We start from the raw sequence: 144,179 nt of genomic DNA, 5'->3' as shown, positions 1-144,179 counted from the left end.
TGAAGAAGGAAAATGGCTGAAGTCAAACCCTTATCTTCTGTTTGTGGGGATCTGACCCAAATCTCATCAGCAAAAATGTCAAACCACCGCATCTCTAGAGTATTATGTATGTTTTCAGATTCATCCACCCATCTTCCATCCACTTTTAGAGTACTGTTTGGGGCATGGGGACTATTCTAGAAGGTAGGCATAGACTGGCCTGACTGCTCATCAGGAAATTTGGGAATTTTTCTGGCGGGCCGATCTTGCTTCCTTCCTCAACCCTGGCCTTATATAGCCTAGAGGCCGATACCAGGGGCCAATGGCAGGAGATGGATGGATTATTGCGATCGGCACAATGTGCCAAGCACTGCCCCCCAAGCAACAACTTTTTGGATACCAGTCCACCCCCGCTAGAAAGCACAGGGTATAAGATCGGGGACTCCAAAGATGGGCCATATAAAGTCACCCATTCACCTAACTATGCTTTTGGGTTGTGGAAGTTAGCCAGAGTGACCAAAGGAAGTCATTCCAACTGCTCCACACACACAGAATAGAGGGTGTTGTCTGAACCTAAGTCCTGGTGCTAACCTTCCTTTCATATTAAGAACAAACCCAAACAGAATCTGTACCTCCCATTCTTATTTTGTTGGTGTAAAGCGGGAGCTGAAATGACCCCTTGATCTTGACGTGTGCCAAGAGGCATCTGCGGCGATGTGTGCAGCTGTTGTCGGGCCCGACACACGCGGACAGAGCCAGGGCAGTGAAAGACGCCTATCGCCTTGGTTACATCTCCGTCCTCTCTGAATCTCATGGCCGTGACCTTCCCATAGCTAAAGTGAAGGGGCAGGTAGAAGTGGGGTGGGGGTGGGGGGGCAAATTATCAGAAAACTTCACTGTTGCTACTTCACTGCTACTGCTTATTACTACTACTTCACTACTACTACTTAATACTGCTACTTCACTTATTACTACTGTCACTACTACATTGCTACTTATTGCACATGCACCCTATCCCACTTATGTATCATTGTCCAGCCCCTAATGTCTGTATACTTTATTTAATTTTTCACATTTTATTTTTCTTCCTGATTGCTTTAGTCTGTTTATGTTGTTTTTTAAATGTAAAATCTTATTGCAGATGCTTCCTTCTCTACTTTTTACTGCACAGTCCAGAAACGACTTATGTAATACATTTCACTGCATAACATGCATGCGACACATAAACAACCTCGAACCTTGAATCTTGTTAGAGAGCCTGCAGGTGTATCAGACCCCCAATACTCATGGACAGCTTTACCATCCATTATGTGTTATTCCCTCGATATTAAACGAGCCTCCACAGTCAGTGTATCGCCAATAGGGTGGTGAAGGAAAGCTTATCGCTGGCCAACCTGCTTTTCATGTTCCAGAAATGTGATTAAAGTCATGGACAGCATAGATTGTGTGTGTGTATGTGTGTGTGTGTGTGTGTGGGCGGGGGGGGGGGGGGGCTTTTATACAGACCTTGAGAAATGATCTGGGGGGTGGGAATAGTGACCGAGATGGCAGGAACCTGACTCACTTTTCCGTGTTTAAATTCACACCGCACATGGCTGTTCTTTTCCAGTTTTCCTCTCACCTGTTGCCATTGTGACATAACCACAACTAAAAGGGTTTGTTTTTTGGGAGAATTCACACAGAATCAGTCAAGCTGCAGTAAAGGCAAAGAAAGGCCTCAGACTCATGTGTGTCTTCGGCTTTCCCTCTCTGTACACTAAGGAAATTCTTTTGGAGTTCCTCTGATCATCATCCTTTGGTTTGGAGTTCCTCTCAGCATCCTCTGGATTTCCTTTGACCATCCTTTGGATTGGAGTTCCTCTGTGGGAGATCACTCTTTTCCTGGTTGTTCATGCCCGAGTAAGACACCAGAAACTACAGATAATGGGTGGGAATGCGGTGCAGGTGAAACAGAAGAAGCTCAACTGAAAATTATTAGATTTTTTTAATGTTCATTGACCAGATTTGTATGCCTGCAAAGGAGAAACATAAATAAATAATTGGTAGGTGAGCTTTGATGGCCATCGTATTATTAGACCTTCTTGAAAGTCATTCTAAAGGCTGCATCTCTTCAGGAGTAATCTCCTGCTGCTGATATTTAATTGAGATTTTTTTTATTGGAAGCTGTTTGGCCTTTGTTTGGAACAGCAGGAACACAAGTAATTTAACTGCAGGCATTGGAAGGACACTTCCTGGTAACCTGAGGAGAGTTACAGTTGGAATGTCTGAAATTCTTGGGCTCAGAATGACTGCAGCTCCAGGACCACACAGGTTCCCAGTGAAGGACATCCAGAACTTCTGTGCTTCCACGAAGTGGCAGTGGGAGGACGCTCACATGATATGGGGTCAAATATGACAGGTGTTTGGGAATGGGGGGGGGGTAGGATGAGGGGGCTCGTTCTAATTAACATCATTCCGTGTTAGCAAGTCGATTTAAAGTTTTATAGTGACGCAAGAAAAAAATAAAATTTCTTGGCATGGATCACCGATGTTTACATCTGCGTAGCCGACAGAGGCCTGCATCACAAACCCGGCACACCCCCACAAGGGCGGCGCCAGATGGGGAGTCAGGGTGGCAGGGGCCCAGGCACCAGAGGCTGGCTCGGGGCTGGCGTCTCTGGACGTCCCACATGCCGCGTACGCCAGACTGCAGGCAGAGGGGAAGAGTCTGACTTACCAGGACGGTCACGGAGAACGGGCGAGGACCCTGGCGCGTAAGCAGCCTCCCCTCAACGGCGCATCGCCGCCGGCACTTCCGCAGCGTCGCCGTGGAATCGTCTCCAAAATTAGCGTTTCGCACTGGCGTCGCACGTGGAAAATAAAGTTGCGCTAAAAACTTTGCCCGATTCGCATTTCAAGTTGCCTTTCGACACCCCGAATGCCTGCTTTTCCTCCGTGCGATTTCAGCACGCTGAGGGCTGGCCCCTATGTGCCATATGCTAATCTGGGCACACTAAGTGCTGCTCGCGCTTGGAGCCCGCTGTGCGTTCACCATGGAAACGACACGGGTATGCTTGCCTCGTACGATTCGGCGGCCCGCTCCCGAAGCGAAGCCAATGAACGTCCGCTCACTTCCGCGACCCCCGAGGAGTCACCGTACCGCCATGCTTCCCTCTCACACGTGAGGGTTCGTGGCCCGAGCCAGAAAATGTGCCTTACGTATGTTCCACAAAGCTTTGGCTTTTTATTGGCTGATTGGTCGTTGAGCGTGTCCAGCACACATGTAATGGCCAATCCAGAGCCTGGGGGCGGGATATTCCAGCACAGAGCTGCATGACTGACTGAATGAGTCAAAGTTCTAGTTCTAAACATGTCCCATGTAACTGGTTTTGTTTCTGGTGCTTCTTTAAAAAGTCACGAATATATGCCAGCTTTCTGTGTTATGGGTAAACGCAGCTCTTAGCAGGGCTTGGTGCTCTTCTCCCTTAAATTAACTCATTAAAAAAAAAAATCGTGTCACAGCTGTTGTTACACTCATTCGTCTTTTGGGCTTCAATAAAATCATATAAAAAAGATCAAAAATGATGGTCAATCAAACTCTCTTGTCTGCCCCATTCCCACCCCCCCCAACATCGCTTCATGTTTGTTAATACCAGCTACACTCATTTGAAGTTTAAATCAGGGTTCAAAGGAGTCAGGTGCTGGATGGTGATATGAAAGCGGGCAGGAGCTCTGTGGAAGCCAGCACATCTGACGCAGTGGTTGGGTGTTGGGGGGGGGGGGGGGCAAACTCAGCCTCTCGCTGCCTTCTGTGGGCCGCTGCCATCCCCAGTGGCGGCTCTAAGCACGAACCAGTGCCTCTGGCTCCATCCTTGTCCCTGTTTCAAGTGTCAGTCAGCGAGGCGGGCGCCTCCTGCTTCCCGCTCGGCCATCCCGCGCAGAGCGCCAGCCATCCGCCGTCGATTTAACGCGCTCAGCACACAAGGATAGAGGGGGCTTTGTGCGGAGAGAGAGCCCCATGGCGGTTCGCCGTGGAGACCGTGCCCCCGTTTAACGCGCGAACAAAAGTAGTCTGGTGACAAGCGGGCAGATGCGAATAGCCGTTAAGCGGCTTTTTGGAAACTCCGTAAAAGAGCCACGTTTAACTTAATTTAGCCTCTGAATGCATTCTCAGGTAACAGAGCGCACCCCATTTTTACAGACGTTTAAAGGCCTGCCGTTAAAAAAGCACTTGAGGCGCGTTCTTTTTTCACGATTGACAGGTTAATGCCTTTTCAGAAACATGATACAAGGAAAATGTAAATATTCAGGCTTAATTCCAGTTTAATGGGAGAGTTTGTGGTTTTCTTTTAGGTGGTAATAAGGAAGCCTGAGATGAAGTTAAAATCTTCAGGAATACAGAATAAAATGTACAAATAAAACAATAGAGAATAGCTGTATTAACTGCTATTCTAATAATAATAACTGTATCACTGCCTGTAGGGTAATTGAACACTGCTTCTCAGGAAAAACATCAGGGGGTGTCAGTGTGAATACAACACAAAATATAAACATTAATTATACAGTATAGAGTGCCAGTTAAAGACTGGGAAAACCTACTGAAAATCATTTGTTTTTCAACACGCTAACAACCCTAAGCGCACCTCGAGGTCATATGGCAAGTATTTTCTTGTGAACATGTGAGACGGAGGGCTGTGACAGATGACCTGGCCCCCACAATCCCCCCTCCCCCACCCAAACCCTACAGAGCAGGTTTGGGATGAGTTGGATCGAAGGGTAAGAGCAAGGCAGCCAACCCGTGCCCAGAACTTATGAAAACTCCTTCATGACTTTTGGAGGAGCATCACAGGTGGCTACATCTGGAAGCTGGCTGAAAGGACGCCAAGAGTCTGCAATGCCGTCATCCAAGCAAAAGGGGGCTATTTTGAATATTCCAAAATTTGAGAAAATTTTGAGATGTTGAACACTTCTCTTGATCATGGCAATGCTTGGTATTTGTTACCTCATCGCCTCGATGGCTTTTATACTATAAAGGGAATAAATAATCAATAACAGACACATGCATCTAAAGCAGGTGTGACGTTTGACTGGTACTTTGGTGACTGACACTTATAAAAGAAATAACAGATTAAGTGGACAGATAATATTGGACAAAATAATATTGTAAGACACATGGCATAACACGGAATATGTAAGAAATGTGTAAATCAAGGTAAATATTTCAGTGAGCTTTACATCAGTTTCATCATGACATTTTCTGCTCAGTGTACTGGCTTCTTATGTTTTCGATCTTATTTTGGATCCAATATAAGGTTTGAGATGATTCCATACAAGAGACCCCAGCAGAAAGGACCTCTTTCAGGTACTAAGTCCCTCTCACAGTCCAGGGTCATCCAAATGGGCCAGTCTTTATGGGGGTGCTGGCAGCCATTATGGAAGACACCAGATGAGTAACTGGGGAGCCACTGTCCATTTCGCATGACATCATGTCTCTCCACTAAGCGAATTCCATTCGTATGTCACATGATCATTCACCTTAGCCATTACTGCCACATCAGTCAACACCATCCATTCATGTACCCAGCATGGGGTCATTGTGGGCTCTGAACCTATACCAGGAGGCATGGAGCTTGAGGTAGTGGGCACCCTGTATGGGATCCCAGTCCACTGCAGGGTGCAATCATTGGGAAACTTACAGAGACCAGTTCTCCTGCGGACTGTAAGAAGACATCAGCCCAACATGGGGAGGACATGCAAACAGTGGCAGGACTCAAAAATATGCAGAGCAGGGGTGAGATTCAGGTACGCATCGGGCAGGAGTGGGATTCAAACATGTATAAAAGAGAGGTGGGATTCAAACTTGTACAAGGCAGCGGTGGGATTCAAATACGCATCGGGCAGGAGTGGGATTTAAACATGTATAAAAGAGAGGTGGGATTCAAACTTGTACAAGGCAGAGGTGGGATTCAACGACATACACAGATACTGAATGAAATATGTAACGTAAAATATGAATCGTCGGCTGGAAACTGCTCAGTGATAAAACAGCATTTCCGTCGCAGGCACTGGTCCTGCGGACGCGCCTGACTCCAGATCGAAGTGTGCATGGCCCACGGCGTGGGCACGGCGGACAGATGGCGGTGCCGACAGGTGGCCGTGGAGCAGACAGGTTACGTTAACGGCGGGCAGGGCAGCCGTGCGGAGGAGGAGGACGTGGCTCTAACAGGAGTGCAAACAAACAGCAGTTCCCTGCCAGAGAGACACCCTTGCTAACTGAAATAAAGGCTTCATTAATGCAAACCCCGGGGCTCTGGATCATATTGCATATCCAGAATCTTTTTAACAGTAATTATTTTTCTTCTTCATATTAAGCTACTTTTTTAATCCAGTAAGAATACCGAAGGAATGTTTCGTTGCTTTCTCTTTTTTTGTGGTAAATAAGAGCTTAACCACTTGTTGTTTTTTTGTGTGGGTGTGTAACCTATGACAGACTGCCGTCCCGTCCAGGGTGTCCCCCTGCCTCATGCCCTGTGCTTCCTGGGATATGATCCAAGCCGACCGCAACCCTGTACGCGATAAGCACTTACGGAAGATGGATGATGATGATGTTTCCGCTACATAATCACCTGACTTCATCCAAGTCATTAATTAACGGCGCCAGTATTTTCGACACTCAAGAATACATGGAAAAGGTATGTTTTCCCCTGTGAAAAGACCATCTGTGAGATCTCGAGGTGAAAGGGTTGGAGGCTGAGCTTCGCATCATGTGACATGGCAAAGAGCTCAGCTTTCTGGAACTTTCAAGAAGGAAAGCTTGCTAGGGCAGTAGAATAACCATGCCCCCCCCCCAAAAGGAAGGCCAGAATTCCAGGGAGACAGTTACTGCCATCAGGGGGTGTGAACATCTCCTGTCTGTTCCCTGCGACAGCTAGATGGTTAAGACACTGGACATGAACATGCAATAGGTGTTCCTCTATGTGGGTTTGAACTCTGGTAAAGTGGTTGGCTCAGTGGGTTACAGTGCTATGTCTCTAGGTTGTTGGTTCAAATCCCAAAGCGATTTCTTAGTCATCAGAACCCTTTACCCCAATTTGCTATAGCGACACATGCATCTGCTAAATAATTAAAATGTACAAGGAGAAAACAAGGAGAAAACTGCAGTCAGATGGAGGTCTGCCGTCCTTGGGCGGAGCGTACCTGTACGGAAGGTCCCTCAGCAGCACCGGCTGTCTTTGTGCTCTATAGAACTTCCTGCTTGTTAGGCAGATGGTCATTACTGACACATCTCCTCTTTGTTTTGCAGATTGGTTTGGGAAAGATAGAGAAAAACCCCTTTTTTACAGAGGTGTCTATGCCACCAGTACCCTGGGAATCCTAGAGCTGAGACTCGGGTCATGTTGTTGTTTTGCGATTCTGGGTGATGAACTGCCTCCATTTTTACTGCATTTTTTCTTCGGAATACTTCCAGGCCTGTTTACATACTGAATCTTATTAAGAGCAGATTTGTTTTCTAACGACACATTTCTGACTTGAAAATGCTTATACAGACCTGATTTCCTAATGAGGGAGTGAATCATTTTGAATAAAAAAAAGAAGTAAAAAAATCTTACAGATTGAACTTACCCTTGCCAGACCTTCGGCGAGGTCACATGGCCCCAGTGTCGGTCTCGTTTTGGCTCTCATGGTCTGTTCCGTTCACGGTGATTTCCTGTTTACCTCTGTTCACCTATTTCTTGACACACAGCCGGGTAAGTCGCATGCCAGCTATTTATTTTACCTGACAGGTCTCTGTTGGTGTAGATTGACTGCGTAGTTTAAATACGCAAACACTCCACAAACATGCCTATAGTTTACACTGCGTGTGGTTTTACCCTGATGACAGTATCCAGATTGTTCAGCTTAAATCAGTTATAGTGATTCAAAATGAACATTTCTTTAAATTATTATGTTACACTTCTAATATGTTTTGGTGATAATTTACAGTATTTGTGCAGTGTAGTTGTGTTAACGTTATTGTGTCATTTCCTGCAGAAATTATGAAGTTGGTCTTCACTGTCATCTCCTGCTTACTTAAGAGTTAATTCCAGAAGACACTTCCAGTGACACACTGATTACAGGACAAGTCTCAGGCTCTGCCACTGGCTGGTTTAACATCATACCCCCATGGGAACAGCTGGTATAATGACGATCAGTCACATCTCGGCATATGTCTGATGTCTTCAGGCACGCGGGACATAGGAGATATCAAGACTATGTGCATCTTCTACAGTGTTAATAGGACAAAAGAGTTTATTTTTAAATGCTCCCACCTAGGAAACATGCGGTAACCCTTCTAAAAATACCCCAGCAAACATCACGGTTTTGGAGCCTCTCCAGATGAGTACAGGTCACTCACCTGCGTTTGTTCTGCTCTTTCATTTGTGAAGGGTGAGACATTCCTGTTGAGTCAAGAGCTTCACGGAACCATCAGCGGGGATTTTTCCAAAAAAGTGCGGGTTTTGCGGATCTTCCACATCGTGTGGACATGTTGACGCTCCAGAGAATCCTGAGGCGAAGGGGGGGGGGGGGGGTGATGTTGGAGTTTGGGGGGGGTGGCTGGCGGGCCACAGATTCCTCTCTTAGAGGAGCCCGCTGCATAAGAGATCTCTTGTGGCCAGGGCACCTGTCACCGTGAAGTGGGGGGCGGGGGGGGGGGGGAGATTGGGTCACGGTATGGAAGAGGGAGCCCCCTTCAGGCCGGCCCTTGAACCCCCCCCGTCATTCCACATTGTTTCTGCTCCAAGGCCAAAGGTCAATGTGGACAATGCAGGGGCAAATACTATCTGAGCTGCTAAGCAGCTGACTGTCATGGGTGTTTATCACGCCGACCCACCCCCGGAGAACGTCCCCCCCTCCCCCCGGCCCTCCATTCTTTCCACACAGCTGTTATACCTCCTCACTTCTGTGCACGTGATGGCAGCACATGACAGGAAGATGGTGCCGGTCCTCCCTCCAAGGTGGGGCGTGACAACCTCGGCGCGTTAGCCCAACCACAAGGCCTACTGTCTGCAATTACTCCTTATGACTTTGCCTCCTAGCATCAACCTAAGACCATAAATACAGTCTAACTGACAGTGAACACCAGTTATAAAAATGAGCATTTTTAAGAGAAATCAAAACTGGTTCGTCGACAGAATCTGGCTCGCATATGAATATATCCTTACAGGCATTATGATGGACCACTCTGCCCCTTACGATCCAGTATCAGCATTTATTTGCTACTAAGCACAAAACAGCTAAAATACAGCCACATTATGCATTTGCATCCCACATGCATCCTCTGTTACAATCTTTCCTCTCGTCTTTTGGGGAGGGGAAGAGCATCCACTGGTAGTAAACATTTAACATCACATTTATTTATCTAAAGGACCCTTTTGTCCAGAGAGATATTTGTACGGACTTTGTTTTCATCCCTGTAAGCCCTTTTCATTCCACTGGAGTGAGACCCTAGAGGTGTCCCACAGTCCTGGCACTGGGACAGGACCCAAAGTCCAGGCCTAAGAGTAAACATGGGTCAAAGAGGACTGGGACAGGGGCTCAGGGACGTCGACGTACGGGGGGGTCGAGGTCACGGGAGCGCTAAATAAAACACGGGTCGCTAGCTCTGCTGCCTGGGCCGTTTCTGGGTGAGCTGGGATTCCTGCGAGGTTATGAGAACCGCACAAACCGGCCCCCGGCCGCGGCGAGGATGGGGGGAGACAAGCGGCCAATCCGCAGCTGCTGGCCGTTTTGTGTGGGTGTCTCTGCGTCTGCTGAACTTTCATTTATTCACCTTAGAAAATTAAGCGGAAAATAGGCCAGGGAATGTTTCCTTTCCAGGGCTATTTTACTGAAGAAACGTCAAAAAGCTAAAGCGAAAAGACTGGTGAAATTACCAAACACTGGCAGGAAAAACACTAGCAAAAGTAAATCAAGCATATTAATTATAATGTGATTATATATGGCTTAAAATCTATATAAATATTTATATTTATTGTAATTAAACTACTAGCCATGTTTCTATATACAATCATAAAAACTCAGGCTTCATACAGTCACTCAGGAATCTAACCTATTTATTAACCTTTGTTCTGCAGTAACTATTTTGTTATTTCAGATTCACTTTGGCTGTGATCATACAGGCATGGTGGCTCAGCCTCTGGTATCACCCCCAAGCCTTCAGCTGTGTTTAGTCTAACTCAGTAGGGTCTTTGCATCCATACTGGACATTTTTCCCCTGTGGCCGGCCTGAGTTTCAACCCCAGTGGGTTCAGGTGGATGTAACTAACAGACACAAGCTCTCGTCCTGGGACTTGCACGGGATCCGGGCAACGGGGACAAACGGATAACAATTCAACAATGTGGACGGTGCCCTTTCTAGCGCTTGAGTACAGCATGTCAAATGAACATTGCCAAGGTTTCTGTAGAAGAATACGTCAGTTTTTAGTTATCTAAGGCAATCTGCTCCAGAACTCAAATAAACAACGTTAAGTGTTAAATGTTAAGTGTTAAATGTTAAGTCACTTATTGTTAGTTATCATTTATAATGCAACATAAAATACAAAACCTGTTAGACAATCATTAGTCATCCCTCCATATCATTTTATAATAATGTGTCCAAAAACTGAATATAGCCATTAACACCAGGGGTAGAGTACTGTACAGTACAGTAAGGGGGAGGGGGCTCCTGGGGAGGGGTGAAATCAGGTGACAGGCCCATTCATTCATTCATATAAAATTGGCTCCTGTTTTGGCCCCGGTGCCAGCACACATGCCCAGACCCCTATTCCCTGCCCGCGCCCTGTGGCCTGGCTCTCCACAACCTAATGGCTGTCTTGTTTTCCCGCCCTTCCTCGTTGCTGAAGTGGAAATGCCTTTTGTATTTAGCCCTCTGCACTGTTTTGTTAAACACATTTTTACCAAAATAAAGAGCTCATTCAAACAACCCCTCCCCCACACGCCAGGCTTGCCTTAGAGCCGGTCTTATGGAAAACATTTCCATTCCGTCCTAAATTGAAAAATCGCTCGTCTTTAACAACAAGCCAGTAGCACTGAATCCTTAATTCCCAGGCTCCCGCCGTTTTGCAACCTTTTCCGACAGCAGGAAAAAAAACTCTGCATTGAAGCGTTTCAATATAGTAGCCTATCTAGGCTCCTCAGATAACCGACAGCAGTATCAGAGCTCAGAAGGCATGGTTGGGGGGGGGGGACACTTCAGCGTGAACCTTGACCTGTCGGCATACCCTGCTGCAGTCTTTGCTCAGTATCAGGTGATGTGTGTTCAGTTGTCTCCTGCACTAGGAGGACAATAGCACAGGTGCTGCAGGTTAACCTTCAGTGGCCAGCTGCTGCAAGGGAGACCCTGTTCATTTACTTGTCTTCCTTTTAACTCTGGGCTGACAAAGGCTGAAAAATCTCATACTCACATTTAAAGGAGAGAAAATTACAGAGGCAGCATCATGTAACTTTCCTTCGGCTGTGTTGTGCAATTGTGACATTAACATCATTCCAAACATGAAGAAAAGTCGCACATGGGCCATACTCAAATTAATGTTTGTCATAAATAAACCACATACGTAAATAGGACTTTGGGAGAAAACACCTTTCAGGAGATGCAGAGCAGCTAAGAGCTCAGCTGTATACGTCCGTGACCTTTAACCCTGGACCTCACAGACCTCCTCAATCAATTCATTAAACATACAGTTTTTGGTCCTGAGACACTGAGCTTTAACTTCACAGATGAAACAAAGCTGTGTGTGTCTGTTTGGTACATGGGTATCAGCTTCTGGGTTCCAGGGCGAAAAGGATGTTCAGCATCAGACAGCTGAACTCTGTAGCCGATTTAAAAGCTTCCTAAAATACAAACCTCATATTCCATACAGCTCTTCTGTACAGGTTTTAAGTAACGTATCTCTTAAAGAAGAGCTATCAGATCTTAGGCAAACTGAAACTGATACTTAAGGAGAGGAGGCCTAATTCTGTGTGCCTTCTCCCGATCCAAATCCTTTCCCGGTCCGTGTTTGCCATCCGCTCCGACGCCTGAGAATTCAAGGCCGACACAACAGGGCCGAGTCACGCCGGGTTCTGCCTCATACGGCAGCACAGCGAGAAATTAATTAAAAAGCCGGAGCAGGCAGGAATGGAGAGACATGTGCCGCTTCCCGGCCGCGCGGCGGCTCGAGCCAGCAGGGCCGCGCGGGAGCGATGCCCGACCGCGATGCCCGACCGCGATGCCCGACCGAGATGTCCTGGAAGAATCCTCCGGCAGCGCTCCCTGGCCGCGCCGGCGACCCGTCGCTCCCACTCGCCTCTTTGCTTTTTCATTTTTAATCCTCGCGAAGGAAGCGATGACGTCGAGCGGCGCAGGGCATCGGGTGCCCATTCGCCGCTCTGGGCAGCCAGGGCTGGGCACCTCCCCTCCGATTCGCATAAAAGGATTTGGGCCGGAACCGAAAGCGGGTCGCATTCCCGTACAGAATGCCGCCCTTTACATCGGCATTCTTACTTTCTTTCTTGCTTAGTTTCGCTGATTCTTCGCTTATCGTTCGCTTTTATACTTTTTTTTATATACTCCCCTGAAAGAAAAGCTTAAAAAAGGGCCCCCGTTTTTTCCAAAGTGAAGTTGAGCACTGTAAAGAGCTTTCCGGAACATGTATCTGCGAGCCACAGAGGCTGGATTCCCCTCATTGTTTCAACAGCTTTCAGTCTGGATTAATACACTTGTTGAAACCCCCCCCAACACGCCGAATTAAGCGCTTAAGCGTCGGTTTCTTAACGCCCCTGATACGCGCGGCTCTGGGATGGAAACATCCAGAAAGAACAAAGGCAAGAAGTGAGGCCTCGCGATCCTCCTATTGGACACCGGGGCTTTTTTTTGGCAAATGCGGCGACATTTTAAATCGCTTTAATTCGTGCTGCGGAACATCGTAACCGGGTTACAATGCAGGCGTGGCGTTTAAGACGAGTGGAGCTGCGTGTTATTCCAAGGAACAAATGTGGCTTTCGTTTGCGAAGCCGCGCGATGTTGCTCTGACCACCGAGCACTGATTGAGGCGTCCGTCCCAGAGCAACACAAAAAGGCTGCGTCGATTTAATAGAATAAAAGAAAAAGGAGGATTATAGCAGAAAAGGGGAGAGATAGAAAGAAAAAAGAGTGACTTCAGCATGGAGTATTCTTTGGCAAAAACTCTTCAGATATCAGGCATATATATTCAGAGAATACACTGAGGTATGCAGTGTGGTATAGAGGAATTTGTTGTATACAGAGGTATAAGCTGAGGTATATGAGGTAGTTGTTGTTTACTGTTGTACAGGTTGAGGTATATATATATATATTTTATACTGACATATATACTGCCATTATGTACTATATATACAGTATATGCAATATATACACTGCCATTATGTACTATATATATGTACTATATATACAATATATGCAATATATATACTGTATACATGTTGTATACTGACATATTTATTTATTTGCTAAATTCAGGTATATGAGGAAATTTATCATTCAAATAAAATCATAGAGATGTAGCTACTCATCATTTTAACATGTTATAACCACAGTGTCTGTCCCAGCCATAAACTACACCTTCAGACTGCATTCATTAGACTCCCAAAGGTACCAAAACGTACTCTGTAGAAGCCTCAAGGTGATCTCTGTGTAGAGGCGTCCCACCCGTGTGTTCATCCTCTTTTCCTGGTCGCTGCCGTTTTCCAGGTGACCCGCACAGGTGGCGGTCAAGGTGGCGGTAAAGAGGCAGCCAGCACCGGTGTAACAAGCAAAGAATCCACGGTGCGACATCACTTCCTGTTTGTAATATCAGTACAGGACCCGAAACTGGAACTAGCTAAGGGACAGAGGCAATGTTCTGAGAAGATGGTCCAGGAGTGAAATCCCTGGAAATCAGTGACCTCCTCTAAAACACGCAAGACCTTTGTTAATTTGGATTCACACATTTTAAATCAGTGGTAACACTTCACTCGACGGAGCACAAATATTTAGTAATAACTCAGTTACTACTGAAGTACAAATCATGAACAAATGTTGTCGCTACTTGAGATAAGATGCATCAATTCATCAATGATGAACAAACATGAGATCGGTATTTCACTTGTTATTCATTACTTGTTCCTTCAGTAGCCTCCTTCCGTATTTCCCTAATATTAACATAATTAACAGATATATTAACAAATATAGTAACTGCTTAGGATAAAACATGTGTCATGATTCATTAATGATGAATTAACATGAGATCAGTATGTAACTAAGACTTAGTTTGTGGTTAATTAATACATAAGTAATAGCATAATACTATATTATGTAGGTGCTGCTAAGTAAAGTGTTACCAAATCTATATACTACACTTATTCTGAGGACACATTGCGTCTTGAATTTGTGTTTTACCTGAAATCTGTACTCACTGACATACACCAACGGCTCCGGTAAAATGACTTGACTCGGCCATACCGGATGTATTCTGCACTCTGACTTTGTCCCTTCTAGATTATCTTAGCGTTATCTGTATAACTTTTCTGATGTTAGATTTCAAACTGTGGTCTCTGTTCTGGTTTCCATAACGATCTTAGACTTGTTCCTGGTCATCCACTGGAGGCTCAGCCTAACAGGACTTGTACCTGAGTTGGCTCCTTGACAACTGTATGCTTGTGATGTATTATCTGCCTCCCTTAGACAAAAGCCTTCTGCCAAATAAATACATGTAAATGTAAATAAATGTCATGGCTAATTGTGTATATCGTGACAGCCTCTGTATTTCGTAAAAGCAAGACTACGGAACACTCGACCGAAAGGGAAACTGCCACGGAGTTAATTAACAGAAAGAGCCGTAAATGAATTCATGAATATATACTCTGTTCTGAACATACTTGCGAGTGAATTGCCAAGAGCGAAAGGCTTTTATTACCCTTTATAACAAGTTTACTGTAAACCTTAGACTTACAGCCCGAATGTAAAATGCAGAGTGGATTACATGAATTATTAATCCTGAGGCCCCGGTTGAAAAGAATTAGTCTCAGCAGCAACACAAACAAGCATTTAACCGCAGATAATTAACTGTAAGCGTATCGCTCATCCATTGTGATTTCTAGGCTATAGAGGGCTTTTCTGAAAGCAGGGCTTGTCATCCGAGTGGTAATTGAGGGTTTTTTATACCAAGCCGGTTGTGTGAATTGCGGATCCTCCTGCTTTAAATCGTCCTTGGGCGAGGACGGCTCGTCCTGTGCAATCATGTAAAAAAGAAAAGAAAAATAACAGAATTTAAAAGCAATATTTAAAGAGGCGGTCGGCGGTGCGTTGCCGTAGCCGACTCCGGCTTGGAAAGCGAAGGGTTAAGCGCTTTATTGGAGCCGGGTGTCGCTGGAGTCACGGCCGCCTCTTCCATAAGAGCCCTAACTAGCAGATGTTCACCTGGCGGAGAGAAGCCTTTTGGAAGCGGAGGTACCCATATGCTAGGAGGAAAACACATGTGATCGGGCTCCTGGAGAGGGTCGCATGTCTTGCTGTCGTGCGAACAGAAAACGCGAAATAAGCAGAAAGGCTGCCACAAGTCGAGAGAGACATTATTCACAAGCAAGGGTACGAAGAAGCGCACTCTTCGGAAAGGTGCTTTACAAAAACCGAATTTAGAAACACAAAGTCATATTGCTATTTTACTGACTCTACTCTATAGATTTTTCTATAGATACCAAAGTGAACTAGTTACTCGTGCTCCTCCACACTCCATCTACCTCAGATCACCGGAAACTAAAATTAATGGTTTATTTTGACTGATTGATTTATCATTATTTTTCTTATATTTTTGATGTTTGAAGACGACAAATTGGCACAGATCAAAACAAAATCAAATCAAAGTTTATCAAATGCACGACAGTACACCATATTGCAGTAGATGCAGGCAATGAAACAAGTTTCCCTTATATGAAAGTAATACTAATAATTCAAAGAAAAGTAAAAAAAAATACAAGGGGAAAAGGGAAATGTGCTCTGATCGGCTGCTGAGTACTGAGTTACTGCCTGAGGGTTCGCTGCTGCGGAGTCTGTCTGTTCATGCGCTTAAGCTGTGATGCCGTTTCCCTGACGGCAGGAGCGGAAGCAGTTTCCGGCTGGGATGGACCTGGTTTTCTAGAGGCATCTACATCTATGGATGTTCTGGACATCAAGCAGATGAAAGTCAAATATGAGAATGGGATCACATTTCATACTCCGAAAAACATGCATTTAATGTATGCGAGATGCATCATATGAACGTGGAGAATAAAGTACAGGAACTAATTTTATTCTAGTTGTTTCGGATTGTTTAACTCAGGTATCCATAACACCCATTCATTCATCCATCTTCAAACCACTTATCGTGATCGGGGGCGGGGGGATGGATCCTATCCCAGGTAACACAGGACACAAAGCTAGCCGGCACCCTGGATTGGATGCCAGTTCATCACGGGGCGTGCACACACACACACACATTTTTGCTCTATCGGCTATTTACAGACACCGGTTCACCTAACTGCATGTCTTTGGACAGCGGGAGGAAACCAGAGGACTCGAAAGAAACACAGGCAGTGCCGGGAGAGCATGCATGCAGACACTCACAGACAGCGGAGGCAGGAGTCAAAGCAGCCACCCTGGAGGTGTGAGGACACAGCAGTACCCACCAAGCCGCCATGCGCCTCCCGTCTGCAGGAAAATCACACTGGCATGGCAGATATTTTCACTTTCAATCATCTAGAGTTTTCCAATTGTCTAGGTCACATAAGGTAGCCTATTGTTTCAGATCTGCAGTTATTATTTGCGATCTTTTCTTAAAGAACAATGTGAATGAAATCTGCAGTTCGCGGAAAATTCGGGAAGTATATGTTTTTTCCTCTTTACGGATTCTCTTCATCAGTCCCTTGGGACGCCACTCCATTCCCTCAAAAGTGCACATGTAGAGTCAGCTATTAATATATATGGCTTTCATTTTACTACCATTTCACAGCATGGGGGTGACAGCAGAGCTGATCAGCTGAAAAAGTTGAATAATGAAGTGATCCCACCTTTAAAACAGCCAGTGCTGTGGAGGTGTATTAAACGGACACTCTTACAAAACACGTACACTACACATTTCCGAAAACGCCTCCACCTTCTGTGTAGGAAAAGGTCGTTATTTTCATGCAAACAAATTAATTAATTACTTCCATAGAATTTCCTGGAGACCTATATCACCCATGCATATCGCACCCTTGCATGCTGCTACCTTAACAGCAACCAGCAGTTGCCCCCGTTACCATGGCGCTGCAATTTTAACCAATGGTTCGGTAATTAGAACCTTAGTCAGAGGGGACCAATTATCGCGATAACCTGGGCTTAATTATCCAATCTGAATTTGACCCTGACACATTGGTCCCTTCTTTTTAGATCATTTGTGTAACCTTTTACAGGAAAACTAAAGGATTTTTTTCTTTTAAATATTGAGAATATTTCAGTAAATATACATTTCACTGTAAAGCATTTATATATGTTTGTCACGGTTTGCGCGCTTATCAGTTTCTTTTTGGTGTGGAGAGGTGATTAAGGAAAAGATTTAGGCTTCAGAATCCAGATATACGTAACCATAAAAACACATCGTGGCATTTCTCCTGCCTGTGACGGGGGTGTCAGCTGATAGCTTAATTGTAAAAGTTTATTTTCTCGGGCTCTGTTAGACACCGGCTGGCCGCTGGTGCGTCTCCCGCAGCTGACAGAGCGGACCCCCGTGCCGCTTAACAGTTGTTTATCTGCAGGCAGGTGGGAATGCAAATGAGCATGCATCCCAAATTCCGGAACAAAGGAAACATTATTTCACTCCGGCGCTTTCTGGCGCCCCGATCTCCGCCGACAGAATTAGGACGGCTGAGTACAACGTAACAACTTTATTATAATAATTGTCTGTTAATTAGTCTGCCCTTGTCGCCATTTTGACGTGTGACGCCATGGCATTTCCCTTGACAGTACTATGCTGAACACTTCTGCGAGTATTTGTTACTGCTCTACAATTTGTTTGTTAATTTACAAGAACTGAAAATGTCTCTATGTACAGCATATTTATTTATTTATCTATTATTGTCTAACATGTTGTATTCCTCGTAAAGTCGTTTGTAAGATCTCAGACACACTTTAATTTTACTGTACGTCTACATAATTTGAACTGACAATAAATTTTCATTTGAAATCCATGCATCCATCCATTGTCCGTGAACATCTTATCTGGTATTGGGTTGCTTGGGGGATGGGTCATTTTCCACAGCACGGGGGCATGAGGAACGGTAACACTCTGGATGGAATGCCTGGATGCTTGGGAATATATAGGCTACACTTAAGCATGTCTTTGGAAGGCAGGAGGGAAACACAAGAACACATGGAGAACATGTGAACAACACAGACTCTGAGTCCAGCGCAGGAATAAACTGAGTCACGCCACACCGAAGGATGAAGGATGGAGTTATAACTGTAATCTCCTTATTTACTTCTGTACTCTAATTACAATAGAGCTACTGGTGCAATGAGTCAATGGTTTTGAAGTCCATCCACCTTCTAACTACTTATCCTGGTCAGGATTGTGGGGGGCTGGAGCCTGTCCCAGGCAGCATAGAGCAGACGGCATGTGTACGCCATGGACAGGACGCCAGTCCATCAAAAGGCACAAGACACACACACAACAGGCAATGTAGAAATCCTATTAGACGGCATGACTGCAGAAGACATCCAGAGTACCTGGAGAAAGGCTGCATGATACGGAGGGCATGTAAACTCTACACACACGGAGGGCGGGATTTAATCCCCAGTCCTAGACATGTGAGGCAATACCCACTTGATTCCCACTCAACCACCAATTGTTTTTTACAGTCAAATTTTCCATACTCCAAATCCGCACCCCCCCCCCCCCCCCCCGCCCCCCAGTGCTGGTTAATCACAAATAAAACAATCACTGATTTCCTTTTCAAACGAGAAGGATTTCCAAGGCGTTAGGTTCTACATGTAAAATCCACTTGTTTTTGCTGTATAGGGTGCTAAAGAGCCAGCCATGGGAAGAAAGAAAAATTCTGCCCCTCTCTGCTGTGATACGTCACCTCTTGACCACATGACTCTAGTGAACGTTTCGTATTGGCCAGTGACAACCCCCCTCCCCCCAGTTCCATCTGTTTATTTTTTTGCAAATGCAAGTTTCCATGAAAAATTTGTTAATAAAATATTTGCTCAGAAGCCTGCGCTGTGCGAGGCTGATAAGGTATCTGTTTGAGTCCCACTTCCCATATTCTAAATACGCTTCTCTGGCCTGCTTGGCGTATTGATTGCTTTGGCAGAGAACTGGAGCCTCTTCGGTGAAGACCAAGGTCACATGGCACAAAGAACAGGGCCACAAACATGCAGAACACAAAACTCTTTTTGGAAAACAGGGAACACCATTGGCTCTTGGTGACAGCAAATTAAAAGGACGTATTTTGGTGCTACAGTTTTAATACGATGGACTTAATTAGGAAAAGCTTTTTCTCTGTAAATTACTGCTTTTCATTTGTACCTATTATTTACCAAAATTACGACATGTAACTCATATGCCACTTATATGGCAGAAAAATGGAAGGAGAAAAGCATGTTTTTATATGGGAAAACTCCTTTTGGTCCCCACAAAGTAATATAAACCTAATCCACACACACACACACACACACACACACAGAATGAAAACAATCACAAATACAATCGATTTTATTCCTGATCTGCAGATTTCCCCGCCTCGTCCTTTTTATTCGCGTTAGCCACTGAGACCAGTGGGACTCGGCTCTGAAGTGGATCAGCACCATCTTTTTAATTCTTTTTCTGGGGCCTCGACTGGACTGTTTACATCTCCTGGCCCACATGTCCCAGCCCGCCCTGCTTCATCCTGCATGGACACAATGCCATATTCACGGATTTGAGGCTCATGCCAATCAGTGGAGGACACAAGTGGGTCGGTGGGTGGGGTGGGATGATGGGGCAAAGGGGGGGGGCCTACGAACTGTGATACGGATTAGCTTGTGCTCCTAATTAGCCGGAGTGCTGCCGGAGATGGGTGCGCTGTGCTCCCCACTCGGATCTATGATATCGAAATCTGAAGGTTCTTTCGAGGACATGGATCCAGATCGTCGATAGAGATCTTGTCACACGGGTGTCCTCAACAACCCCCCCCCCCCCCCCCCAATTCATAGCACGCCATGTCAACCAGTCCGTATCGACACCCCTTCATCGTCCGTGTGCATCTCGTGTAAGAAAATGTGTGTAGATATCTACTTGGTGGCGGGATAATGGTCACATGACCCATTATTGTCAGAAGTGCCTGAGAGCCGTTAATCGATAGACAACGTCTGTTTGGAGAGGAAGGGCGATCTCCACGTAATCCTCTGACAGTCGGAGGAGATTTCAGGACACATGTGAGCAGGCCTGCGACTGCTCCTCCTCCTCTTTATCTCTGAAGCTCAGCTTCAGTACATTTCCTACTCGCCGCCTAACTCATATTCAAATTTTATACCGGCCAACAGCTTCTGTCTGCCAGGTGTCTGAAAAGAGTGTTTATGTGGATGCATGTTTCAGGGGATAAATAGCAAGGTTATTGCTTGAATTCTCTCATTACTTTAACTAATACAGTAAATCAGAAATCATCTGTGTGCACTGCCCAGCTGACACTGCAGCACAGTGCGATCTCACATCTATCCATCCATCTTCTATATCTACTTATCCAGCACGGGATCACGGTGAGCGTGGTGACTATCCCTGCGTACATGACTCACGGAGGGGGACAATCTGAGCACGTCCCGGGTAAAAACATTGAACACTGTTAAAAACACACTATACTAAAAGACGTACTTCAATAAGGTGGAGCATGGTGGCCCAATGGGTAACACTCATTCCTCACACATCCATGATGGAGGGCGTAAATGCTCTACTCCGGTTGGGGGGAGTTTCCCCCAGGTACCTCTGCTTCCACCCACAATCCAAAAACAGGCTGGTAAGCTGACTGGCATCTCTGTATTGCTCATAGTGTGTGACCGTGTGTATGGGTACCCTGCGATTGACTGGCATCTGCGCCAAGGCATACCCTGGTCCAACTTCAAGCAAACGATGCAATTCACCGTTCACATGAAAACAAAAATAAAGTGTCAAAGTGGTTTCTGGAGGTTGACGTCACTCGAGAGCAGTGTGACACGTAAGGACGTGCATGTTGTTTAAAGTAGCCTTGTGCACGAGCCTTGCAAATGTTGTGTGATGATACTGAGTGGCTGCCGTATATTGAACATCGGTGCCTTGTCCTTCCCTTGCCATTCCACTCCACGTTGGGTCGTACGGATTGCAGCACTAAACCCGGACTTTTCTCCCCCCTAGTGCTGTACAGAAGCGACAGGCTGTGCTCCTGCAAACACCCTCATTCCCCAACTTCAATTAGCACGTTAGCATTAGCCAGCGTTCCAATGCGACGTCACAGCATCTCGATGCCAGGTGAGCGCAAGGCGAACCCTCTAGCTGCAGCTCGGGGGACGATGGCGTCCACGCGGTGGCTGGAAGTGCTAGAGACTGAGCGTGGGGAGCAATTAGTGGGGATTAGCAGTGAAAGTAAAGAGGGAAGATTATAGCTCCCAGAGCAGTTCACTTAAAGCTTCGCAGATCAGTGACACCAGAGCAGGGCAGCAATGTAAAGCCCACCCCCCCTTGCTCTCCCTGTCAAGCCTGCCAAAGTTTCATCCATAGCCTAAACAACAGCTGCCCTTCCTCAGGCCTGAATCCGGGCACCGAAAAATTCCCAGAATTCAACATGAGAAACTGTGTTAATCCGTGATTTTGCGCATCGGCATAAAGGAGATTGCGTGGCCCCCCCTCCCAATGACACAAATGCTATGGAGGCCAGGCAGCAACGGGGCATGTAACCCAAACACAAAGGGTAACAGAAGGCCAGCTCTTGGTTTTTGTGCATTTCAGACCCCCATCAATCTGCTGGTGTTTCTTCAGCTTCAGAGAAGGTGGGGGAGATAAAATCACAGATTCCTCCATAACAGCCTCCATCAGCCCGTAAGATATTGTTGAGAATCTAATTTGGAACTTTGCCTAAAAGTGAGCTCTCATTTTATTGTCATTTTCATGGGTGGTGTGCAAGAGGGTAGGTTTGGTTTCAACATTCGTAGGGATCAAATCAACCCTGTACACACTCCCCCCCCCCCAAAAAAAAACACACATGGTACTTTCAGAAAATTGATAGGGACAAGTCTTTACCATACATACCTCAACCTACACCCTCTGTGCTGTGGTTTAGAGGGACAGGGCTGTGTTCTTGAGATCTGAAGGTCACAGTTGGGCCAGCCCTTGAACACGGCCCTCAACCCCAGTTTCTCCAGGGACTGGCTGACCCTACCTTCTCATAAAAGGAATTTTGCTGCAGCAGAACAGATCAACTGTTTAGCAGAAGCAAAATATGAACTCACATCACATTAAATTAGCTATATGCATTGGGTTAGTCAAGATGAATCAGATGTGATGGAATAACCTGGAATATTACTTCGCAGTGGCTTGTGTAAACAATTATATACAAGGAGATGACGTTTGAGCTGAAAAGTGTGTCTCAATTTATGTGCACCCGATCACACTTGGTGACAGTGCCGAAGTGAGCCTGTAGGGGGTGATGTGAGTAACCTGCGTCCCCCATAGACATGCACCAAAGACACTCTACTGGAACACAACACAAACACTCTCTGGAGTAGGTGCTGAAAGGTTAAGATTCAATGAGAATCTTGTTATCAAAAACAACTGTGAGTGTGCTTGTGTTGCACCCATTTTTTAAAAAATGATCACTTCATCAACTTGACGTTTTGCCAGCGAGGATCATACAATCAGGCAAATCCCGGGCAGCTCTTAATGTGATTCCCACTGCCTCCTTTTTACTCTGTCTTCTCATTGTTTTGTTTAGCTTCTTCTTTCAGACGCTCAAAAAACAAGGTGTCTTCTGGTACGACTTCAGCGCTCCAGCAAGTCATGAATTATGCCATTTTTGTATCTCTTTATTCATTTATACTTTGTCTGTTTCTATCCTAACAGATACTACTGGCAACTATTATTCTAAGAAAATAGGTGAGAGACAGATGGCAGGATCCACTCAATGAAGAGAAAAACCATATATCCTCAAACACAAACAAGGTGTAGGATTCCTAAAAACCTGTAGGGAATTTTGTAGGAATTTGAAGCGAACATGTAGGAAAGGGTTGATGAGTGTGTCACCATACCTGGGGTGCCAGTTCTTAATTTTGTTGTACCTGCAAGGCATAAAATAAGCAAGACACCGGATAACCAACGTGGCACAAACCTGGTGGTTGGCTTGTTCTTCCTGTATTAGCATACAGGATAAGGCTGGCGGGTGAATAATGGGCTAATCATGTCAGTATCGGCTCTCTTGGACCTGGGCAATGAGGTGGAAAAAGGAACAGGAAGAGAAGTTCTTTAGGTGACCCAGGATGGATTCCACAGAGGGGAGGATGGAGGAATGTGACGACTTCCAGTGAACTGTCAGGGGAAGCTGTAGCTGGGTGTTGTCTCAACGGATCCAAAATGGTGGCTATGAAGGACAAGAAAACCTCACAAAACGAGAAGAGAAGTAAAGCTGTCAGGTATGGTGGATATATTTTTATATAGGGTCATGTTCCTCACTGACATATGATCATTGGATAATAAACCTTACATTAATTTCTCAAGGTTTTCTTCTTTGTCCTGGGTAGGACAACTATTCTATCCGAAGGTTTAATGTGGAATGGGCAGGTCCTGCAGTTTGACAAAGGAAATAATCTCCAGAGTATTTATGGGATGTCGTTTTTTTTCTGTTGGGTAGCACCCATTAAGTGCGAGGAACCATCAGCTTTGTTTTAGTCAAGCTGTGCCTTTGTAGGTGGGGAGTGCATCGTGAAATATCTTCGGTACCTGTAATCTTGGTCTTTTGAACAGGACGGACAGGTCCAGGTGTAGGCCAGAGGTCAGGATTAAGTAGGCACCAGTCCTGTGAAGGAAAATAGAAGTTCTACATGAACCTGAGGATGGCAGTTAAGGGCAGTTTGGGATCCATGGTCGGGACTCCTGTGGAACGTGCTGAACGAGCTGGGAATTCAGTTGGCGGAATTTAGAAAATGGGGTCCCATTTGTAGAGTGAGGCACGAGGCTAAGGGTGCCAAAGAAGCCTGGAGATGGCTTCACTTCATCCCGAGATGGCTGGACCTATGTCCTCTTACCCACCCTCATACCCCAACTCAAGGCAAAGGCTGGTTCCTCGTCTTCCATCAAGCCCCGCATAACCACCTTTTTACATCATTTTTTAAAGTGCTCATCTTAGACATCATGGGGGGTCTCTCATTGAACAACGTGGGAGGGTCGAGGCCAGGGGCCAGGGGGGAACAGAGGGGGCCCCTTTCTCTCCTGGAGCTTGTTTCTAATGATTTATGACTCAGTGTAACTCCAAGTTCATAAACTGCCCTGACCTGCTGATAGTCCGGACAAGCTCCGTCATTTATATGTGTCACACCTCTCCCTGTGACTGATATTCCCGGGCTCCTCACTATAGCTGCCGCCGTCTGCACGGGCGTGGATAAGCTCGGCATTCCCAACCTTAGATTCCATGTTCATAAAATGCAAAGTGCCACCTTCTGGAGAGACATTCGGGCATTTCCAGCTGGTGTGGGACATCCGTCACAACAGCAATGGGACGACATTAAGGGTGGGGGGTCAGAAGATACGAGGCTTCTATTTTAAAGAAGCTTGGACTGCTTATTTATAGTTTAAAATGTCTTTAAAAGGTTTTTTTTGTCACAGGCCGGTGTTCATGCTTTTTCTGTTGGCCAGATGGATTTGTGGGATTACAAAGCAACGTTTTGTGTACGTCGGAATATTTTAGGGAAGTCATGTTGGACAGATGAAGGATTCGACCCCTGAGCATGTCGATCTGGAGCCGCACGTCAAGGTTGCCGAGACGACGTGAGAGGGCGCAGCCTGGGAAGCAGAGAGCGCCACCTGGCTCCAGCAAGACCTGTTGGCGGGCAGCCTCTCTCAGGCAGCGCCGAGCTCACCCGTGCTACATCACTGTCATCCACCCGTCACCCAGAATTCCTGGCAGCCTTCACCGCTTTTGGGTGCACTTGCTTGACAAGGGCGCATCCTCCGGACGGGTGATCTATCACACCCCTCAGCAAAAACGACGCGGGTGCTTTTGGTCAGTCCGTACCCCACCCAGGCACTCAGACGCAGGCACGGCTTTGGTGAGAAAATTTATGTCCTGAAAAGAAAACAACGTCAAACATTATATTTATCAACTACAGTCAGGGGATGGGGGGCCCAGCAGGGGTGGGTGATGGGCTTAATAAAAGGTCAATGAGAAAAAAAATGCATAGCAGGGAATAAATGTATATTTGATGGTGTGCACTTCAGCGCGTCATTCATGCACGATATGGGCATTACCCTGTGTATAGCCATCATATGCTACAGTTCCCACTGATCTTGTGGTCACTGGAAATTTGTGATCGCTGCTGAACTCTTTAACAAAATTAAATATTAATCAAGAATATTTAACAGCTGCGTTGTTTAACAAATTGATTTATTATTGAGTAAAAGTGGACTAATTAGAATTGTAAAAAAACTAAAGTAAAACAAAAATTGCATACTAATTCACTTGTTTTCCTCTATATGTAAATGTTATCTTTTTTCCCCCATAAAAAGCTGCCAGTGAGTCTGTGAATCACGCAGACAGTCACGTGACATGGGGGAGTAGCTGTTGGCGACGGTCCCTGCACCCCCCCCCCCCCCCCAGTGGATGGGCCTTCGCATTATTTATGTGGAGAAGGAACTGTGAAGGAGCAGAGCAGAAGAGAAAATGGCAAGACGGCAGCCACGGCGCCCCCCCAGGATGCCGGCAGTGGGGAACCGGAGGGGGTGAGGGTTCGGCAGAACAGACGGCAGAGTGACCGCATGCCTCCAGGAGCGGACCGCGGGAGGGGGTGTGCGGCCAGACTCCCGTTCCCCGGTCCCCAGCCTGCCGCCTGCAGTCTCCATGGTGGCCCTCCTTTGGCTAACCCTTTGATGGGGGAGTGGGGGGCAGCTCTGGACCTGCAGGCTGTGTGCCAGGGTGAGTCTGCCAGCATAGGAGGCCCAAAGCCAGAGGCTACGTAGTGGCCCAGAGATCCTTAACCGAAAACGTGATGACGAGCCAGCCGGACACAAACGTAACTGAAAAGTAAGGGTTAACAAGCCATGGAGAGGATTTACCCATCATGCACGGCAGCGGCATGCCAAGCTGCTAAACAGTATTTCATTATAACGATACATCGACTCATTTTACTCCTGCAGAGGCAAACTTTTTCTTCTTCAACTTAAGATTCCCTGGGTATGTTTAAGTGTCATATCATATCTCAGGAAATTAATTTTATTTACCCATCCATCCATGACAGTGTTTCCGGTACAGAGTTACAGAGAGCCTGGAACCCTCCCAGGACACACAGCACAGGAGACACCCGGTGTAAGACGGCCTTGAAGATATTCTTTATAATTAGATAGTTACTTCTAAATAATTGATCTAGTTTCCCAGAATTTCCATAACAGCATTTCTGGGTAAAAATACCATTAAAATGATTTCTTTTTTTCTTGTTTTTATATGTTTGATTTTCACGTACATTAGGGAATTAGGAGAACCAGTTTGTTTTCTTTTCCAGCAAGGAGGTGTAATCATGAGATTTTTGACTGAAACTGAGACATAGTTAAGTAACAGGAGATGGGAGATACACCTGTGTTGATTGTGTGTGTTTTTCTGGGAGGAACTGAAGCCTTTGAATCGCAGAAGTAATAGTGACCAGCACCAGAGGTGCTGTAGTGCTTTGGTGGATTTCTAAACACCCTCCTTATGTTCTTCATTGGATATAAAACCGCCACCACAGGATGCATCAGTCATAAGAATTTCACTTCTGCAGACTTGGATTAAACTTTTTATATCCTGACCAACGCAATACACAGCTAAAGCTGCAGTTACATACCTTTAAGGAGCAGCTGCAGGTTCTGCCCCGGTTAATGTTAATGTTAAACAGGAAATGCTGCGGACGTCATTCCGGATTTGCCAGGATCCATGTATTCTGCGCGCTCCTCTCCGTGCATCCCAGCCAGACAAAAGGAGTCACACGCTCGTCCTTCTCCGGAGCCATCCCCCGGCAGAGAAGCCGGGGTGGGAGGCTTGTAATAAATCACAGGAATGGCTTTTCTGGCCCAGACTCGCCTTGGAGCCCAGGGAAGGTATTGGTGGCACAGTGTGTTTATTTGGAAGCTTGCGGCATGGAGGTGAGGTCGGGCGTGTCATGTGACAATGTGATCCCACTGGCCGAAATAAAAAAAAAGCTATTAAAAGTGAAAGGAAGACCTGGCACAAGAAAAATAAATTGTGTTCCTCCACCTGATCAGCCTGTGAAGATAATATACTGTGTACTATTGTACAACGTACCTTGGAAAAGCAAGACGTCCATTGGAATATTTTTAATCGTAGTTATGTACATTCAAACCTGATCCTGGCTTTGCAACATCGGACTGTGAGAGTTTAACATGGGATCTGATGAAATGACATCTGACACAATGCAGTCGCACACAAATGAAGTTTTGGTCTTAAAGACTGAGACGTCCATCTCAGACCATGATCAGGTGCTACATAGTACCAGAATTCAAAACAGTAAAACATGTATCAGTAATGATACCGTACAGATTCAGTTACAGCCTGATTCTAGAACTTACCCAAAAAATGCTTTGATATCTTTACAATAAACATGCTTTATTTACTATTCACACAGCTACATTATAATGCTTCTCTTTGCCTACCCCATCTTGCTATCTTGCTCTCCGTAACTTGGGGGGGGGGGGGTGGGTTCACAGTGCAGGGTCAGCCAACGTGCAGCACCTCTGCAGCACTGGGGTGAAGGGCCTTGCTCAGGGGCCCACGGACATGTGACTATTCCGCCAAAGCTTGAACCCACACTGTCCTGATCACAGATACAAAGGCCCGGCCCGCTAACTCACTCACCGCCTGGTATAGTATGTGTCATATTTTTTCTTTGTGACCCTTTACTAAAATAGCACATTGGTTGTCATTTTATAATTTCTTTACATACAGCTGTAGAAAAAATTAAGAGACTACTCTATAGTTTATGGCAGGATGGAGTGGTTCGAATTTTTGGGTGCTTCAATAACTCATTTTATATCTGTAATGCGCAGTGCTGTACACAGGGTGTGTTTCCATCACCCACGGGGGCCAAAGAAGCGACATGGACTGGTAAGCAGTCAGCAGCATCGGAAGCAGCCCTTCTTTGAGGTAGTCTGCGCCTAACCACCCCTCTTCAGTATGGGAGGCCTTGGCATTCATTCCGTCTGTGGCCTGACACCACCCACGCTGCCACAGCTCCTGGTCTTCAAGAAAGGACGCGGTGGGTTACTGGAGCTGCCAAAAAACAAAGCGGTGGGAAAAAAAATGCTCCGGATGTTTATTTCTGGCAAAATTATTATATTACTGTAAAAACCTGGGTCCTCCCCTCCCCCAGTCTGTCGGGTGGCTCCCGATCTGTCACCGCAGCATTAACAAGCTGAAGGAAACTATATAGCGATAAAAGATCGGCAAAGTCATGATAACCCAGTAACAAAGGTGGCGATCTGAGTCGAATTAGCTGAGAGGCTGCATCGTGTCGAGTCTACCTGTGGGGGCAGTATGGCGACTCAGCAGGGACTCTGAACTGTGTAGCCTCATGCCTCCGGGGCCGTGAATTTGATTCCCGCCCCCGGCTCTGTGCATGTGGACTTTGCATTTTCTCTCCGTCTGTGTGGATTTCCTCTGGATACTCTGAATTCTACCAGCAGTCGGACAAAACGACGCGCCTTTATTATGTGACTATGTGCTTGTGTCCTGCTGTGGCCTGGCCTTCTGTCTTTGGTGTCTCCAGCCTCATGCATCTTGAGGTTAACTCTTGTCCCCTCACCCACCTCCCTTTCCTGGAAAAACAGTTCTAGAAGATGCACAGATCGATATTCAGAAAAAAAAAATACAATTTTGCAGGGTACCATCAGCATGATCGCATCCGGAGCTCAAACAAGAAACAGAAGCATAACATTATTGAGTTAAGTGACAAGCTTGTTGAATGAACCTGATGGATTGTACAATGTGGTGGGGGGCAGCAGTGATGCTTGGATCGCAGCCCTCCCCATCGGGCCTGACTGGGAGCTCCTAGCCCTGAAACCAGCCCTCAGGCAGGCACCCGTTGCCACGGAGATCACATCACCAGGCAGCAGGTGAGTAAAATGTAGGAGGAATGTCACTCAGGGAAGGTTGGAACTTCTGAGAGGAGAGGACATGCGTCATTGTAAAACATCTGCTTCAAAAAAAAAAAAAATCTGAGTTTGAGTGCAAAAATGGTGACCTGATCATTCTCACCTGATTCCTGCTTCAGCCTGTAGAACTGCGTGCAGATTCCACAAAAGCACTACAGTGCTGCACCATTACTCTGTATCTGATTCCTGTGTCGTCCTAACTGATTATCCATCCATACATTTATCTTTCCATTATACTATCTATCTACTATCCAGCACAGGTCAGTGATGCCAACTGATCAAGTTCTGTATCATTAAAATCGAGTGTGACGGTCCAGTATCTATGTAAACGGACTATCTAAGTGGCTTGGTGCATCAGTGTAACACCAAATGTGCCGCTGAAACAGGTTCAGTGACACTGAACCCCTTCCTGCACTCCTCTTGTGCTGAAGCCAATACAACAATCTCTATTTTCACTCCTTCAACTCGTCTCAGCTCATTTCCGTAAATAAGGTCCCCCTTCTTCCTCTCCTCATGTCATTCTGTTCCCAAGTCTTCCTTGAAATTTCCGACCATTTTACTGCATTATAAACATATCTATGGTGCATCATACATGAGTGCTTCATAAAGCATCCATAACACATAAAACGTATAGATATAATGTATGCCTATTGATAAAGACTTTTAGCCGTGTTTATAATGCTTTATGAATCCATTATTGTTTGTTATGAACGTGTCAACAACTGACTAAAGACATAGCTTAAAGTAAAGTGTTGCCAATATTTCCAAGGTGTATTTGCGACATTCCTTACTGATTCTCTAACCACTGGAATTAATGATAGTCACCAAGCACAATGGGGCAAATGGACTCATATCAGCGAACGAGCGTGTCACTGTGAAACCCTCGGATCCCATTGTACCACAATGTTGATAATAATTATATTAATTTCCACTTGTAGCCCAAGAATAAAATATTTCTCCTGTACCAAAGTCTTGGTTTGAATGGCGGGTCGTCATTCTGAGCATTTACAAACATCCTAGCAGTGATTTTTGGACTGAACAGCTGTTTTAGCATTTCATTCAGCTTGTCCAGCTTGCCGTTAAAAATTACGGTGCCTTTTACGTTTCTAAGCAACAGAGTACCAGCGAGCCTGTTTTTCCTGCCCCTAACCCTCTTCCCCATCACCAGTCATCATCAGGTACACTTTAGGAGGTGTCTGCAGGGGCACGTGTTTGATTTGTATTACACTTTGGGTAAGACAGTGGGTGTGTTAGGGCTTAAACCTGCTACTTATATCTGCATTTTAAAATATGTCCAAATCATCACTTGAGTTTATTCTTCCATGTTTTCTGCGTGAGATCCACTTGTTCAATCCAGTGCGACTTCTGTCCGAATATTATACGGCCTGCTCCCTGGTTCTGTAACTGCCCAGTTTAGGCTGACGTTCAGTGCGCACGCCTTGCCCCGACGTCTTTCCAGAAGCTGCGCATTGTTAAGAGATTTCCATGCTCTTTATAAAAGAAGCACCGCGTGAGCGCAGACAACACCTCCGCTTCATTTTGTTGCATGTTTGTTGCCTGTGGGCTCCCTTCCAGATGTTTCAAAAACTAAATAGCTAGAGAGTCAGAAATTCGTAGCTAACTAGCTCTTTAGCAGAACACACTTTCTTTAATATGCAATGTAGTGACTGCTTGTGGCCACCAGGGGGACACACCCTGGGGGGTCCCGTTAAAGGCTTGGTTTAGGAAGAAGTCCAGGTGTTTCATGCGCTTCGCCTTGAATTAGTGTTCATCTGTGTTCCATGTAGCATGTGCAGTCTACGTATGAGACCCTGATTTCTTGATTTCTCCACAAAACTGTATACCTGCAATGGAGTCAGCTGTTAACGGGCATTTTCATTCAGATCATTCTTCAGCTCATTTTGCTGTTATAGGCTACTGTCTTAATGACAATAACTTCCACTGAGAGAACACACTTGTTACCTCGAGGGCTGCGTGACTTTTATTTTGAAAGGTATTCTTTCGGGCGTACTTCCACCCATCACTCACCTTCAGCCAATCACAGGGCTTGTCCTGACCTCTCTGTCTGTAACAGGGCTAAAGTAATGCTATAGACTTATACTTCTCTTATAAGGTAGCCTTAAAAACAGATGTACAATGCTGGCAAACCCCCTTTCAAAACTATTAAATAAAAGTGAACCGTTTCCAAAATAAGGATGAACTGTGATGTGAGGGTCTCTCCTTTTATTCTTGTCTTTAAGTATGTGCATTGCATAAATAACTGTTTATGTTACCGTATGCCTGTGATTTATAATCACAATTATGGCTGAACATGGAGGAAAGGCCCCAGCTGTATGCTATGTAGGCCAAATCTGGGATGATCCCTCTGCACCTCTCCTGTGTGACCTCACACTGTGCAGGCGAGGTCACTGTCACCGGTGCGCGGGAAACCGTGACAAAGCTGCATCACAAAGGAGAATGCAGGGAGCAGGTGACCATCCTTGGAGACGCAACGCAGGGACCAAATTGTGACTTTGGTAAGTCAGTGTGGGTGGCATGACTGCTGTTTGCCTCCAAGGATGGGGGTTCAAATCCAACCTTTACATGGCGAATGTTGTGCTGTCCCTGTGTTTGTGTGGGTGTGGAACTCACTCTGTTTTTGTGGGCGTGGAGTTCTCCCTGTAATTGTGCGGGCATGGAGCTCTTCCTGTGTTTGTCTGGGAGTGGAGCTCTGCCTGTGTTTGTGTGGGTGTGGAGCTCGCCCTGTGTTTGTGTGGGTGTGGAGCTCTGCCTGTGTTTGTGTGGGTGTGGAGCTCACCCTGTGTTTGTGTGGGTGTGGAGCTCACCCTGTGTTTGTGTGGGTGTGGAGCTCTGCCTGTGTTTGTGTGGGTGTGGAGCTCGCCCTGTGTTTGTGTGGGTGTGGAGCTCTGCCTGTGTTTGTGTGGGTGTGGAGCTCACCCTGTGTTTGTGTGGGTGTGGAGCTCTGCCTGTGTTTGTGTGGGTGTGGAGCTCTCCCTGTGTTTGTGTGGGTGTGGAGCTCTCCCTATGTTTGTGTGGGAGCTCTGCCTGTGTTTGTGTGGGAGTGGAGCTCTCCCTGTGTCTGTGTGGAGCTCGCCCTGTGTTTGTGTGGTTGTGGAGCTCTCCCTGGGTTTGTGTGGGAGTGGAGCTCTCCCTGTGTTTGTGTGGGAGTGGAGCTCTGCCTGTGTTTGTGTGGGAGTGGAGCTCTGCCTGTGTTTGTGTGGAGCTCTCCCTGTGTTTGTGTGGGTGTGGAGCTCGCCCTGTGTTTGTGTGGTTGTGGCGCTCTCCCTGTGTTTGTGAGGGTGTGGAGCTCTGCCTGTGTTTGTGTGGAGCTCTCCCTGTGTTTCTGTGGGAGTGGAGCTCTCCCTGTGTTTGTGTGGGAGTGGAGCTCTGCCTGTGTTTGTGTGGAGCTCTCCCTGTGTTTGTGTGGGTGTGGAGCTCGCCCTGTGTTTGTGTGGTTGTGGCGCTCTCCCTGTGTTTGTGAGGGTGTGGAGCTCTCCCTGTGTTTGTGTGGGAGCTCTGCCTGTGTTTCTGTGGGAGTGGAGCTCTCCCTGTGTCTGTGTGGAGCTCGCCCTGTGTTTGTGTGGTTGAAAAGCTCTCCCTGTGTTTGCGTGGAGCTCTCCCTGTGTCTGTGTGGAGCTCGCCCTGTGTTTGTGTGCTTGAGAAGCTCTCCCTGTGTTTGTGTGGAGCTCTGCCTGTGTTTGTGTGGAGCTCGCCCTGTGTTTGTGTGGGTGTGTGATTATGTTTCTATTACATTGTGGGGACCACGTGTTCCCCACAATGTAAGAAAAATCTGTCATTTGACATCGTGTGGACCATTTTTTAGGTCCCCTCAAAGATCTGTGAATGCAATCAAAAAACTAAAAATGCCACAAGTCTCGTATTTTGTTTGGTTACTTATGGGTAAGGTTAGGGCTGGGTAGGGGTTAAGGTCGTCATGCTGGGATTAGAGTTTTCCACATAGAAATGAATGGAGAGTCCCCACAAAAATATAATTACAAACCCGTGTGTGAAATTTACTTCCACTCCCATTCAATGAAAATGATATTTTTTAAATAAATTAAATTCATAAATTAAAAATAAATTATAAATTTATTTCTGACTACAGGCAATGGACTCACATCCCACCTTTGCTGGGTGCTTCCCAGGCATCTCACTGACACCCTGCACTGGATGAGTGGTGGTAGAAGATGGGTGGATCTTCTCCATATTCATCACTGCAACAGTATAACAAAAATGCCAGTGATTTAGGAGGTTCCAGCTTCTGACGGAATCTGCCCTTTCCTGACACAGTGGCACTGCTGTATCTGTTAGTCTCCTGACAGTGAGCTCAGTAATTACAGTAATTACCTTTAAAAGGCTGTTTATAAATTACGTCATACATCTGTCCATTTTTCTTCCAGCTGCTTGTCCTGGACAGATCCATAGGAGGAACAGAAGTCTATCCTATGTTTCACATACAGTGACATGTGTTTGCATTAACACTTTTATCCTTAATATTAACAATGACCTATTATCACTGGTAGACATGAAAATTAGGTGGCGTGCAGCTCTGATCCCATATGGAAGGTTGTGGGTTCAAATCAAGGGTTTAATGGTGAGTGCATTAAATATATATTTATAATGTTTGTACGCAGTTATTTGGTATCAATTCCAATGTCAATTCTTGAAAGTGCAGTTGTGAAAATGCCAAACTGGAAAAACAGTAGACCTCGCAAGTGAGCCTTGAGGCACCCCCTACATGTACTGAATAGTTTCAGCTCACTTTCAGCAAAGAATCACAGCTTTATTTCATCTCACCAAACCCAGACTGCAGAAGGAATTACAATGAAAGGGAGGCATCTGTCTCACAGCTAAAATATTGTGTGAAAACCCAAGTTCTTCATGAGGGAAACCGTATGCAAGGGACGCAGAAATGGGAGGATAGAATGGAGTGATTTTATTAGGCCCATCGCATATTTCAGGAAGGCTAAACTAAGGAAACATAACCAAGAAAACCAGGTCATTGGCTCCAGCAGTGTCTTGCTGCATTCTCTCAACACCATCAGTTAGAGGTGAGTTGTACCTCGACCTTGCCCCTCCCCCAAAACATTCCAGTATTTCCCGCATCGCATCACTGTGGCTTCAGGACATGCTGACACACGAGTAATGCGGCCTGCGCACTGGAGATCTGGTCACCTCATTTCCTACGCAATTAGGCCCTCGAACCCTGAACAACCTGCATCTGCGAAAAAAAACTGCCTTCCGGGGTTGTGGGGGTGGGTACGAAGGGATCCTTTGAAATAATTACAACAGCGGCACAAAGCTTGCCCTCTACCCCCCATGCAGCAAGATGTTCTGAGCCATTAAACAGATCCCTGTAATTCTCAAAAACATCCTGCAAGTCACACTTAACAGACCCATTGTCTTCCACTTCTAGAGGTCACTTAATGCAGGGACTCGAGATCAAGAGACATCAGCTGTTTCTAAGTAAATAAGATACTTAATTACACTGAATGTCATTATCTAAGCCCAGCTTGAATAATTCAAATCTTCTCCGCATTCATTATGTGTTTTCGTCTCCTTCTTCGTGGGATGTTGAATCTGTCCCTCCCTCCCTCTTCTGGGACTCTGGTTGGCCGGTGATTACTTTGATTAAACAAAAAAAAAACTACAGGGGGAATTTATTATGCGGTCTTGAACTTCCTTGTTTGCAAAAAAATAAAGTATGCTCAGCCAGAAAGGAAAAGTACAAAAGCAAATAAGCATAATTAAGTACCGGTGATGCTGCGGGTTTACGACAATGAAGCCAGAGCCGGACGGTCTCCCAAGTGCTTTCGCAGGTTCATGTTACGTAAGCACTTAGTGGTAAATGTAGTGTGAGAAATGGCATGCGCAGGTCTCTGCAGCGGCCCGGGCTGCATGGAGAGCGTATGGAGGCAGCATCACACACACAGAGGCCCAGTTGGTTAGGATGCTGAGCCTATGATCAGTAGGCTGCTGGTTCAAAACCTAAGGTTGCCCCAGCGATTTCCCCTTTGGGCTCTTGAACAACGTCTTTAACCTCAGGGACTGGCTAATTTTGCTTTTTTTGCAAAAGAAAATGTACATTGCTTTGGATAAAAAGCATCTGTTAAATAAATATAAAATCCTGACAGTGAAATTTATCTTTTTCGTGCATTAAATAAATTGTGTATTAAATGTTCTTTGATATCTAGAACATTGCAGCTTGAAGCTAGTTTGATCTAGGATGTATCTGGAGTTAGGGTCACATGATGTCACTGCCCTGGTATCCAGGGTACAGATACTAAAAGTATACCAAAAATATCCATCAGTCTTTCTCTGGCTGCTCTATGTGTGTAGTTTGTATGTCCTCCCAATACTGCAAGGCTTTCCCTCCATAGGTAATTGATTTCTCCAAATTGTGTGTGTGGCTTGCGATTGACTGGTTTCCCTGGTATCTGGTCACCTTATTCCCATGTGGGGGGGGTGGGATTGAATCATATTCCCACCAACAAAGCACTGGGCTGAGGCAGACACTGGATGGTATGCCAGTTCACCCAAAGACATGATGTTAAACAAAAAAAAAGACCAATGCTAATTGGTTTCTCTAACAAAATTATAAAAACCTAAAACATGTTCATTCCAGTACTCAAACGTCATCATCTACACATGCATCCAGCACCGAAGAGAATGATGACACCCCTGGGTGATGGTAATCCCGTCCCACCAGATGTCCTAGATAAATTAGTGCGTATCAGTTTATTAATTAAGTTATTCGTTACTCCCAGCTGAAGCGTGACAGGGTTACATTACCTACGAGCACATCAATCTGAAGACAATCTCCATCACGCGTCAGCACGCATTGATGGGACCCTGGAAAACGTTTTTTCATTTCTCTGTGCTCGTTTATAAAATGCGTGCCTCATTTAAAAATAAAAGACATGGGAAGAGAAAAGACAGAATGGCTGGGAGCGAATTTGTGAGCGCGGTGCGCAAACAGAAGCCGCGCTACTGTCCTCCTGCCTTGCGAGGACTAGCCCTCCCCCCGCCCCCTCGTTTACCACTGGCCCGCTTCTCCGCTCCCCGTCCTTTGTTTTAATGCCGTGCAGTAATTCTTAACTCAAAATAGATGATTAAAGGCCCGAGTCCGAGTAAGAAATGACTTCTAAGCGTAGGCCATGCTTTCATTAATTTTATTTAGAGTACCGCGGTTGGCCAATGTTCATTATTGCGTGTACTCATCAGTTTTATTAATGCTGTGCTTAAGGGCCCCGTGAAACATTATTGAAGATTCTCATGTTAATATAACCTATAAAAATAAGATGTTATTCTGAAGACCAAATTAAAAATACCTTGTAACTAATTTGCCATATATATACGTTCGTGCTGCACATAATTAACGTTTTTTCTTCTTTTGGACTTTGGGTGGGTTGAGTCTGTTGGGATTTATTTTTTTAATTAGACAATGACGGAGTGCCGAACTGTGCCAACTTCCCCAAGCCGAACTAGTCCCGTTTTATCTGAGTATGACTAAGTGCTCTTTCATACTCCAAACCAGAGAACTATATTTGCATGCACGGGTGATGTATGACAGCAAATGGGTGTGCTTGCCATTCCTAAGCAGAATCCTCCCCACCCCCCCGTGTGATTTAATACATTTACTGATGCATATTATGAATATTAAAGGAGATGATGGCGTCATCGATCGGACGTGGTCGCCAGCGCGTGATTTTTCCCCACATGCATGTGATGTCGGAAGCCTCATCCTGTCAGCCCTAGATATCTGACACATTGGAACGACAGGTTTAAGCGAAACAGCTTGAATTCATTAACCATTTCTTTTTACTGCAATAATTTGTAACCGGCTTGACATCATTACACCTACCATAATTAGCTGCTAAAATCCTGACTCTACCAAAACCCATTGCATAATGGAGCATTTATAAAATGCTTTAAATCAGTCCAAATATTAACAAACTGCACGGTACTTTACTGCTTAGTTAGAATACTGTGTCACACTAGATCTGTGTTGCCGGTGGGACCAGGAGAAATAGGGTGATATATATGCTTACACATTATTTGGCTTGGAGGTAGCTGAATGTGACTAGCCATTGAAAGAAATGGACTTTTTGTAATGGCAAACCATGCACCTAACCCTCAGGCCCTGAAAAACCATCCACAAAGACTTCCAGAAGGGGCAAAAAACAATAAGGCGTGTCTAAGACTAACAACATGCGTAAATGTGTCTCCTAGCTACAGTATGAGCCTTGATTACATTCATCCATCCTTCTTCCAGAATCACTTATCGTGTACGGAGTCAGCAGGTTATCCCAGTAAACCGAGGGCACGAGGCCGGGGACACGGTGGACAGGATGCCTGTCCAACACAGACCTTGATTACAGAAGGTGTTTTTCCTGTAGAGTGGAACTCATCAGCAAGCAGGTCTGAAGAGCTTTGGGATCGGTGACCCTGTGCCTGTTTTGAGGTCAGAATGCATCTCGGCTGGTCAGCAAGATGCCGACGGGAAGCTGATTCCGGACAGCTCCGCGGGCTCTGGGTTTGCAGGCTTTGAGGCTGGACACCAAAAAAAAGTAAAAAACCACCCAAAGCCATTGTGTGTTTCTTTGTAAAAACTGCATCAGCTTTGATTGCATTGGAATAATCCCCAAGGTCGCTCCCTACCAGACCCTACATATGGCGACAGATTTATACAATAAACGGGGACGATTCAGAGAGCAGGCGCACGCATTTTGGAAAACAATCTGTACAAGATGCCTTCAGTGCCCAGATGAAGAAAAAGCGATATGGTGCCCCAGCCTCTTTTACCATGTATACCAGTAACACGACCATCCATCCATAGTGCCTATCTAGTAGGGGGGTCACGGCAAGTCTGGAACCTATCCCAGGAAGCACGGGGGAGGGGAACACGCTGAATTAGACGCCAGACCATCACAGGGCACATTCACACACTCGCATGCACAATTTAGATTCATTGACTCACCTAGCTGCATGTTTTTGGACTCTGGAAGGAAACCCACATGAACACGGTGAGAACATGCAAACTTTCCACGCACAGGGCTACAGGCAGGATCTGAACCTCAACGCTGGAGGTGTGAGGATACATCACAGCCCACTGCACCACCCTATCAACAGTAAAACTCATTGTAATGAAGATACATGCTACAGACCTCAGCACGATTCAACGGCACGGAAGCTGCTAGAAACAGACAAACCCTGCTGTGCATGTCTAGTGGGTCGACCTTGAAATCCATACTGAGACATTTTATGCTGCGTTAAAGTGTATTTATTTACAATCCTCCCCTTTCAGTTCATGTGCACATTCTTGCTTTATTGTTAGCTCTGAGAAACTAACTCTCAAAGAGCAAATCAGTATGTGATTTGCTGGAAGGCTACAGAATCCATCTAAAGTTAGACTCCTTATCCCTGATAATCGGGTGCTTTTTGTCCCTTTCAGGCTCCCTTTGGTCTTCTTAGTCCGTTTACAATCAATCTCCCGCAGTTTTAACACTTAAAGGCATTCCTTAGATACACGGAACAGTGCATTGATGGCATATCTATTGATGTATATTGAAAATATTCTGTACAATATAATCATCTTGAACTCAGAAAAAAAAAACCATCTCCGATGGCCGCATGAAAAGCCTGATGCCCTTCAGCTGTCAGACGGCATTCGAACAGCTGGAGGAGGCGCACAGGCTGGAGTGGGGTCCTGCGGCGTGGAAACCTGAAAGCCGACATTCAGCGTCACGAAGGCGCAGAGCCGGGGTCACCGGGTCAAAGGGAGGGCCCCCCCTTCGGCCGCCTGTGATTTTCCGTCCCTTGGCAATGTTTAACAAGGGTGCTTGAGTGCTCTGTTCGAAACCGTGCTTGAATCTGTTGAGCTTGACCTCCTGGTGACCATAAGACGTGAGCGGAAAGGTCCAGAAAGGGAAGAATAACCTCTGAAGGTAGACAGCTTAAATGGACGGCTAACGCTGTTCTAAAAGGAAACGGGAATAGTATGTCTTGGTTAATTTTGGAAAATAATAGAAAGGTGAACAGGGATTGAGTACAAGGCTTGGACTCATTTTAGGATGGAAATCGAATGGAATCACATGATATGGGGGCAGGAGGACAGAATGGGGATTTCGTTTAGGGGGCAGGGGGAGTGATATGAGCTTAGCGAAATGGCAGAGAGAAATGAAAACACCAAACAGCATTTTCAGCATCAGCAAAAGGGAAAGAGGGGGGAAATGTGACGGGTATCGGTCTATAGGTGTGCGGAAGGGCGTCGAGGTCTGGACAGGTGCGGGAAAAAGGAGAACAAAAGCGTATGATGGACAATAAGGCACAGGTGAAGGTGACAGGAGCAGAGGCACACATGAGAACCGGGTCACTATACACATCTTCGTATACTGACCTATATCACATTTACGGTCCATGAGGTCTTTAAACGGTGCCTCTTTCCAGTACTGTCACCTGACAGGTCAATTCTAAGTCTATCTATGCATACCAAAGTACATTTTTAAAGGTTTACCCAGGACCAATAGTTTCCATTTGCACACAAAAAAATCTCATATTAGTGGCTAATAGTTATTTTAAGAAGTCTTGCATACTGTGGTTTTTTTAATTTAATGCATAATTATTGAAAATGAGGCATGCAGCTTTAAATAGTTTCCATGATGCTCCAGGAGTTGGACAACGTCATTCTAACATAATAAATAAATGGCACTGTAAGAAATTTGTATATAATACATATTTGCAACATGACAGTTATTGTAACTGATTAGTATTGCTCTACGATTAAATTAGAAATAAAGGCAATTGTTCTGAATTAATTAATGAGTTTAAAGGCCAGGGATCTGCTATTCATTAAGTTCATTATCTGCCACTGATTAACCTTAACTCGAAGCAATTATTTGTTGGAACACACAACTGGAAAATGGATGAATGTTATGAAGATTATGAAAATAATATGTAATGAATACACGTTACTTTCTTGTCACATTACGCATGTGTAATTGTATATATTTATCAAGACAGCATATATTGCAGAACATTCCCCAAACATCTCTTTGGAAGGAATTTCATTTAACGATGTTAAGTAAAATCATACTGCAGGAGATGTGTCACTGCTAACATTTCAGCCTAAAACGTTTGTGGTACGTTTCATCCTAGAGGTACGTAAAATTGTTTTTCTCCAGAGGTTTGGCACTGACAGAAAGAAACTGAATTCTTTTTTTTCTCTTGTATGTTAATAATGAATGAATGAATGAACAAATGAATAAGTAGACAGACAGACAGACAGACAGACAGACAGACAGACAGACAGACAGACAGACAGACAGACAGACAGACAGACAGACAGACAGACAGACAGACAGATAGATAGATAGATAGATAGATAGATAGATAGATAGATAGATAGATAGATAGATGGATGGATGGATGGATGGATGGATGGATGGATGGATGGATGGATGGATGGATGGATGGATGGATGGATGGATGGAGTTTGCATGGTTCCCCGTGATCTCCTGGGTTTCCTCCAGGTTACTTGGGTTACCTCTCACAGCCCAAAGTCATGCAATTAGGTGAATCGGCATCTCCAAATGGCTCATTGTGTGTGATTATGCATGTCTGACGATGGACTGGCTATCACACAGTCAGGGTGTTCCCATCTCAAGCTCTGTCCTTCCTGGGAAAGGCAGGTCCATTGTGACGTTGTCCTGGATATATAAGCTCATAGAACATAATATTAACATTAATGGAAAAAGAACTTATTACCACGTGTAGGAAACCACAAATTTTACTACTTGTGCAGAAGATTCACTGTTTACATACATTGAATTGACATTGGTTGAACTGCAGCAGTGGGTGGGATTACTGTTAACAATCAATCACTGTCTGAGATTAACTCAAAGGAACCAATGAAAAAGAGGTCAAGCTGTCAGTGATTGACAGTACATGATAATCCCACCCACTGTGGGCTTTCAAACCTTAACTCATCCATCAGCCCTTATTTTTAATCATCCCTGAGGACATGCACTTGCCTTATTGTAACAGCCGCCTAACTTCTCCAGACATTACATTGTAATGATAAAATCCTGAATAGAAGTGACCTCAGAAGCAATGCCACTGCCATTTTTTGCCAAATTCTTTTGTGTACAGAGATTCATTCTAAACTCCACAAGCATTAAATCAATAACAGGCTCATATTCCAACTATATCCCAAAACGACAAAATCTTTCTGGCTGGTTTTGATATGAGCTTCTTAACCATACTTTACATAAATGGATTACAAGTGGATTAGCGCAATACCCAGTGTGGTCATAAGAACTTTCTTTTTTCCTTAAGAACTGCGAAGTGGTTTTTTTTTCCAAAACATTTTAAAGGTCCTTTGGGAGCATTTTCAAAGGGGGGGCTTCTTCCAGGTAGTGGGGAAGCTTAATGCGGATGCAACAGGTGGCTCTTCTTGGAGTCTAGCACCAGGCTGAATAATCGTAGCAGAATATTTCTTTCTTCTTCTCTGCAGCCCCACTCCAGGGAGTGTTTAATAGCGGATCCATGCTTTTCAAACCAGCTGACCGTCAGCGTATCCCAACTGGCCCAGCCAAAGATGGTACCTATTCCCAGCAATGTTTGGTAAAATATCATCATGGTTCCCACCTACAAGAGACCTAGACTTTCTATAGCAGATTCTCATTTTCAGATTCATTTTCGTTTAATAATCTCCTTCGATGAGTGATCTCATCCTTTGTTGAGTGATGTTCAGCATAGAGTTACTGATGTGAAATGAAAATTTTGAGTTTGTTCATTCTGTCACATCTTTTTTCAGTATTGGAAAATAAATCAGTGCCTTTCATTCTGTAGAAATTGAATTGTTTTCCAGATGTGTTGGTGTAAGTTGGTGTAATGGAAGGCTGTAGTCATCAGCAATCTGCTGACCCTCCACATTAAACTACACATCTATTTCTGATAATCTACAGCAATTTTATCATGTTAATTGCCAATTATGGAAGGAAAACCCACGGTTAACAGCCAACTGATTGCTAATTATACCTAACATTGCACTAATAATAACAGTTGAGGCATAGTCTATGTGCACTAATATGTGATTTATATAATAGGTTTCATTGATTTATTAATGTTAACTGTCAGCTAAATTACAGTATTTCTTCATATTCAATCTATATTCTGTATTTGTTAAAATACAATGAATACAAGAGTTATCCATCCACCCATTTTCCATTTGAGGAGTGACGGTGGGCCTATACCATATCCTAGGATGCACAGGGCATAAGGGGAACCACACAGAAACACACAGAGAGCTGGGGTTCAAACCCATAACTGTGGAATAGTGAGGGAACAGCATGACCCAGTCAGCGACTCCAACACAAGAGCCACCTTCACTAATTGCAATTGCTCGTTGCACTGATAGGGAGTGTCTTTTGTTTTAATGTTTCTTTTCAGGAACATGTAGAAAAACTCAGAATAACTGTTTGCATAAATGATTAAACACCCCCCAGCTCTGCACCACATCCTCTCGAGACGCAGAGACCGTTCGAAGCGACACTGCGCCACGTCCGTCTCGTCGCGTCGAGAGCCCTCCAGAACGTTATTAGCTGGGTGTTCGCCTTGCCATTTCCCTGCCGAGGCAGATGGGTAATTACAGGGCTAATAGCGCGATTGGGCGAAATCAGACGCGCCGGCTCACCTAATTAAATGACACATTACCTTCCTTTCATCGTAAGCGGCTAATGCGCCTCGTGAGGCTCCTGCGGGTCGGTCTGCGGTGTCGCGGGACCGGCGATCGCTTCCTTTTTTCTTGGGGTTTTAAGGAAAAAAAAACATGCAAACCAAGGGTCGGTACATAAGCAGAGAGAGCCAGGCTGTGATTAAGGTTTCAACCCGGGCTAATGAAGAAGCGCAGTACAGTCGCCGGGGCTTTTGTTAGCCGGCCGCTACTGTTTCAGCTCCTGTCAGTCATTAGTTTTCCTCTATTATCACCTGGAGAAGTGCTGAATATGAAGAGGGGACCAGACAATGGGGCGTCCTTCATGAGCTCTCTGTCTCTGTTATGCACACGCACACACACGAGCAGGCGGCACAAAGACACTCCACCGTATGCGCGACCAGGAGCGACGCATCACTGTCGGCGCGTAAATGCGCTGCATGAGCTCCGAGCGGACGCTACGTAACGTTCATTTATCCGTACGCACGTTTCCATGAAGCCTACAGCTGGTTGAGTGATCACTCAAGTTAAACACAAAAATAAAGAGAACAAATAAAAAAATATAAAAAATAAATAAATAGTAATATAAAGAAATACATAGTTGACATCACCTGATACAACGTCTTTAGTATTTACGGACTGATATATGATTATTTCAATTAGTAACAAGAACTTGTTATTTATAATACCCAAACACCGAGACAGAGAGCATAGTATATGGCATATTACGCCAAATATTATGAAACCCTATATTATGGTGTGGTTCTAAGGATTTCTTTTTATCGTTATTTATTTGTTGTATCATACCTCAGTGCCTCTAACATTTTTAACACATTTGGCAGGAAGAAGTAGCAATTTTTTTACGAAATCACATCAAAGTTTCCTCCACCTCCAGACCAACCCCAAAAATCCACTATACACTTTACAACTAACAAAAAAAAAAACCTTTTGTTTGCCATCAAACTGCAGTGAGATTACGGCAGCACTTCAGCCACAATGCAGAAATGAAGAGGCCCCTATTGTGTATGTCCCAGATTCGTTACAGTGAAAATGGCCCTCATCGCCTATTAGGGAGAGAGGACCTAAGTGTGGAGACCAACAGCCTACTCAACTTGTTTATCGCTGCCGGGTCCATTATCAGCGACACACCGTGAGCAATACCTGCCTGCTACTTAAAATCTGGCGGCAATACAAGAATACAGCCTTACCCTGGCTGCCCAGCTCAAGAGCTGCTGGGATACAGGAACTCGGACACTGAGAGCAGCTTGGCTGAGGTACAAATGTGCTGCTTCCACACCACTAGGCCTGACCTTAAGACTCTACTCTGACATCATCGTTGCTGGGGAGGGGGGGGGGGTAGGTGGGGGCGTCCAGAGCCACTGAAAACAGTGGTCCAACATTGCCAAGGATGCAAAAGGCATCAGAGCAAGTTGGCTCCTTTTAGGAATGTGCAGAGCATTTTCTAGAAGGAAGAAAGTGAATGCTCATGTAGGCTTATTGCATTATTTTTACCTTAATATAATGCATCCCAGTGACCCAGTACTGGATGTGAGGTTGGAAGATGGATGACAGATTAATATAATGCATTTTACATATAGTTTAAAGGTTTGAAAAATTGGTTGTTTCTTTTTGTATACTTTCTATGTGTGTGTGTGTGTGTGTGTGCGTGTGTGTATATATACATATATACATTATATAAGTATGTATATATGTCATGCATTTTAACAAATTTTTCTCAAATTGTTTTAAAGCAAAAATAAATAAAGCCAGAGGCTTTAATAATTTAGTTTACATTTATTTAACAGATGGTTGTGTGGAAAGTGACATAAAGGATGGAGCACGGAGTTGGTCATGCCCCAGGAATGACTGGGGTTAAGGGCCTTGCAGTAGTGCCCAACAGTAACATCAGCAGACCAGGCAGGGGATTTGAACCAACGCCCTTCCGACCAGGGGAACAGAGCACTAACCCGCAGAGCCGTACACCACCCTGTTATACAAAACATTAAAGCATTAATCGTAGGGAAGCCTCATGCTACACAGCGATACAGATAGCAGTTAACTCTCAGGGGGAACACCGGGTGGGATGTTGATCATGGTCCCCCGTCCTTTGTTACCTGCATCGTGGACCTGGTGGTAACCATTTATCATAAAACTCCCTCCATTTGAGTTTTCCCGCCAGGTTCCTGGTCACCATCATCACCTTTGATCTGGTTTACCGCGTTACATGTACAAGTGTAACATAGAGAAACATGTCATCTCCTAGCGAGATAGGAAGGCTTTCTGGCCTAATGACAGAAAAGGTAAAGGTACTTGGTATTTGAACGTTGTGCTCCTGTCTAAACCTGAGGAGGGTCAAAGAGGCCTTCCGCTATGATGCCGAAACTGGTGAAAATGTCCCCAGTGGACTGCAGCAATTAGCGTCTGTTGCTGTGCTGTGGACAGTCACCGCTAAGTGCCACAGCGTTGGTGTTGGAAGCGCGGCGTTCGTTAGGATAGATCATTAGTACGCCTCGTATTTATGGAAATTGCGTCCATTTGAATCATGATTTTAACTGAGTGCTAATAATAGGTGAGTGTTTTAGTATCTAAAGTGGAACTAAATAATACAGCAAATTGTAGCATAATTACACGTAATTTAGTTGAGGGGATGTTTTAAGTGTGTCTTTGTGAATAGGTAACAAAAATACACAAACAACTAACAGGCACCTCAAGAATCCTGAGTCTCCTGTCAAAACCTCCAAAGAAATAAAGAAACATTGTGGCTCAGACTCATTCTGTGATCAGACGTTCAGCATGTTCAGTACTGATCACTTCTCTGGAGGGATCTTAGCTTCCCTGCCAAACTTCTTATGTGGATCATCTGAGTCTGGCTCGCTCCAAGCAGCCTGACGTGACAACTCAGCACAAGAAGGACGGGAAACTTACTGGAAAATTTCATTGGCAAAAAGCAAATAAATACATAAATGTTAAGAATGATATGCAACAAACCTGCTACAGCAAAAGGGTCTGATACCAGATTTAATATCCAGCCCCCTGGTTACCTCTGAAAGAAAAAACCAACAAAACAGCAAGAAAAATACTATTATTGTCCTATAATTTAATCTCTCAGTTATTTAAACTTAAACAATATTAAACATGTGCTGTGCATTTAAAAATCAATTCTGAAGCGAGTATTCAGATAGGAGGCTGGTAACGAAAACAGCCCTCGGTCAAACTGAGGTACAAGCACAGAATTAAAAGCGAAATGTTGGGAAGCCCACAGTACAGCTGATTAAGTAGATGGCCGAATTGGGTTTTCAGAGATTAACATAATGGCTCCTGCATGGAGCTTCCGACGTTCGAGAAATATTGTTAAAAATGAGCCAGGGAGGTTGGGTGACTTTTGCAAGAAATGGCGGCCCCAACCCTGGCTCTTCTTATATTGCCAGACCAACCCCGCCCCCCCCCCCCCCCCCCCCCCCATCCACTGCAGAAAAATAAATTTAATTAAAGGCCATTTCTGTGGGCTGCCAGAAGCATGCCGGTAATGAATCGAAATACACAATACCATGTCAGACTCCCCTAAATGTCTTTATGTAGGTTATTAAGATTGTAGTTCTCCTGGTTTTTAATTCAACATCCCAGTTGCTATCGGCAACAATATTCTTTAATTTTCTTCTGTGTGCTTCCTGTGTGTCTCATTTTAAGATCTTCACAAGCAGTGAAGCTCAGGTAAATTTTATTATTTCGGTTTTTACGTGAATCCTGCAATTATTACGAGGACAAGTGGTTGGAAGATGGATGGATGGATGGATGGATGGATGGATGGATGGATGGATTGATTGAGGGACGGATGGACCGTGTTTTTCAAGAAATGAAAAGAGTGAAGTGTTGATCACTAGGAGAATAAAAGTTTGATGCCTCATGATATTTTTATAAACCATGCAGAAACCAGACAGACATTTTTACAATCAGCTATAATGTTCATCAAACTGTCTTTGAAAAGAATTTTAGGGAGATTGAAGCCCGAATCAGCACTTGTTTCCTCGGGAAATCTTGCCGATTTCCTGTTTAAAACCAAGGTTTTGTGATTTGAAAGATCTGTAAAATTACTTATTTTAAAGGTCATCTGCTATGAAACACATGGGGATCACAAATTACATCGGAAGTTACCCAGATGGACTGTACCAAAGAGTTCAACCAATGGGAACCACATCTTTCCCGGCTCAACGCAATAAGGGTAATATCAGACTTGGCTTCTCTGCGCTACATCAGACAGTAGGCATGGCATTTTGGGATTCCTGTTTGCAGAGCATCAGGAGCCTGCTGTGTAATATACTGCGTAGCACCCGTGGATACTACAGTATAAGTCACTTAATTTGTATGGTATTGCAATAATTTGTAGTTCCTGCCTCTTCATTATAATCGAATGAATATTCTGCTTTGACGAGGCTTCAAACTCTCCCCTCCCCCAATAATGGTGTTTAATGGATCCCTCATCTCAGAGAACCTAGTAAAACACCCCCCCCCCCCAACACCTGTCAATGTGCACCTTACCGTTTTTCCCCTTCTTCCACTCTTCCGAATGATTGTCTGAAATGAGGCGTCAAGATGGGATCAGCGCGAGCCCTGGGGCTCAGACCAAAGAGTGTAATTGGGTGCTCAAGCCGCACAAGAAGGACCATGTGACCATGAAGCATCCAACGGTTACTGAACCAAGGTGATGGTGGGCTCATTTTAAGGCCTTTTACTGGGCCAGACTTTTTCCCTCTTGGGCTGACAGTACGATGCTCCAGGGAAGCTGCTCGTCACCAGAGCATCCTGGGAAGAGGCTCCTGTCTCCTGTCCATCTGCCTTCCATAGCCGCTCACCCAGTACAGGGTCACTGTGATCCTTGGAGCCTGTCCCAGGAAGCACAGGGCAGGGGACCCCGGAACGGGATGCCAGGCCATCACAGGGCACACACACACACACACACACACTCACTCACCAGTACCCTTACAGAATGTCTTTGACTGTGGAACCAGAGGACCCAGCAAACCACAGAAACAAGCCACACACAGAGCAGGAGGTGGCAGCTGAACCTGTAACACTGGAGGCGTGAGCCCCCCCCCTCCCCCCAGTGATATTAGAACTATCATTTAATTACTGCCACATTAACCTCAGCACCTTGTTGTCCTACTTGTATGTTATTGTATATTGTATATATGTATTGCATGCTGTATAGCATATGCCGTTTAAGTTATTGTACTCGCGATTTTTTACTTGCTGCTCTTCTTTATCATTCTATGTGCTTAGGTCTGCAGGGAGGTATGTAAACAAGTATCCCGTTATACTTGTACTTGTTTGAATGACGGTGAATCCTTGAATCCTTTGAATCTTGTCCTTCGAGCAGAAATGCCCCCTGTTCCCAGCCGTTAAGCAGGATGCCATCACCCCCAAGCCAGTAACGGGTCTCAGCGTGACTGATGTCTCCTGTGCACCGGAAAGTGACAAGCGATGCCGCTTGGGGTGACAGACAAGGCTGCGTGAATGCGGATCTGAACTACTCTAGCTGCATTATTAATAACGCAAAAATAAAAATAAAATAAAAAGTCATGATTCAACAGCAAATTTTTCATATGATTATTTAAGCAAGGTGCATTGGGGTTGGCCTATATTTGATCATGCTGTGTATGTATATTCCATTTCAACACCATAAGTTAGTGTTTTTTTTTAAAAATAAAAAACAGGTTCCATTTACCTTAACATCTTCAAAACCAAAATGCCAGCATCTTCAGATTTTTTGGATGTTTTGTATCTTGCATTAGGAGAACAAGTGTGATTTAAACAGTAAATTAATTCACACACACCCCCCATTCACCGCCCCCCCCCCCCAAAGCCCAGCTGCAGGACCCGTCGAGATCGTCTAACCCTCAGGGTCGCTTCACTGTGCTCGTCCCTGATTGGGTAAGAGCCTCTCGGACGCGTGACCCCGTCTAACCTCCCATCCCAGAAGCGCCAACCCAATGAGGGTGGGGATCGGTGTAGCTAAACAAATGCAAATGAGCGACGAGCGGGGGGGGGGGGGTGAGGGATGGCCCATGCATGCCCTACACGCGAAAGGACCTCCTCGGACCTGTAGCAGCCCCAACCTCTCTGTTAGGTTATGGGCCACGCATCATCGTTAGTCCTGCATGGAAACCCCTCCCTCAACCCAGTGGATTCACTAATTTGAGTTGTTTACAGGCAAATAAAGGACAAGTGGATGAATCCGGGAGAATAAGCGATACGGGAGCCACCTACAGTGAGTTCACAAGGCGTTACGGCTGCATCTCCTTTTGGTCTTTGATCTACAGCAGATCCTTCAGGGTTCTTTTTACAGAATTAGCGGATATAGTAACTGCTTGAGATGAAAGATGCTTCGTGATTCATTAACAACGAACATCGACAAACATGAGATTCTGTTATTCATGACTTGTTCCTTCAGCAGTTCCTTCAGTAGTTCACAAAGCTCTCTATAGTTTACAAATGCAGCACCAAATATAATAACTACTTAAGATGAAACATGAGTCACGATTCAGTGAAGGTGAATTAACATGAAATCAGTATGTAATTAAGACTTACTGGTTAATTAATACATAAGTATTAAACTACATTATTAGTGCTGCCTAATGTGAAGTGTTACCCATTTTTTTAGTAATTGAAATTTATTTAAAATATATTTGATGCATCAAAAACTGCATTGTTAAATGTACTATGTGTGTTTTTATCAGATTATGTAGGATGACTGTAATGGTCTGGCATTGTCCACAGGGGGCACCATCCTGCTGGCTGCCAGTAAGCCTGCACTGCTTATACACCTATGGACGGGATCCTGAAGAACATTACTGCCGTTTTGCCCCTCCACCCAGTGGTCATTTCAGGTATCTCATCCCGCTCGCTCCTCAGCGGAGCACACACTGATGCGAATGAACTTGTCCCCCCACCCGCGCACCCCCCGCCCCAGCTAGTGGGCTGGGTTTGGCCTCGACTCGAACCTGCCCTGACTTAAAAGAGCCACCCTCGTTGCTTCTCTATTATCTCTCCAGGCTACCGGTTCAAGCGAGACCCCCCACCTGCCCCCCTAACCCCAACCCTCGGGGACGGTGTAGAAGGAGACGTTAGCGTCGCTGTCCTAGACCTGGCATCTAAGAATCTTCCCGGAATCTTCTCTGCGAACTCTGCATCAAGGAAGAAGACGGGGAAAATAAGAGCAGAACGGGCTGACAAAGACAGGAATGGATGGTATGTCGAGCCATCTGTTTTGGAGGGTACCCAGTGTGTGTGTGTGTGTGTGTGTGTGTGTGTGTGTGTGTCTGTGTTAGCAATCCCACAATCCCCCATTCCTGGAGTACCCTGGCCCATTCACACAGTGGGCCACATACTGCCCATCCTTTGCCTAGAGTTTTTTTTTTTTTTTTTTTGCAATTAAGTAATTTATTCCTTTCTTTGCCCTCCTTTCTAATGAACCCAAGCCACAAACAAGCCCCAGTTGCTCCTATTCAAGGCTTGTGATTGCATCTGGCATTAATTGCTACGAAAGCTGAAGTGGGGACAGGAGGGGTGCGCATTGTTTTGGGGGTAATAGGTGAGGACCTGCCTCTCTTGACCTGTAATACATTAGTGTCAGGGAACATTTGGCAGCCTCAAATGATTAGCAATGAAGATGAATCGAGCGGAGGAAAAAAAATAAAAAGAGAGAGAGAGAGAGGTGGAAATCGGCCTCATCTGAAACGGCGGAGCCGCATAAATTTGCATGTTGATGAGTCGTCCTTTTGTCCACGCTCCTATTGATTATGACATATTATGTCTTCATCATGGAAGATTTAGGGCCATCTTGTTCCGGGCCGATGAGAGGGAAAATGCTCATTGATCCTACAAGGAAGTGGCATTTGTCGTCGGCGAAACCTCGTGTCTTTTTTTAATTGAAGACAAATTTCATTTCCTGTGAAGGCCGCCATTCCCAGGGCTTTTTTCCGGGAACGTTCTCCATCACATCTCGTTGACAAACACGGCACAGGTTGATTCCGGCATTCCTGGCTGCTGGGATGGCCTGCGAATCATCTTCTTGTTTCGCTACTCCCCCCCCCATCCAGACCCCCCCCCCCAGAATCAGATGAGCACAGTGAGGGCTCAGGGCTGACGTTCTCGAAGGTAAGCATCCAGCGGGCAACGGAGAGGCTCGATAAAATCACTCGCCTTGTTCGAGTGATTGTGTATTATGTGGCCATCTGCAGCCCTTCAAGCCTTAATAACATATTTTGGATAAGTGTGTTTTGAAACACCCGCAGAACGGTCCATTTACATATATGGAGGCATAAATCTCCAGATTAGAGATTAGCAGAAGCGCTCGTCTCCTGTGTGTCTGGTCAAAGGCCCACGCGGTTGGGCATCTGCCTTCGGTGGCCGCACTAAGGAGATTGTAAGGGAACAAGACAAAAGATTGCAAGGTTTATGCAAAATAAGGTGCAGAGAGGGGTTTTTCCCCAACCCAATTGGTTGTGGGTGTAGATTCCAGGTTTTAGAATTGAAATCCTGTGTACAGTTGTCACATAAAAAAATCAGAGCAGAGTTTAACCAGAACAACTCTGTTTTTGGTGTTGGGTGCTCGTTTTAAAGGACGTCCGCTTTGAGTTTCGGTCCTTTTAAAACCTATAGGAGATAGGATGCTGGATAACAGCCCATAGGTATCATTTTTATGAAAATTCAGCTCTAGGCAGTTATTTTAATACCTGTTTTGCGTGTAAAGCAATCTATAAGGGAAACAAATGAGTGTGAAAGGCAGGAGCCGTTTTTGTTCTGGTGCAGGTGGCAATGCGCGGGTGGGAATGCCGGCTTTTTTTAAAGGAGATGCAGAAGGAGAGGCCGGATGCTGGGGCAGCGCAGAGAGATCCGCAAGACTCAGACGGGTGAGGGGGTGTCGACATTCTGTGAATAGCGACCCACGTCAGGCAGTTTGAAGCATCACCAGCAGTTTGCACAGCGGAGCATGCGAATTAAAGAAATGTTATGGTGCTAACTTCAGGGTGGAGCACCTTCACCATCCATCCATCCATCCATTCATCCATCCATCCATCCATCCATCGACTGCTTGATTCAGTTTTACTGTCAGTTAATGCAATAGTGGCGAATGTCGAAAAAAACACCTGGAACTTCCATTCCGCAACAGGACTTATTTTCTAAGTTTCTCATAGAAATCCAGCAATTATCATAATTACTGTAATGAGGAAGGATTTTAGTTTCATCCTGAAAACATGACGCACTGTACTGTAACCAAGACACACTGACTTACTTATCTCCTGTTTTCTTTTCTTTTCTTTTCTCATTCCTTTCCTCCTCTTCTCTCCTTTATTTTCTGCTTTTTTCTCCTTTCTTTTCTCTTGTCTCTTACCTCTCCTCCCTTCTCCGCCCTGTTCTTCTTCACGATGTCGCCTGACTGCATGATCTACACGCCACTCCTAATACAGCTTTTTCTCGCCAATCTGTGGATTCTTTTCAAGTTTCCCCCTGGGGCCGGTGGGGGTCACTCCCCCCCCCCCCCCCACCCCATTCAACGCCCGGCCACATGTCCCTGAAGCGAGGTCCTCCTTGAGGCCTAGGGAGTTGGCAGCACCGGGGGGACAGATTGGGGCGAATGGGAGACTCTGGCAAAGGGGGGAGGCGTCCCAGCAGAGTGGCCCGCGCGCCACGTGACGGCCAGTCGGAGCTCCACTTACACCGCCAGCGGAAATTAATTACGCGGCGCCCGGTGGGGCGCTAACAAGCCCAGCGAGCTCCGGTGCCGCGCTAATTACAAACGTGATAAATGCGGAGGGTGCGATTCCATTGTTCCTCGTAAGTGAGCTTCTCCCTCTGTACCACCCTCACAGCCGAAACCTCCACCGGAGCGACGTCATCTCTCCTAAACGGCAACGGCGGCCGGCAACGGCGACTGTCTTCTGTGTCATGTAATCGGTGTGGTCAAGGGACAACCCACCCCCTCCGTGGTTATTACTGTACTTTATGGAATTTTATTCCATCATTTTTATTTATCTCACTGTAACTGTGTTGGTTTATGCAGCGTTATTATGTTATTTTATTTAATAACTCCCTGCTTAGCCCATATCAGCTGTTAGTGCTGCTTTGTATCTAGGCACCTATGGGAAGAGAAGGAAATAACTGGGATTCAGTTAAGCGTCTGCAGACGGCAGTGAGAGAAGGTGCCCATGTCTGCTGTCTGTTGGAAGAACGGAGAGAAACACATGAATTTTTTTTTCTAACATATATGCGCCTGGTGGTCCTTCATTTTTCACATGAGGTGTAATTTACCATAATCTCTATTTACTCCAGAGACTGTTAGCTTAGCTTTAGCACCGTGTGAATCCCTGTACTGGCCTTGCTGTGCTGCACAGGAGGCTAAAACACACGTTAGACCACTGACAACTGCAATCTCCTTGATCCCTTGTCAGTATATGTCTCAAGGTCCTAAAATTTATTATTATTATTATTATTATTATTATTATTATCATTATTCGTTTTAGCTGCCAATTTATCCACCTCAAAAAAATCCTCATAGATATTATATATGAATATATGCAAATATACACACAGTATCTGTAGAGAGTTTTGTATATATATGAAAACATACCAAAGAAAACATGATACATAATCAGCACATATAAGGTGCAAAGCAGATTCTTTCCTTAGTAATAGATTATTTCGCACCGTGGATGGATGGAATGGTACATTTTGCGATGTAAGGAAGCTGGTAAAGATGGCACTTTAGACAGCAGGGCAATTTCATAGGTCTGGAAAATGTCAGGATTTCGGGATGGTAATGGCCTGTCTTGTCACACAGACAGGCGTATGTTGATAACCACAGCCTCAGTGGGACCGTGGCCCCATAAAAGGACCCTGAGTACTCAGCGTGTTCGGGATCCATTTCGCGGTTTCCCTGTGGCCGCAGGCCTTTCCGAGGGCTCGGGCTCGTCTGAGTGGAGGCAGGAAATCGGAGTCAGCGACCACATGCGTGGCCGGCATTCCAGGAAGCGCCGGGACCAGCTGCACGGCTCCTCCCGGTTGTGCCAAAGTGCCCCGCAGAAGGAAGTGTACGCTGACCCCCCCCCGCAACGCAGTGGGGAACAAGCCAGACGGTGCCTGCCCCACAGCGCTCTGTCCCCCCATCTTCCTTTTCCCAATTTAGGCTCAGGGTTTTGGCCGCCTCGCCAATCAGATGTAAAAACTTAACAAAGCCCCCAAAGGTTAAAGGCTGCAGACATCCAGACACCAGGTTCATTTTAACCGTTCCTGTACACGTCAGAGCGGGTGGAAAAGGGGTCGGGAGGCAACGAACACCTGCATGGTACCTGCATTGTGTGCTGGGTGCACCAAAGCCCTTGGGACTTGCTTTGCAGCTCTTGACAGACATATCTATCGCGATTAGCTCTTTTTGGACTCAAGGATCGTGCCAAGCAGTGGCGGGTAACTGTACCTAGTCCATTCCTGGGAAACACATCTGAGGGGCGTCTGAGGGGATGGAGCTCCCTACTCCGAGATCCGAAAAACCACCTCGTCCGGGATTCGTAACGGCCCCGTATCGCTGTCATTTGCACGGGCGCACAAGAACGCCATATTAGCGCTAATGCAAACTCGGGCCGCGGTAATTGGCTTTAATGGATGTGAAGTGTGTCAAAATTGAACATTATCATGCCGTCAACACATTCTCCAGATAGTTGAATGGTCCGACCACGCTGCAGAGATGGGGGGGGGAGCCGGGGACGGAAAAAAAAAACATGTATTCCTAAAAACACAAGGTAGTGTTGAGAAAGGGCACTCACTCAGGCAAATTGGGGTCACCCATGCAAGGAACGTTCAGCAACAGAGTAACTAGCAGAAAGGTGCTTCACCCGGCCACTAATCTGTGTGTTTTAAGGCAATTTGATGTCTTTTTCCCCCTCAGAGGACAGGCACCTGGTGATGGAGTGCGATGGGGAGGATGTGCCTCCATTAGCGACTTACCAGGTCCTAATAACTAGGACAATAAGTAGTAAATTGGAGCCAATAATGGGAAAAGATGACGTGCATTACTGACTGGCAGGGATGCTCTCCGAAAGCGGCGCACGGCCGACGGAAACGCTGCCCTAAGTCCCGGGAAAAAGGGGCCGTTCGGGGGGAGTCTCAGAAACTTCCTGGCTTGTTTCCTGGCTGCAGTTGTGACATATAAATAAAATCGCCGCTTGCTTCCGCTGTGTTTGCTAGTGACAGTAAAGTTGGTTAGATTCTAGACTCGGTGGCTTGTTGATTTCCGTCTTTAACTTGGAGCACTGTGGGTACCGTCTCACACGTGCCAGAGTGCAGCTTGTATGTGCTTGTAGTATGTTCATCTAACATTAGGAGTCGTTAATTATTAATACGTCCTTAGAGGACAGAAAACAAAACAGATGTAGTAATGTAACATGGTCGACTAGCTCATAATGTTCATATTGTTCATCGTGAATGATTCCCTTTATAGTAACTGGCTTCAGTTTAGGTATACAAAATATAGTGTTGAATTTCTGTTCCTATTTCATGCAAGTAACCTGTTGTTTGCATTTTACCTTATCTAAATGCAAAGCCTCAATATTTTCTGCATTTCAATAACAAATTATCTACTGACACTGCATAATAGAATTTCATAATATTTCTGCAGCCTAAATAGAAACCCTAACCTCAGAAATGTTTTAGCATTTTTCACGAAAATACTTTGTTTTAAAGTGTATTTTTCATTTTTCATCATAAAAGTTTGATTTTTGGTTGCCTGTCATTCTTCTCGTCTTCATCGATTACCAAAACATAACTCAGCAACATAAGTTGGTATAATACTTAAGTGTATGTTGGCATAACGTGCAGCTAAAGATCTTTCCGCACATATCCTTTGTACTTCATAATGCTGAACAGTGTAAATGTCTCTTGCCATGGATATTAAATCTAAATCATACATCATTTTTTATACACTCCTTTATTTTCTTTACTACAAGAGAATTATAATTAACAATAAAATTACACAGTATTGCGACACTGCTAAGTGCACTTTTATGGAAACAAACACCAAGTTTTATGTTTCTGCAGGACATCTTGGCTGAGAGAAAAATTCTAAATTATGGCATTCAATGTTTCTGTGTCACAAACTGCAAATTATAGTAAACTGTAATTTAAAGTGTAAACTGTAAATTATATAATTCCTGTGTGAAACATAATCTGATATTTATAAACACTATGTGTTACGCTGGTACACGTATACATACACACACACCCTATTTTTCCTGACAGTGGGACAGCTCTCCCTTCTCCAAAACGATAAGTCCTTCTTGGACGACCCAAAGGATTCCCCATGCTGGGTTTGGATAACTGATCCCCAACAGCTGCTGGCTTCTCTGTTTTCTACATAAAGCACTTGGTGCAGCCTGGGATGTATAACAAGCACAGGAAATGGGCTTGCTTGGCTGGGCACACACCATGAATACAAATATACACACACATATTGTTCAAGATCCCCCCCCCTCCCCTCCCAGACTGGACAGCCCCCAAATAGGATTGCAATCAAACAGATCCGGTTTATCCACCATAGTTTCTGGAAGCATCTACCAGCGAAGGAGTGGAGATGTCCAGAAGCAGGACCGGTTGCAGCAGGATGGGTCTGTCACATGTCCATGCACAGTATTATGGGTAAAGGTACCAACTCAGCACAGGGCCCTCACACAGGTTTTCCTTGCATCTGTGCTTCATAAGGCTGCTAAGACTCAATCCTAAGTCCAAAAGTGACAAACTCAGCAGGAACACATTGCAAAGCCATCCCTCACTGTGAGTCCAGTATCCATCCATCCGTTTATCAAACCGCTTATCCTACTGGGTTGCGGGGGGTCCGGAGCCTATCCTGGAAGCAATGGGCATGAGGCAGGGAACAACCCAGGATGGGGGGCCAGCCCATTGCAGGGCACACTCACGCGAGTCCAGTATCAGGCCTTGTAAATACAGACAGTGAGTGTCAGGGGGAGGGATTCAAAGGTTTACAGTGTAAACCAGAGGACAGTGAAGATCTGGGAGGCTAGACACGGGGTTTACAGTGTAGACCAGAGGACAGTGAAGATCTGGGGGGCTGGACACGGGGTTCACAGTGTAGACCAGAGGACAGTGAAGACCTGGGGGGCTAGACACGGGGTTTACAGTGTAGACCAGTGGACAGTGAAGACCTGGGGGGCTAGACACGGGGTTTACAGTGTAGACCACAGGACACTGAGGACCTGGACACGGGGTTTACAGTGTAGACCAGAGGACAGTGAAGACCTGGGGGGCTAGACACGGGGTTTACAGTGTAGACCAGTGGACAGTGAAGACCTGGGGGGCTAGACATGGGGTTTACAGTGTAGACCACAGGACACTGAGGACCTGGACACGGGGTTTACAGTGTAGACCACAGGACAGTGAGGACCTGGATACTGTATGGGGTTTACAGTGCAGACCACAGGGCAGTGAGGACCTGGGGGGCTGGATATGGGGTTTACATGCAGAGTGCGATGTTTATGTAACCAATATAGCAGCATAGAAAGAGGTGGAATCAACTAATTACTAACCATAAGTCCAAGAGGTGGAAAGTTCAGCTCCAGAAAGTATAAATCCAGACCAAGATTTTGTTGTAACCGAGTAGTTGAATGCTTTGTGACTGTAACTCTTCATACTCAACTGGCTGGTTGAAACAATATCTGCTCTGGATCTGTACGTGAACTTACCACCTCTGCGTATTTGTCACAGTAGCATTGTATTTAGGATTTCCATATTCACCCGTTAACTTACAACCATCTTCATGCTATCCCTGATACAAAAATAGATTTTTTTTGTCTTTTTATGTAGCTGTGTACGCCTGGATAATATGACTATTTTGATTCTGATTCTCATTCCATTGCTGAGAGGCGGAGACACCCTTCCCCCGCTCCCCGTGAGCTCCGCCCCCACGCGACTCCCCTGGCTCTTTAGCCCCCGCGTCCCTGAGAAAAAAAAAAGAAAAATTAATAAATAAGAAACCCGCACGGGTCCCAACGGTCCACTTAGTATCACAGAGCAAGCGGCACAAACAATCAAATCAGTCATTAACCTGCTCAATGTCAAGCGCTATTAAAAATAACCGGCCCTGTCAGGCTCGTCTCGTTTCGGAAGGACACCGTCGCACGCCGCCGCCCGTGGCCCCAGAGAAGCCCATCACTGGGGAGGCTCCGCCTCCACGCGAACGCCGACCCGCCGCCCAGGCCATAACTAAGGCTGTTAGCATCTGTTTCACTCCAAGCAAAGTCAAAAGGTGCTGCGGCTTTGAGGAACTTCCCAGCTCCCGTAAGAATTTTCCGCCGTTACTTTGCATGCTGAGAAATGTCACCTTACTCCGGCAAGCTGCCTCGACGACTCGGCCATGCCAAAAAATGGGGGGCCTCGGAGGACACAGATTAATCCTGCCTTTTTTCAGGGGTGGGGGGGGGGAGGAGGAGGAGGAGGAGGAGGTGGGGGGTGGCCCTTGAAAGGCATTAGGTGCCCGAGGCACGCGGCGTCCACGCTGCGGAAGGAGGAGCCGTGCTGCTACGGCAACAGAAAGCGAAGCTCAAAGTCAAGCTCGGGCCCCGGAGGCGTGCGCCGGCCAGAAACACGCCCCCCCACTGCTGACATCTTGGCTGCGGCCAGCAGCTTATTAGGATGAGAGGAGGACAAACACGGACTTTATGAGGCGGATTTGTCTCTTCCGGGAAACATTCCGGACGGCCCAAAGTTTTCGGTCAGATACGCGCTCAAAGCGTCGAGCAGGGGTATATGTTAGCGGGGTTAGACACGTGTAGTAAACCGTCCGTTCAGCAAAATAACCGCGATTGCCATGACGACTGTGTAATTACGGGGTCCATTACAACTCCTTCATATATGGGCTGCATGAGTTTTGTCTTTGTTGGGCCCAAGTGGCTCGCAGGCTTGCAGGGAGATGCCCGTCTCCACGCTGCACGTAGCTGCTGGAAAGCAGGTTCCTCGGGGTTTGATGTGGGAAGGAGATGTCTGACTGGAGAGAGATCACACACAGGCACACAGTTCTTCACAGGGGCCCCTGAATGTGACCCATGTGTGTACCAATGGCATTACACACTTTACCATCTCTGCAGATTTTATTGTTGTGGCATCATGGGTACTGAGACTGAAACAAACCAGATCTGCTGGAACAAACACTGGAAGATTCTCTAATTATGTGATCAGCGCATAGTATGACCGACGTCCTCAGCGCTGGCATCCCTCAAAGAATCAAACCCACCCACAACGAGATAACAGGTAACCTCCATCTCAGGGTGTTAGGGCGGTCAGAAGAGGAGGTGATGTAGAGACGAAGGGAAACAGCTGTCATGACAACCGCGAGGTACGAGCATCATTTATGGAGCATCAAGTGGGGCAGTACTTTTAAAACAAACCTCAAATGTAAACATTATTTATGCAAATTCATAACAAAATGGCAAAACTTTTTTATTTTTAGGATGCCCGTTTTAGGAAGCATAACTGTCTTTGAGGAGATGGCATACCAGACGGGAGCAGGCTGAGGTCTGAACACCCAGGATTTGATGCTTTCTGCTGTGGAGCATGTTGACTGACAGCAGTGGATTCTGGGTAATAGCAGCACCTGTGCTGGCATGACGCCCATCAGGAAGCATCTCTCCTTCATCCCAGGAGGACAGAGGGCAGGCCCACCTGCCTTCTGCTACCCCTCTCTCTCTCTCTTTGAAGCAGTTCCATTACGTCTGAATAAGTTATAGAGTGAGAACAGGGATCCAAATATAAGGGCTGAACAGGATTTATCGTTTTGCCATTATTACAATTATTTAGCAGACCATTTTATCTAAACCAACATACAATTGAAAAATCAGGATCAGCTAATCACTGGGCCAATTAAGGATTAAAGGTCTTTCTCAAGGGCTCAACACTGATATCATCTGACAGGCTCTGGGATTTGAACTGGCAACCTATCGGATAACAGGCACAGCATCTTAATCCACTGAGCCACACTCCAGCCACATAACCACAATGGAGACCAGAGCCTTTCCATGCTTAAGCTATGGGGCTGCCCCTTGGGAAGAGCATTAAGCAGCTGCAAATCCACGCAGAGGTCACCCAGTCCGCCTGCAGGCTTATGCTTGAGAGGGAATAACCCAGAACAGAGTGACCAGGTCCATAAAGGAGGCAAGAAATAAGGGCACAGATCAGATCCGTGTTCCAGAAAGCAGTTCAGCCAGTAACCTGTATCCTGGCAGTGCCTCTAGAGGTACGCTACCCCTTTGATGGTCCCCTGGACCGCCCACTCCTGGAATTCATCAGGCTTTTCACGGTGGATCGCAAATAATTTAAGCAACCCTTCTGTCTGAAAGACTGATTACTTAGAGTTCACACTTTATAACACTTCAGTGGAACAGCGTGAAACTGAAAACACTTAGGAAAAACATTGTCCGTACTTAAGTGACTAATTAGTCCCTCTTAATCAGAGATATATTAAATACATTAAAGACTGGGAGCCAAAGAATCAAATTGGCATTTGCTAATGACCTGATTATGCACCGGTAAGTAAAAATTAACTCAACTGGAGCCACAACTGGTGATTAATGGCAAAAAGCCCCAAGTTCCTCAAAACGACTGTGGTCTACCTGCAAGTAACACAAGATAAATGGCCAACCAGCAAGTCATGAAAGGACGCCGGACAATTTGCCTTACTTATTCTCTTACACGGGACCCTTAATGAACAATCATCCATTTACACTTAACAAGTGGGATAACTTATGTCCTAATTGGTGATTAATGAAGTTTTAATAAGCAATTAATCAGTGCCGCACACGTGAAGGAGTAAGCGTTAGCTTGGAGACTTCAGCCCTAGCTGGGCTCCGACTCGATTCCCGTGGCCACCATGGGGGTGATCTAAGCACGGCGGAGCATTTCTGCACGGATGCATCTTGCCAGGAGCGACGATTATCACACGTTAATTCTCTTAACCGCCTGCTTAATTTAACCGTTCGTCAGGTGGTGTGGTTTAAGCACAGAGGCTATTAATAACGAACAAGGGAATAGGATGATTAAACACACAAACCTGGTCCCATTATCATGGTGAAATGGATTTAAAATATTTATACCCTTTTCTACATTTTCATACAAAAACTCCTTCATACTGTGTTGTTAGACAATATTTGTTGGCTATATAATAAGTAATAATACTTATTATGATCATTTAAACTAATAACTTTCTTCAGTTCTGAAAACAACAACCTCCACCACCCAGCCAGCGGGTGTGGAGGTGCGGAGGACCGAGGGAGGAGGGACAGGGAGGCTCCGTGCTGTAAAGGACCTTCAGATGGACGTTCCCCCCCCCCTTCGCCCCCCCTGGAGCGTCGCAGTGCCGTCTTCACATGCCGCTTACAGGTAGAGAGGGATGGTCTGGATGCCATGTGTCATTATGGACTAATGAATGCAATTAAAGGTGCAGATGGAGGAGCAAAAAAGACAAGAGACCAGGAGGGGGGGGGGGCATTTAAATGTCTCCTGTTATCACCCCCCCCAGGCTCTTCACCAGCAACAGTGGCCCAGTGATGCCAGGCGGGGGCCAATGGAGGTTCAGACGTTCAGATGCGGGACATCATCAGCAGCTTATGTCACTGACAGGCTGTTGTCACAGGAGTAGCCCCCCCCCCCCCCCCCCCGAGACCATAGCACCCAATTCTGACAACCACTGAGCATTTAGAGTGATGATACTAAACTTCCCTGTCCCATTTCTCCCTATCCCCACCCTCAGCCACACCCCTAAACACCCCATAGCACGGGCCGGTGTGTATGCTGCCTTTGGGGGTGACCTCTAGGTCAGCTGTTCAAACCCAGGTGTGAGGACTCTTCAGCCAATCAGTCCTCTACTTAGTGATCTAATTGGGGAGTTGCAGAGAAAACCCACAAACACACCGGCCCTTTTTGGGTAAGGTTTCCCTCCGCAACAACTCTTGTTTCTGGGGCTCCATTACCCCCCCACAGATATTTCAAAACCTTAACATAGACGGTACAGTCAGAAAATCATAGCTAGCTGGTCATCAGAATATGTTACTTCAGCATCTCCTAAATTAGGGACCTGTGTCGTGTTTTTGGTCAGTAGGGAGCCACTTGGGGCCCCATGCAAATGCATAGTGTGAGTGGTGGTAAACACCGCAGCTAAACCGTTTATAAATCAAATTAGTTCATTCTTTTAATTTTGAATTTGTCCAAAAATGTTTTCTGCAACTACTATCTACTAATGAAGTGCTCTTTTTACAATCCTCCCCATTTACACGTCAGAGGAGGAACGTGTGGAGTCCCGAATCAGGATTTGGGGGGGGGGGGGGGTACCACACACTGCCCAAATCAAAATGACCAAGTCACTGTTTTTTTTTCATCCATAAAGTTTATTGACACAGTCTCCGTGCAACACGGTTAGTACAGCCGCACGTAGAAAACATCATTTTTGCTGTCCTCCGTGCACTACGCGCTGGGCACACGCTCACATTGAACACCACGGTTTTCTTATGAATGGTGAACGAGGACAAAAACCACGGATCCTTCACGTAGACATGGGATGCTTGGATCCAAATCTACGCTGGCCGCTATATAGATAAAATGATCTTCACTTGGACAGGAGGATTTCAGAGGTGGGCCGATACTTACACTTAATGGAAGAAGTTTGTAACAGAAACCCACAGAAAATGTGAGATGCACTATATGTTGTTACCAACATATCAGCTCCTAAAATGCATTTGTCAATTTTAATACAAGGTGTCAGTCTGCAAGGCAGTGCCACCCCACAGGATAACTACAGGTTCAAACGTATGTAGTCATTGCATGAAAGATCACCTCTACTGGCCAATGATATCCCAGAAAAATTCTTAAATGGCCATTTTGCCCTTGATGCCCACGTTACCGTGACGATGCCATGGAGCTGGACGACCCCCAAGCCCGCCTTGGCTCTTACCGAGCCTCCGAAATGTGTCCTTGCAATGCAGGGTCCCGCTAATGGCCAACAGAAGGGGTGCAAGAGAACAGCTCGATGACACGCGATAACTTTTCCGGAGAGATCACAAAAGGTGCAAGACAGGATTGGAGGTTTCACAAGAAAGTCAAAGACAGGCCTTGGTGCCATCGATACACACCCAGTCTATCACATCCAATTCAGCACCAAAACAGCAAAATTCATATACACAAGTGTCTCTGGAACAAATAAAAGAGGGAAGAATAAAAGTTATTGCACTAAAATATGAAATGGTAAACTCTGTAGGTTATGCTTTGGACCTGAAGACTTGCGTGTTGCTCCTTAGTGTTTTCGGATGACTGTGGGCGACTGACCTGCACAACATTGCTTATACAGGTCTGAAAATAATAAATCACATACACACATATATGCTATAGTCAGATTTTTTTCATTTCCTGAATTTGAGATGAGGAATTGACTACAGTGTTTCATGTACCTGCATTTTGCACATCCTATAAGATATAGACTAAATCTGCTGCAAATGAAGAAACTCCATATTCTCACCCAACTGCCAAACGACAAAACGGAAAATTCTGGGTTTTCCTATCACTTCAGAATATACAGATATCTGATGATCAAACTGACATATGTTTATCCAAATCTCAGTCCCTACCCATAATCCTCTTCAGTTTACAGCCCACAGAAAGAGGTCAACAGCCATGTCACACTCCAGTTTCACATGGTTTCACAAAAATTCATTATACAATTTCATTATATTTCTGCACTATACACATTTTGGCAAGGCTGCATATTTCCATGATATCCAAACATCTTGCCATCACTGATGTGCTGTATATTATCGCCATTTAGAATGATCAGATCATTAACCGCTCAACACTCCTGTAACATCAGTTTCTTTCGAAAGACAGAGATATTACAGCTTGCAAATAAATTAAACAAAAAAGTAAAAAAAAAAAAAAAAAAAAAAAACAAATAGCACATGCCACAACCGAACTGGAAGATGGTCCATAGACTAATAAATAATATATTAGAGTGAAATAATATTTTGAGATTTTTTTTTCTCACTCAGGGTTTGCATGCAGACATACAACTGCTTACATAAGTGAATCCCAATTGAGTGGCTGAAACACTGACTTGCCATTTATTAAATGAGGCATTACACACTACTGGGGTCTCTTCAGAACGTAACCTTTCATGATCTTGGCAAAATGAAGGGCTGTAATCTAATCGAGACCGTGAGGCAAATGTCTGTTCTACATGACGAACTGTGTAAAAATGTAGAAACATGGTACATCTACAGTATGAGAAATGTAGGACCTGTTCATAGGCTGATGAGCTGATGTGACGTGGTACACAGTGAATTCAAGTGGCTTTCTCGAGGTGTTGGCACACACATCCATCTAGCCAGGAAGACACTGACATTCACAACATATGGTCAAAGGTCAGAGGTCAAGGTCACACTGTTGGGGCAGAGCCAAACACGCTTTGTTCAGTGCTTTGATACCTGTTGCACAGCCATACATCTTCCTCTGTTTTCACGACATTATATAAGTATATTTTTCTCATCTAAATGGTTAAAGATACCCAGAGACCTAAGTAAACATTTTTTGCAATGCCAAACACCTATTCAAATAATGCAAATGCTCAGAAGAAAAACACTGCAAATTATAAAAAGTTCTTAAAAAAGGAGAACAATATTAGTGCCATCTGAAGACATCGGACTGATCCATTGGCAGACAAAATATTAAATAAGCTTGTAAGTAAAGTATATGAAATGTGACCTGATGTAAACGATGGGTGATCTGGACAGTCCACCGCTCCCGCTCGTAGGAGTGTGTTTGTTCACTTGGAAACCAGACTCCACTCGGTGCTGCAGCTGCCGCATCTGAAGAGGATGCACGGGGGCAGAACCGCCGGCCCCCACCATCAAGTCTGTGATCCTCGACGGACGCTACTTGGGCCAGGTCGCCATGGCGAAGAAGGGGTGGGACTTTATATCTTCAGCTCCTGCCACGCCTGCGCCAAGCCTCTCCATGGGGTTGAACTGAAGGAGCTACGAAGAAAACAGAAGCCATCAAGGTACAAGGACCCAACCCTGGAGCTTTTGGAGCCAAATTTTCACTCAAAACTCAAAGATTTAATTTAACCTGTTACACACATCAACTACTTTGTCGTTCTAGTTACATATGGAAATTTTTTTTTAAATAATAATTCTGGTTTTTGTAAACAAAATCCTCTAAAAACAGACATTCCTCACCTAAACCATTTCAGCCCATGAGTAAAATGAGGCTGACTTGCACTGCCGGCACAATTCCCAAAAAGTATGGAAGACGGAAGGCACTTGTTTGAGCGTACCTGCTGCAGGAGGGAGCCGGCCTCTTTGGATACAAAGTCCGGCACATCGAGCATCGTGTGTCGGCTGATCCCGGCAGGGTGGCACTGGCGCAGAGACTGGGCCAACAGTTACAGCACGTTACATCAGCTGAATTGATGCTTCTGTTCATTTTCACTCTTTTTCATGCCTCGAAATTTTTCCGGAGTAATTCAGGTTAAGTTTCATGGATATCACAGCTAGGCCCTTCTATGACTTTTTAGACAATACTGCACCTACTGCTCCACAAACAGGCCATTACCCTCACAGAATATAATACAATGACCACAGACTCTGACAGAACCACATTTCGTCATTAATGGATTACAATTCTGCCATAGACTCCCACAAAATGAATGATGACAACATGGCCACAGACTGCAACAGAACCACACCGTCTCATTTATTACAACACAATGGCCATGGACTCCCATAGAACAACGTTACCTCATTAAAGATAAAGCTGCCATACACTCATATTGAGTCACTTTACCTCATTAATGATGGCAAAATAGCCAGACACTCCCCTAGAACCACATTACCTCATTAATGATGACAGGATGACCACAGACTGCCATAGAACCACATTACCTCATTAATGATGACAGGATGACCACAGACTGCCATAGAACCACATTATCTCATTAATTACAACAACACAGGGTCTGAATCTTCACCCGTTTTAAATTTGCTGGATGGAACCCTGCTACTGCTGATAAACATCCATCTTAAATTGGCCTGGTGATGAGCTGAGTGCGGCTCGTTTGGTATAGAGCTGGCTGACCGGGCAGCTGCCCAGTCCACCTGGACCGGCCCGAAACCCCTGGACTGTGGAGATGGCCCTCAGAGACGGCATGGGAAAGCGGAGCAGGCACAGTTTAAAAAAACCAAGGAAGGAGAAAAAATCAGTGGTAGGTTACACGAGCAAGGGCATGTAGACGAGGGAAAACAACTCAATCAATGGCGTCCAAACAGGACCGGGTCAGAGACAAGGCTGCCAAAGCCTGGGACGACACCGCTGAGCCCAAACAAACCCGCTCCTACCTGCGCGGGGGTGGGATCGCCCCAGAGGTCATGTGACCCCCTCTTCCTGGCAGAGACCGAGGGGGCCAGCTACGCTCCCCTCTTCCCCGAGTTCCCGTCGCTATCCGGTGCCGGTGACCTCAACTCCCCGTTGGAGCCCTCCAGATGCCAGCAGCCCAACTCCGCTGCCAGCTTTCTTAACGAGATGGAGAGCCCGCCGGCAGCCCGCTGTACGGCACTAAGGAGCCGTGGTGGATCGTGCATGGGGGGCGGGGCGGTGGGAGGGTGGAGGGGGTAGTTTGCCGGTTTAAGATGCTAAAAACTACTGCAAATCTATCGGCATCAAATCAGCTAAACTGCAAAAGTTAAAGATAATGATAATAAAATAAGGTAATAAATAAAGTTTGTGAAACTCGTAAACTTCTTTAAGTGTTACAGTGCAGATGAACAAGTAATGAACGAGAGACGTTGAACGCTAAAGATATTCCCGTCCGGCGTCTGTGCTGTTCCGTAATTAAACAAGAGATCAAAGACTTAAATACAGTTTGTTAATAGACCCGTTACAATATCCCAGTGTCCTGGAGACTCGGCTAATTAAGACGGACCCAGGCAGGACGCCCGGTAAAGGGAAGAAAAAAAAAACAAAACGCCCTCAGCATCTTGTGGCAAATCACCATCCCCCTCCGGAGGAGGCGATGGGCGCCCAGCTCATTTAGAGCGAACCGCTAAGGCGCCACATGACTGTTTACAGCCTGCTGCTGCTGCCACCGTCACATCCTCAGGGTCTGTGGCTACTCAGGAATAACAAGCAAATTGGAGTTAATATGAAGACGAGCAGATCGACATGAGCGGACAGACAGACGGAGGAAGTGACAGACAGACCGTCCGTCCAACCGACCGACCGACCATCCGTCCGAAGTCCCGTTTGACCTTGGAAACTGCGATTTCCGGCATGTTCCATCAGCACCTTCTCGGTCCCTGACCAGCGACTTAGAGCGGGGAGGCTGTCTGCGATCCAGGAATCGCAGCCCAGTGCAATAACCCAGAGATCTGGCCTCTTCCTCAACCCCGTTCCCTCTACCAGATGGAGGAGGCGGCTGAGAGGCCTGGCTCACTGCTACCTTGGCACAACTGGAAAGTGCCAAACAAGAGGGGGGGGGTGAGGGAGAGAGGGAGGTGGGGGGGGGCCAAGACAGCCATCCTTTGCTGTCTTCATCACGCCCACCACTCCGGCGAGCTGGGTGACTTTCAACCTTTGTTCCACTTTCAAAACGACTGCATGCGTTACTTCGGGCCAATGAGCGGGTGGAATGTGGACTGGTGCACTTCTGAAAGCCTTGTGGATCTCACTGTATCTGAAGAGGGAATGGCACTAACAACATTGTCAGCAATTTAAGACGCAGCTGATATTAAGGCTTTCAGAAATGTAGAATAAGCAAGTTTTGGGGGACGGGTGGATGTCCCTGGAGGAAGGCTGAGGTGCCCCAGGTTGGCCTATTTGGTACATTCCACTTGTCCCTCAGTCATAGCTAATCATCCTGGTGTGATCCTTTCATTCTCACCAACCACCAATGTCCTTGCATTTTTATTTCAGTTCTCCACCACTGCGTCCACCTCCTCCCCCCTCCTGACTAAAAGTATTCTCATAACGCACCTTAAAAATGATAAAACTGTAGGTAAAAAGCACTAAGCACTGCAATGGTTGTTAAAAAAATGTGAAACACTGAGTGAAACACCTACAAATAATTCTACCCAACTACCTGTGAGGCTGCCAGAGCATAGAGGACATACACCACCAGAGGGTGGGGGTGCAGCCCCCCTGAGCATATACAACCCCCCGAAAGCATAGATGGCGAAACCCCCCATACTTCCCCCACTTCGCTCTTATACACCTCCCCCCATCCTGTTCTTACTCACTTTCCCTGTTGCTCCTATATACTCCCCCCCCACATGCCATTCTTACACATTACCCCCCCGTGTCCCATTCTTACACATTACCCCCCCGGTGTCCCATTCTTACACATTACCCCCCCGGTGTCCCATTCTTACACATCCCCCCGTCCCATTCTTACACATCCCCCCTGTCCCATTCTTACACATCCCCCCTGTCCCATTCTTACACATCCCCCCCGTCCCATTCTTACACACTACCCCCCTTATCCCATTCTTACACACTACCCCCCTTATCCCATTCTTACACACTACCCCCTTATCCCATTCTTACACACTACCCCCCTTATCCCATTCTTACACACTACCCCCTTATCCCATTCTTACACACTCCCCCCCTGTCCCATTCTTACACATTCCCCCCTGTCCCATTCTTACACATCCCCCCCCCTGTCCCATTCTTACACATTCCCCCCTTATCCCATTCTTACACATTCCCCCCTTATCCCATTCTTACACATTCCCCCCTTATCCCATTCTTACACACTCCCCCCCTGTCCCATTCTTACACACTCCCCCCCGGTCCCATTCTTACACACTCCCCCCCTGTCCCATTCTTACACATCCCCCCCTGTCCCATTCTTACACATTCCCCCCTGTCCCATTCTTACACATCCCCCCCCCGTCTCATTCTTACACACTACCCCCCCCCGTCTCATTCTTACACATTCCCCCCCGTCCCATTCTTACACACTCCCCCCCCTGTCCCATTCTTACACATCCCCCCCCGTCCCATTCTTACACACTCCCCCCCTGTCCCATTCTTACACACTCCCCCCCCCCGTCCCATTCTTACACATCCCCCCCTGTCCCATTCTTACACATTCCCCCCTGTCCCATTCTTACACACTCCCCCCCTGTCCCATTCTTACACATCCCCCCCCCGTCCCATTCTTACACACTCCCCCCCTGTCCCATTCTTACACATCCCCCCCCGTCTCATTCTTACACACTCCCCCCCTGTCCCATTCTTACACACTCCCCCCCTGTCCCATTCTTACACATTCCCCCCTGTCCCATTCTTACACATCCCCCCCTGTCCCATTCTTACACATTCCCCCCTGTCCCATTCTTACACACTCCCCCCCTGTCCCATTCTTACACATCCCCCCCTGTCCCATTCTTACACATTCCCCCCCTGTCCCATTCTTACACATCCCCCCCCCCCGTCTCATTCTTACACACTACCCCCCCCGTCTCATTCTTACACATTCCCCCCCGTCCCATTCTTACACACTCCCCCCCGTCCCATTCTTACACATCCCCCCCGTCCCATTCTTACACACTCCCCCCCCTGTCCCATTCTTACACATCCCCCCCCGTCTCATTCTTACACATCCCCCCCCCGTCCCATTCTTACACACTCCCCCCCTGTCCCATTCTTACACATCCCCCCCCCGTCTCATTCTTACACACTACCCCCCCCGTCTCATTCTTACACATTCCCCCCCGTCCCATTCTTACACACTCCCCCCCTGTCCCATTCTTACACACTCCCCCCCCGTCCCATTCTTACACACTCCCCCCCTGTCCCATTCTTACACATCCCCCCCCCCGTCCCATTCTTACACATCCCCCCCCCGTCCCATTCTTACACATTCCCCCCTGTCCCATTCTTACACATCCCCCCCCCCGTCTCATTCTTACACACTACCCCCCCCGTCTCATTCTTACACATTCCCCCCCGTCCCATTCTTACACACTCCCCCCCTGTCCCATTCTTACACACTACCCCCCCGTCTCATTCTTACACATTCCCCCCCCGTCTCATTCTTACACATTCCCCCCCGTCTCATTCTTACACATTCCCCCCCCGTCCCATTCTTACACATTCCCCCCCGTCTCATTCTTACACATTCCCCCCTTATCCCATTCTTACACACTCCCCCCCCTGTCCCATTCTTACACATCCCCCCCCCGTCCCATTCTTACACATCCCCCCCCCCGTCCCATTCTTACACACTACCCCCCCCGTCTCATTCTTACACATTCCCCCCCTGTCTCATTCTTACACATTCCCCCCTTGTCCCATTCTTACACATTCCCCCCCTTGTCCCATTCTTACATATTTCCCCCCTTGTCCCATTCTTACATACTACCCCCTAGTCCCATTCTTACACATTCCCCCCCGGTCCCATTCTTACACACTCCCCCCCTGTCCCATTCTTACACACTCCCCCCCTGTCCCATTCTTACATATTTCCCCCCTTGTCCCATTCTTACATACTACCCCCTAGTCCCATTCTTACACATTCCCCCCTTATCCCATTCTTACACACTCTCCCCCCATGGTGGGCTTACCTTCCCTGTCAGCAGCTCAAACAATATGGCTCCCAGACTCCACCAATCACAGGCTGCTGTCTCTTCACAAATGCTTCCGACTTCTAATAGGGAGAGAAAGAGGGATGGATTAGACAGATAAAGGACATTAATGCCGTCATTAATCTGACATCATCACAGCAATAGTGTAAAACGGTATCCAGCTCTCTCTGCAGCGCAGGAGGGTTCCCTCTGGTTCGGACGATGACATGGGATGAGATGGACAACGTCTGATCAATCAGTTGCTGATATAAATGTGACAAATGGGAAAACCAGGGTGTGCTATGAAAATTCAGCATTCCCACAGGTAAAAGGAAACCTGGAAATCTCCAGGAGCTGCAGGAGAAGCGGCATCCCAAAATAAGGCAGGTAGTAATTCAGGAAAGTTTGGTGGACAGGTGGTGGGGTATCTGGGGGAGGAGCAAGGTCAGGTGACAAATGTATGATAAGTTCTGTATTTCCCCCCCCCCCCCCAAGACCTGGAATCCCACCTCTCTACTACACTGACAACAGGCTAAGCCCCCACTTAGCACTGGGGCCATCAAATTGCCAAATTGGAGGGGGGGCGTTAATGTCTGCCTTAAAAAATAACTGCTTGCTCACCACGGTAACTCAGCCCAATCAGCCCAAGTCTAAGTCCAGTTCCATGGAAGAGCTCAGGACAACACAGTAGAACACAAGAGAGTGTGAGAAAACACAGGAGAGCGTAGGAGAACACAAAAAAACACATTAGAATATGAGAGAGCATGGGAGAGTGTGGGAAACCACAGGAGAAAACATTAGAACATGAGAGAGTGTGAGAGACCACAGAACACATTAGAACATGGGAGAGTGTGGGAGACCACGGGAGAAGACATTAGAACATGAGAGAGTGTGGGAAACCACAGGAGAACACATTAGAACATGAGAGAGTGTGGGAGACCACAGGAGAACACATTAGAACATGAGAGAGTGTGGGAGACCACGGGAGAACACATTAGAACATGAGAGAGTATGGGAGACCACGGGAGAACACATTAGAACATGAGAGAGTGTGGGAGACCACGGGAGAACACATTACAACATGAGAGAGTGTGGGAGACCACGGGAGAACACATTAGAACATGGGAGAGTGTGGGAGGAAACCCACGCTCCCCCTACCACCAGGAACCTTAACCCTGGACACTGGCCGTCCTTCTCCGATCACACGCCCCCTCCCTAAAGGCCTCAGACTAGGCTGTTCCCCGGGAGGCACATTCCCTGGTGCTGCCTTTGTACTCTGCTCTGCCCTTGTCACTGTTAGCTTTAATGTGAGGGGGGTCGGGCTCCTCAAGGTGAAAGGAGGTCCTCAGGCTCAAGCCAAAGTCCTCTGGGGTAGAGAGCGCAAGGGACACCTAGAAAGGCATCGCTGTCGGTACCAACCGACAGCAGGTGGCGCTATGCCAACAAACGTAAACCTAATCCATTGCACATTCCTGGGCATAGACTTGGGTGGATTTAGGTATGAACAGTAGGCACGTGTACCTACCAATATTGTGGTACCGCGTGTGTGAACAATGAATCTTCCAAGTCAAATATGGTGTCCCACAGGGATCAGTGCTGGGCCCTCTACTGCTCATTTTATACATGCTACCTCTTGGTAACATTATCATGGTGTTGGGTTTCATTGTTATGCTGACGATACACAGTTAAATATATCTGTTAAGCCGAATGATGCATCATAGTTCTCTCAGTTAGAAGACTGTCTACTAGATACTCAGTGCTCATGGCAAAAGATGTCCTTATGTTAATCCCAGAAAAAAACAGAAATACTGTTAGTTGGTCCCAAGGCTGCTCGAAACAGTGGTCTTCCCACTTCCTCGGTGTAGGAAGGTGGTCTTCCTACTTCCTTCCTAACACAGTGGTCTCGGTGTCCTGATTGATTCAGGTTTATGTTTCAATGTTCACATTAGAAATATTACTAGAATTGTGTTTTACTATCTCCGGAACACAGCCAAGTTTCAAAAGTTGCTCTCCTACCCTGATTCAGAAAGACTAATACATGCCTTTATAAGTTCCAGGCTGGGTTACTGTAATGCCCTTCTTTCTGGATACCCATCCAAATTCTTACATAAACTTCAGCTGGTACAAAATGCAGCAGCCAGAGTTCTTACAAAAACTAAAAAATTTGATCATTTGATCATCCACCGATCCACTGAATGGCCTTGCACCACAATACCTTAGAGGTCCTCTGGCCTTATACAATCCTCCTCTCTTGCTTTGATTTCAAAGAGCAGGATATCTATTAGTACACAGGGTAGAAAGAATTATGGAAGGCTGCAGAGCATTCTCTTATAGAGCTCCTCAGCTGTGAAAGTCTTCCAGCGGATGTGCGAGATTCAGGCTCACTCTCATTATTCAAGTCTAGACTAAAAACACACTTGTTTAGTCTAGTTTATAGGAACTCGAGTCCTAGTCCAGTTAGACCTGTAGTGTGAGGTGCAGAGCTGGGTGGGGATCGGTGCCACTGGCTTTGGATGAACTGAACTGCTAGTGCTGTCACTCTAGCTTCACACCCCCTTGTGGAACTGGAGTGTTGACGTTTCAGGGACTCCCCATGCCTGCGTTCCCACCTGCATCTCCCTCCTACTTATTAGCTATATCTGCCAGAGCTTACAAACTGCACTCACTTAACTGTTAGCACTGCCTATAGTCTCCCCTACTTTGGTTAACTGCACATTTTATTTCCCCTCCTCCTGGGAAGCCTGGAGACTCCAAAATGTCAAGATAGTCTGCTTACCCTGCTGCTTGCAACGTCTCCACTACCTGTGACGTCTTTCCAGCCTGCTTGCTCTCCTGCCTGTGACGTCTCTCCTGCCTGTGACGTCTCTCCTGTATGCCCTGCTGCTGTATCACTGTTCATCTTGCCATCTGAAGCAGCACCAGTATCTGCCTGACATCACTTCCCTGCCCCCTGTTTTGAGACTCAAATGTTAAACATGGGAAAGTGTGAATTGGGACTTTATCACTGTGTTCAGGCCCCTGCCGGCCCCCGGAGGACAGACTCCCCATTTGAATACAGTTCCTCCCAAGATTTCTTCCTTCTAGGGTGTTTTTCCTTGCCACTGTCATCTTTGGCTTACTCTCTGTGGTCTTTGGGTGAGGATGCTCTAAAGCACTTTGAGATAATGAAATGTGAAAAACCCGCTATACAAATTGAATTGAATTGAATTGGATTGAATTGTTTATGGGGTGGAGGGTTTGAGGCTGATTCGGACCCTAACAAATGCTGAAACCAATTTGACGCCACAGAGTGACCGGAGTGAACTGTCTGGATCTGAAAGTTCTTTGAAAAGGAAACAAACAGAATGTTCCAGAAAAATCAACTAAGCATAAACTTGCAAAGGTGACAGGCCCTAGTCAAGGTTCTGCCACAGCTGCTCGTAAAAGAAACGTAAAAGGAAGTACCAGGCACTCGAAGGGATTTTAAAGTACAATTTAAAAATGAAAACGATAAACACTAATAAAACATACAGAGTTACCAGTGTAGGTGAAAAGAGCACAGCGACACTTCTGGTACCCTGCACATCCACCCCCACCCCCCCAGGCCAAAGGTCAGGAGGACAATGGCATCCAGCGGTCGTTGTTTGCACAGCTTTCGAACTGAGCTTTTATGCAAACACTGGTGAAGCAGCGGCGTAATCTTGTCATTTCCAGCAAATCTTAGCTTCCGTGCCTGTTTTCTGTGGAAAACATGTTGTTTCGCTGGCCCTGTATTTATAGATCCCCGGGACAGCCCCCCCCCCCTCCCTCCGATGGAGTCTGGCACCTTTCCACCAATCTGCCATCGCGCATTAAAGTCGCTGCCGGAATTATGTCTTTTCTTCCTGGGAAAATGCGGGACAGCGTGGAACGGCGGCCATATGGGGAGACGTTCTGTTGATGATACAAAGGGCAGTACAGGTGGGCCCATGTTTTCGGGACATGAATATGATAAACTATCCCCAGGGAGCCCCGAGGTCGGGAGAGGGGGGGCTTCAGGAAGGAGGGGCCAGCGGCTGTTCAAACAGAAGCCAAGAGATGCGTCTGTCGCTCGCTGCGGACGGCGGCTGATTGGGACACCTCGTGAACAGGACCGCCATTGGGGGTGTCTGAGGAGGGCGGGGTCCAGTGTGAGATACTTACCTCATCGCATCACAGATCTTGCTTCACATTTAACTTGAAATTAATCAGGTCAGAGCACCTCAAATTCACTTAGTTCATCTGAAGTAAACACTGGCAGTAAGAGATGTATAACAAACCCTCCCTCAGCTAGCTACAGCTATCCACTGTCCAGGGCTGTTTTCCGTCTCATTCAATGTTTTCCGTGCGTCACAGACATTTTCTCTTTTGAAGACACATCAGCCCAGGTTTCCAGCGTCTGCGTGCTAATCGGAGATGATCCTCTGACCTTCTTCACTGTTCTAAGGCCCCTCTTCCCAGCATGCACCTGTCCCCATACCCACCCTCAGGAAACTGAACCTGGTTTGATAGCGTTTACAAAAAATGCTTCCCTATAACTGCAGGTGTTCGAGGAAATTATCTCAGGCACTCCAATGCCAGCAAGGCAGAGGCCACCAAGTACAAAGGGGGCAGTTTGCCTGATTCTACCCTCCCCAATAAAGAATTCTGATAAGCAATTCATTCCATTTAACAATGACACCAAAAAGACTTATCTAAAAAAAATCACTGTGAAGGTCCAAGCCCCTTCTTTTACATTTTTTTAACTATATAGCTTTTATCTAAAGTAACATACAAATGAAATAGTAGGGTGAGGTCATCCCTGAAGTAATCGTGGGGTTAAAAGCCCAACGTTAACATCACCCTGTCAACTGTGGGGTTCGAACCAACAACCTTCTGATCAGAGGTACAGTGTCCTAAAGCGCTGTAATGCTCTTGCGTTTATAAGTTTCAAGAATTATTTATTTATCTTTATTTTACCAGGAGGTCCCATTCAGATTAAAATCTCATTAACAAGATAGACAGTCAAGGTAGCAGCTGTATAGACCCACGTTAAAATACAACATATACAATATGATACGGTACACAAACATCCACACATTAGACAGCTATTAAAACACACTGGCCTCTCAAGAAAAGCAACAGCGTCTCCTTCACCATATTCTTTATGATGCTCTTAAATTCAGTGGAAATAAATATGGTGATGCTGAGTAAAAGTGAGATAATGGATATCCCTGAGACAGCCTGAGCCGGCCCAGATGAAGGAACAGAAAGAGATCCGACTGGCTCCATTGCTGTCCTTCTATAACGATGAGGACAGGAGGATGGCGGCAGAACACACACGCACACTCAATGCCGAATGACCGGCACGGAGAGACACAAACAGAGGTGCTGCTACTTTTATATTCATTTGTTCCGTTATGGTTTTCTTTTTACCAAAAAGTAAAAATATCAAAAAGGTTAAAAACTCATAAATCCACATATTTACCGACGTGTTCTTGGGGTATACACGGAAATTTCTCTTTAAAAGAAACCAAAACATTAAACAGAATGATGTAAAAACATTTTCTGACATCCCATAATATTTTCCATTTAAAGGACATCTCTGTTTAGTCAGAATAACAGAACAAACAGAGGTGATCTGTGCGGACAGCTGGTCTCACTCGTCTCCCACACCACGCCTCGACCATGGGGAAGGTGTGCTGGGCTGATTTCTCGGCTCTCGGAACTCTGGGGAACGGCGTGGAGAACCCAGTAGGGAAACAGAAGGGCAAAAAAACAAGCTAACCGACACACTATCAGGGTCTGAGCTCGCTAAGGTGGGAATGCTGCAGCGAAAGATAGCAATCAGCTCCACCCACTGGCTATCCCTCATCACTGCACCCCGGAACGTCTCGGACTGTCCAGGCTGGGCCACAGCAGACCCGGTTACACAGGTGGGGGCACCAAAGGTATAAGAGGTATAAGGGGCTCTCAGGAACAGCAGCACGAGCCTCAAGGTGATTCAGATCCACCTCACAGTCACAATCGCCTTATCTGAGATACGCTTCTTTTAAGCGAATGTTTCAGGCCCAACACGAAATGTTGACATCTTTATGTGGGAAAACGGAGGCGCTTTTCTGCGTCTGTTAGGAATTCAGAACAAAACGTACTAAATCTTAAGCCACATAATAATACATAATAGGTTCTGGTTTTGTGCACAGCCACAGCAATAATATATATGCACTGCATATATACACACACATATGTACATATATATAAAACTTATTGATATTGTTGTTCTTACCACATTAATAAAACAAGTTTATTACCCACTTATAAAGAAAAGGCCATAACCAGGTACACACACACACACACACACACACACTTGTAATCTTTGTCGGGATTCTCCATTCATCTCTACGGGGAAAACACTAATCCCAACACGACCTGAAAAACGGTCCACACGATGTCAAAATAACAGGCTTTTATTACATTGTGGGGGACATTGGGTCCCCACAATATAATATAAACATAACCCCCACACATACACACACACGCGCAGAAGGTCTGATTAAAAGGTCAGCTCGTTAAGATCGACCGATTCATGCCCCTGAAATGTCACGCGTGTTTCCGGCTCGGCTCGGGATCATTAGCGTTTGAAAGCGGGCGCCACCAGGGCGGCTGTGAGGTCTTTTCACGACGTCTTTGTCAGCCAACGTTGGCGGGGGCACGGGAAGACCTGCAAAGGCACAACCACCCTGTTCCCCTCTGAGTGTCACAGGACGACGGCCGCTACTCGTTTTTCTTGATTTTGGGTGTCAAACGTGTCCATTGGCAGAGCTGGAGGTGGACGGTGGCAGGCGGGGGGCAGGGGGGGCCTCAGATAGCAAGTCTGCGAGCTTCAACCTTCAAAACTCGTGTTAAATCTAAACAACCGCAGATACTCAGGCACTATTACGTCAAACCATGCATTTGTGTGGGGCCCCTTCGGTTCGGCAGCCCCCTGCTGGTGACAGTCAGTACTTTAAATATTAAATAAATGTTTTGCTTACTTACTGAAATCACATGTTCTGCTAACCAGCTAGCTCGCTACCATCTTCACTATACGCTGTACCTATTTATTTAGCTTTTGAAACATCAGAGGTGGGGGTAGGAGCAATTGAGGGCCTTGTTCAAGGGCCCAACGGTGAAATCACTCGGCCGAACACATGGTTCTGAACCGGCGACCTTCTAATGACAAGAACAGTGTTCTAACCCACTTAGCAACAATCTACCTCCCAGAAAATGCCAATTCCACACAGACAGAACAAAGGTGGGATTTGTTCCCCCAGCTCTGGAGGTAAGATGCAATAGTGCAAAACACTGAGCCACTCTACTGGCTTAGGCATTTTCTGGCACTATGGTCTGCACAAAGCACCTGGGTATGAACTTCATCACACTGTGTACACATGGCAATAAAGCACCTTGAACATGAGTAATGGCATTCAGTCATGGGGGAGCAAAGAAGGGCAAAGCATGTTCACTTAGTACAAGTCCAGGGGAGCCGTAAGCAACCCCACCCCCCCCGAACATCAGTGGAATCTTCCATTAATCAGGGCTTTGACTGTTTAGCTTCCAGCAAGAAGCAGCAGAAGGATGCGAACAGAAATTTAACGGGCAAAGTGAGATGGTTTCCTATGAATTTTTAAGCAAATACATACTAGTGTCAATAGGAAAAAATACCGTTGAGAAATTATCTCACGATTTGTCCATCTTGGGCACCCTGCTAAAGGACACAGCTAACCCAGCGTGCAAATCTAGAGCGCAACATAAGGGACTTAAACCTATGACCCTCTGGTGTCAGGTCTAGAGCCAGTAGACCACTGTCCCAGGCACATCGAGCCCCATCAGCCAAAGGCACCAGGACGGGGCAATGCTCAGAGGGGACAGCCGGGGGGAGGAGCCACAGAAACCTGTCCAATCTTTGGGGGGAGGGGGGTTATGCCAGACAGCTGGGCCATTTAAAGAGCAGCGAGACACACAGGAGAGCAGATGAGACGCGTGGTGAGAGTCCGAGCAGCTGAGGCGGAATAATCAAACAAACTACGGGGGCGTCAGGCTGGAGAGGAAAGAGGCTCGCGAGACTGCAAGCTGCGTCAGCTTCAGATGGGAACTGATGTTAAAGAAGCTGGTAAAAACCGTGCAGCAGGAGAATATTTATAAAATTTTACCTAAAAATGATTTTAAGCCATAGCATTCATTCTGTGACAAAAGGTTACAGGCTCTAATTTATACAGTATGACAGTAATAATGAAATGCAAATCAAACATCACAAACATCACATAAATCAATACAAAGAGAGGTTATTTTTATTTCTGTCCACCGCTCAGCGGAAACTTGAATAGCTTCTAACGCTACATGTTACAGCAAGAATTCTCTATCAGGTGAGAGGCTGAAGTGTTCGCATTACAGGACAAGCCTGAGGTGTTGGTGGCTTTACCTGTTTCAGTGCCATAGTGTGAAAGTTAAAAACTACTAATGGTTAGCGGTCAGCTAACAAGACATCAATCGCTCTGGAGTAGATGGGGTCCTTCATAAGACACGGGGCGGCTACACCAATGCCAGTCACACCAGGGGCGACTAGCAAGGACCCAACCGCAGCCGCTCATCTGCTGGACATCACAATTAAAAACAAAAATAATGATCCTAATGCGCTATTAAGTCAGAGCACGAGTTTTCAGACATAAAACTTCTTCATTTTACTTACAGCGACCGGATTAGGGTAAAACCGGGAGGGGGGGTCGGCAGGGTACTCCTTGGAGAAAATGGCTCGATTGTTAAGTCGAGCTTTCAGAGCGAAATCCCCTTTGTCGCCCGGGCCGCCTCGCATGCGGGACGCCAGTTACAGATTATCCACGCTCATTTCACACGCCATTCACAAGGCGCCGCCTGCAACTGTTGCTTGTCAGTGACGTCTTGGCATGACCGCTCGCCGGTACCACCGGGGGCCACGGCCGACATACAAATGCAGACGCTGGCAGGCCCCCCTCCCTGGGGACACTCCGGAGATGTCACCCGTCCGAAAGGGGCAGCCCCGATGCCTCCCAGACCCGGATGCGCTCGAAACAGGTTCGGCACGAAAGACACTTCGCTCGAGCATTAGGGTAAACTCACACGCCCTCAGACGTGACAAGTGGCCATGAAAACATGTATTATAGAAAAAGAAATATCTAAATCAAATTCACAACTAAAAATTGGCAGACCCCCTCCACCCCTGCCTAGCCCATGCCACAAAGTCTTGGCTAAGGACTTACACAAAAGGCGACAGCTTTGAAAAAAAAACAAAATATCACCGGAGGGTGAGGCAGGAGAGAGAGTGCACGCCAAATGAAGCAGACTTTCGGCACAGATAAAACAAGAGGTAGTGCCGTCTACACGGGATGGACAATGGCCCGCCACTTCCACTGAAATATTTGCTTGGCTCAGAGGTCTGTTTCCAGCATCAACCATCCTAGCAGACAATTAAAACCAAATGAATGACAATTTACGGCTTTAGGACAACTATTCGCATGTGCTACTACTCACTTAAGGCTGCAAAGATTCATCAAGTGGAAATTATCATCCAGAACGGGAAGACAGCAAACTCGATAAAATTTTGCCAGAAGGGAATGAGTAAAACCACACAGACCGATTCGGCTTAACAGATATTAGAAGGACAATTTAATCCTGCAATAGATCTTATAAAATCTTTTAAATGATTTTAGAACGTGATGAAGAATCTGTAGGAACAATATAGTACTGAATTCATTCAATTTTATCTGCCTAGTATTGAATTTTGTATAATTGAACTAGTAAACTTTCATACCAATTTATAAGGGGGAAAATTGAAAGATGAGATGAGGTGACACAGAGAGATGTTTGGAATTTGATCCATATGGAAAGATCAAACTAAAATTCCAGACTCGGGATGTGAATTCCACATCCATACAGCTCCTACCTGGAGCGCAATACATGGCGCTGATGGCTTCCTGGTCGTACGAATCCTCCACATCGCTCCAGCTACAAAAGTAAGTCAGCTGGATGTGTCCTTTAAAAGAAAACATAACAGGAAAATAATATTCAAACACTCTCCCCTTCCAATGTGTATCAAGGAGAAACTAACTGTAATTATTCTTTCATAGCTAAAACGGTATCATTAAGAATAATGCCCTCATTAGCCTACAGAGGCTATTACTGAGGGCAAATCTGCCGAGATGATAATGAGGCTTCAGATAGCAAATTATGGTAGTAATCATGGGACGAACCATTTACTCAGCTAACTGGAAGCAACAGCCAGTAGGGAAAGAAAAAAAATACATAAATTTAGAACAAAACAACAGATAAACAAATAAAACAAAACAGCCTGACCTCTGTCGTCGAGCAAGATGTTGTTTGGGTTCAGGTCCCGGCAGACGATTCCTTCCTGGTGGAGAGCGTCGAGGGCAACGACAATCTCCATCGCCCAACGCTGAACATACTCCTCGGGTAGGTGAGTGTTTGCCGCTATAAGCAGGAGCTCATCCAGATCCTTAAAAAGCTGAGAGACGTCATCGCTCGCCTTGCCTGGCTCTGTCTCGGCGGAAGCGCTTTCTCCAAAGGCTTCAGACGCTATCTGGTCATGAGCGTCCTGGTCCGAACGCAGTTTAGACTTCAGGGAGAACTGGGCTGAGTCCATAGTCTCTGGATCAGCATGTAAACCAACGTGGACAGCTTGCAATTCGTGCGAGACGGTTGCCTGAGTCCGGCAGGCCTTTGGGCCTGAAGGCAGACCGCCATGGCCGGGTAGTGAGGAGCTGCAGGCTGCAGAGACAGGGGGGGCACAAACCGAGGATGGGCCCCCTTCGTCCTCTGACAGGCCAAGGACTACATCATCCCCCAGGTCATAGTGAAGCTGCAAGACATCCGGCTTCCCAAACCTCGGGGACACTCTAGTGTCATCTGTTGCGGACGGGCCAGCCACAGTCAGCTCCTCTGCTGTGACATCTGCCACACCGGGGAGGTTCACCAGGAGGTCTGGTGGTCGGCCTTCATCACAGCTCCCCGTGTCTTCCACCACCGCCTCCTTAAAGGAGATGACAGGGACGGATTCATTGGAGCCCCTATCGCTATCAACCCCCCAAAGGTCCATCTGAGGCAGCTTGACATTCCCGACGACCTTTGTCACCTCCTCCAGGTCGGCGGAGGGGAGGAATGGTTTGGAGGGCTCGAACTTCAGCCTGTCTCCTGACTCCACACCCAGGAGATCACTGGTACTGTCCTTGCTGTCAATCCTGAAGAACTCCATCGGCGTCTTCTTGGACTGGTCCAGTGAGTCAGCAGGGAGGCAGGCAGAGCTGAAGACCTCGCCATGGTCATCCTCGGCGAAAAACCGGAATTCCTGAGCCATCACAGGGGAGCAGAGGCTGTCGCTACTCAGCAAGGGGTGCGCCCGGGCCGAGGGCTCCTCGGCAACTGGGGCCGAATGCTCCTCCAGAGAGTCCGATTCAATTTTCTCCTGCTCGTACTCATTGCAGAGGGCCAAGTAACTGTTTGTGCACTCCTCTTCAGAGGTTGCCCCAGAGTCTAGCAGGACCCGCTGGGAGCCATCAGCAGCCTCCTCATCCTGAGTACTGCTGTCATCCTGGGAACTTGGGGTGAGGCTGTTCTTCAAAGGAAGGACCCCTAGCGTGACCCCCTCCCTGTTGGGGCCAGAATCCAGGCTGCTGGAGCTCAGCTCCTCACTTGGGTGAACTGCCGCCGTGTGGGACTTCTGGATGAACGGGATGTCCAAGCTGTCCTCCGGGCTCTTGTTCAGGAACTTTCCGATATGGGACCACAGCTTCCCACCTGATACAAGAAAACGAGCAAACTGGCAATTTGATATTTCTAACCCAAAACTGACTAGATCATATCCGGTTAATCCCATGACCCTGGTGAAGATCGTTGTTGTTGTTTGTTGTTTAGCACCCTACTCCACGTAACTACAGCAGAATCCCCTGGGACTCTAACTAGTAATCTTCAGGCTACGGGTCTCATAGCTAGTCACCAGACACCTTCAGTAACTTTTCAGTCTCCTGGAAGGAGTTGACCACCTATCTCCTTGGGTTTGCATGTAGCAACAAAGCAATACTTTATAAAGAGGGAGAATGCCAGCCATAGAGGTTCAGATAGGATTCTCTCATAGTCACCCACTCTTGCTGGAGAGAGTAACGAGGTCTACATGTAACCAGCCAGTGAAATGATGTGCAATGAAGACCAGCCATATATTAAACAAGAAATATCACCTCCTTCAAAAGTAAGGTAGGGCATGAGCATAATGGATGTACTAAAAGCAAAGCAATGGAGTGCGGAGATGATCTACGCGAACAGGAGGACAACACAGAGCAGGATCGACACTTTTGAAATGGGAAGACTTCCTAAACGTCTCATTGCAGGTGGCACTTCTGATGCCTGTGGGAGCAGTTGTCAGTTAACGGGCCCACAGGATGGGTTCAAGATGAAATCAGAGCTCAGAAACATACTTAGAATTCCTCAGGAGGTACGTGAATATCCACTAGAGGTGTAAGGAGATCTCACGATATTACAACACGGCGAGATTTCTCGTCGGAGGGAAAAGCGGTCTCGCGAAGGCGCTGCAAATCAGCCGCTGTAAGAATGTCGGCTTCTGACAAACTTACCATAGCAGATGCCTCAGACACCTTTAAACGTTTTGCGTGGCAGCATTTTGAGTATAAACGGCGAAAGGCTGACAGACAGAACACAAACCATCTGTAAGCATTGCTGGAAAATAATACCGTACACAGCGGCTAACGCTACTGCTACGCAGAGCCATTTTCAGCACCATCAGAGCTCTTTACTTAAATTCACTGCACATTAAAAAAAATGTTTTATGTTTGTTATTTATATTGTTTTGTTTATATTCTATTTTATGTTCAATTGAGAAGTCAAATAGGAGAGAAGCATGTCATTTGAGTTTGTAGTGAAATATTTTATGGTGCTAGATATTTGTTCTGTTCTTTACTGCATATGATGATGGTGATTGTTTAACACATTTCACCGTACATCTGCATTATTTAGCATTTTTGTCTTTCAAATGAATAAAATAAAACGCTGCTTTCCAGTAATACATTTCCTCTTTCATGGTTTCCTTAAAATATTGTTAAAATATCGTCTCGTTCTCGTGAACCCAATATCGTGTCTCGTATATCGCTATATCCACTATTGGCAGAGGAATTATGGGAGTGTGTCTGAGGCTCTCCAAAAGCAAGCCGACCCCAGCCATGCCAAAGCATCGATATCATCTTGCATTGCTTACATGCTCAGCTGACATCTTCATCAGAGCCTGAATAATACATTTATCATGGTGGCACTCTGGACTTCACATGTGCTCCCTGAGCTTCCTGGCTTCCTCTTGGGACTCCAGTTTCCTCCCACAATCCCGCAATTTGGCTAGGTGAACGGGGACCTCAAAATTGCCCATAGCGCCCGTGAGTATGTCTGTGGATGTCCAGCAATGGACTGGCATCCCTGCAGAGGAGTTCCCTACCTCGTATCATATGTTTCCTGGGTTTGGCTTCTGGTTCTCTGCAACTGTATTGAATAAGCGGTTGTTGAAAACGAATGGATGGATGCTAATAGTTTCCATTAAAATTTTACAACCCTAACCCCACCCACCCCCAGCTGGTGGTGTATTCTTGGTATATAAACTCTGAGGAGGGGCAGCAGCGTCCCATCAAGGACTTATGAGTGCAGCATAGCAGTTAAGCACTTGGACCTAAAGCTGCTGATTCAAGACCCATGGGAGGTACGGACTTGGTACCCTTGAGCGAGATGCTTCGGCGAAATTATTCCGCTACGTACCTAGCTGAGCCATCTTATTTGGGGCATATTGTGGGTGGACCCAGGGCATGAGCGAGGGCCGAAATGCTTGTAAGAGGTGAAGGTAAAAGAGGAAGGGGAAGGGTCATAAGAGGAACGGATCCTACAACGATCAAGTCTGAAGACCCACAGACAAAAAGGAATGTCCTGGAAATTCCAGCTATATGGTTACCAGGGGCATCAAGATCCGACAAGTTTAATACCTGGATGAGACGCAGAAAAGCGTTTGCTGAAGAACTAAAGGTCAGCAGTAAATCTAGCAACGACGAGGAAGCCTTGTTGGCCAATGACACAAGGCAGATGAGCCATGATGGCGTCCATCCCACCCCGGCAGCTGGAGCGTGACGGGGGTGGCAGTTAGCTCTCTACCAGTAGCATGGCTGAGGACAAGGGCCTGAAAGTGAGGTCGCTTGGGTCGTCAACGGTAGACAGAGGCAGCTCACTAGTGTGCCGGGAAATGGAGGCAGATTCATCACACTGGTCGAACACTGCTAGTGAAACAAGAGTCCCTTCATCAAACTGCCAGCCAGGCCAAACCAGGGGGATGCAGGGAAGGTCAGGGCATAACAGACAGGCGGCAGGTATCATACAGGTTATATTTATATTCAATTAAACGTCTAAGAAACAACTTATTACTTAACACTAAAAAGTCCAACAGCAAATTCTTTATAAGAAAAAAAAAAACCCATTTCTATTCCCATATTTTATTTCTGATGTTTCAACCTACTGCTGTGATTCTACATACAACACAAAAATCTAAACGCTATTCGCCCGGTATTGTGCTCTATAACCATAAACGAAAGATTAATGACTGACGCCTGCACCATCTAATTAATAATGCATTACATTGCTTATTTTATTTGTATTTCTTCTCACTGACGGTATCGATGCGAATGGCGCAACTTGAAATCGAATTTGACCTTTCTGCATCAACGGCATGGCGCTGTTCGTTGATGTAAAGAACATATGGTCTGGCAACACATTCATAATTTATAAAAACTATTGATCCGGATTCTGTTATCAGGAGCATTTCAGTCTCAGGTGTCATCAGTCTCCGTTTCAGTTCAAACGTCGGACAGAATCTGAAAAATGTTAATCGGTTTTGTGCACATCTGCCAACAGCTGGGCGGAACAGGTTGATGTTTCGGAAATAAAAAATGCAGGCTTTCTGGAGGTTGGCGATCTGAATGAGCACAAATGTCCAATTTCATATTGCGGAGGGAAAAAAACCAAGAATAATAACAAGAGGAAGTCACTGATGATAGAAAAAGTCGGAGGTTAGCTATCTGTCACTTAGCGCACGTAAATGATGCGGCTCGAGTCGTCCCCGTGCGGGGCTCACGCGGGTTTTAACCTTCACACGCGCAGTGTGCGTTTCAGGCGTACAGCGGCCCCCCCCTGCCCCCCCGCCATGAGCTGGAGGAGCCATAACGGTGGACAAAAGTGGTGAACAGTGTGAGACACTTAGAAACCGGGGCCGTGCTGGCAGACAGTCCGCCCCCCCCCCCCCCCAGGTAAAAGCTGCCGTGGCTGGAAGGAGCGGCGGAGCCCCGCACAGACAAAAGCCCACCGGCGCTAGCCTTTCTCCTCACCGCCCCGCCGGCCCCTCCCTCAGTGACGGAGTGGTACCTGAGACCCCCGGGGTAATGGAGGCGCGGAGGGGGGGAAGAAACAAACTCGAATAATAAAGACATGGAAAAATAAAAGGTAAAGAGCACCAGGTAGGGGAGGTGGGATAAAAGGGATGAATGAAGGTGGGGGGGGGGGAGAGCTTCACAATGAGGAAGTGGAGGACTTACCCTCAGCAAGCTGCAGCACCAGGAAGACGGTGTCTTCCGAGACGATGGACTTGTGGAGACGCACCATGTTAGGCACACAGCGGGGGATGATGGTCTTTTTGTTCCAGCCGCATTCGCTGCTTTTCCTCAGGCCCTGACGGGGAACGGAAAGGTCAGACGTGTCCTCGCGACCGCCCCCCCCCCCCCGCCCCCCCGTTCATCAAGCAAACTCATCTATTCTTGTTACTCTCTACTTCAGACAGAGGGTCTCATCTCCGGCTCAACGGCCCCGGAGTCCCCTGGGGGGGGGGGGTACGATGATGGCATCTGGCTGGCATCCAGCGCTCGGGAGATGCCACGGAGCCGCCATTAAAATCAATTACATGGGTCAATGTGTTTAGCAGGGACTTTCGCAAACTAAGTCATCTGACTGGCGGCTGGCTGTCACCTTACAGGGACAAAGACATCGCTATTAAACCACAAGCAGAGTGAGAAAACCAAAGCACACCATCCTGCATACTAAATGACAATACATCACTCATTATGTCCTCATAATGTAACTGATTATTAAACTGATGAGAAGAATAGCGATAAATACAAAACTTACCTTGAGAATAAAGGTCTCCTGTGTCCTTTTGTCCATGACCAGCAAAACCTGAAAAGGAAACCGAGTGTTTTCACATGAATATTTCACCATTACGCGCATCCAAGTAAACGTAACCATTAAAAAAAATAATAATAACTGTCAGAATGAGGACATTTTGTACAGCTGTATTTAACAGCCATCAGCAAAGTCTGCGCACGAACCATTCGGGCTGTAAAGACTTGACCGTACGGCTGAGAATTTATGTAGAGTCAGCAATACGAGGCATCTGGGTTACCTTCAAATGAGACAATTTCATAATGACATCGTTTAAGGTCCTTAAAAAAACGAAAATGAGTAAAGTGACAACACTGCAGAGGGTTAGAGACAAATCCTACGAGCATAACCGAAGCTTGCAGTACCTGACACAGCCGAATTTACCGAATCACAGCCGAATTTACCGAATCACAGCTGAATTTACCGAATCACAGCCGAAGTTACCGAATCACAGCCGGTTTTTTTCTCCCCTTCACCCGTGTGTAGCTACAGCTCTCCTAACCACCCATGGGGCCCTACAGTCATGCTGGGGCCCCAAACGACTCAAAGTAGGTAACTGGACAACAGGGCCCTTCAACAATCATCGGGCGAGTTCTGATCTGACCGGAAAAAAATCCCAGATTCAAGTCGGAACCGGCAAGCAAAACGGAAGCTGGAAAAAAAACACAAACCCATCCACTTCATTTTTGTGCAATCATCTGTTTATAATACCGTTCACACAAGAACAGGCCGGTAAGCACATAAACATATAAAAGCACAGAAATTACAATAATAGCACTACATGAATAAATACGACAGAAGAATAAAGGTGGATCAACACCAGGGGAGCTGAGAATGACAAGCAAGACTGATATCAAATTCAGTCCAATTTTAACTGCTTACCAGTGAAAACAGACACTAGAAAACCTGAGTCTGAAGCAAAGTTAAAGCAGTCATTCTACAATTTGTCATCCATTTCATTCAGTCTGATTTAACCCTTTTCACTAAACTTCCTATTTGACTCTCCCCCAAGAGCACAGCCCACAGCTAACCTGCCCCCCCAGATCGAAGCGGGGCAGCAGGAAGGGCTGAGAGAGGCAGCGCAGCCTGTGGGCTGTGCGCCTCACTCACCAACCCTAGATGTTCAAAGAGACATGTATGGAGCGCGACCTTTCTGCCACAGACACTCCGCACACGGAGGAGGGGGGAACAGCTCCCACCATGCCTGCACTCCACCCCCTTCAGATGTCTCACTGACAACTTCACCAGCACCTCCATTACTAAGGGTTACTTCTCCCTTTGTTGTTACTTTTAAATCCTGCTTCCAGCTGAGATCATGAAGGCACGTTTCCTTTCAGATCAATTTATCAGCCTATTGTGCAAATGCCACAAATGACCCTAACCCCTGAGTACAGAAACTGAACCACATACAAAAGCATAAAGAATAAATGTTTGCAATCACTCAGCTACTGACTTTGAATAAGAACCTACACTGTCCAAAAAGTACCAGTCTGTACCTTTAAGGGTACAATTGCTTGTCTCTGGGGCTGCACCCTCAAGGGTCTGCCAGTTGGACCCTAGCTGCAGGTATCTTGAGGGTACATTAATATTGTCTGTACCTCGGGGAATAAAACTGTACTACGGTTGTACCCTTCCTCTGACAGTGTACAGGCATTAAACACCATCTAAAAATCAAAGTCAGCACAGAAACCTGCATCTGAGAAAAATATTTTTAGTTTTTGGTATTTACTCTAAAGTCCGCCCTATCTGCCACTTATTTTGCTGATTATTTCCTCTAACAGTCCCATTTTAATACTTTTTATTCCAATTTGAAAACTGCGCAGACACCTTAAACACACCCATGGCAAGTACAGAGAGAGGACCCCCCCCCCCAACCTCAGAGAAGAGGGCGCCCTCTGCTGGCTGCAGCAACTCCACCCGCTTGTCTCACAGCCTGATCCCTGACCTCGGCCTTCTCCCGAACAGGTGTTGGCTAAATGATAATGGATCTTTCCGTAGATAAACATTCATCGGTGAGCCAGGCAGCCGTGGCGCTAATATAATTAAAGCACAAACACGGGGCCAGCGAGGGCCCTCCATCTGTCCCGGGGCCGCGGCTCCGTAATACCGCCACGTGTGGGAGGGGGGCCGGGGGACAGAAATGGGCAGGTCACCACTGAGCAGCTGTTCTCCATCTTGAAGGAGGGCTGTCCCTGACGGAGGTGGGGGGGCACGCATTGCTCCAGCACCCTAGAGAGCAGAGCAATCCCCCCCCCCCACCCCCTACGAATCACTAAGTCTCTCAGGTTAAAATAGCACAGCTGCTCGTCCATATTTAAGCAACAGAGGACACCTAGCTTCACCTTACATGACAAACAAGGCTGCAGGTATTGCGAAATAGAAGGTGGACTCCAGAGTTGCAGGTTCGAGACTCTAGGGGGCGTCCTGCTGCAGTGCCCCGACAGAGACAGGCTAACCAAAGTATCTGGCTGGATGAAGAGAGGAAAAAAAAAGTCCTGTTGGGCAAAAAAAAGTTTAGGAAAGAGACAAAAGTCATTAAAAGGCTTTCTTGCATAATAAGAGAAATATGAATTTATCAACTGTGTCTTTTGGCTTTTGCTTGGAGTAAAAAGATGCTTAAACACTGCATGGTCAGTTGGGTGAATATGGGGGGGGCAGCTCTGATCCTGCAGGACTTGAAAGGCCCCCTTGGATCCAGGACTGCGCTATGATTTCAGGTTTATTAAGGCTGGTTCATAGTTCTCCACATACGCGCAAACACCCGGACACGTCTGCGTATACACCTGCAGAGGAGAATGAACCAGCCTTTAAAGGTAAGAATTTGGCTTTAAAATTCCTGAAACACAGATCATGCAAAAGCATGTACTATAAATGAACCCAAAAATAGCATTAAAGGTGCTGGTTCAAATCGCATGATGGGCAGAATGATTTCACCACTGGGTCCTTCAGCAAGGCACTTAACGCCCAGTTGCTCCATGGTTTGCTTTCTCAGAAACGTCCACCACTTTGGATAAAGGCGTCGGCTAAATAAATTAGCAGTATTTTAAAAAATGATCACTATGATCACTTTGTCTTATGGAACAGGAGTTAATTACAGGCAAAATGTTTTTTTTTTTTTTAAAAAAAAAAGCACCATAAAGAGCAAGAGACAGTACATGAGATCGGAGAGGTCACATGACACGGAGTCGCTGCCACTACCACACCCCCGCCAAGGGCAGAGCTGGACCGGGCTTGGAGAGGCGAGTCGGAGTCCAGCTTCTCCCCACAGCCCGGCAGCACTCCCCCCCCCGCTCATCCAGTCCCTCAGCTCCGGTCCACCAGCGGGAAGCGGGCACGGTGAGCACGGGCTCCTCACCGCCCCCCCCGCCCCCGCGACAGAAGAGCTTCTTCTGCACCGCTGAGTCTTCATCAAAACACTCGGGCAGAAGGAAATAAATAAATAGGAAGGAAGTGAGAGGCCCTCGGGCCCGGTGGAAGTCCGAGGGTCCCGCCATCTGCCGCGGCCCCGGTCCGGGCGAACAGACTGAAGAAGTCCTGCCGAAAGCCGGCAGACGGCGAGGACCGGCCCGTCACCGGGGGGACGCCCGCAGGGAGAGCCAGAGGAGCCACGCGTGCTCCAAGGCCACCAGGAGGCAGCGTGTGTGTCGGTGGGCATGTGAGCCCGCGGGCCGCCCCCCCCGCTGGGACGGGGCAGCCGGGAGCCAGAAGGGGGTCCCATTTTTCTCACGGCGTGAACTGATTTCACCTGCCGGGAAATGGGGGGGCTTGTTAAAACATGAGATCATTACCGTGACAGAAAAGCAAAGTCACTGGCTGGGGAGGGCGTGAGAAAGTCCCTGTGCAAATACAGGGAAGGGGGGGGCTTGCAAAAAAAGTCACCAAAAAAAAAACAATATACCGCGAGCCGTGACGGAAACGCGGTCATGTGGCCGCAGCTCGGTTTCTGTCCGCGGTGTGAAAACCCAAGGAAACGGGCCACCATCCAGAAGCTTCCAGGCCAGGGACAGACTGTGGCATCCATGACCGCTGAGCGCAGACGAGGCCGAAGCTTTTGCAGTGTGTGGCTGAAGGAACGTTATGCTCCTATCCGCGCTTCCGGATGCTTCAGATCTGTCAGTGATGAAATTCGCTCAGAGAGAAACCTCCCAAACACAGGGTATTCTCTACATCGACTCAAACCATCACAATCGACTGCATCAGCCAATGAAATCACATCAAGAGTAACAACCAAACACATAGAAGGTATAAGAACGCTTCCACTGGCAAAATTGATTTCAATATCATTTTTTTAATACTTGCTATTACAATTCCTTTTAAATACTACAATTCCCATCGGGCTTTCATTGTTATTGATTTAGAATTTACTCTTGTAAAGTCTTTTTCAGACATTTGCGCAGATGACTATTTATCCACCTGGGAGGGGATTGTATGGACTGGAGGAACGCAAGCCCATGGTCCACGTTTTAATGGTACTGGACCCAAAGCTGATCTTGTAGATGCCCTGGGTATTGGATCGGTTCCCACTCTAGCATGTGCTCTGCCATGGGGTCGGGCGATTGGATGGAGTCCTGATCTCCAGGGAAACGCGGGAGGCCGACCCGGCTCTCAGCTCGCCGTGGCCCCAGCGGCCAATCAGACAGAGAGCTTGGCCACGTTTTAATTTGCCCAGAAGCGGGAAACGGCTCACCGCAGATCCGGCCGCCAGCCCGGGATGAGGCAGGCGTGAGGTTAGCGGTATGTTATGCGTGCATCGCTGGGGGATGTCAGCTGCCAGTGGAAGCCATCTGACTGTCAATAAACCCCGACAGGACCTTCTCTCGACCATCCATTCATTTATTCAGCACATGCTTTTTTCCAAAGCGATGCATATTTTTGAGAAACATAAGGGCCTAAGGACCCAAAGTCGAAATCACTCTGACTCTGGGATTGGAATCAACAACCTTCCAATGACAAGTACCGCATCCAAAACTGGCTGAGCCACACAGACACTTACAGGAAGAGCTGTAGATGTCGTACCTAAAACGGAGGACCTGATGTGAAGGGCTCACCTCCCATCTGGTGCCTGCTGATGGTCTTGATGGATAACCGATTGGGAATCCCCCTGGGGGGGGGCTTACTCCCTTACCCCGACACAGACCTACCACTGACTCGAGTTCACGGAGATCTACCCCCTTGAAACAGTCACGGCGGGACAGGAAGTGGGCCTGCAGACGCTCGGCGCCCACATTAATTCATTTGGCTGGCGTGAAGTATTAACGAGCGATGAAGACTCACAGAGACGCAGCGCTGAATAAATCATCACAACCCTGGGCTTGACCTTTCTGCCCCACACACTTCGCGTGACCTTACAAGATCTGCTTAGATAAAAGGTCCCTTTCTTCTATTCAGCACCCCCACTCCGACCCCGACTTCAAAGGCCAGGCTCCTGCCCCCTCCAACACCCTCAAGACTCACCTTGTCGATCACCCCGAGGACCCCAAAGATCTTCAGCTCCTCTGTGGGGTTCCTCTGCTTCCAGGTGGGCCTTGAACCCAGCGCCCCCGGGGCCTGGCAGAGGGCATCAAAGATCACACATCAATCATGGCCCCGGTGCAGGAGAGCTTGAGGCCCCCGCACCCGATCTCAGGCGGCTACACGAGGCCGGAGGGCCCTTTACGATCTTCCTTTCTCACACGTTTTCCCTCGCGGCATAAAGCCCCAGGCTAATGCTAATGCTGTAGCTAGCCTTGTCAGTAGTAGGTACAGCACAGTACAGTAATCAGTCATCTGTCCTTCTTCTGATAGCTTTTCCTGATCCGGGTCATTGGCGATAGGGGGGAGCCTATCCCACGCAGCATAGGGCTCACGCAGGCTTAACACCCCAGACAGGAACCTCAGAGGTGTGGAGTTCACAGAGCTACTGACTGAGCTACCGCATAGCCCTACCGCTGAATCCCAGATGGTTAAAAACAATTTATCACCGCTCGTTTCAAACTCTACCATAAACCCTCACTAGGCTGTGGCCTGACACACATGCGGAGTCCGGCCCTTTAACGGAGTGAGGGCTCGTCACAGCACCCCTGAGAAACTGTGATTTTTATCACAGTACGGTGGCCTGCGGGGGACAGAAAGCATGCCATCTGTCTGCTTCCCAAGAATGTGAAATTAAACCAAAAACACACAGATTTACAGACTCAAAAAATCAATGACAAAGAATGACTTTCACTCACTCACAGTGACAGCTGACCCCCAGAGACTATTTCATAATATAATTATTGCTTTTATTATTATTTTTATTTTATTCTAAATGCATCACAATTAGTTATAATTAAATAAATAACACAAGCTTTTGGGTATTTATCCATTTGGATTTTTCACTGCCGCAGGGTGAGACTGACCAGGCTGGAGCCGCATCCCACCTGGGATCCGTCTCGGAGGTACCGAGAGGAGAGATGCTCGGCCCGCATCAGGTACTCTGCTGTCTTCTTCTTCACCGCCTCCCTCCGCGTGGGGCTGGGGTCACCTGCGGCACCAGAATAGAAAATCAGCCCCCCCAACCCAAAACTCAAATATCTATATCGGAGACCCAATACAGATAACAAAGGGGGCAGTACCAGCTCAGGGGACGGACACGGAGACTGCAATCAGCCACTCCTGATTGGCAGGTATGCAGCCGGCTGTGCAGCCAGGGGGTCAACCTCGTCACCACACAGAGGACGCGTGAAGAACAGCCCCCCTAAAACCAGACCTTCTAGAGGACTCGCCAAGTAAGGCGACTGTACAGCAAAACAAACTTCTCTACAGGGAGCCGGTGAGAGGACGCCGTTCTGTGAACAAGATGGGCCCCAACCGAGCAGAATCGCACTGCGCACCGACACAGTGCAGAGCCAGAGCAAGAAGGAGCCCCCACCCAGGCATAGGCAGCCCCCAGGGCAGAGGAGAGGAGGGCTGCATGGACCTTGAGAGGACGCCCCCGACGGCCCACGCACGATAGCAGCTCCGTCTCCTCCAACAGCCCCCATTACCCCCCAAACTATTTGCACAACAACACAGGAAAACAAGCGGCCAATTAACGCGTCAGGGTGAACGAGCACGTTTCTCCTGCAGGTTACGCTGCAGCAGCCGTAATTATGCCGTGCAGCAGCGGCACTCTCAGAATGTGTGATAACAGGCTGGGGCGCGGGGCTCGAACCCACAACCCTCGAGGTGCTACAACAGTTAATCAAGCGAAACAAACACTTGATGTTCTGCTGCCATTTTCTCCCCCTAAACAGTGTTTCTCATCAGGGTGAACATTTAAAACACCAACATCATTCTAAGTGAACAAACTCAGGAATGCTGGGAAATATTCCGACACGCCATGCAAGACTTAACCAGCGACGTAGCACAAACACGCCTCGCGGCACCGTGAGGGGCCCTTAAATGTAGATTCATGGGAAACAGCAGGTGCAGAACACAGAGATACATCAACTAATCGAAGGTGGGAAGGTGGGCTCGCCATCTGTGTGGGGGGGGGGGGGGCCGTGATTTCACTAAAAGCAGCAGACATCCCTCAAAGTGTGACTTATCAAAACTCAATCTCATCCTGCCTGTAATGGTCGTCCCCCGATATCTTGTCAGGATGTGCAGCCCCATAACAACACAAAACTCAGGATATTAGAATCTGAAAGCACAGGGGCTGGAAGCCTCCCGTTTATCTGACAGAGCCAGGGCATCACCAGTGCAAACGAGGGTTTAACGGAAGTGCGGCAGACGAAAACGTCTGTTAATTCTTGCCTGCCTTTCCGGTCCAGCGACTCCATCTGACTGGATACAGGGAGGGACGTCGCCTCCTGCTGGCCATCCAGGAAAAATCGCGAAGCACGAGTCGGCTCACTGATCATTCCAGCTCTCTGGCAGCATTCCGCACGCGCCCGAACACGCCCTGAACACCACAGTACTGCTGAACATTGCTGACTACAGCAGGCAGTGCGACACGGCACTTAATCTAACCAACCTGAGCGCTAATTTTACAGGAATGCCCCCCCCCCCCAACAACAGGATATTCCTAGTTCGGAGCTAGGATCAGGAATGGGGCAGGCCCAGGAAGCAGGTGGTCCAGGGGAGATCTCAGACACCCCCACCCAGCACATTAATATCACATGGGGACTAGTGGAAGACTGGGTGTCTTCAGTACCTTGCACGCCCTGGAGCAGCAGGTCCACACCGCTGCGGTAGAAGGAGAAGGCGGCCTGATAGTCCTGTTCCCCCTCCCTCTGCACTGCCAGCCTGATCTGCTCGCTGGCCCTCTCCAAATAGTCCTTCTTTCCCGCACGCGGCCTCAGGGCACTGGGGAAGACCGCCGCCCTGCTGGCCCGGCTGGATTCCACATCCAGGGAGTCGTCCGGCAGGAGGGGAAGCGGCGAGGGGCTAGAGCCGCGGGGTGGTTTGTTCGGCGAGTCCCCGTCCGAGGCCATTCCATCGTCCACGTCGGCCAGGGAGTCCGTGTCCAACAGTAGGGAAATCAGATCGCTGTCGCTGGAGATACCTGACAGAGCCGGGGACACGGGAAACTCTAAGTCCACCGGCTGCAAAGAATAGACAGAGCATGACTAAGTATTTCCAGTAGGTGGCAGCACTGACTTTCACAGAGCGGTGTTCAAAGAAGAAAGAGTAGAAGAACAATAGTTGTAGTTATGGATGCTTTCAATGAGCAGCTGAGTGAGGACATGCAGAGGTTCCCACACGTATATAACCCATCATTGAAGAAGCACAAGTATTCCTGTGTATGGATTCATGCGTAAGCTTCCTACTGACTAAGAAGACGAAGAGGCTTTAGGATTGTGCCCTCTGCTGGTCTGGAGGAATAACATTGTTATATCCACAGACTGTGACCATATGCATACACAGACAAATATAGTATAATATAGTAACATATACAGTATAGTATGTGAATATCACAGTGCTCGATTGTGTGTGGACCAAAAAGTGGAGTATGAACTAGGCTGTAGCAAGGTTAGAAAAGAACAAAATATGATGTATAGGCATGAAATCTGAACCACACACACACAAAGGCAAAGGCAGGGCTGATACCATTTCCCTTGATCTGTGGGTTAAAAACTCATGAACTTGACCGCCACACTGCTTTCTTACCATGGCATCAGATGGGACACAAACCCAGAACCGTCTGTTTACCAAACTAAGCTGTGACAAAACTCATATTTCTAGCACACTGTGCTACACAGAAGGCACTAAAATGCTTAAGCTAAGTTAACCCAGCTATTTATCATCTAGATTCTGAATCTTCATTAAGAAATTGAAAGAGGACTATCACTTTAATCCCAAAATGTGCATTGCGAGACATGGAGGGATTCAAAGGGCACAGCATCCTTAAATTCCTATTCAGTAACGAGCCACGAGTCTCCAGATGTCTGCTGAGGGATTATCAGATTAGAAATTAATCAGATTGAATGGTATTTCCAGAGCAGCCTCACCAAAGAGATGGATGATGTTTAACCAGATCTAGGATGCCCCAGTGCTCTCGGGGGGTGGTGCGTGCGTGTGTGTGTGTGCGTGTGTGTGTGCGTGTGCATGTATGTATGCGTGTGTGTGTGTGGGGGGGGGGGGGTCCTACCCGTGAGAACCTGGTGAAAAGATTATACGAAAAACTTCCTATGCCAAAGCAACAAACATTTTCCATCCCTCAGGATTTAAGCCAATTCTGACAGCAGCTAGGGGGCGCCCTACTCCACTCACTGCCACCCAAGTCTCTCAAACAGCATACAATTATTCTGGGGTTTGCAGGTCCATCGCCAAGTTTGGCATTTTTATCTATATAGCAGACGCTGTTTTCCAAAGCGATACACATTAGAGACATCAGCCAGCATTGCTTGAGGAATTGGAGATTAAGGGCCTTGTCAGGAGCCCAACAGCGACATCACTCTGCTGGCCACGGGATTTGAACCATTGACCTTCACATCATGGCCACAGAGTGTAAAGCAGAGCCGTATACAGAAAACCAGCAAACACACAACTATTAACACGGCAAACTGCAGTGAGTCTGAGGTTATATCGCAATGCAGCACCGCATACCAATACAATGCAAAATCAGAGCGACATCATATTACCTGACCTGAGAGAAAATGCCCAACGCAAACAACAAGGGAAGAATGTTAGGGACCCACTGATACGCTGACCTTGACTAAGAAGTTGTTACGCGAGTCTGTTACTGCCCAAGAACACCGAAAGGACCCTGAATAAGGCAGGAACACAAGCCACCCACTGTTAAACTCTGGAGTTTGTAAGGTTCTTTGTCCCACTAAAACATCATCAATCATTGACACCCACCACCTCGCTAGCAGCGCGTACCTCCATATTCAGAATGACTGGCAGCTGTCGAATCGTCCACCCCTCCAGCGTCTTTCTGAACTGGAAACAGAAGATGGACACACAGCATACAAGTGCATAAATATCCTGCAAAAGGCAACCATCTATAGTTAACTATAAATACATCCTGTACCATACGGCAAAAGTCAACCTCAAGCTGTACGACGTGCAATATTAATATCAACATTATTATGCATATGCAACCGTTACACTGCAAGGATCGCGATAGCTGGACAAAGTTACGCTAAAACATTTGTACTCTTTTTCTCAGCTTAGCAGACAATGTTAATTTAAACTCCCGGAACTCCTGGCAACTGTCATTCGTTTATTTTACACCTTTTTGGAGTCTGATCCTCTTATAAAGCGACATGAATCTGCAAAAGTGTTTTTATCATCATATTTTCAACTACCATGGAAACGGAGCCTTAGCTTAGAGGAGGGATTGGGCTGCAGTTAAAAAGAAAGTAAATGCTTTTAAACCAGTTCCCACACTGCTTCCTTTCCCTGTCCCTTCTGATAACAGAATTCCCATCAGCCTCATTCTCTCTGGCGGCAGAGAGACTCCATTGTATTCAGTATCACTGCCCTCTAGTGGCGCCTGGGCTGAAGTGTCTCTGTGAGAACAATGCAGGAGAGGGGCACAGGGACGGACTGGCACAGCCGGATGATGCCCGTCTTTTTTCTGGGTCACAGCTGCTGGAGGAACATGACCATTCCTCCTCCTGTCACTCCCTCCCCACTCAAGCCTCTTATCGACATGCCACAAGGCCAGAATGTGTGTGCCACCTTTCGGCGGGGGGGGGGGTTAACATAATTTTCATCGTTATTGCTAATAAAAAATAAATTCAAGCAATTATGCATTCAAATGCTTCCCATGCAAACATGGTACACTGTGTAGGAAACAGGACACTTATTAAATATATTTGAGTAAATTCTGAATCCTGGACAGTTAAATTATGGCACAGTGATTCTGTAAAAGCCAGAGTAACACGCAAACTTACAAATAATTCGGAGTCGCATGACTCAAGATCATTTTTGTCAATCAGTGCAATCTGCAAAAAGTGACCACTCCCACTCCCAGTCAAGGCTGATTAAAAAGTGAGTTTGTGGGGCCAATGGTCTGCGCTTTCCTCAGACCGATCTATGGTTAGCGCTTATACATCATACCATAAAACTGTAAATAATCTCTGATAATAAATGCACATTAAATTTAATAAACCGTTTAGGATTTTCGATTTACTGGAGCCCAGCGGTTTGCACTGTAGTCTCACACTGCCAGGGTTAGGGAGGGAACCCCAGCCCCAGCTCTGTGTGTGGGTTCCCCCACTCTCTGGGGGTTCCCCCATGCTGTAAGCCTTTCCCCTCGCAGCCCATGCGCTTACTCAGTAGGCATTTGTAGAAAACAGTAGGTTTACGTCCATGTGCCTGACAAGTGACTGGCATCCTGTCCTGGAGGCGCCCAGTGCTTCCTGGGACATGCTCCAGGGTCACCGTGGCCCAGAACTGCTTTTCAAAGCACAGGGTCAGCCATCTATGCAGTGTCCTGGGCAGGGTTTTTACAGTTACGGACCTTAGGGTTCCAGTGAAAGTCCCGCGGAGCCACACACCATCGTGCCTGTTGTCTATTAAATATATATCCTTCAAACATAATCTCTGAGGAATCCAGCTGAAAAGGCTATCCCTCCACTAATGACTAGTCTGTCAAATATTTTACATGAATTATTGATAGACATATAAGGCATGCATGTTACATCCAGCAGCACCACAGAGCCCTCTGCTGGCCACTTTAAGAACCACAGGCCGTCCTACCTTCAAAGCTGCAGTCTGACAAGCTGTCAGCGAGAAAGTCTGATAAGGGTTCAGGCGGCCCGATGAGCTCTGAGCCGTCGTGAACCTCGCCTCCCTGGAACAGAACCAGCGAGCTGTCAGACAGGCTCTGCACTGCCTACGGGGACGTCGGGTGAGCGCTGTTTACGAGAGCGACTGAACGGGCGCGCGGATCGTCTGCCGTTTCAGCAGATTGTGTTCGTTATGATGGGATAATTAAACCTAGCAACAGTAACAAACGAAAAAACACGGGAGTTTCCTCCCTTCAAATTTCATTTAAAAAAAATGAAGAATGAATAAAGTTATTTGTTGTTGACAACAGTACCTCGCTGACAAGTTCATTGTAAATAGTGGCTGCTGAGCTGGGCAGGCTGTGTATCATCATTTAGTCGTTACCTTAGCAGGGATCCTTAACAAGGAACAGCAAGGCTGTGTAAGCCACAGTGGGCGAGATTACTGCACTGTCAGTCACTGCCTGACTGCCTGATTAAACCCAGCCCGAAGCAACTGGGAAGAGCAATGAAGGCGCCCATCATCGCCATACATGGATATCTGAAGTCCTCTACCTCCTTCAATCCTACAGATTGACTTAAGCTCCACCCACACATGACTGGTAGGCACGGCAAACAGGAGGAGGCGGGGCTTGTCCAACAGACCTTGAAGAAGTCTTCGATGTACTGGCTGCTGTAGAGGGCAGGAATGTTGGCAGAGAACTGCAGCAGGTCCTCGGAGCACTGGCGCCTCTCCTCGATCACAGATTCGTCAAAGCGCCCTGTGGGGTGGCATGGAATAAGGAGTGGGGGACCATAAAGCCCTATCTGAGGCAACTGTCAGATGCCACTCACTAACAGGGTTATACATAAGAGTGGACTTAATATGAGGTCACACGCAAGTTTCTTTGGACCAATCAGACCTTCCCCAGAGCGCCAGGTCACTCTCTATTGGTGCTCTAACGCCTAACAGGGTTGGGGCTATTCCGGAATGCATTTCATCAAATAGAAATGGAGTTGGCATTTAAATCTCCCTGAAATTCAAATTCAATTCCAATACTGTTCCCCATAGTTTTTTCCCAATCCCAACTCCAGTTCCATTTCCTGATTTGGATTGGAATTGGTAAATGCATTACTGGAATGGCTCCACCCCTGAACACCAAGGTGTACCTTCTCTTCCACAGCGGACACAGTCTTACGCAGCTATTTTCATTCCTAACTGGCAGAAAACTCAACATCCCAGCTGACCTTGCTTTCCTTCCATAAACAACTTCCCTGCTTTGCTTACAGCCATGTCACATGAGGCTGCACGAGACCACGCATGTTAAAATAAGCCCCCCCATGGGTCTGGCAAGTGTGGTGTGCGCGCCCTGGGGCAAGATGGCGGATCTCCCCCAAGCCACCATTTGGGGGCTCAGAAAACGAACCCCCTCTGATCCGTGGGGTGTAAAGCAGAGCCGAGACGCGCAGCGCAGAGCAAACCAACACCAGTCCCACCGACAGAGAGCTGGGGTCTGCCCCCCACCCCACCTCACCCTGTCCCACACGCGGTCCTACCGAACACCTTGGCCTTGGCGAAGGGGGGGAAGAGCTCTGACTGCTGACAGAGACTGCGGTGAATCTGCCAGAGGTCCTGGTGAAGCTTCCGGAAGTCGCTGTACCTCTTCCACACGGTGATCTGAAACACAGGGAGGGGCAGGTGCGGGTGAGGTGGCGGCTACGTGCGGGGGGGGGGGGGGGGGGGGGGGGGGGGTCGTCCCCAGGCATCCCATCAGTTTACGAGCCGTTCTCTCCGAGGTCCCAGGGGCGAAGTGCCCCAGACCAGCCAGGACGGGATGGGGCCGCAGGAATAAAGGGGGATGTGTAACGAGTGACAACCCCACACTGGGACGACACCCCCACCATGACCAAAGACGTGTGTGTGTGCGGCAGCAGCGTAGAGAACTCATCACGCCGCACACGCTGTGACATCATGGCAGAGAATACCAGCTGGACAGACAGACAGACGGAAGAGATGCACTGGTTGTATCGGCCAACCATCGTTATCAGCCGATACAGCAACAATCGGCCAACAGCCGATGGTTAAAAACGATAAGTCCCTGCAAAATGATCTATATTGCTTTGTACACCCTTGTACTGAACAGTTAGAAAAGTGTTTGCTGTGTAATTTAATGTTAGTGAAAATGTTAGAAATGCATTTTGCAAACACTGCTCTGATATAATTTAATGAAGAGAAGCTACAATACTAACACTTTCAACAAATGACTGCTCACCTTAAGGCGAGACTGAAGAGCAAGGCGAGTTTCTGAAAAACAAACCCTACAGTACAGCGGAATAACGCAGGTCTGTCAGTAATGCGAAACAAAAACTCTGTGCAGAAAGAACTAAATCAAAAGACACTCCGGAATTAGGAGTCTATCACACTTGATGATCAGCCTTTTCTGTTATAAATGTTATAAAGATATAAGATGTATTATTGTAATATACAGTCTGCTGTGGGACTGTTTCTGTATGCCAGAGTTGGTGATTACTAACCAAAACAGAAATATTTTTTCATATTTTTGTAATGTAATTAATTCACCTTTTTAATTTATTTGGGTGGTGTCTGCCTTTAAACGTATACAAGCAGAACCTCCAAAACAATCGGTTTCAGTATCAGAGTCGGTTCACGAAATAAATCGGCTGTATTTATCGGCCAGAAATTTGCAGCAGTGATAGATAGACAGATACCGGCTAATTCCAAAGGAAAACGCAGGATTACACTAACAGCCAATAGTCAACAACAGCAAACAGTGACAGTGGAATGTGTGCAGGGAAAGTATCGTACCCCTAATATTGACCTCTACCACTAAGCACTTTAAAAACATGTCCCGTTGTTTTATTATGTAAACAGAAAGGCATGAGATTAAATCATAATGTTTAAAATTTATCAGCATGAAACTTTTCCAGGACATTTCAGGACAACGTGATGTCTGAAATGTTCCCCGTCACTGTTCATTCGTTTGAGCCCAGCAGCACTGGCCCTGACGAGCTCACACATGACTGCAGCTGATAAGGGGGTCTACAGGGGGCGCCGGCAAGACGGCGGGGAAACGAACGCCGGTCTCTTACGGGGCAACTGTAATCCGGCTTTAAGGCGGCTCTTACATGCTGTAATCTGAACGGGGCAGGCGGGTTAACCGGGGCGAGATAGCAGCACTCTGCTCCGCGACCCCACAGGAAAGTGCGCAAGGGTCAGCAGGGTCCGTCGTCGTGGCAACCGCCCGCGATCTCACCCCTTTAAATACACCACATCCCCTCTGTCCCCTGGCCCGTCTCAAATGTCAAGCTGTTTACTTTCAGCTGCTTAGTTGTGCATCTCATAATCAAAATGATATTAAAATATAATATATAATGATACATAAAAATATTTTTGCCGGCAATTCCAGATTAGGTACCATACACATTAATCTCCCTTCCAGGACTTGAACCAACAACCTTGCAGTTATGAGACCAAGTTCATAAGTACTATGCTGCCTGGTGGTCAGAGCAGATCAGCTTCACTGTTACACAGAGTGCCGGCGAACTCTAAGGCATGTCAGCCAGCACACAGACGTGTGAGTGGGGGTGACTCTGTGCGGGGGGGGGGGGGGGGGGTTACGTCACTCTCAGAGGGACCGAACACACCACCCACTTTTTGGTAGAAGGTCAGGACCACAAGTGATGCAACACAACACCACCCCACCCCCCCCCCACTGAATGCCATTGAAAATATTGCTTTTCTTCTTCTCTCACTCGAGTCACATGGCTGTCCAACGAGGGGCTGAGGTCCGGGTGACCTAATTCTCATGTGACTGCAAGGTCCACAATGCCAGCATGCAGCACTGTCTCCCGGTCCTCATTAGCAGGACCTCCACCCCACAAGACAATAAACAATAAACAAGAAAACCCCACACCCCACTCCAAGGAAACTCCGAGCATCCGTGCGTGGTGAAGCAGCGCCGGAGAAGCAGCCTAACGGTCGCTGGCATTTGCGGCTCAGCCTAACCACTGTGTCACTGGAGACCCACTGCAAGCTGGCCTCTCGATTCCCAGACCGTCCACTAGGGGCAGGGCATGTGAGGCTGTCACCTTCCTTCACTACACTCTTTAAAAGTAAAACTTTGACCATTTTTTGTGGCTCCTTTGCTTAATTTACACAGCAAATGCAGTGAGATCTAGGACTCTTACACCAGAAAGAGATGATCATAAATCGTTCTTTTTAAATGCAGTCTAGCAGTGTGGCATGGTATCCTTGCTGAGCAGTAGAAGCAGTTTTTTCTGAATCTCAACAGCTAAAGCCCAGAGCCTCCACGAAAACCGCCTTCATGCAGAAAGCCGGCACTGGGAGGTGTCAGGACACCACCATGGCTGCGTGCTGGAAATGTCTCCAATTCCGCTGCAATTCCGCTCCAATTCTGCAGAGCCACTCACTGCTGCCCCCTAGTGTCACCTCAGACCAAGGTAATAAGCAGAGAGGGGAATATACCTCTTGGACGTCCTCCGGGTTCCTCCTGGAGATGATCTGTGGGGGAGACGAGAGAAGCAGGAGGCAATCAGCACAGACCAGCTGCAGACACCCCCACCACTAACTCCCCACAGGGCTGGGGGCCGTTGCCAAGCAGGAGACCTCCTCAGCACAAGGCCTGCTGGGACACGTTCTCCACCTCCATTCATGTGCTAATGGGCTCCACTGGTCCTGCTGAAACGATCCCGGGAGGAGAGAGACCCCTGTCTGCCCCTGAGCCAGAGACAATGAAGACATTATACAGGGAGATGGGTCTGACTGGCCGGGGGATGGAGGGAGGGAGGGATGGAGGGTGGGAGAGAGGGCAAGCATGCACACACGGGGAGACACAGGCACAGACAGGGGGGCACAGACACACACACACACACACACACACACACACACACACACACAGAGGGGCACAGACACAGATACACACACACACAGGGTGGCACAAACACACACACACACACACAGGGTGGCACAGACACAGATACACACACACACACACACACAGGGGGGCACAGACACAGATACCCAGACACACAGGGGGGCACAGACACAGATACCCAGACACACAGGGGGGCACAGACACAGATACCCAGACACACAGGGGGGCACAGACACAGACACAGACACACACAGGCACATACATGAGGAGGCACAAACAGAAAGAGAGAGCCGTGCTCACACACTCACACACACACACACACACACACACACACACGAATGCCACTTACGCACATGCAGTAACAGAGGCACATAGGATTCACAAATTCACAAGAGGCACCTGACCCAGACAGTTCCAGGTAACAAGCAATAACCAAACGATAAAACACCCATTAGTCAGAGTAAGTGAAACGCTTGCAGAATTTACAAAAAAGACGATTCTTAAAGGAGCCAAGATGCTGATACCAAAAATTACCAGAGTTCAAATCGATACAAAACATTCATTCTGTCAAATTAAACATCAGGGGATTTGACCTGCCAGAACCATAGTTTAACAGCACGATTTTAAGTGAATATACAAACAAACTCTTAGTCAAAAGTGTGACCGTTACATATTACATGCAAATACCGCCCTCTAGTGTCCAAAAAGGGTTCCAAACGAACACTCTCTAAAATATATATATATATTTTTTTGCACAGGTGAAATACTGCGAAGTGCCTTGTGTGTTTCTTGACACATTTGAGCCCAGGCTGATTCCTCATGTTACAACATTGGATCGGACTTATGGCGCCATCCTGCCTCTTCCGATGAGTCTTGTCCCCATTGTGACCTGACACCATGTGAAAAACCGGTTTCAGCGTAGAGCCCGACTGGGCAACTCTCTCACACTGCTGACTCATCATGCATCTTGGCAGAGGGAGAGCAGCCCCCCCCAAAGAGATCAGGAGGTACCTGAGGCACGAGAGCAGTTAAAGCAGTAAGCCTCACCTAACTGGGGGTCAACACCCCCTCCCCTTGAAGACACAGGTCGCTCCCTGGGAACATCACTCAATACGACTTCCTCGCCGCGGTTACGAACGTAAATGAATACCCATGAGCAGCATAGGCGCTGACAAACCCAGAGGAAGAATGACCCCCAGAGCTGATTTAGAGACGGATCCATTATATTATTTAACAGATGTTTTTATCCAAAGCGACAGACATTTTTAGGAAAGCCATGTCAGACAGTCTCTAGAGCAACTGGGGGGGTTAAGGACCTTGCTCAGTGGTCCAATGGTGAAAACACTCTGCCAACTCTGGGATTTGAGCCGGTGACCTTCCGGTCACAGCTTACTGCTCTGACCGCATTACTGAACCCTCAAAGCTGATGCACCTCCAAGCTGCACGTTACCATCACGTTCATGTCAGGCACTAATAATAGAGCCAATTCAAGGAACCGCTCCCCCAGGGGGACAGAATTCTGATTCGGTTCATTTCTGCACTTCAGTTACCCCGTCTGAGCTACTCTGCTTCCTGCCTGGCCTGTCGATACAGCAAGACCCCTGATAAGGAGACCGGCATGTTACAGGCCGCACCTGAAACACGCACTGAGGATGCTACACCACACAGGTGCAGTCTCTCACAACAAGTTCATTATTCGGCCTTTGACTCTCCATTCATGGCCAGAGGAAGGTTCCTCATTCTCTTACGGCAGAAGTCCTCGGAGGAGGACAAAAGAGGGAAAAAACACACACACACACACACACACCAGGCACCCCCCCCCCCCACGACCACAGCCCAACAGATCTCAACGATCACGGGAAGGCGTAGCATACAAGTTCCTCATCACATGCATGCGCTGACACAAGGGCAAGTTTGGCAAATCCCTCCATAATGGGGGGGTGGGGGGGGAGCAAGAGAGCAAACTGAGTGCGGAAACAGCCCAGATGACAGTAATAACACCGTAATAAAGTCCTTTCCAAAGCTGATCTTATTAGATACATACACCAGAATGGAATGTGACAACATTAAATTAAAGAAGTGCTTGAAGGTGCCACCCTGAAAAGGTGGACAGGCAATAAAAACAAGAATGAAAGTAAGCTTCTGGTTATTTTGATTAACATTATAATGATAGGTGATAACTTCCAAACTACATAAATTACACGCTAAAAGGTAAACCACGTTTGAACTGCACACAGAATGGGTAAGGTCGATATTCAAGGCTCATGTGTAGATCTGCGGGTTAGTAATCTATGCCAGAGTCCAGATGGTCATCGGATCAAATCCCTTTACCCGCAGAGTAATCATATCACTCTGCAGGGGAGCCGGATAAAAGGCTGACCCTACACTCTATTCTCAAGTTTCTCTTAGAAAAGCCTAAGAATCTCTATGTACTCGTACTCATAGTTGTACAAAGGGCAAAATTAAATAGTGTTACTTACCGTCAATACAGAAAGAGCTGGAGGTGGGATTCAAACCCACAGCCCTGCCGGTGAGGTTACAGTGGTACTAATTTCACCCAGTGCACATACATACACACAGAATACGAGTGCTGTTGCATATGTTCGGACAGTGGAAGAAAACGAGGAAAAAGTTTGCAAATGACACAAACACAAAGTGGCATCAATATCAAAAATCATAAAACACAGATATGAGAAAAATCTGCTGTTTTCAAGACCAAAAACCCAATCTACAGTTGCTACACTCTCAGTCATAATACAACAAATATGATAACATGACATCTTGTGGATTAAAAGCTGAAATACAGATTACAGAGTTATCGGCTTTCATCTAAGGACATAAATGATTCCATCAAGAATAATGAAATTGATTGTATGAAAACTTCGTACATCTTGCTGGTGACGAAATTTGGTTTCACAGTAGATAATGTTGAAGGGAGGATTGTATTGGGAAAGCCTCTGTATGAACTGATTTTCAAAGATATGCATGCATGCATACTTTGATTACCATGCATTAAAATCAACGCCTTAAAGTGGTAGCCGCGCTGGTCTGATCAGATGTTGTTCAGCGGGCTCTTCTATTTAACGCCCAGATTATCTTTATTTTAATACCAGGAGTCACATCTCCCTGGGTGATCGACCATTTCAAACACTGTTGGTCGCCTGCTTCCCGGCACCAAAGACCCCGGTCAATCCAGATGTCAATGCGGTGTCAGAAACACCGCGCGCCAGATGATCGCCGAACACGGACTCAAGCTGGACATTGGAGCCGAGCGGTTCCCTCCGCACGGCCAAGTAGGTAGTGTTATCGTGAAATCAGCTACCATTACAAACTGCGCTTTGATTTAGGACGGAGAAAGACAGGTGACATTGCAGAGCGAACGCCAGCAAAACCATGAACGGGGCGGGGGGGACAATAAACACCTCAGTTTAAATTTACGAAGGAAAATCACCACGGCGCAGATGAACGTTTACCGGAGCTTGCGGCTTACCCTGGCGGTGACTTTGTACACGGTGTATCCCTTCTTGTGCCTTTTGGGGTCGGTGACTGTGTAAAAACGTGCGAGCTCCCCCCTCTCCCGCTGCGATATCATTCTGGTCGCGGGGAAAAGGCCAGCTGCGCTACATTGCCGTCGTCCTGCCGTAGGCTCGGAAACCGCCGCAGTGTCTCCGCCGGAAGTCCCGCCTCCGCACGCTACTCACGCACGCAGCCAAAAACTACAATTCGACGCCAAAAGTACGCACGGCGTTTGTTGTGGAATGTGTTGTTGAGCGTTTATGTAGAAGTTTGGGTCATATAAAACGCAAAAACGGGCAAGAGACATCGTATTAAATACTTAAATGACAGAATTTTATGCACTTCTAAAGTGGCTACGCACAAAGAATGAAACTGAAATTTTTTTAAATTCTATTACACCCTTAGAGATGTCAAGGTCAAAGCAAAAAAAATCAGCTTCTGCTCCAAAACAAACTCCCCAGGAACGCTGTACCTCTGGGACCCATTTCATTTTCAGTCAAATCGCACCAAAACTAAAGCTGCATCACTTAAGGGTGGCACTGGAAGGGAAACACATAGATCTGATGAACATGGTTACAATGAGACACGGTATTTCTGGTCCTTGGGACTTCTGCAGTACAGTTTTCTTTTTGAAAATGGTCATTGAATGGTGGATAAAAACATTCCAAAATGAGGCAACCGTACTGTTTCTCACAAAACAGCTTAACATTATACAATGAGATTTGAACCTTAATCCCAAGTGTATTTATGAAAGTGTTCATTGTGATTTTCATAATCCAGCAATTTTGTGCATTTTATACAGTAATGACATATATTCAATTCAAAAAAGCATTCTGATACATATACTCACAACACTTGCTGAAGACTGAAAATGTATTTAATCTGCCATGAAGCGCAGTATCGTATTGGCTTCTTTGAATCTGACTCAATAAAGCACAAACCTCAACAATTTCAGTGTCATTTATAGTGCAAGCTAAGGTTACTGTTAGCATCTGGAAAATAAACACATTTACCGACTGTATGGAAACAAAGGACCACATCAAATAAGTATATCAACCAGAAGAATTGTAACCAAATGACATTTTTTTTTGTATTTAGCCAAGCATTCACTTAATAGACTTCCAGTGATGCTTGCATGGTACTTTTGAAAATGTTTTCTGAAGGATCGTGAAGTGCTAGTTATATTAAAGGAGCCAGAACAGAAAAGACAAGTAGCATAGAGACCAATAATTCAGACACAGAAGCTAAATTGTAAGCAAGATAATCTGCCTATGGCTCTCCAGCTAGTATTTCTGTTCTTTCTGTCATCCATCCAACCATCTTCTGTAACTGCTTGTCCTATTCAGGGTCGCAGGAGTTCCAGAGCCTGTCCCAGAAGCTACCGGTGCAAGATAGGGAACAGCCCAGGGCGGGGTGCCAACCCATCGCAGGGCACACTCACACACAATTCACTCATAGACGGGCAGTTTGCTAACTCCAATTAACCTCTGCATATTATTGGACTGTGAGGGGAAATTGAAGTACCTGGAGGAAACCCCACGATGACACGGGGAGAACGTGCAAACTCCACACACATGGAGCTTTGGTGGAGACTCGAACCTGGGTCCCAGAGGTGTGAGGTAACAGTACTAAGCACTGCGACAGCCCCCTTCTTTTGAGAAGATTCATATATAATATAATATATAATATAATATATAATTCACTTACCGGTTTTTATGATGCTTGGTTACTGTTCTTCCTCGTGTCACACAGCATATTGAAGTCCTTCATGGTTCCCAAAGCCATGGAGACAGGCATCACCAGTGGTGATTATCCCTCAAATGCCAAGACTTTGAACCCCACACAGCCTTGAGCCCAGAAGAGGGCTCTTGTTTCAGGTCTGGGTTGCACCGGACAGGATTTGGCCAGTGGTGTTGAGAGCTCTCCTGCCAATTAAGATTAGCTTCATCACCTGAGGTGATCCACTAGGACCCCATTGTCCTGCTGATCACACGTGAAGGTCCCCGGAGAAGCTGGAGGCCACGAGGACCTTAAGCTGCAGGGAGTGATGTACCAGGAGCCGTCTCTGAAGATGTCCACTCTACAGGTTCCCATTTTGCCTTTTTATCCCTGAAAATATTGTCATTGTAGGGGAGGTCATCCACCATGGATGATTAACAACAACCACCTTATAAACTTGGATGTGTTTTCAGTGTGTTTAGTATGAATATTCAATATTGATTCATATTTGAAAAATCAAGGAAAATTTCGGTCTTGTTATTAGAACATTGGAAATTCGGAGTGGGGGGGGGGGGGGCAGAATCATGTGTCAGGCCCATTCATTCATTCATTCATTCACTCAGTAATTCATTCATTCAGTCTCCTGGATCTTATTACTGATGAATATAAGATTGGGTTCTTTGTTCCCCCCATTGGAACCCTGTTCAGGACCTAACCCCTATTTTTCCTGCATTGTTCCTTCACACAGAAGATGAAATGTCTGTGTTGTTTAATTTCCTCTGAGGTTTTTTTTAACCACTTCACTCGTGTTCCCAAAAAAATCACCCTTCCTCATTTCCCTGTGCCACATGATTCTGGTCACCGTCCTGCCTGGATCAAGCTCTTGGGAATTTTACTTAGACAAAAATGGTCTGAGGGCAGAAGAAAAAATGATTTGTTCAGAGATAGCCAATCAGATTGTAGAGGAGGTGGGTCTAAGCAACTAGAGGAGGTGGGGCCAACCAATTAGATTAAAATTTACTTCGATGCATTGCTCTGAGTGATGTTAGAGATCAGTTTATGACTGCCTGGTAATGAGATTCAGATTTCGGCCGATGTCGTAACCGGGCCACCAAAAGCGCAGCTGCAGTAAGTTCTGGGTGGCTGTACTTCCGATCCAACCAGCATTAAACTTTGTTAAGCTCCTTTCCACTCCTGGGTCATTCCCAGAAGTCAGGAGGCCTGGTAGGAGAAAGCAGGGAGAGAGTCTGCGTGCATGTGAGTGACGTAGGTGTGAGTCGAGCTTCCCTGGTGCCAAGAGCAATCTTCACCATCTGCTGTGGCTGCACAGAAAACACACAGAGGGGCTGAGAAGATGAAACATACTGGGAAACTCTATGCTGAGAGCAGAAGCATTGTCAACTGAGAGAAAATAATCAAATATATTATGACATACAACTAGCACAAAACGAAGTCCAACACACCACACATTTTGGCTAGAAAATTTACTGCTCTCCAGAGAGAGATATGACTAACAGGTTGCTATCATGGAGTAGTTTTCCCTCCAAATTTTTTTACGCTTTTTGTTCCTCTGGGGCTGACCCGGAGGCCTGAAAGTGGGGAAGAATTCGGAAGAAGAGCTGAAGAAGAACTGAAGACAATTCGGAATTTTAGATGACATATTCAGCACACTGGAGTCTGTAATATGAAAATAACAGAATGGGTTTACTATTTTTACTTGAGATAGTATGAATATAATTTAGAGCAATGTGTACGACTCAAGTGATGAGTGGAGCAACGCTCTGGAAATTTCGTTTATATCAGAACCGTCTCTTCGCAAAAAGGTTGGAATACAACATGCCGTTTTCGTTCTTCTCCACTAGGGGACTCTCGCGTGCAAGTAATTCTCAGTATAAACCCCATCCAAAAGTTTGCGGGACAGGAATGTGAAAACGTGTGATTCTGCGCAACCTAAGCAGACTTGTCCAACCACACAGCACCACGCAAGCAACCCTGATGTTTTTCAGTTCCTATAAAAAAAATATCATCTCACGTTAAAAAAGTCTTGTAAATGAGCCATACATGCGCCATATACGGTAGCTAGATCTCAACTGCCGTTTAACTTTAACCGTATCACCTAAAAAGTTATCACCCTGATAGGCAACATGCATTTTTAAAAGCCAAATGTCTTCTCATCAGTTTTGGGGAGCCTGGAATGTTTAATGGTAGGTGGGTGTTCTTCATGCACTGTTCTTCAGGTTATCAAGCTATCCTCGGACTCTGCTGTTATGGGGGGTCCAGTTCCACTGGGATCAATAACGTTTATATAATATAATCTATATTTTTGGTGCTTGTTTAACATTTTTCCAAAGCATTTACCGATTCGATTTAGATAATACGCTGGTACACTTTCGTAACCTGCTGAAGCAGATAAGGGGATCTGAAACAGCCCCGTTCATATTTCATGTACTCACTACCTGTTTGACCACATCAACTGTTACTCAGATGGCCAATATCGCCCATATTAACAATATAATGAACGATGTCCATTACTCGTATTCACAATTTCTTGTTAACGTCCAAAACCAACCACCATACAACTGCCATGCTGACTCAGTAGAGGGACAAGAATGTACAAAAGACCTACAGAACATTTATATCTGTGTCAGATTTCTTAATTGGATTTTGGAGGGATGTGCTCTTATCTGGTACTGACTAGCCCTCCAGCTGTTACTCGCCAGTCAGACTGTGTCTGTTCCTATCCCACCAGCAGGGGCCATCCTCGTCAAAAAAATATATATTTCAAAGATATTTTATAATTTGAAGCACGTGCCCCACCCACACACCAGTGTGATTAAAACTTACCTACGTCGCACATACAGCCATTGCAGTACAAATATTAACAGACTGTAAGCGTTTTAGGCGCATTTTGATTTAGCTGTAGTTAATATATACTACCATTTACATTTGTAAATAACATCCCGTTGTAGTTTCAAATGTTTACAGAATATTCGTTTACTTTCACTAAAACATTAACTGCACTTCAAAAGTAAAAAAAAAAATCTTTGCAATCTAACGTAAATAGGCCTACCAAATTAATGTGTACAGCATCCTCTTTTCTGGTTCTTAGAGATATCATAACCTATCCACTAATTCCTACAAGATGCAAAATGAAATATTTCTAATTTGTCCACAATCTTACTATTAAATCAACTTAAACGCAAGCAACAATAAAAATGAGTGCAGACAGTAAATTTGTCATAAATAGCTTGGCCGATGCCCAGTATCTTTCCGGTCTTCTGGATCCGGGAGGACGCGGCAGTCGAACTAACCCGCCCGTCTGAACACTCGCACTTAAACTCACACTTTTTAAACATCTGACCCTGTGCTTTTCTCCTGCACTTATTGGCAGCTCTTTTTTTTCTTTTCACGGGTCAAAGGGCACCTCTGTATTTAGTGATGTATTAAAATTAGTTCAGCGCTGCCGTGAAGAACTGCCTTGTTTTCGTTCAGTCTATGGACAAGCAATGTCGGGCTGAGGATTCATAAAGGGGAAAATACAGCTTTGCTTCTCTTTAGTAACTAGCACATCTGCACACAATGGCCGTCAAGGTAGGATGTACATCAGTTGTTTGTTTTGGGGAGTTAAATGATAAACTATTATATATTTTTTTCCGTGGGTAGGTTACAGCTAACTTCGTGCTGACGTTCAATTGTAACGGGGAGCTCGTTAAAGTGGCGTTATGCCGAAATAGAGAAAACTTTTAAAACTGTGATAAAGGACTAAAGTTGAGATAAAGTTCTGGGCATATAATTTGTTTGATATTGCCTTTTGTAAGATATGGTGAAAAATCCGTGCTATAAAGTGTCTTGTGACATTTAAGGACTCTCCAACACGGGTCGGTGCTTCGCTGGGCATGCCGGGAAACGTAGTGCGCTTTCGGCGTTTTGAAAGACATCGGGCGCTGATTTAGTGTCAGCTGAAACAATATAATTGGGTATTTGTGTGCGGTTGTGCATAATGTAAGTTTCATTGTGTCCTAATTTACTGTCTCGTTAATATCTTACTGTCTTGTTAATATTTTAGGTCCCATATTAATCGTTGTGTAGTCAACTAGGGACGAGGGAAGACTCAATAGTCATATTAACAACTGCTCCATATTTCCTTTTACCCCTTCATTACTTTGTTACTTCTCCTTTCTTCTGCTCCACATTTTAGTGAGGATAGATGTGGTTTTGGGAAAGTGGCAGGGTCTTCCGGTCGTGATAGTCTGTCATGTCAGGGGAACATGAACATCATTATCACCAGTAGGTATGATGGGCCAGCATCCACTGGTTGGACTGAAAGCCGGTGATCTATCTGAGGTGTGTGTGGGCATCCAGTGGCCTGCCCATGGAGATCGAGGTCTTCCAGTTTTTCTTGGGACTCTAAATAGGTCTGTGACTTTAGCTAAACTAACTGGATTTAAATGAAGATATAAGTAGAGAAAATGAGCTGTTTGTCAGCTGTAGCACACTTCCTGCACCAAGATCATGATGTCTAGTAAGTTTTGTATTGTTCTTCATTCCCCTGTGACTCATAAGAGTCTGTGGTAAGAACTGAAAGATGGGGGACGAGAAGACGACAGTGAAACGAGTAACTTCTGTTTCCGACATATGTCAAGTGCATATTTTCCGTTAGTATTGCTAGAATGGGTGGGGGTCTCGGTCTGCTGCTGGTGGAGTTCAGGGGATCGTGAGTAATATGGGCAGTAGTGTGACTGTCGGAACATTAACAGGGTTGAATAGTGCCGATAGATGTCTCTGGATTTTTTTATTTCATTTTTAATGTCATATTGTATTTAAAAACGGAATTTAAAGACTGAAATTGGTTTATAAAATCAGGCCATCAGCTTTCTTATAAACTAAAAATAAAATGCCTTAAACTTATTGTCAGTTTCCCTCACTGTCCCCCTACCTACCCCACTGGCGTAATGTTACTAGAAAGACACACGTCAGAATCATTTCCTCACACCGCCTGTAGACTTGCGCATATAACAATTTATTGCAACATCCAATAGTGCAGCATCAGCAGAATGAAGAATGGAAAGCGGACAGACAGATACGCTACATTTTATTTCATGCATGTCTGTATAGAGCTATTTTGTTTTAAAAACGGTCGATCCAAATACCTTGATGATGAAAGGGAGTTTGACTGAGATGATGCAAGTTTTGGAACTTTTGGACCAGTGATCAGGATGTGGGTGTTTGCAGTGCCCTGATGGCGCAGTCTGATGAGTGTGCTGTTGGGACAGTGTACGATGCACTCAGGAGAAGGAGGATAAAATGTGACATCGACCTTCCTTTCAGTGGTGCCTTCTTTAAACGGCACAGTTCGCCATCTTATTGATTTACAGTCAGGTGGCCGTCCAGTAAAACTGGGAAATGCCTTTCCTCTAAAGGCAGGCGGGCAAAACAACTGGCTTAATATGCGTTTAAGTAAAAAATAAAGGAGCTGTTTGTAGCGGAAATTGCACAGGGTTTTACATTTATGGAAACTGTTGTAACATTGCCTGAATTATTGGTCTGTATGTGCTCATCTACACAATAAAAACATTCACATCCTGGCACCGTTTGCACACATGAACATATTTCTCCGGCTTATGTAAACTATTTATTAATTTAAATCACCATTCAAACTTCAATTTCAAAACTTACACTTTTTTTTTCTTGGTTCACACTCAAGTTCAGCAGATTAAAAATTGTGCCCTACAAATTCTCCATTTAAGTTTAAATTCTTGCTACCGGGCATCTCTTTGCTTTTGTTTTGTCATGTCTGCTTTGTTTTGAAATGAGGATCTCAGTCAGTGCAGTCTGACTTTACCTAAGGAAATTTGGGCCTGCTAAAGTCACAGTCATTTTAGTTGACGATGGCCCAATTCTGCCTCAATCTGTTTTTGCGTGTTAGTACTGCACACACACACACTCTCACTCACTCGCTCACACACACATAAAAAAAGGCCATGTTCACGAGATTCTTTCCACACTCGCTGTGTCAGCTTCCTCTCTTCCTCCATGACATCTTGCACTTTTAAAACATCTGGAGATGATTGCTTAGGGTTGTTACCATGTTAAAAACATCTTTGATGTCTGGACAGTAAATGTGTGTGTGTTTTGCCCCATAAATATTGGTAGCTCAGTACTCTGAACGATTGCCAGGCTCTTCTGGGGGCTTCACCTGTTGTTCTGCGTTCCAGCAAAATTCATTCCTGTTTCTTCACTCGGCTGTCGTTTATAGTTAATTTTTCATCACACTTCATGCTTTTTGTTAATAATCATAATTAACGATGCAAAGTTTCTGATGGGGAAAGAGCGGAGCGTTGACTTCTGATGTCATTGTTTATTAGATCTGAGGAGAGATTTTATTTGCGTATGGATTGTGTCCCTAATCATTCTATTCACTGACCCCTGCAACCCCCCCCCCCCCCATCCCATCCCATTCCCTTCAGGCTCAGGTTTTGTATGACTTCATTGCTGAACCAGGAAACAACGAGTTGAGCGTGAAAGAAGGAGAAACCATCACCATCACCAACCAGGTGAGCATGTATCCCGCTGTGCCACCAACCCCCGAGCACACATGACCATTACATGACTGTCACATGACCACCCCCTACAGCTGCCATGGCAATCCTGAGTTATTTTTCCTGGGTATTTCGTTGAAACACAGTTAATAATGACTCCCGTACTTCGTGATTCATGGTTCTGTAATTCCCTGAAATCATTACACAAACACTGTCTGTTTATGTGGCCCTATGGAAGCTTCTCACCAACCGTCTGTGTAACATTTGCTGCTGATGGAGCCTGTGTGTGTGTGTGTCTAAATGTTTATCTAAATGCTGGTGATTTATGTTTTTTCCTTCCATTAGCAGCACATATGCAGATTGTGCCACGAAGGATGTTTTGTCCTTGTTTCCTCAATATAAAAACCTCTAAATATCTTGATTTTTATGTTGCTGAAAGGTGATTTAATATATATTTTTTCTATATATTTTGCATCGGTCCATTTCAGAACATAGGGGGAGGTTGGGTGGAAGCACAGAACTCCAGAGGGGAGACAGGGCTGGTTCCTGAAGACTACATTGAGGTAAGAGAAAGTGTAGCAGTCTTGAATTAATCATTTACTTTAATTTGCCTCTCATGGCAAAGGATGTGGCATAACAGGTTAAGTGAGTGGAAGTGTGGCTTCCACCTCAAGGCTTTGAACAGGGCCTCAGTTCTCTGTGCGTGGGGTTTGTGTGCCCCCCACCCCCACCGCCGCGTGGGTGTCCTCTGTCTATCCTGGTTTTCTCTAAACAGGATGTGTGTGTGTGTGTGTGTGTGTGTGTGTGTGTGTGTGTGTGTGTGTGTGTGTGTGTGTGTGGGCATCTCTGTATGTACTCGTGCATGTGTGCCCCATGATGAACTGCCATCCCACCCACTGGGAGGGGGGGGGGGGGTATTCCCCGCCTTGACAGAATTTTGTACAGGTTATGGAAAATTGCCGAGTAAATGCCCATTTTGTTTTTAAATGCCATCTACTATAATGGCTTACCGAATGGTTTCCGTGGATATCGTGTATCCGGTGAAGAAGGGGAGCCCTACATGTAGCTGCAGAAGGGGAGCCCTACATGTAGCTGCAGAAGGGGAGCCCTACATGTAGCTGCAGAAGGGGAGCCCTACATGTAGCTGCAGAAGGGGAGCCCTACATGTAGCTGCAGAAGGGGAGCCCTACATGTAGCTGCAGAAGGGGAGCCCTACATGTAGCTGCAGAAGGGGAGCCCTACATGTAGCTGCAGAAGGGGAGCCCTACATGTAGCTGCAGAAGGGGAGCCCTACATGTAGCTGCAGAAGGGGAGCCCTACATGTAGCTGCGACGTGTAGGTTTCTTGTGGTCCAAACTCGGGCGTCGTGCCGTTTAAATGAGACGGCCACTGTAGTTTTGAAGCAAAACCTGACCTTATAGTCTTGTCTGTGCGCTGCCAAGTGTCCTGTACTAGCAAAACGTGTTTGTGATGATTTTTTTGGCAGCTAGACATTGGATTAGGGGCCATTGTGCGCCTGTTTCTGTTGATATTGGTGTGGTGGGGGGGCTTTCTGGAGAGAGGGTAGTGGGGGTGGAGGGGCTGTTAGGACAAAGGTGCTCTTTCTGGATGTACAAGCAAAACAACAGGATGCTTGACCTCAGGGCAACTCATGAGCTGCAGTGTGAGGCTTGGGTCAGCTTCTATTTTACAGTGTGTGTGTGTGTGTGTGTGTGTGTGTGTGTGTGTGTGTGTGTGTGTGTGTGTGTGTGTGTGTGTGTGTGAACGGGTATACCTTACCTTATGAGAACACAATGTCCCCACAACGTGATGAATACAGATTTTTTTTCGCTTATGGGAACCAGGAAACTCAATTTAATAAAAATCTGTGACCGACTGCTATGAAAAAACTAAAAAATGCATGTGTGTGTGTGCACATGTCTGTGTGCCACTCGCTTTGAATTGGCCGAATTAGGGATGACTGGACCTAAACATTCACTGTTAAACACTGGAGTCTCCTGTGGAATCTCTTGCTCACAGTAAACGCTCCATGTTTTCCATCCCCCGGGACAGACCCCACCCTCTTTTCCCATATCCCTGGCGACTCCTTTCCCACATGTTCCAGCTTCCCTTTAAAAGGGCCGCGTGGCCCTGGGACCGGCCTCAGCCATGGACTCTGGCCCCCAGCACCTTCTGCAGCCGCCAGCGTCGCTTCCCGCCGCCGTTCCTGTCGCATGGGCCACCTGTGTTTCTTGGCTTCCTGCCAGCAGCATGACAGAGGGGCATTTATACTGTCGGGTGTTCAAACATTTTTTTCCTATCAGTGATGCGTGAGTGTGTGAGCGCGAGTGTGCGTGCGTGTGTGAGCGCGTGTGCGTGCATGATTCCTGCTTTTAAATAATCAACACTCTGAGTTTTTGTTTGCAAATCCATAACAAATAAACTAGGATAAATTACCCATAATTATATAAAAGTTAAAAGTAAAGTATAACTTAAATATTTCTGGAGTGTACTGAAAGACAGCCTAAATTATTTCAAAATTACAATCTACATATTAAGCAGGCACTTTTGTCCAAAGGAATGTACAAGTGAGCTACATAGCACACTACCAACATGCTGTGAAGGACTTAAGCCATCTCTGAAGGTGCTGCCCGCCCAGCTCCTTCCCCAATGTCTGCTAAACTCCTGAACATGACACCCCATCAAAAACTCTTTATGAAGCTCTCTCTTTGGCAAAGACTTGGGTCAGCTATCAGAATCGGGTCACCCTTCCGGCCGGACTCAAACACACCTGAACCAGGTGCTCCTACAATTACCTGCGAATCAAACGAGCCCATTACCAAAATATATGCGAATGCGGAGTGTTCCACTGTTCCTGCTCCTCCCAGTGCGAGTAAGAATCCATACAAAAAGGGACCAAGATCCCAGACGAGCCGCCAGATGTTACACCCCTGGTCTAGGTTAGGGGTCTGAAATGGATTATAAGCAGGAGGAAGAGAAAAGGAATTCAGAAAGGATTTTGGAGGTTCGGTGTAATAGGCCTTTTATTCAGCCAGAATCTGCATGATTCGGATAATCGGCCGCAGCAGAATAAGGAACAAAGATGATGCAAAAGAAAAACAAACAGAACAGATCTTACGGTCCTTAAAACTTGCTGTCAAAAAAGGGGGGGGGAAAGGAGAACTACTTACCTCCTACCCAGATGACACAGAAGGTTTGGCACCCGCCAGCTTCCCTAGTGTGACTAAACAACGCCCTGTGTGGGTATGTAGTTACGCACCCCTTGCGTAGCTAGTCTCCCTCCCCGTGCAGATGTGCATAGTGAAAGCAGTCTGATACAACACAAGGCATAAACAAGATCTTTGCAGGCTCCAGCGAAGCCAGCTCAGCATCTCTGTGTGCAGCTATCTTTCAACTTTCTGTTCCTCCCGCATCGCAGGTGATTTGCAGAACAACACGGACAGACAGAAATTCTAACCAGTCTCAGGACCTAGATCAGACAGAAGGCAGCAAACAGAAAACAGAGAGAATGGTATATGTGTGTGCAGTGAGCCTCCAGTGTAAGCATGTATACCCTGAAGAAACGAAATGAAGCCTTGTTTCTTTGTAATAATGCTGACTCACCCCTCTATGTCTTGCCCTCCCCCCCCAGTTGAAAACAGCCCCCGCAGGAGGCGGAAATGTTGCAGTCCCTGACCTGTCATTCTTTGACGCCTTCGCCCCAACGCCAGCCAAGAGCCAGCAGGTAACCGTGCGCTGCCATGACACTGCCATGACACTGCCATGACACTGCCATGACGACAATCTCATACCACAATTTGCACATGTCGTCTTGGGTGGGGTGGTGGGGGTGCCTTGGATAGTATCTGCACCTCAGTCCGGGATCCACTTGAGAAGGTTCAACCAGACGATGGGCATGGCTTGTGACACACAATGGACGGCGCATAAATCTTTCCATAGTGGCCCAAATTGCCAGTGATGCAGTGTGTAGGTCCTGCTGCCTTCAGTGTTTACTGACCTGTTCCTTTTGAAAGAATTTTGTACATTAAAATATGGCTTTAGCATGTTAGTTTTATAAGGCCTGGTGGAGGACAGTGTTCAGTAATAGGAGGGAGGCATTTTTGTTTTTAAATGGCCTTGTCTATAGTACTTCCTTCCTGTTTGGCATTTCAGCCCATGAACTGTAGGACGTTTGGTTTGCTTCCATTTGTGAAAGTACCAGGCTGACTTCTGGAAGACCTGCAAACCTCACATCTACACCCCTTCTCTGGGGTCATTTTCCGTTATCTCACGCCACACCACCGTGCCCCTCTGACGCTCTTTGCGCTGATGCGTTCACCGCAGCCCGAGCTGACGTCACGTGTTCCGTGATCTGCCCTCAGCCGCTTGACCCCCCCGTCATTCCACTAGTCCTCTGCGGTCCTGCACGTCAACCTTTCATAGTTCCTTAGAGACAAGCAGCGTATTGACATTTTAACCACTTCTTAATCTTTTATGAACCTTTATGAACCCCCAGAGCTAAATGAGTTGAGTCTGGTGTACAGTAAAAATAAATTTCTTCTCTCTACTGAGATTACAGCACACAGAGAAAAGTGCACCGGAAAACCAAATGTTTATATATAATTGTGAAAGTAACTAGAGTGAACCATGAAGTTATTCCTGTTTCCCCATTTATATTTTGAATCTCTTTGTAATCATTAAAAAACCGCACTCAGCCTTGCTTACTAAGTGTTTGGGGTCCTCAGTTCCTGCGCTTGGAGTGGGCGCTCCATCGGGGCGTCAGCCGAACTCTGCATGCTGGATGTACGTAGGGATTCCGTGCAAGTTTAAGAATGTTTTGAGATATTTTGTGTTTAAAACATTTTTTTAAGAGATGAGCTGAAGATTATTAGTATGTCGCGCATGAATAGAGGAAGTCTTAATCTAATCTTTCTTTATCAGCTTTAGTCCCAAGTGAGGTAGAAGTGAGGAGAGCTAGTGCGTCATTTCACAGGTTCAACCAGCATCCTGCACATCTGCAGAAGTTGGAGTTAAGGGTCTTGCTGAAGGGCTCAATGGTGATTTTGATTACACTGCCAGTCGCAGGACTTGAACACGCAACCTTATGGATGTGGACAAACGTCCATTACCCATTGAGCCCTACACCACCCACTTTGGACAGATTTCAGGCTGGATTCTGAACCTGCCGAGTCCAGGCGGGATTCAGGTCTGAGTCTCAGTCTTGGCCCGGTGGCCTCAGGTATGGGGGCTGATGATCTAATAATGCAGCATCAGAATGCCAAATTGTCCTAGAAAGGCCCGGAGCATTAAGGGTTAAATACATGCAAATTGATGAGTAAATCCACTCAGATCCCATGTGGGAGGTGTGAGGTTATAGTGGTACTTGCCCCCCACCCCTCGGCCCACTAATTAAGATGGCACTCACTTGGGGAATACACCCCAGAAAGGTGCTGACAACTTAGAAATTTCAGTGGGCGGTTAGTTCCTACCGGAAAAAAGACATTTTGTATTCATTTTTTCAGTACAGAAAAGTGTAAATCCTTTTTGTATTGTTTACGGGGAGGAAATTAAACATGATCAGTTGGGCAGGATATAAAGTTTTGGTTCTTTTAAGGCAAGAATGTCGAATAGTGGATTCTGGGGGATGTGAATCAGACTTAGAAAGCAGTTAATGAACAATTTATTGAAGTGAAATCTTGAGGCTTCGGTGTTTTCTTGTTTTTTTTTCTTTACAGCTTCCTGTGTTCTCTGATGTTTGAGCAGGTATCTTTTTAACGTCCCAGGGGGGATTCACTCGCCTGAAATACCCATTGTTCCCTCCCTCTCACACGTTCCGCTGGACATTTTTAGTAGCTGGTATGAAAAGCAGAAGTAGCTCACGGCTTCTGTTTTACCAGCACTTGCAGCTTGAGCTAAAACATACAGACACCAACATTTCTGAATGTGACATTGGGGGGAAAAGCCGCAGTCTAGGTGCAGACCGCAGGGATGCTTAATCTTTAATACCAGGAATGTAGGCCAATTGTCGTCTCAGTTCGCACTTTACAGACCCATATTTTCACATTTATTGAATTTAATGCTGTAAAAAATCTTCTTAGGATGGGCCGTCTCAGTAAAAATATTGGTGTAATAACGCGTCAGTTTAGGTCTGTCGCTATTTGAATATTTTTTTACAGTAGCTGATCAGATTAGAAGGCAATAAGGGCAGCTTTCGTATTTGAAAACTGTTGATGCATTCGGTACATCTTTGCATAGTGTTATCTTTATCTTAAAGCCTTTCTGCTATCTTTGACACCCTTAGCTTGTTCCTGTACATCTACATGACACTATGATGTTGGTGTCCATCTCAGGCTCTCATTAGTTAATTCAGGACATTTATTAAATGCAGAAAGGCTGCATTGGACCACAGAACCAGGTATAACTTTTGGAGCAGCATAATATAATAATAATAACAATAATAATAGTAATAATAATAATAATTATTATTAAGTTACATTTATATATTGACTTTCACAAACCTAAGGTTGGTTTATAAGGAGGTAAAAAAAAAACTACCATGGAAATATGCAGTGATGAACTAAAAGGAAAATAATCTAAAGCAAACGATAAACTTTAATAAAAGGCTGAATTATGTCCATTTATTTTTTAAAGAAAAAGTTACATCGAAGATTTTCCTAAGCGAGTATGGCAGCAACCTCTTGGTTCATTTGGGCCCCCTTGTGCCTGCTGGGCCCTGGGCAGCTGCCTGATCTGGCCCAGCCCGCTTGCCTGGATGCCTCCTATGGTGCACGGTTAGGGCAGCATTTCGGGGGGATTTGGGCCCCGGATTTGTAACAGGGCTGCTTAAGTTAGTCAATAAGTTGCAGTATCAAGCTAGATCAACGTAATTATGAATAAGTGTATTGGCCTGACAGCAAAATTTTATATCCTCATCTTTAAAGAGTTAAGTTCAATTTTGAAATTTTTATAAATGTTTATAACACTAATACAGAATTATGGGCTGCACTGCTGCTCTTTATTATTCAGTGTTAAGTTCACGTTTGTCAATTTTTCCGCTTCAAGGTATATATACAATCCTGCAAAGCATAGTGACGACTCACTGCCAGGGTTCTGGGTTCGATTCCCACGCCTGACACTCTGTGTGTCGAGTCTGCTTGTTCAAACAGGTTTCCTCCCACCGTCCAAAAACATTAATTTAGGCAAATGACTGTTTCTGAATTGCCCATATTGTGTGTGAGTGTCCTCTGTGCTTCCTGGGGCAGGCAGACTCGGGCTCATGTGATCCAGTCCTGGGGGAGTAGTTATGAAGGATGGGCTGATGTGCAGGATTGGGCACATTGGGAGTGCATGTGTGTGTGCGTATGTATGTATTTTTTTCTGTCTTCATTAAGCTACATGTTGTTGCTTAAGTGCCAAAAAAGTGCTTCGATGGATCTATTACAGACCTGCGAGGATCATTCCTCAAACATTTTATTGTTTTTGTTTTTACGTTCCTCTTACTGTGTTTCTTGCACGGTCCGGAGTAGTGCTAGTTTCAGGTCACTGCTGGTTTACCAGTACATTCTTGCACGACAAGTAAATATTGGTGGGGGGGGGGAGGGTATGCGGCTGTGTGTTGCTGTGGTAATGTATGTCTGGGGGGGTTGGTGGCTGTGAATAGCCATGGTGATGCATTGCCATGGTGACGTGTTGCCTTCATGACCTGACCTCTCTCTCTCAAGGTGGATGTAGTTGGCGGCAGCGCTCAGCGCGAAACTTCCAACACCCCAGCCCCTGCCTCTGTGCCCCAGAACGAGGTAACCGGCCCCTTGGCATGGGGGCGGGGCCGTGCATGCAAGACCCACCCAATACAGCCTGCAGAAAGCAGCATGATCTCGGCACCCTGCACTGCACTCTGGACTTTGATTCCCTCTGTCTAAGTCGAATGCCACGCCCCACACCACAATCACCACAACATCAGCATGCAGTTTCAATGATGAGGGAAATGAGGCTTCGGCACCCCTGGGGGTGGGATTATTATGTGCTGTCAGAAACAGGTTTACCTATTTTTCATTGGTTACCTTCGGTCAGGTGGTGATCGACAGCGAGATGCTATTCTGCTCCCAGTCTGCATTTTAATGTCTCATTTCTCCCATAAGTAAAGAATTTATTTTTCTCCTGATTTTATTGACTGAGATTTTTATAACAAAACGATTGGTATTGTCTCTAGTAATCAGTTAATTATTTGCACTATGCAAACTTGCATGAACATTTGAAGTCTACACATAGCTGGTCAAAGCAATGCGATGCCCGTCTGAGCAGTGAGGTTACATTCTGGTTTGATCTGCAGTCTAAAAGCATCGCATGTCATTATCTCCAATGCCTTCACACTCTGAGATCTGGGTTTGCCTAGCTGTAGTACCGGCCTTTCCCGATACCTGCATGTACATTACGCTTCCTTATTGTGTTAATGTTTATCGTTTGAAAGGCTGTAATTCTGGTGAATGTGCTGGGACACGTTTCCAGTCTGCATGTGAGCAAGGTCCCTCCTGAAGCCTGTTTGCTTTCTTTGCACTGTGTTTATGGCCTGGTGGCTCCGTTAGCGACACTCAGCTGAGGCAACCTAACTGAACAAGGGGGAACTCTTACTTGTTTGGACGTCTACTGCATGACTTGCATGGCCTGTTCACATTAGGCATTTCTGCTTTCAAACGAGCGTTTCCAAGGTTACCTGAATGGCCCATCGCTTCCGTGCCTTTATCTGAATAACCTCGGGCATGCTCTCTGCGATCTATAAGGACCGTCTAATGTTACATCTGCAATAACTGATCAATACTGCTCACAAAGGATAAATGTTCTTGATGGTCAGTCCGAAAGCTGCTTTTCAACTCTGCTGAAGGGCTGAAAATGGAAGATGTCCAGGCAGGAGAACATCTGCAAGCTTTGATCTCTTTGTTGCCTTGGGGCTGGATAAGTTGGCCCAATTCACCATTAAGAACTCGGTTCCGATATAAACTTTTAACGAGAAAAGATTTAAGTACACCAGTCTGCTCAGCCTTCACTGGAAGAGTGGCTTTCTGGAACATTATATAGCTATTTTTCCCCCTATTTGGTTTGTCTATCGAGAAGAACATTTTATAGCATTGGAAGGCCTGAGGTTGACTCTTGTTCTCAGAGTGCTTTAGGAATAGCATTGAACAAGCCATTTCTGATAGAAAATTTAAAATTTTATTAAAAATGTAAATTAAATAGTCAAAGCAGGAATGTAGTATGTTACCACAGAAGCCTATCGGTTTTGAAGTTAGGTGTATTTTAGCCAATTTTGTAATTTTCCTCATGGGGTTAAAAAAAAAAAATCTATCTATATTTTGTATGCATGGATTGTATGGGATTTGTGTGATGCATGTTTATGGTAGGTTTTGGTATAGTCTTTAGCTTTCCTGCGCTGGGATTACAGCAAATCCTGAAGTAGTCAGTTGGTGATGATTTAGAGGAAAGCTCAGCCTTCACGTGGCAGTCCCGAGGTCGGACCAGACTCAACCTACTTGCTCAGTACCATGGAATTGCTTTGGAGCGGCTCTTTACATCTGCATCAGAGACCCTGCTACTGGCTCCATCAACACCCCCCACCCCGACAAAAAAAAAGAAAGAAAGAAACTGGTGGTATTCCCTTGCAGGCGAGCAACGGCAGCGATCCCTGGTCCATCTGGAACACAGATCCGGCAGGAAACGCAGCCAACAACTGGGCGGCCAAGCCAGAGGGCACGGAGACGGGGCAAACGGCTAGCAACTGGAATTCGGCGGCCCCAGGGCAGCTTCAGGGATACCAGGGTCCAGGTAAGGGGCCCCGGGCATGAACGGTTCCTGTTTCAAGCCTGCGTGTGTGGCTTCCTCACTGGAATCGGCAGTCTTCTTGTGCCGTCGTAAAGTTTACAACAGTCTGTTTTTTTTTTTTTTGCCCCATGAGCTAGTTTCTTCAGTAATTAGTGAATTCACAGTCTCTTTAGATGTGGGCAGAATTCAGCACACGCCTCCCTAATGTTGATTTTTGGCATCGAAAAACTGTAGTTGGAGTTCAAATACATTCGGCCTTTCCTGTGAAGGAGAGTAGATTTCAAATAAAACCAGGCAGTGAGTGAGGTTGGGTGGGGGATGCAGATGGTGTGTATCAGGCTGCGATCAGCGGAAAGGCTGATCTGTCCTGTGGTGTCATGTGTCATGAGTACATGAGGAAGTAAAGGTGGGTTCAGAGGGCTTGGCCATGCTGCGCCCTAGTGGCCAATCCAGGAAGCTAGATGTCTGATCGTGAAAACGAGGACCCCTTGTTGCGAGGTGATTTGTCGAGACTTGGTGATGAATTTGTAGCATTTCTGCACTGAAGGTGTTTAGTAGAGAACTGGCGTGCATTTCAACTGACCTGTCCATTGGCGAGTGTGCAGTGAGATTTTTGTTTTGTTTTGCCAAGGAGGCTAGGAAAGATGTGGGTGAGGGTTTGTGTAATTTAATCGGTAAAGTCATCTGTGGGAAAACCTGAACAGAAACTACCCAAACAGAACTGCATGACAGCTGAGCTCAGACTGGCTGAGTGGGTGGAGCAGTGGCCTCACTTCTCTAGGACTCCAGGACACCTCCAGGGTGTTCAAATCTCCATTCCCCTGTGTATGTGGGGACTTCACATTTCCTCATTGTGTTGTGTTTGTGTCCTCCCACAGTCAGAATGCATGAGGTTAGGTGTCCTTAAACCGGCCATGGGACATGTGTGTGTGTGTGTGTGTGTGTGTGTGTGTGTGTGTGTGTGTGTGTGTGTGTGTGTGTGTGTGTGTGTGTGTGTGTGTGTGTGTGTGTGTGTGTGTGTGTGTTTCCTTTTATGTGCAGGCACTTGGGAAGTACTCTTGATTTCAGTAAAAGAACCTGGCTCGAAGTACACCATATGGACTAAAGTACTGGGACCCCTGGCCAATACACCTACAGAAACCCTTATGACATCCTGTTCTAAATCCACAGGCATCAATATGGAGTTGGTTCCCCCATTGCAGTTAGTGGGAGTGTGCTCACCTGTGTGATCTCATTTTCTTTCACAAATGTTTCTAAACCTGACCTGAATGAATCATTTGAATTCAGTGTTTAAGAGGTGTGTCTCAATACTTTTGTCCATTTAGTGCATTTTATAATATTAAGCCCCCAAAAGGCTGCAATGGACTGCATAGCCATAGGCTGTGCTGCCTGGGATATGTTCCAGCACCCCCAGCAACCCTAAGCAGGGTGAGTGGACAAATGAACAGATCAGTCGGAATCTTGCTGGGACTTTATTAAACGAAGATAATATGTTTTATGTGATGCAGTATAATTCTGTTCTGTAGTACGGAAACAAACTTAAGATTAAATTTTTCAGAGCTGAAACTATCCGAAGCACCACACTGAAGTATTCATAATCGTGGCTTATTTTTGCTCATTTTGTTGATGCTCCTGAGTTGTGAGAATGTGAAATACAAACGTGAATTAATGAGCTGCTGTTCTCCTTCTCTTCCCAAGATCTCTATCCCTATCCTTACCTAATTGATTACACAGGTATCCTATGATGGCATGTGATGTCTCTCTGTTTTTGAAGGTTAAAAGCATATAGCATGATCACGTTAGCATATTTTTGTCCTTTGCTATAACTGCTTGTCACCCCCCCCCCCCCCCCCCTCCCCATATCCAAGCATTTGATCTGTTCTGGCGTTCAGTTGTTCCATTTAGATTTAGGGTGTAGGGTGCCTGGTTGAGGCATGTTTGAGCCACTGGGCTGTGACTTGAAGCATGACAGGAGCCCTTCTTATAGCAAGTGAAATGGCACAAAAGGCATGGAGGTCTGCAGAAGATGTCAGGAAGAGCTCCACCAGCTTCAGGCAGCACGGCCTGCAAAACGGCTAGCAGAATGCATTGAGGGTTTTGTTCGTATGGTGCTAACATGTAGCCAAGAAAACTCAAGCCCTTAACGTCAGACTGACAAGCACAGTGGGGTTGTATGGAGTATAACGAGATCCAGATAAGCAGTTGTTGGGTGCATGTTAAGAGTGGCGGCTTTTTCCTTTAACCCAGAAGCTTTTTTGGGACAGGAAATGATAGGCTAACCAGGAAAGCTAATCTAGCCTAGCTGCACTCTCTCATCTATGCATTACCTCAACCCTTTAGGAAAGGCATTGACCATCCAGCATTGTGTCTTTTATAGGGACTGCAGACGATGAAGAATGGGATGACGAATGGGACGACGTGAAGCCCTCAGGCGGATACACGGAGGCCGAAGCTGGGGAGGGAGGGCCCATGGGCAGGCCAGGGGCACACGGTTCATCAATGAAAATTGCCCTCAACAAGTATGTGAAACAACTCATGGCTGAAAGTGTCCTTCCTATTGATTCCCCATTGCTAAGGCCATAATGGTCTAATGTCTTAACCCTCCACAGGTTTCCTGGTTTCTCCAAGTCTGGTGCAGAAATATATCTTCTCTCAAAGCTGCCTCCAAAGGGAAAAGACAAGATACCTGTATATGTAAGTCAGGCCGACATGAATGTGTTGCCTTAAGAGTGACGGAGGTTCATTCTTTCGTCGTCTTAGTTACTCACTGGATACTCGCTGCCTCGTTTGCCCTTCATGGTGATTTCGCTCCTGTCATCTTGGCTGAGTCTGGCCTATTTTGCAATTCCAGGTCGGAGAGGTCGGCCCGGTGTGGCACTATCCTGAGGCGCAGTTGGATTGTGTTGTTGCAGACCCCAAAAAGGGCACCAAAATGTATGGCCTGAAAAGCTATATTGAGTACCAAGTCACACCGAGCGTAAGTCCTGAATTAACTGAAGGTATACTCCCACTAGCCCGAGTGCATTTAACCCCAAAATCCAGTTTGTTTGACTAATCGCTCTGAACTGTGCCCTGGCCCCTTGGAGAGGTCGACCAGAGCAAGATTAGTCAGACGCAGGCACAGTAGGCATCTAGTGTGATTGCTAACTGTGCCCGAGTACAGAGTACGGACACGACATCAGTGATGCAACTGATGCAGACATGCACACATGTACGCCTATATGTGACCTGCACCGGACCAGGTGGATTGGGCGGATAATATAAGTGCCGTAAAGGTTACAGCAGCTTTTTTCGGCTTTGTTCTGTTCATCTGTTCAAGAAACATAAGAAATCTTCCCGTCCAGCGCATTATGCTTGATTATTTAACTGCTTAAAGCACAGCATAGCATAATGATCTGTAGGCACGGTGGCTAGTTTGATGATGCTAATGTTGCTTGTTTGCTATAAACCTAAGCTGTAAACCTAGGGGAAGCAGTGTAACATTAGCGATGTCTGTAATAGTGTAATTAGTATTGGTACATAAGAAACGGCAGATTTCCCCCATTTTCTTGATGACAAAAGTGTGCTTGGGCCAGGATCGTTAAGGTGCATTGTGACCACAAACCAGGGGGGGCAGGCAATTGTGCTCAGACACAGTACAAGGCAACTGGGCAAGTGTGAGTACCACCTAAAATGAAAGCACTTTGCTCTGTGTGTTGTGAAATGATTGCATTTAATTATAACCATTGACTTTCTCCGGTTGATGTTTTCAGACTACAAACCGACCTGTCAATCACAGATACAAGCACTTTGATTGGCTCTATGAGAGGCTTCTGGAGAAATATGGGTCAGCCATTCCCATTCCATCATTACCAGACAAACAGGTCACAGGTAAAGGGGCCTCGTGGAATCAATAGCTGTCCAAATGCTAGTGCTTCTGATTCTTTCCCCGCTGGAGTCCAGAAGGCGGTAAATTTTACAGTACATAAGGTGAACGTTGTACCCTTGGTGCTGTTCCCTCGTAATAGTGTTATTCCTGTATCTCACAAAGGTAGCAAGAGTTCCAATTTGCTGTTCTTTCTCCGCTGCTTCCTCTACATTGCCCCATGAGCCGCTTTGGAAGAGGGTGTCCTTTGGGCTTTTCATGGCTACTTGGTCACAAAGGCCTCTTCTTTTCGCTTGTTGGTCTATCAGGCCGCTTTGAGGAAGAGTTCATCAAGATGCGCATGGAGCGGCTCCAGGGCTGGATGACTCGCATGTGCCGGCACCCCATCATCTCCAACAGCGAAGTCTTCCAGCTCTTCCTCACTTACAAGGATGAAAAGGTACAGTAACATCACTGGCCGAAGGAGACCGCAGCCCAACTCCCCCGAAGCACCAGAGGATGGAGGGGCCTCGGTGTCGTGTGTCCTTTTGGTTACTGGTGCCCTGCTTCTTTCAGGACTGGAAGTTTGGGAAAAGAAAAGCGGAGAAAGACGAGACAGTCGGAGCCATGATTTTCTCCTTGGTGGAACCTGAGGCACCAGACCTGGAACCTCTGGAAGTGTGAGTTTCATCTACTCCTCCTCAGCAGAGAGACCCTAATGGAAGGCACACATTTTAATCTTATTTGGTAATGTTAACTTCTGTAGCTTCCGTGTTATGGGTAAAATCTACTGCTGTGTATTTTATTATTTCATATGCTGTGTTTAGGATGATTTTTTTTTTTTGGGCTTATTTTAAACTCAACATGTTGTGAGTTGGATCCAACCTTCTCATGATGATGAGGATAATGATGATTGTGATGACTCCACGCTCCGTACTGAACAGGGAACAGAAGTGTGAGCAGTTCAGCAGGTTCACCAGAGCCATGGATGACGGTGTGAAGGACCTTCTCACTGTTGGACAGGAGCACTGGAAGAGATGTACAGGGCGTAAGTCTGCTGGCGTTTGAGTTCCCATAGTGCAAAACCTCTACATAGGCAGATAAGGGTCAGCATGGTACCCAAGGATCTTGAGTAAGATCCGCAGTGTAGGTCAAAATGATAAATCTATCATTTGGACATTCTAAGTGGTAGTGTAGTAATCACCTCAAGGTACCTTAGACACCATCTGTCTACCTTCCAACCACATTACAGCAGTAAAGCTGATAAACCAGAGTATCTGAAGGAAACACATGTAACATGAACTCCACACGGGGGGGGGGGGGGGATGAGTTTCTACCCCCCAAAACTGAGTCACTCTGGCAGTTTGTTATAGATACGCTAGAGATTTGTGTTGTATGTACTGGTCCGTGTTTCAGTTTTGGTTTTTAACCTTTCTGTGTGCTGTGCCATTAAGCATTACCCAAGGAGTACCAGCGGATCGGAAAGGCTTTCCAGAATCTGTCGTCTGTTTTTAACAGCAGTGGATATCAAGGTAACATGGCATTCTGCCGTTTCACTATATAGCGGAAACATTTTGGTAGAGTTGATGTATAGAATGGCTAATTGGTTTGCATGTGTTTTCTAATCTTATTTCAGATTTCAAATGTTTCAGTACTGTTCAGCTTTAATTGTGTGTTATCATACCATTGCATGTATTTTGTGTAGTGCACAGTTTTTATTATGTTATACATTTTGCGCAGTATTGCAGAGTAGTATGCGTGACTTTTTTTCCTCTCACGGTAGTGGGTGTAACACAGGATGTAACGGTAGGTCACATGACTGGTCATGTGTTTCACAGGCGAAGCCACGCTCACTGATGCTCTGACGGCGGCAGGAAAAACATATGAAGAAATTGCACAATTGTTTGCCGAGCAGGTACCGTCCCTCTCGACCTCGGCCCGTTGCCTGCTTGCTGGTGCAAACGCTGATGCCAATCTTGACCGACGTTTTGCAAGTTCAGTTTGGTTTCTGATTTTGGTGATACCGCTCTATGATTGTACAGCTAAAGGCTTCACAGGACGTTTGCTTAGATGAATAGGGATGGTGGGTAAGGTCAGCCAGCTCTGCTTGTGTCCTGAAGGTCATGGGTTCTAATCCTGTAGGCAGTACATTAATCCGATTCCCACTGGGGCCCTTAAGTGTGACTGTTCCAGGGGAGCTGGACACCGACTGACCCTGAGCTTTGACGGCAAAAGTTGCTGTCATCTGAAGTCACATGAGCCTGTGTCTCTGACAGGGAGCAAGATAAGATCTGTACAAACTAGCACCTCTGTTCCATTCTGCTAGCGTGTGTAGTCCTGAGAGGAGGCAGAACTGTTAAACTCATCGATGACCCTCTGAAAGCCAGTGGCATTACTGAGATGTATGTGGTGGCCAATGGGAGGAGAGCTCTCGGTCACCACACTTAATGGAGCCCCAGAATCTGTGGAACACACTTGTTATTTTCAGAGGTCTTCTAGTTATACATCTGTATTGGATGATCTACCTGGCCGCACTCTTAGCCAAAGTCTCCCACCTTATGGGTTAATAATGTTTTTTTTCCCCAAACAGTATCTTTTCTGTCCATCCCCATCTCTACCCTCTATCAAATTGTTGTTGCTATTTTACTGCATTGCACTGGGACTTATCTAACCTATGACTCATCATTGTAGATTAGGCAATCTAGCTTGTCAAAACATTTTTTTTTTTATTTTCTTGGTTAGTTGTTTTCTTCTGGCACATAATCTTGGGCCTTTTGAGATAAACACTAAAACAAAATGCAAACTGAATTTCTGCCCGTCACTGCCTGACCCAAAATGAAAACTGATGTTCTGTTTGGTATCTAAGTAGCATCCACTAGGAGGATTAGCCTGGTAAGCATTGATTGGTTAAGACTTGTGTTCATGTGAATCGTCATGTCACTCTTGACTCTTACAGTTTCACAGAAACCATGTTCATTGTCGTAAAGGACTTCGCATGGATTCAGTTGAAATAATATCCCCAAGTTCATTTCTAAGATGTTCTAATATGACTGCTGTTGAAGAAAAATTGTACCAGTTTTAAATAATTTAATGGCTTTCTGACAGCTCATTAAGAATTTCAAATCATCCCTGCCTGTGCTTCACCTACTGAAGCCTTATTACTAAACATACAAAGCACACAGGCAACGAAGAGTCTTCCAAAGTCTTCAGTTGAGTCCATGAGACAGTCTCCATTTGTTTGCATTTTCAGCTAAACACCCCCCCTCCACCAACACCAAACACAGGAAGTCTTTCTCTGGTTTGGCTTTCAGAGTGAAAGTGGTGTTTGTTCAGCATGTTGGGTTTTTCGTCTTTAGTTAGAGGCTTGAATGGAGTTGAGAAACTAATTCAGCTGACATCTTTGCGTGCGCTGACGTAAAAAGAGGTTAAACAATTGCAGACAGACATGGTAGACTGTCTGCGGTAGACTGTCTGCGGTAGACTGATTGCTCTCCACATAGTGCAGTGAGGTAGCTGATAGCAGGCTGACCGACATAGCTGAGGAAAACGCTAATCTCATAAGATTTAGTAAACCGGTATGATGTAATATGGTATGGTATACAGTACTGTACAGAAGTCTTAGGAAATCAAACAAAATGATGCTTAAATGATATTCATGTTGGTGTAAATCTGTGGTTTTATCCCTGTCAAAGTGTGTTAGCTTAGCTATTTCAAAACCCCTCCCAAAGTCACCTCAGCACTTGCAGCAACCATGCACTTCTGATTTTTTTTTTTTACTTGACTACTAGCATCATTTAGCTAATCATTACCTTATTGATTTTTCCTTACCCAATTATATATAATATATACAAAAATATTGTATATTATAGACTTACTGCCCAGATAAATAACCTTTAGCATTTCCTTTGACTGCCTAAGACTTTGGCACAGTACTGTATTTAATATATAGTAAGACAATAAGATGTATATAATAAGGCAGGAGTACACTGTGGGTTTATCACTGAGTGGGGTGTAGTTTGTTGGGAGAGGGTGGGGTTTGAGAATTTGCTAGTAGTTTAAAGGGGTTTCAAAAGTTCTGCCTGGGGGAGGGGGTCACCACGGGGTTCATTATTGAATTATTTTTTTTCCATTATTCATTAATAAAAAATGATTGTCTCCCATATGCCTTAGAATCCTGATCATGTTCTATGTGCAGCAAATCCTTTATGTTTGCTCGCCAGTGTTGCGTTTCTCAAATCAGTCCTCAGGGACCCCCAAACAGTTTACATTTTTGCTCTCTGGTAGCAAAAATGTGGACACACTGGCAGGGATCTGGGAGGGAGCAAAAACATGAACATCTGGGAGTTCCTGAGGACCGGGTTCAGATGCACAGCTCCATTGTAACCTCTTTGTTATGACTTCTTTGTGTAGAAGGTAATGATTTAGTGATCTAACCATGATGGAATCTGTCAGAAGATGTGCACAGTTTTAGGATGAGAGCAAAAAAATTTGGGGGGGAGGGAGGGAATCCCCAAATTTGCTGTGAAATGGCACTGAAAGCGCTGCCCTGTGTTCTCCTGAAAGGCTCTGAAGAGCCCACCTGATTCTGTTCCACCTGCAGCCAAAGAAGGACCTGCACTTTCTGATGGAGGTCAACAACGAGTACAAAGGTCTCCTGGGCTGCTTCCCAGACACCATCGGCGTGCACAAGGTAAGCAGACCCGGGCACTGGAGGTGACCCTGCCAGCCGCCCTGTCCTGGGGGGTCTCGGTCGTCGTGTCATCAGTGAAAGGTAAGTGGAAGGTGAAATCACGTGGCGTGTCAATCAACAGGAGTGACAGGCTTGCTGGACCAGGTGGTATATGTCAGATATATTACAGCAGCTTTTTCCATGAAGGACGATAAGTGAACAACATGTAGTACAATACAGCATGGGGGGGGGGGGTGATTAGGTGGGAGAAATAAATAAACCAGGAGATGCAGCTCATGGGTGTCGGTAGGGCAGCCAGCGTCCTGAACTGGGATTCTGTGGTTCATACGAAATGGATAAAACTGGTCTAAACCACCCTCCACGAACCAGGCTCCAGGGAACCGAATCAACGGCATCCTTCAGCTTTCCAGTCCCAGCCTAAAAGGCAGCTGTTTTCTGCTTTGCCCAGGTGGCCATAGAGAAGGTGAAGGAGGGTGACAGGCTGGTGGCCACCAGTAAGATCACCCCGCAGGAGAAGACCACCATGGGCAAGCGAGTCGGCACCATGTCTTACGCCCTGCAAGGTAGTGCACCGCCGCAACAGTGCGCCCTCTGCTGGATCTCTGTTAATAAGTATATTAATTAAAAACAGCAATGTATTATGATTTACTGCCGTTTTTACCTATTTGAACTGAATAATTTGAGTTAACACTCTTGCTTAATTACACAATAGAAGACTCTTTCTGGGTCTTGAACCTGCAACCTATATGCAATGAACCTATATTTTCAACCATTAAGCTGAAGGCATAATAATCAGTCGGTTTAGGATGTTGTGTTTCATGCTGCTATTAATCATAGCAAGACGGGAGGTAAACAGGATCCCCTCATGACGGTAGCGGAAATTTCCCCATCCTCTCTATCCCAGCTGAGATGAACCACTTCCATAGCAACCGGATCTATGACTACAACCGGGTTATGCAGCTTTACCTCGAGGAGCAGGTGAAATTCTATGAAACGGTGAGTAGGGCTGGCTTCTTGGTCACTCTTCATGCTTTTCTTCTTGTGCGAAACTATCGGGAATCTACTGGTCAGCAGCTGTAGCATTGCAGTCATGTTTACATGGAATGTGCATCTCTTTTTGGGCCGGTGACAGCACCAGATGGGTTACTGACCTTTTGAGTCAGTTTAGCATTAGGGAAACCAAGGTTCTATGCAGCTGCATGAACCAATCGGAGCAGACCGGAGATTTAGCTCAAGAATGAGCCACAAATGAATGCTGTTCATTTATAGCTGTCTGATCACTTTATCCACCCTTTTGAAAGTCTCAGGTTGAGGTGATAGTAGAGTGTAGAAGATGGATATGTTCTTATTTATAAATAAGCTGTTTAATAATTTATGTGGATAATTCTTTTGAATTAGGGTTGGTAGTTGAAGCTGAAGTAGGTCAGGTGACAGCAAAGCAATATGAGCTTCCTTGAATCGCATCAATCTCTTACACAACCATCAAGGTTTTATGACGTGTAAAAGGTTCTTGGCTGTTTCCGTGCTCTTCCCGCAGATTGCCGAGAAGCTGAAGGAGGCTCACGGCCGGTTTACCACGATGTAGAGATGCATCTGCAGTCAATTCCACAGCCAAACTACTCTTTGGTTGCTTGTTTTTTGTATGCTCTTCACATGTTATTGATAATTAATGATTTCAGCACTATATAATTAGCTGTTACACTTGGGCCAATGATATATTAATTGCAAAACAATGAAACTTCAGAGCACTTACAAAGAGTCGCTGAACCTCCGGTGCCAGTGGGTGCATTTCAAAGCTTGTGTGCATGCATGAAATGCATCGCATGGATGCTGTGCGGTGACTTGCAAGAAAACATGTCTGTCTTCTGATCATCGGATTGGATTTTGGATTTTTTTATTTTTTTGGAAGATGGATTTCCATTGCTGCCTTGCTGATCTCCTCACGCACAGGGAGAGGTGGACGGACATGGTTTGCCTGTCCGGCAAACTGGCGATAATAGAGGCAGGACCTCCACAGTACCCAGTGTGCTTAGTAACCAGACTTGCAGGAAGTGTATCATTCCAGCTACACACTGCCTTGCATTAAGAAGACAATTGGGGGGGGGGGGAGGAGGTTTGCTGCCCTTCAGCCGTTGAGATTCCAGAAGGTTCCCCGAGGAGGAGATCGCTAGGACTCACTGGGCACCAGGAGCAGGACCTGGTGTGGGTATACTGGATGTGAGATACCTCACTGGAATCCTCATGCTCCATGGCAAACACTCTTGGTCCTGTAACGCCCGCATCTGCTGCCTCACTGGCTGCTTTGACTCCACTCTGCCTACATTTCAACTACAATATCTTCTGGAATTGCTCTTTGACCTTTTTTTTCCTAACAAGTGTAATAAATTATATATATATATGTATAAATTTATAATATGGTAAAAACATGTGCTCTGGTTATTGGTGCATTTCAATGGGTTTGTGCTTAAATGGTGACGCTGAAGCTCACGGAAAGGCCCACTGGTGCCCGGGCCCCCATCCTCCGGGCCCCCATCCTCCGGGCCCCCGTCCTCCGGGCCCCCGTCCTCCGGGCCCCCGTCCTCCGGGCCCCCGTCCTCCGGGGGCCCGTCCTCCGGGGGCCCGCTCACTCACTCTGACAGCTCAGCCGGACCCGCTGAGATTCTCGCACATGTGACACAGAATGAGAATGAGCCCTAATCAGGCCCCTTTCAAAGGGGTGACTGTTGGAGGAAACCGCAGCCGGTATTTTCTTGCAGGACCGTCTGCGGGGGGGACAAAGGGCTCTCTTACCCTCAGCCTGCACTCAGGTGCTCTTGGGGGGGGGGGGGGGGGATGCTGCTACAGGCTGCTCATTCTAAACAGGGAACGTTGCTGTGACTTCTTTAGCGCTCATAAGTGCCCCGGCCTACATGGCAGTACACTGCTCTGAAGTGTGTTTCCAGTAGTTTTACACAACTTAGAAGCAAATGTTCTGTAAGTTAACAGTTAAATTGCAAATAAGGTGTGTTTCCATGAATGAATGCCATGTGAATAATACTCGCCGTTCATCTCACCGCAACACTAGTCTCCATGTGTCATACTTCAGCTTTCCACTAGTTCATAGCTGTGGACGTAATTTTCCTACATATCTGCTGATTCGGATTCTGCTGCAGCATCGCAGATGAGTCTTTTCTCAACTAGCCACAGAAATTACCAAAGCGAACGTAAGAACTGTTTCACGATATTAGTTTTTTTTTCTAAATTTTCTAAGTTTCCTGATGATCTTACTTCACGACTTTACATTGAAATGTCCAATATCTAGGTTAAACACCCAATCAGTAGCTTGCTTGTTCTATATAAACGGATTCCCTTATCATACAATGTGTATAACTGCCAGTTATACAAAAGTGTGTGAAGGGCTTTTAGCAGCCACCCCCCTGCAAAGCCCCCCCAGCTCACATCAGTTATTCCATTTGTAATCCAACAAGTTCCAATCCCAGATGATCCAATTAGAGCTCTAAAGTCCTACAGTAGTGCCAGGGGTGGGGGGGCTGTGGGTAAATAATACCTGTCCCCACCCCCCAAAGCACATGTTTTTTTACATTTTTTTTGTAAATTAGTCGCGTATAACTGGAGTATCACTTTTCCCTTTATTTTTTTACAGTAAATATTTAATACACCGAAACCATCAGTGAAAGATCGGCAGACCATTAACTATCCGATCCATGTTATTCATTCTCGCGTAGCTCCGAGGAAAAATAAGCAGTTTGTGGCAAAATAAAGACCAAATAGTGTGTTTCTGTCTTTTTGTTTCGCCCAATGCTTCCCTTCCCGAGGAGCAGAATGACACCACCCTGGAGCCCTCAACATGTCCATTTGTAGAATCGGTTGAAATCTTAGCAGCCTGCGTCTGTGAGGATTCAGCAGCCTGTGTCTGTGAGGATTTAGCAGCCTGTGTCTGTGAGGATTCAGCAGCCTGTGTCTGTGAGGATTCAGCAACCTGCGTCTGTGAGGATTCAGCAGCCTGCGTCTGTGAGGATTCAGCAGCCTGCGTCTGTGAGGATGCTGAGGGTTCGGCTCGGATCCTAATTGCGGAGTGGAAGCTTCGTTCTTCGGTAGCCGCCGTGGGCCCTGCAGGTGCTCTCTATCTGGTTCTGTCTTGGGTCCAGTGTGACACGCATGCAAAGAATGAAGTCGCACAGAGCTTCCCTCCAGAGGAAACAAGTTTAATCACAATGGGCTTTTTGTGTGAGTCAGAGACCAGGAATGAAGCATATTCATTGCTGTTGTCCATTTCGCAGTGCTTCTCAGCTGCTGGGGCCTTATGACCCATTGTTTCTTGGTCATTAAGTTTGTGGCGAACTTTACTTCACAAAAAAATAGTGCAGTAATGGTAAAGAAATCATGAGTGACAGTGGCGCAGTGCCGTGGTGCACTGTTAAAAAAATGAGAGCAAAAAATTTTAATCACATGCTCAGCCACCTGCCACCCTCCAGTTATCAGTGACCTAGCAGACGGTCAATAAATTCACGATTTTAGCCGTTTTATAAAAAGGAAAAATACAGTATGTATAACCTGTGAAGTTTTGTTTGAGAGATATATTTTTGTTTAATCTGCCATTCATGTTTTCCAGATTCTAATCAAAGCTATGACAAACACAGTGTTCTTTATCATTCTGTACCTTATGCAGGACATTCGTTTATATGTATAACAGATCAGTAAAATATAGTTTGGAAAAACACTACATACAAAAATGAAGAGTTTTTTCCTCGGCTGCAACATGATCGGGGGCAGAGGGCAGAGCTGCCAGGCCTTCCAGATGGAAACATGGCCTGTCCCTCATACCCCCCTCCCGCCGGCTACCTCGTCACGGTGATGGGCGGGGCCGGAACGCCCGTGGTCGGATCATCATGCTCACCTTCTTCAGGGAGTAATAATCAGAGTCCTTCCAGCTGTACCAGACGATACCGTCTGGGCCCGGAGGCCTCTTGTCCCTGGGGGTGTACCACCCCCCCTGATGAAGGCGAAACATAAGTCAGTTGCTGCTGTGGAGATGGGCGGCTAGTTAAAGCCTCCCTGGAGGTATTTCCCCATGAACCATGCTAATATGTGGGGAAGTCGTATGCCTGTGATCAGAAGGTTGTTTGTTCAAATCCCCAAGTTGGCAGACTCATTTCACCGTTGGGTCCCTGAGCAAGGCTCTGACTCCACAATTGCTGCAGGGATTGGTTTTCTCAGAAATGCACCTCACTTGTTTCTAGGGTCCAGATTGCCAGAACACTCCCTCCCACCCCAGATCTCTTAAAGGTGGACGTACCTTATAGTAGACGCCATTGAGGTTGGTGAGGAAACACCGGTGGTACCACCAGCCTCCACGTGAGATCTGGGCACAAATGTTGCCGATGTCGGGTGTGCTGAAGGCGTGCATGTTGTGGTACCAGCCGAAGGAGTCTTTCACCGTGCCGCTGAAACCGGAAACGTGCAGGCGGTACTGGGTCTCCTCCCCGTCGAGGCTGCCCAGTGAGAGGCGCGTGAAGGTGAACTCTGACCTACCGGTCTGACACGCACATTTCTGTAGTATGATGTGGGATATGGTCCCATCTAACCAACGACTTGCTAAATTCAGCCTGTTGGATGTTTTATGAAAAGTCTTTTTCTTCGTCACTTTATATACAAAACATTAGCAGAAACTAATTTCCTTTGTAAGATGCATTTTTCAGCTATTTTTAAACACTGGGTCCTTTTTGACGTGTGTGTATGTGTGTGTGTGTCTGTGTGTGTCTGTGTCTGTGTCTGTGTGTGCACCGTGTGATGGACTGACATCCTGCCCGTCGTATGTTCCTGCATCCATCCAGTGTTACTCCCCATTCCATGATCCTAACCAGGATAATCATTTGGAAGATACAAAAGTAAAATTTAAAATGTAAAACTACATATTTAAAAAGAAATACATTTTAGAGCCTAAAGGAAATCAATATCCTTTTTTTCCCAAGTGGCCTCATGTAAACACTGCCTAACTCAAACAATCAAACTGTTTAAGGCATGAAGTCTTGGTACCCATGACCCTGACACAGATATGCGGTTCAATGGATGGGTGATGATGACACAGTAATTTTACACAGAGATGCAAATACTCTGTGTGATTCAATGCATCTTCTACATTGCTTCTTCTATGGTGGTCAGGAGCCTATTCTGGAAACAATGAGGCAGAGAATAACCCAGGATGGGGCACCAAACCACCTACCTAATACATATGAAACTATTATAGCTATTGGCTTCTGAAGCTATGAAGCCTTTTGTTAATAATGACTTACTTGAGTTACTGAATTTATCAGGGAGAGTCAACTGCCATTTACGTTTCAAACCGGTTTTCCTGCATTATGTGCAAAACGCTTGTTGTCCCATAAACATGAGACGATTTCTCGTGTTCCTGTTTCAAGCCGCCTTTGTTTCTGCTACAAAATCTATAAAGAGGCTTCTGCAGACATCCAAGGTTGCTGTTGAACACATTGAGAGGAATAAGGCACAAGCTAATAGATCTTAAGTTTGCGATTTAAGTGCTTCTCAAGAGTCTTGGATGAAGGAGCGTATGACTCAGTCCTCCCAAGGATGATGCAGATGCTAAAGCATAATGGGCCAGGACTTTATAGGGAGTGTTTTTGGGTGTTTTGTTTTTTTTGCATGTTTTTCCCTTTAAAATCTACAGTGGACAAGATTATTGTGTGCCGTCCGTCACTGGCTGCTTGAACATGCTTTCTGTTGAGTGCTTTTTGAGATCCCATTGGGTGAACCAGGCACCCATTGATAACGGACGGTAATCCCACTCACTGTGGGCTACAAAGCCTGGTATTACACATCATTGGTTAATGTTATGATCCTGAACTTTGCTTTCAAACTTCAGAGTACTACTAGAAATGAATACAAAATGAACATTTCTGCCACTCCATCCATCCATCCATCTTCTAACTGGTCAGGTTTGGAGGGGCTTGTGAAGCATGTACCAGGCAGCATCGGACGCACGCCGAGTGTCGCACTGCACAGTACTACAGCAATGACTGAATGTATCTCGGATTGTCTCAGCTGGTTTCTCCTCCCAGCTACCCAAGGCAGCACCGCAGACGGGCAGCGTTTCGGGTGGAGCGGGCTGCACCCACCTGAAGCTCTCATAGGTGGCGTGCTTGCGTTCGCTGCTCCAGTCCTCCAGCTCGATCCGCAGTGCGTAGCCCCCCTGCCGGGACAGCGTGTGGATGTGCTCGTTACCCAGCCAGAAGTCGGAGTGCAGGTCGCCGAAACCCAGCTTGTACTCCTGCCAGCTGCGCTCGAAGCTGACGGAACCGCCCAGCCGGCGTTGGATAACAGTCCAGCCACCGCCTGCCGGGGAGACGGCACACGCCTGACGGCTCAGGGGTGGGGGGCACCAGATGGGCAGAGAGCCGGACATTCCCTGAAGAGATAGCTTCATTTACAGGTAGCCTGAATGCCTCCAGATGTTCAGGGAAGGGGGGAGGGTCAGGTCTCTGGAAGTTACTCATCTAATAATAGCTAAGTATTTTGTAGGAATGCCAACATAATCATTACTAATCCCAAAGCACTCTAACAACACTGAAGTGCCTTCTACTGCTACTAATATAATCATTATGAATGCATAAGTGCTCTGTAATTATACTGAAATACCTTCTAGTAATACTAAAGGAACCACTACTGATAGATAAGTACTCATTAATGCCAAAGTATTCTGGACAAATACTAAAGTCCCCTCTTTGCCGATACCAAATCGCCCTTTACAAACACTAGAAGTACTTGACTGATACTAAAATGTGTAATAAAACTGAATCCAGGGAAGTTTTAAAGAAATTAAACCTACAATGAAATTGGGTCCAACTATAAGGCACCTGGTCAATCTGACACTGAGGTAATGCATGAAAGCAGAACTGATATAACAGTGTAAAATCCTAGTGCTCACCGGCAGTGTCCATGTCACAGAAGACCTCCACAGGCCAGGCCCCCATAGAAGGCACCACAGTGTAGACCCCCGAGCGCCGGATACCGTCGTGATAAACAGAGGCACAGTCCATGGGGCAGCTCCTCACCTGCCGGACGTCTGAAATGGAGACGGGGTCGGACACTCATCTCCGAGACTTAGGACAATTATTCAGGTTAAAACCTTTTGTTTCTGTCTTCTGTGCATAACTATTTTTTAGTCACTAAACGCTTTCTATAACAATTTTTTATTCGCTAAACATTTTCACAATATCCATCCGTCTGTCGTAAAACCACTGCTGCTGGGGATTGTGGTACATTTCCTCCATCACATTGCATGTGGAGGTGTAACCATCCGCAAAACCATAATCACTTATGGCTCCTGGAAATATGTCTCCCCCTAGTGGTGGGAATAATGCTACATATAAGCTAAATGAATTCAGGAGCAAAGCAAGCTTATTAAACCACGGAAACATTAACATCCCCAGAAATTATTTTGCAGAATAAATCACTGTCCCATTTTGCACTAAAAGAGGACCTAATGAAACACTGAAATGCAAAGAGTTGCTATCCTCCTTGAAATGTATGACAGCCAGCGGTTGTTAGCGGCTGGCTGACCTGGGTGCAGGGCTTGGTGGGCGCTGAGCAGCTGGCTGGCACGCACCACGTTGACCATGCAGCCTGGATTGCGGCGGGCCTTCTCCACTAACGCGGCCAGGTTGTGCACCTGCACTTGCATGTCGTGGACGAGCATGCCCTGCGGGCGCAGCGTGCTGCCGACCTCAGCATCATGCCGCTCCGCATCCTGCAGCCGCTGTTCCAGCGAGGAGTTCAGCCAGTTCTTCTCCTCGTTCTGGGGAGACGCAAGCGACTAGTCACCTTAATCTCATTCAAAACTGCACTTCCTGAGGTCAAGAATGGTAATTGCTAATGGGTAATTTCCCCCCGTCATTGTGAATTATCTATCTATCTATCTATCTATCTTTCTATCTATCTATCTATCCATCCATCCATCCATTCACCTATCATAGCTTTGACATAGGATGACCACTGGCATTACTCTGGGGACCCTTGCATTCAAAAAAGAGGACTAACGCAATAATAAAAACAGCCTGTGAAATTCTATGTTCTTGCTGTTTCAGATCAAAGAAACTGAGCACATTCATTCGTTCAGTAAAACACACTTAAAATAATGCAGGGAGGGATGGATGACTCTCGATAGTTTTGCTTGTTGATCACTTTGATCGTTGATCGTCTCGTCGGCCTTGCACGGCCTAACCTGCAGCTCCAGCACCTTGACGCGGTGCCGGTGGTGCCGCAGCTCTTCCTGCAGCTCTGAGACCGTCTCCTTCAGCACCAGGACCTGCTGCTTGCGCTGCTCATTCTCGCGTCGCCACCGCTGCGCCTCTTCCATGCACCGGAACGCGTCCGGGCAGCGCCGCTCACCCCACTGTGTCGGCAGGGCCGTGATGCCACACTGGCCTCCGGGCAGTACCCGGTCGCCGTATTGGCTGCAGGGGGGGTTCTCCTGCAGCCCCATATCTCCAGCTCCCCCTGCGGGCCGGCCACCCCACATCACCAGGATGGTGGTGCTCTGCAGTAGAAGCAGGGCCAGTGGTGGCATCCTGGCCATCAGCTGGTCACGTGGAGAAGATGCTGCAGGATTCCCCTCCACAAATTCCCAGCCTCCAGTTTTCCTTCCTCCAGGAACCAGAACCTACAAAATTTGCAGAATTTACTCCCATCAGCTGCTACTTACAATCCCTTTAGGTTGCACAGAATAATGTTTGCAACAAACTACACTAGTGGCCAAAATTGTGAAAATACTTCCAGTTTTTAGAGATTGCAGAACTTTTTTTATTAAACTGTTGCTCAGGTTACATCTTTAATCGCCTAATGTATGATATTTGTTCTTTGATTGTTCATAAACATTACTGCCAATATTTATATAGTATCTTTTGAGGTGTAATGCCAAAAATTGTAGGTGTTTCCACAATATACAGTAAGTATGCCCTGGCACCTAAGGTACGTCAAATGCAGCAAACCGGAAGTGAGA

At 46.3% G+C, this 144,179-nt stretch overlaps 3 protein-coding genes and 3 long non-coding RNA genes across 13 annotated transcripts; 2 read left to right on the top strand and 4 right to left on the bottom strand.

Moving 5' to 3' along the window:
- Positions 1-15,845: 15,845 nt before the first annotated feature.
- On the bottom strand, positions 15,846-17,260 carry LOC125714896 (uncharacterized). Of its 2 annotated transcripts, XR_007383880.1 has the most exons (3): positions 17,038-17,260; positions 16,595-16,678; positions 15,846-16,153 (listed from the first exon to the last, which is right to left on the bottom strand). It is a non-coding gene; the product is annotated as an uncharacterized LOC125714896 (long non-coding RNA). The 2 variants fall into 2 exon arrangements; XR_007383879.1 differs by having other exon boundaries at positions 16,595-17,260.
- Positions 17,261-42,947: 25,687 nt separating this feature from the next.
- On the bottom strand, positions 42,948-43,471 carry LOC125714346 (uncharacterized). The gene is made up of 3 exons (XR_007383648.1): positions 43,350-43,471; positions 43,077-43,166; positions 42,948-42,988 (listed from the first exon to the last, which is right to left on the bottom strand). It is a non-coding gene; the product is annotated as an uncharacterized LOC125714346 (long non-coding RNA).
- Positions 43,472-62,489: 19,018 nt separating this feature from the next.
- Positions 62,490-107,742, bottom strand: rps6kc1 (ribosomal protein S6 kinase polypeptide 1). 4 transcript variants are annotated; one of them, XM_048985391.1, is made up of 16 exons: positions 107,555-107,742; positions 103,656-103,691; positions 100,706-100,826; positions 99,815-99,930; positions 99,141-99,234; positions 97,314-97,373; positions 95,143-95,493; positions 93,365-93,489; positions 92,442-92,534; positions 86,955-87,002; positions 86,369-86,501; positions 81,081-82,538; positions 80,671-80,760; positions 70,737-70,819; positions 65,447-65,542; positions 62,490-65,144 (listed from the first exon to the last, which is right to left on the bottom strand). In XM_048985391.1, exons 1-16 carry the CDS (start codon positions 107,654-107,656, stop codon positions 65,043-65,045), a joined length of 3,108 nt encoding a protein of 1,035 aa, XP_048841348.1. In that variant the 5' UTR covers positions 107,657-107,742; the 3' UTR covers positions 62,490-65,042. The 4 variants fall into 4 exon arrangements, with proteins under 4 accessions (XP_048841348.1, XP_048841349.1, XP_048841351.1 ...); XM_048985392.1 differs by having other exon boundaries at positions 93,386-93,489; XM_048985394.1 differs by having other exon boundaries at positions 100,713-100,826; positions 107,555-107,673.
- Positions 107,067-110,260, top strand: LOC125714639 (uncharacterized). Its single transcript, XR_007383814.1, has 3 exons — positions 107,067-107,361; positions 108,927-109,199; positions 109,333-110,260. It is a non-coding gene; the product is annotated as an uncharacterized LOC125714639 (long non-coding RNA).
- A 2,366-nt stretch (positions 110,261-112,626) lies between these two features.
- Positions 112,627-136,590, top strand: LOC125714670 (sorting nexin-9-like). Of its 4 annotated transcripts, XM_048985488.1 has the most exons (20): positions 112,627-112,890; positions 115,767-115,853; positions 116,327-116,401; positions 119,470-119,562; positions 123,539-123,613; positions 125,474-125,633; positions 127,329-127,364; positions 128,008-128,149; positions 128,240-128,324; positions 128,482-128,607; positions 129,383-129,500; positions 129,804-129,934; positions 130,051-130,154; positions 130,419-130,522; positions 130,929-131,006; positions 131,313-131,389; positions 134,075-134,164; positions 134,613-134,727; positions 135,069-135,160; positions 135,702-136,590. In XM_048985488.1, exons 1-20 carry the CDS (start codon positions 112,879-112,881, stop codon positions 135,747-135,749), a joined length of 1,848 nt encoding a protein of 615 aa, XP_048841445.1. In that variant the 5' UTR covers positions 112,627-112,878; the 3' UTR covers positions 135,750-136,590. The 4 variants fall into 4 exon arrangements, with proteins under 4 accessions (XP_048841445.1, XP_048841447.1, XP_048841446.1 ...); XM_048985490.1 differs by lacking the exon at positions 123,539-123,613; XM_048985489.1 differs by lacking the exon at positions 127,329-127,364 and having other exon boundaries at positions 112,628-112,890.
- A 1,184-nt stretch (positions 136,591-137,774) lies between these two features.
- Positions 137,775-143,747, bottom strand: LOC125715106 (angiopoietin-related protein 7-like). The gene is made up of 7 exons (XM_048986346.1): positions 143,403-143,747; positions 142,742-142,976; positions 142,107-142,244; positions 141,298-141,514; positions 139,461-139,656; positions 138,144-139,157; positions 137,775-138,095 (listed from the first exon to the last, which is right to left on the bottom strand). The coding sequence occupies exons 1-6, from the start codon at positions 143,745-143,747 to the stop codon at positions 139,011-139,013; spliced, it is 1,278 nt and encodes a 425-aa protein (XP_048842303.1). The 3' UTR covers positions 137,775-138,095; positions 138,144-139,010.
- Positions 143,748-144,179: the final 432 nt, after the last annotated feature.

This window comes from Brienomyrus brachyistius, chromosome 19, assembly GCF_023856365.1.
Source record: "Brienomyrus brachyistius isolate T26 chromosome 19, BBRACH_0.4, whole genome shotgun sequence".
NCBI lineage: Eukaryota > Metazoa > Chordata > Actinopteri > Osteoglossiformes > Mormyridae > Brienomyrus > Brienomyrus brachyistius.
The sequence above is the reverse complement of the archived record's forward strand: the minus strand, read 5'-3'. Positions and strand labels throughout refer to the sequence as shown.

What these genes read in the sequence shown, in the direction of transcription:
- rps6kc1 (XM_048985391.1), bottom strand. Translation starts at nt 107,656, where the DNA reads ATGATATCGCAGCGGGAGAGGGGGGAGCTCGCACGTTTTTACACAGTC. An exon ending in ACCCGGAGGACGTCCAAGAG is followed by an intron (nt 100,827 to 103,655) that starts GTATATTCCCCT and finishes CCTGTGTTTCAG; the next exon opens with ATCACCGTGTGGAAGAGGTA. An exon ending in AGGAGACCTTTATTCTCAAG is followed by an intron (nt 86,502 to 86,954) that starts GTAAGTTTTGTA and finishes GTTCCCCGTCAG; the next exon opens with GGCCTGAGGAAAAGCAGCGA.
- LOC125714670 (XM_048985488.1), top strand. An exon ending in CTGGAAGAGATGTACAGGGC is followed by an intron (nt 130,523 to 130,928) that starts GTAAGTCTGCTG and finishes TGTGCCATTAAG; the next exon opens with CATTACCCAAGGAGTACCAG. An exon ending in TAACAGCAGTGGATATCAAG is followed by an intron (nt 131,007 to 131,312) that starts GTAACATGGCAT and finishes TGTGTTTCACAG; the next exon opens with GCGAAGCCACGCTCACTGAT.
- LOC125715106 (XM_048986346.1), bottom strand. Translation starts at nt 143,747, where the DNA reads ATGCCACCACTGGCCCTGCTTCTACTGCAGAGCACCACCATCCTGGTG. An exon ending in CCACCAAGCCCTGCACCCAG is followed by an intron (nt 142,245 to 142,741) that starts GTCAGCCAGCCG and finishes TCTCCATTTCAG; the next exon opens with ACGTCCGGCAGGTGAGGAGC. An exon ending in CTGTGACATGGACACTGCCG is followed by an intron (nt 141,515 to 142,106) that starts GTGAGCACTAGG and finishes TCTCCCCGGCAG; the next exon opens with GCGGTGGCTGGACTGTTATC.